Raw genomic sequence first — 144,179 nt, forward strand, 5'->3', positions numbered from 1 at the left:
CAGACACACACACACATACAAAAGAAAAGATAGAAAATATCAAGCAACCATGAGGTGTCAATCTCCTAAAGCACTGGGCTGATCCTGTTGGTCCCTTTCAATGCTCTTTTTCATGAATAAGGCCTTTCCCCTTCATTTTGAATGTCCCTGCCCTTCCTTACAGTGACTTGTCTACATCTTATCCATTGATTCATGATGCAGCTCAAATAGTACCTTCTTCATGGAGCCATGCTTGAGTCCTTCTGTCTCTCCTGGCCAGAGTCAGTGGTTTTTGCTTCTCAGTTCTATTTTTACCCATGCATCAGTTTTCTTGAGTTATGGCTATTTGGGTACACATCTTATTACTCCTTTTTGATTATGCATCAAAGATTTTGGACATTTTCATCATATCACAGTATCCTTTTTGGTCATTACAGTTTTTCTTGGCACATGCTAAAGAATTAACAGCAACCACGGTTATACTACTCACTTAACATATGGTGTCATTATTTGAGTAAAATTGCCCTGACTTGTCTTTTTTATATTCATCAGAGAAATGTTTTGTGGTGGTAGCTTATCTCCAAAGACAGTCCCCAATATTTCCTCTTCACTCTGTAGATACAGGCTCCCACACACATCAGGACCTGGTGCTACCTCCAACCCTCAACCATGGGCTGGCGTTATGGACTGACTTTGACCAAGAGAATGCAATGGAAGTAATAAGTCTAGGGCTTCCAAACCCAGTATCAGAAACCCATACTATAAAGCAAAGGGCCAAGGTTGTCTTTGACCTCCACAGCTAGTTCCCAGCTGACAGCCAACAGTAACTGTCAGGCATGTGGGTGAATCACACTGAACATTCCAATCTAATTAACAACTGACCCAAACCCATGAAGAAGAAGCAGAACCAAACCCATGCAGCTAACCCTAGTCAACCCAAGAATCATTAAACATAATAAAAGGGTTGTTGTTTTAAACCATAGAGTTTGGGTGTAGTGTGTCACACACAACAGATAAACCTAACACTGATTTACAAGTTAAACCATATGAATTGCTGGATTTGACAGGTTTTGACTGGCAAGTTCATATAGTTCAACCTAACATGAATAATGCCTTGATATTGCTCTATTGCTCTCAGCTCTTATTCTAAGCAAGTTATAACACTCTTGTCTCAGAATCCACTCAACAAAGAGTAGTTAAAATTTATCACCATAATGGTAAATAATTACAGTATAAATAAAAATAAATATTTTGTATTGATCAATATTAAGCAGTTCTACAGAGAAGCATGCGTTGTAAATACTAGTGTTCTATATACAGCATTAAGGAGAAAAACTCCCAAGTTCAGTTTTTTCAAACTTCAGTTCTTTACATGCCACCTTCATGATTTATGGCACGTCTTCATTCTCACCATAAGATTGCCTACATTGTGTTTACTCAGAAAAATCATTTTAATAAAACATTATATCCCTCACATAACAATCTATTTAAATCCTTATCAAAGAGACTCAAAGTTATGTAATGTTACTGGCCCTCTTTGAAGCTTATATATTTTGATAGACACATTTATATACCCACAGGCTCTGGTTAGATCATCACACACACACAAGTATCACAACATGTATTATCAAACACAGAAGATCAGAGTTCTTTCTTTGCAAAAACTGTGAAAAAAATAAGCCTTTCCTTCAGCTCTAATTATCACTCTCCAAACCACAACCTGAGACATCCATCTTCTTTCTAGTACCCCAAATATCACTGTTATACACAATGACAATTGATCTAGAACCCTCCTCAGTGGACAGCACTTAAGCTCTGGAGATTTCTTGTCTCTTTTTCCAACCTCATTTATCCTGTTCACCAACTCATTGAGTCTTATTCTCAAATGGAGAAAAGTTAATATAAAGAATTCATCTAGACCACTTTGTTCATGCTTATGCTTCCAAGGTACCACATATAAGCCTATTATTTTAATTTTTGGCTTACTTCTTTGTATTCTGGTCTTTCCATAAACTATTTGAGGCAACTTATGGGAAAGTGTTTAATAGAATAATAAAACACAAATGTAAGTAAAAGGCACAAAAGCCAGAAGAAAACACAAACTAGTATAGATGTAACCAAGGTGGAAATAGCACTCAAACAAAATAGTCCATAAAATACAACACAGATGCTACAGTTAAGGTATAAATTTGACTAAGAAGCTCTTAGTTGATCAATGAAGAAAGAAAAGTGGGTCTTTTATATTAATCTCCTTACTCATGATTTAGAATAAAAATAATTTTTTCAGGTAAATGTTTTCCTGCATTATATTCTAAAATTAGTTTTTCATATGGGTCCTTATAATTTGGAGCAAAGAAATATAAAATATAAAAACATTCCCATAACAAATAGAGAAATCGTTTCTAGAAGGTGTTTCTAGCAGTTGTTGTTTTGTAGCTAAGTTGTATCTGACTCTTTTGCTACCCTATGGTCTGTAGCCCCCCCAAGTTCCTCTGCCCATGGGATTTCCCAGGCAGGAAGACTGGAGTGGGTTGCCATTTCCTTTTTAGGAGAATCTTTCCAACCCAAGGATTGAAGCTGCATCTCCTGCATTGGCAGATGGATTCTTTACAACTGAGCCACCAGGGACACTCATTTCTAGCAGTACGCTTTGATTAAAAGTGAGTTCAGACTTCTACTTTTGGCCAAGATAAGAGGTTAGATTTACCATTACAGTTGAAAAAAAAAATGACAAACCCAGAGAAAATATATGAAACAATGATTTTTAGTCATTGGACAGGAGGTTGCAAAAGATAGTGATATCTGTGAGAGTGGAAACAAATGAAGTATGTCTTCTAATTGCCCAGACTTACTGCCTGGAGAAAGTTTCCAGGCTACAACTGCAGGAGAGAGGAAACCCAGGCAGAGCCTAGTGACTTCCTGAAACTACGGAGAATGACTTGGAAGTTGAAAGAGGCCAGGGTTGGTAGGGTCCTGAAATTGTTGTAATACAGCAAGACTATAGTTATATCAATAAGTGGTTACATCATAAGATAAGGTGGACGTTGTATCACTACAAAGGAGCAGACATTATACTGAGGGTTTAAACAAGATGAGAGCATGCATTGTTCATAAGTCACTACATGGGGTCCACCAGTGAAAGTCACATGTACATTAAGTTTTCCAGAATCATTGGTAAAGAGAAAAACATAAGGAGAGGGTAGACGAGCCAAAACAGAGTAAGTAGAATTATTTTCTGGTTGGAGTTCGTGCTGCAGCAGCCCCGTCAGTCTCGCTGGGATCTCCATGTTTATCTTGCCTCCCCTTCCGGCGGGCGGGCTCCTCTTTTGTGATCGAAGCAATGGGGGAACTGGATGTCTGGGGGACTGCAACATGGCGAATCAGCCTGTCCCGGATGTAAATTGGAAAATCTGCATCCTGTGGAAAAATACAAGCACATCCTCGACCGCTAGTTAATAATGGGTCATTATTGTCCCTTCCATTGTCCTGACAGGAGGTCCTTCCATTTGACTAATGGTTTTGCATTTAATTGCTCCAGGCACCAATGACGAAGCATTGCAGTAGTTCCAGCCAGATCAGTATTTAGAATATTTATTACAAAAAGAGCATGTTGCAAGATTTGATGGGGAGAGCTATACTTAAACTCCCCTTCTTTTAGTTTTTGAATTTGGATTTTTAATGTTTGATGCGTTCTTTCAACAATGGCCTGTCCCTGGGGAGATTATAAGGGATGACAGTATTATGTTTAATTTGAAACTTTATACAAAATTCCTGAAAAGACTTAGAAGTGTAAGCAGGAGCATTGTCAGTTTTCAGAGCTTTTGGCAGGCCCAAATATGAAAAACAAGTAAAGAGATGTTGTATCACATCTTTAACTGCCTCTCTGGTACGAGCAGTTGCAATAATAACGTGAGAAAAGGTATCTACAGTTACATGAACAAAGGACAGTTTTCCAAATGAAGAGACATGAGTTACATCCATTTGCCAGAGTACGTTAGGTTTGAGACCGCGAGTATTAACTCCCATAGGTAGACTATTATAAACAGTGGGGCAGTGTAGGCAAGAACACACAATCTCTCGAGCAGTCTCTCTGGGAATTTGGAATTGATATCTTAAAGCAGTAGCATATTGATGATAAAGTAAGTGAGAGGCTCTGGCCTCCTCAATCACAGTAGCCACTGTATTTCTGGTTAACAAGTCAGCCAAATCATTAAAGGCATTTTAAGGGCCGGGCAATCCGGAAGGAGCCCAAATGTGTCCAATGAAAAATATTTTATTTCTTTTCCAAATTTGTTCCTGTAATTTAGTTAACAAATGAAATATGGTAGTTTTATTTTCAGGCAAAACCGCAGTTTTTATTTTTTTATTTTTTTTAACATTATAAAAAGGTAGTATTTTTGTGTGTGTGTGTGTTCTTTTTTTTAATTTTATTTTATTTTTAAACTTTACATAATTGTATTAGTTTTGCCAAATATCAAAATGAATCCGCCACAAGTATACATGTGTTCCCCATCCTGAACCATCCTCCCTCCTCCCTCCCCATACCATCCCTCTGGCTCGTCCCAGTGCACTAGCCCCAAGCATCCAGTATCGTGCATCGAACCTGGACTGGCATCTGGTTTCATACATGATATTTTACATGTTTCAATGCCATTCTCCCATATCTTCCCACCCTCTCCCTCTCCCACAGAGTCCATAAGACTGTTCTATACATCAGTGTCTCTTTTGCTGTCTAGTACACAGGGTTATTATTACCAACTTTCTAAATTCCATATATATGCGTTAGTATACTGTATTGGTGTTTTTCCTTCTGGCTTACTTCACTCTGTATAATAGGCTCCAGTTTCATCCACCTCATTAGAACTGATTCAAATGTATTCTTTTTAATGGCTGAGTAATACTCCATTGTGTATATGTACCATAGCTTTCTTATCCATTCATCTGCTGATGGACATCTAGGTTGCTTCCATGTCCTGTCTATTATAAACAGTGCTGCAATGAACATTGGGGTACACGTGTCTCTTTCCCTTCTGGTTTCCTCAGTGTGTACGCCCTCTCCAGCATTTATTATTTGTAGACTTTTGGATCTCAGCCATTCTGACTGGTGTGAAATGGTACCTCATAGTGGTTTTGATTTGCATTTCTCTGATAATGAGTGATGTTGAGCATCTTTTCATGTGTTTGTTAGCCATCTGTATGTCCTCTTTGGAGAAATGTCTATTTAGTTCTTTGGCCCATTTTTTGATTGGGTCATTTATTTTTCTGGAGTTGAACTGTAGGAGTTGCTTGTATATTTTTGAGATTAGTTGGTTGTCAGTTGATGTGGAAACAACCTGACAATAGACTGAGAATCAGAATAAAGGTTAAATTCCTCATCTGCAAACATAGGAAAAGCCCCTATGACTGCTGTTATTTCAGCTCTTTTAGCTGAAGGTTTCTGTGTTTCTAAAACCTTTTGGTGATTTTTAGTAACTATGGAGGCTTTACCGTTTGCTGCCCGTCAGTAAAGGCTATCTGAGCTTTTGGAATAAGAGACTGTTTACATCTGACGGGAAAAATAACTGGATGTCTGGATATAAAATTCAGCAAAACATGCAAGGGTAAATGATGCAAAATTTTGACCAAAATAGTTTCCTATAGCAATCTGCCAATTTTCATCAAACATTAGAAGAGCACCAAGTTGTTCCTTATTATATGGGATTACAATTTCTGGTGGCTCTTTACCAAATAATCCAATGTTCCGCTTTTTTCCTTTAATATCAAAGTAGCTGTCAATCCTGGATAAGAAGCCGCTACTTTTTTAGTTTGAGTGGGAAGATGGACCCACTCTAGGGGGCCGTTTTGCTATAAAACCAATTTTTTGTCTGGTTACCCCAATTACACCTATGGGGGTTTTATGGCAAAGGAATTGTCAAGCAGTTGTCAATTTAATTTTTTAAATTTTTAAAATTTACATTTTAACAACATAAATTTAGAGATATGTTAATTTAGGTCTAACGTTTAGTTTAGGTCTCTATAAATCTAAATAATAAATGTATAACCTCCTTATCTCATTTTGGTATACAGATATACCTAAATGCAAAATGTATTTATATGTATTTATATATGGCAACAAGTATAAACTTACTGACATAATCAATATACTTGAATTAATCTTTATAATTAATATGTTAATTAATATATATTACAGCAATACAACACGTACACAGCTAATACCAACCAACACAAACCAATGTACTGCATTAGTACATGTCACATATATATAATTATACAGTATATAGAACATATATCACAGCACATCAATCCATACCAATTAATACCAGCCATACACACATTATATTACTGCAATATACATTTAATTATACAATATGTATAATATGCATATATAGTATACATATTAATTTATATACAAATTAAGTATAGATCTATAAATAGAATTAGGTATACCTTTATTATATTTTATTTATACCCATACCTAATTAGGCAAACTGTAATTAGGCAAATATATTTATATTATGTATTTATAACAACATATAGAGTATTATTAATTGTACCGCCTGTTGATAACTAAGAAATTGAGAAAACCCTTCTCTGAGGATTTCCTATTTGAGACAGCATGTCCCTCCCCCATAGGGTAAAGTGGAGTGTAGGAACTACATAGGGTTGGAAAGTTCCACAGATATCCTCAAACTGCCAATCTAACATTTTTTAACTACTGTGGGGGCTTGAAGGCAAATGAAACAAAATTTGACCCCTGAAATCTATCAGGCAACTTGCCAATCATCACTATTTTGTAAAAGACTTGCAGTTGATCCTTATTGAATGGAATTACTATATTTGCTACTTCTTTTCTAAAAAGTTCCACACTTCTTTTTTCCTCCTTTTATAATTAATTATGCCACCAAGTTAGGATAAGATAAAACTATTTTTCTTGGGGTCACTGGTAGATGGAACCAATGGGTCTTTTTGTCACAATCACCCTGTAGGTGTATGTTTTATGGCAAGAATAATTTAATCTCATCTTTTGGTAATATTAATCCTAATTAACTGATCATTTAAAGTCTCATCTACTTTAACAAGAGCCATCTGTCTTATTAGTCAACTTTCTCTTAGAACTGGAATTAGTATCGCTTTTTAAGCAATCAAATAAAGGCTTTAAATCTGCAGTAGTCAGTTTTAAATGAGGGCGTATCCAATTAATGTCCCCTAATAATTTTTGGAAATCATTTAAAGTTAGTAAACAATCTCTCCGAAGCTTCAAAGAGGCATTATCAGTTTTTAAAACTTTTGGCAGACCTAAATATGAGAAGCAATTAAACAAGTGTGGCACAACATCTTTATAAGCTTCTCCAGTTATTGTTTTGTAACCTAAATCTGGTCTATAGCTTTTTAGATGACAAGCAACCATCTAATCTTCACTTGAATACTTCCAGCAACGGGGAACTCACTATTTTTCAAGGTTTTAAATGCTCCCTCACCTTTTTCTCTACAGCATTCCCACCCCGCATACCACTTTCTCTAATCTCACCAACTCATTTTCAGTAGTATGCGTTGGCCAGGAGCTGGGTCAGTCTTTCCCAGCAATGTTAAGAGACGTCTGTTCCTGTGTCTAATAGCCCTGACATTTTATTTTCTTGAATTAAAAGATCTTTTAAAGGCCTTGGAGCTGTAATTTCCTGCACCCAAAAGGCTAGATCACTAAATCCAAATGTTCTGTGGCTCCTAGCCTGAGAAGTCAAGGTTTTTTCTTGTCTGATACTAAGGTAAAAAGCAAAAGCTGTGTTACTCTTTGAGCTTTATTAATTTGCACAGTTTTAGTAGGTGATGAGATCAAAACTTTAATTTCTCAATATAATCAGAATCTATTACACCATGCACCACCGAAGTTCCTTGAAAAGAAAGCAAGCTACGCCCTAGCACAAGTCCTACAATGCCCTCAGGCAGGGGGCCAGCCACTCCCATTGGAATTGTTGCTAAATCCCCTAGCTTTTTTCTGAGCCTAGGTGAGACCCCCCCTGAGGGGGTTTTCTCCAAGGAGCACGCTCTGCATATTGTGCTTGCAGTCTGTTTTAAAAGCTCCACTGTTGAAAAAACTTTTTATCTTCCTCAGGCTTAGGCAACACTTTGAGAGGCTTTGGAGGCAAAGTGGGGAACTCTTGGGCCCTGGAAGGCGCAAACGGAGGCGGCAGTGATGGCCTTAAATCAGAAAGTGGTGGATAAGTTTGTTTTTTTTTTTTTTTAAGGTTTGCGCAGAGGGGGAGGGAGCTCGCCAGGGTGCCTGGTCACAGCGTCTCTTACTGTCTCTCTCTCTCCTTCTCTTCCTGCCTTTCTCACTTTTCTCTCCCCCTTCCTTTTTCGCTACCCTTCTCTTTCCTTAGTTTCTTTCCCTTTACCCTCTTTCTCTCTTTTTCTTCCCTCCTCCCTCTCTTTCTCTCTGTATCTCTTTTTCTAACTTCCTTTCTTCCTTTCTCAATCTTGCTGCGTTCCCTGATTCCTTCCTTCTCTGTTGCTCTCTCCTTTTCACTCTTTAGCTTTTTCTCTATCTTTAGATCTTTCTCTATTTCCTTTCCTTTTTTCTTTTTCACTTTTTTTTCTTTTTATTTTTCTCTTTTTTTTTTTTGCTTGGGTGAGGCCCCTGTGAGGGGGTTTTCTGCAAGGAGCAGGCTCTGTATATTGTGTATTTTTTAAAGGCTCCTTTGTTTAAAAGAAGTTTTTATCTTTTTCAGCCTTAGGCAATGCTCTGGGAGACTTTGGATGTAAACTGGGGAATTCTTAGGCCCTGGGAGGTGCAAGCGGAGGTGGGGTAGTCGCCTTAAATCAGAAATTGTTGGATAAATTTTTAAAGGTTTGTGTAGAGGGGGAGGGGGCTCACCAGGGCGCCTGGCCGCAGCATCCTGTAAGCCCTCTCACTCCTCAGGAGGTAGAGCACAGTCTCCCTCCTTTTCTTCGTCAATGGCAGAAAATATGATCTGCGCAGAAGGTGGAGACCCACTACCATCCACCGCTATAGCCTCTCTCATAGGCTATCCCACAGCCTCATGACGAGGGTCCAGAACATTTTTAATCATATTTATAGGATAAGTTTTTAGTTGTTTTTTACTTTCACCCAAGTATCTAAATTAACAGTAGCCTCTTTAACAGTTTCAAATACTTATACAAGTAAAGAGTTGCCATTCTTAGATTCAGTGTTACCCATGTCAGAAAATTAAGTATAATAGAAGATAAAGCTTTTAGCTTTCAAAAGATCAGGCTTTTCTTTGGCCTTTTAACGTCAGAAACCGTTTTTTCTCTCTAACTCTAACTTTTTAACACTTTCAACACTTCCCACTCCTACTCACCCTGTCTATCCTACAGGGGGGTCCGCGGCACCCTGAGTGGGGTCCTATCCGTCCCTAAAATTCAACACTGGGGGAAAGGGTTGGGGACCTACCTTCGAATTGTCCCTGTTCGGGCGCCACCTGCCGGGGACCAGCCCCGGCTGATCCAGGGTATTCGAAGTGGGGATGGCATCGGCGACCTATTTATTTAAATATTTTATCAAAGATATAAAGAGTAATAGGATGAGGATAGCTCAGTAGGAAAATTCAGTGGAGAAAAGAGGCTGAGTAGCTTGGTTTACGCGGGAGACCAATAAAACTTCAAGACAAGAAGTTTGCACCACTTATGTAGGCCGCAGGCGTCCTTCCGTTCTCCCGAAGGAGAGGAGACACTGAGGCCTCCCTGGTCGGATCTTAGAAGCCCAGGCATAATTAGCAAGCATGGCGGGTTCCACGCTCCAGATGGAGAATTCAGCCAGAATTTGAGAGAGAGAGCGACATGGGGAGACCAAGTTTCAGTGAACAAGGCCCGCACTTTATTTTCCAAAGTAGTTTTTATACCTTAAGTTGTGCATAGAGGATAATGGGGGAAGGCGTGGAGTCATGCAAGGACAGCAGTTCCTGGTCCTAATCGAAGCCAGGCTTTCAAACTTATCATATGCAAAAGTTCAGGTGAATTACATCATCTTCTGGCCAGGAGGCCTGTTAACATTTTAAGAAACTTATCTTTCTCCAAAGGTGATTATTCCAAAGTCAGGCACCAGCCTCCAAAAAAGCATTGGACAAAGCTGCATTCCTATAGGGCAAAGGTGAGGTGGGCTCAATCAAGAAAAGAATTAACTCAAGGGTCCAAGGTTACAAACATTGAGGCTACTACTTACATTTCTATACACCCATTATATCAATCAATACACTGCCAAGGACACAGTAAGTAAGGAGTATGGAGACTTAGCAGCAATCATTGGCCCAATAAGTGAAAAACCCTTCACCAATACAATTTCTAATCAATCTTTTAACTACTCAAAAGAATCTGTGTTTAGACAGTTTAGAACATCTCCTGCCTCTCACAGTTGGGAGGCTCTGAACAATCACATGTGGCCAGAAAAACCTATTCAGGCAGGTTAGAGGATTTCCAAAGGAGTTTGTAGGTTAAACACTGTCACACCCAGGAATTATTAACTGGAGCTGTAAGCTAACTCTTTTTTCAGAGAGAGGTAGTGGGGGATAGCCCCCCGTAAAGTCAGACGTGTAGGTGAAAGCACAAAGCAGAAAGTAGGCAGACTCTGGTTTTGGGTGTAAATGCTCGAGAATTTCCAGGGGGACTCCTGAGGCTCGATCCCGCCTTTGCGTATGCCGAGCCTCCTTCCTCATGACCTTTGTCATGGGCGGAGTTCCTCACGCTGGCTCCCGGCAGTGATAGAATTCCAGTTGAGCTATTCTAGATCCTGAAAGGAGATGCTGTGGAAAGTGCTGCACTCAATATGCAATATGCCGGCTCCCGGCAGTAGGGTGTGCAGGACAGAGTGCCAGAAAGGAGAGAGCTCTGGAAATCTTCCTCAAACTGGGCTACGGAGGTTTCCTATATAAGGAAACTACCCAAATCTGGGAGAAGAACCACCCAGTAAGAGGAAGGGGAACGATTGTTGGAATTCCACAGGACAAAGAATAGTTTGTGCTACCTCCAACAAGAGTGGGAAAACTTGTAAGTCACTGGGTATCAGGTAGAATACTCAGAAGAGTTTTGATTTAGTGATAAAATTAGCCCTTGACTAAAGGTTGCTTCAGTCCCTCATAACAATACTTAAAAACAAAATCCTAAAAAGTGTCAACATTTCTCCAAATAACTTAGCAATCACCTAGGGAAAAAAGCTCAAGAACAGTTATAAGAATGTGAATATATTCAGCACCAAGCAAGGTAAAATTCATAATGTCTTGAATCTAATAAAAATTAAAGGTCACAAAAAAGCAGATGACAAATATGACTCATATTGAGGAGATGAGTCAATCAACAGAAACAGACCCAGAAATGACACATATGATAGAATTAGCAACAAACACATTAAAAGTTATAATGATATCCTTACATTCAAGAAGGTGAAGGAAATTTGAGCACAATAAGTAAAGGCACAAGCAGAGCTACTAGCCATGAAAATTACAATGTCTATGATTTAAATACACACACACAGAATGTGGTTAATAGCAGATTAAACAATGTAAAAGAAAAGGCTAGTAAAATTAAAAACATAGCAATTGAAACTATTAAAAATGAAAAACAAATTTTAAAAAAGAATAGAACAAATAGGCAAAGCATCAGTGAGCTATGGGACAATGCCAAGCACTTTTTTGTACCTGTATTGGGGTTTATGAAAGGGAAGGGCTGTGTGGTACAGAATAAAATTTTGAAGAAACAATGATTGAATTTTATCCAAATTTAATGAAAACTCTTTGACTGTGTGGATCACAATAAACTGTGGAAAATTTTTCAAGAGATGGGAATACCAGACCACCTGACCTGCCTTGAGAAACCTATACGCAGGTCAGGAAGCAACAGTTAGAACTGGACATGGAACAACAGACTGGTTCCAAATAGGAAAAGGAGTACGTCAAGGCTGTATATTGTCACCCTGCTTATTTAACTTATACGCAGAGTACATCATGAGAAACGCTGGACTGGAAGAAGCGCAAGCTGGGATCAAGATTGCCAGGAGAAATATCAATAACCTCAGATATGCAGATGACACCACCCTTATGGCAGAAAGCAAAGAGGAACTAAAGAGCCTCTTGATGAAGGTGAAAGAGGAGAGTGAAAAAGTTGGCTTAAAGCTCAACATTGAGAAAACTAAGATCATGGCATCTGGTCCCATCACTTCATGGGAAATAGATGGGGAAACAGTGGAAACAGTGTCAGACTTTATTTTTGGGGCTCCAAAATCAAATTAAAAGATGCTTACTCCTTGGAAGGAAAGTGATGACCAACCTAGATAGTATATTCAAAAGCAGAGACGTTACTTTGCCAACAAAGGTTCGTCTAGTCAAGGCTATGGTTTTTCCTGTGGTCATGTATGCATGTGAGAGTTGGACTGTGAAGACAGCTGAGCGCCTAAGAATTGATGCTTTTGAACTGTGGTGTTGGAGAAGACTCTTGAGAGTCCCTTGGACTGCAAGGAGATCCAACCAGTCCATTCTGAAGGAGATCAGCCCTGGGATTTCTTTGGAAGGAATGATGCTAAAGCTGAAACTCCAGTACTTTGGCCACCTCATTCGAAGAGTTGACTCATTAGAAAAGACTCTGATGCTGGGAGGGTAGGGAGCAAGAGAAGGGGACAACAGAAGATGAGATGGCTGGCTGGCATCACCGACTCGATGGACGTGAGTCTGAGTGAACTCTGGGAGTTGGTGATGGACAGGGAGGCCTGGCGTGCTACAATTCATGAGTTCACAAAGAGTCGGACATGACTGAGCGGCTGAACTGAACTGAACTGAACTGATAGAGTCATAAATCCAAGAATCTGAACAAATCTCAAACACAAAAGAAACCATAAAGAAAGTGATATAAAGGTGTATCACAATCAAATTTCTTAAAGCCAGTGTTAAAAATGCCTTAGAAACAACCAAAGATGAAAAAGATGTTACATTAAAAGAATGAAGGTAAGCAGATTTAGAAGACAGTGAGATATTTCTGAAGAACTAAAAAAAACAAAACAAAACACCATATCAAGCTAGAATTCTATACCAATAAAACTATCTTTCAAAATGAAAGACAGAAAAAAACAGAGACTTTCTCAGCAAAGAATTCATCACAAGCAAACATGTATATCCTATGAGGAATGTTAAAGGAAGATTTTAAACAGAAGGAAAATGAGGGCAGAGGAAATTCTGAATCTACGGAAAAGAGCGATGAGTGCTAGAAATGGTAAATATCTGATTAAACACAAAATTTTTTAATTTTAAAATATCTTTACAAAATAATCGACTTTACAGTAAAAACAACAACATCATATTGTGGTTTTTATTACTTCTATAGAATAAAAATGTCTTAGCACAAAGGCTGGAGGCAGAGATAAAATATACTGTTATAAAGTTCTTATAAAAGTGGTGTAATAGTAAACTGATGAGTTAAAGCTATGGACCGTAAAGCAATGGGCTTCCTTGGTGGCTTAGTGGTAAAGAATATACCTGCTAATGCAGGAGACACAGCTTCAATCCCTGGGTTGGGAAGATCCCCTGGAGCAGGAAATAGCAACCCACTCCAGTGTTCTTGCCTAGGAAATTCCATGGACAGAGCAGCCTGGTGGGCTACAGTTCCTGGGGTCACAAAGAGTCAGATATGACTTAGTAACTACTAAAAACAAAAACAAGTAAGCCAACAAGAAGGATAAAATGTAATTGCTAAAAATATAATAACCCAAAAAAAAGCAGAAAAAGAGGAAATACAAAGAACAGATGGGATTATCTTACATCATATAAAAAATTTAACTCAAAATAGACAAAGACATAACCTTAAGACCTAAAATTGTAAAACTCCTAGAAGAATACTAACAAAGGACTAGCATCCAGAATAAATATATACACGAATATACATATAAATATTATATATATTGAATATATATATATATTGAATTTTACATGTGTGCCTGCTAAGTTGTTTTAGTCAAATCAGACTTTTTGTGACCCCATGGACTGTTGTCTGCCAGGCCCCTCTGTCCATGGGATTCTCCAGCAAGAATACTGGACTGGGTTGCCATTTCCTCCTCCAGGGGATGTTTCCAACCTAGGGATTGAATTCCTGTCTCTTCCATCTCCTGCTTTGGCAGGTGAGCTCTTTACTACTAGTGTCACCTGGGAAGCCCATATAAATATATATATATATATATATTGACCAGGGATCAAACCTGTGTCTCCTGAATTGGCAGGCAGATTCTTTATCACTGGGCCACCAAGGAAGCCCATTGCTTTAGGGTAACATATATACATATTCCAAAATATATAAATATATTTTAAGATCTCCCCCAAATCAATAAAAGACAACCAACCACCAGGAAAACAGCAAAAGAAATGTACAGATACTTCACAAAAGGGCCAGCTCCAATGATCCTAAACACAGAGTCCTTAAATATATGATAAGATGTTCAACCTCACTAGTAATCAGGAAAATGCAAATTCAAACCATAGGGAAAATCATTTTAAGGTATAAGAAATGTAAATTTCAAAGTCAGACAATGTCACCGATAAGCTATTTAGTAATGTGAACTCTTTTTTGCTGCTGTTGGGAGTATAAATTATTTCAACTACTTCAGAAAATAGTTTAGCTTTCCTTACAAACCTGAAAGTCTACATTTCCTGCAATCCAGCAATTTCATTAGAATGTATACACTATAGAAGAATTCTTGCACCCTAACTTCATTCATACACATAATTCAGGAATATGTAAAACAGTGTTTATAGAAACTTTGATCATATTGTAAAAACTGTAAACAGGTCAAATATCCATCAATGGTAGGATATATAAACATATATATATCCTATATAAATAAGTTGTGGCAAAATCCTATAATAAATAGACATAGCTAAATATAACAATATGGATTAATTAAGAAAAAACATAATTTTGAGTGAAAAATAGTCACTGTTAAATATACCATTTGATTATATTTAGGAGAATCCCATGGACAGAGGGGCCTGGTGGGCTCCAGTCCATGGGGTCGCTAGAAGTCAGACACGACTGAGTGATTTCACTTTCACTTTTCACTTTCATGCATTGGAGAAGGAAATGGCAACCCGCTCCAGTGTTCTTGCCTGGAGAATCCCAGGGACGGGGGAGTCTGGTGGGCTGCCGTCTATGGGGTCGCACAGAGTCGGACACGACTGAAGCAACTTAGCAGCAGCAGCAGGGGCTTCCCAGGTGGTGCTAGTGGTAAAGAAATCACCTGCCATTGCAGGAGACACAAGAGACAGGAGTTTGATTCCTGGGTTGGAAAGATACCCTGGAGGAGGAAATGGCAACCTACTCAAGTATTCTTGTCTGAAGAATCCCACGGACAGAGGAGCCTGGCAGGCTACAATCCATGGGGTGACAAAGAGTCTGACTCGACTAAAGCAACTTAGCAGGCATACATGTAAAATTCAAAAGCTGGCAAACAAACCAATGTTCTACTTCAGTTCAGTTCAGTTCAGTTCAGTCTCTCAGTCGTGTCCAAATCTTTGTGACCCCATGAATTGCAGCACACCAGGCCTCCCTGTCCATCACCAAATCCCGAAGTTCACTCAAATTCACGTCCATCGAGTCGGTGATACAATCCAGCCATCTCATCCTCTGTCGTTCCCTTCTCCTCCTGCCCTCAATCCCTCCCAGCATCAGAGTCTTTTCCAATGAGTCAACTCTTCACATGAGGTGGGCAAAGTGCTGGAGTTTCAGCTTTAGCATGTTCTACTTAGGGTTACCTATATAGGTATAAGGGCTTCCCCAATGGCTTAGCAGGTAAAGGATCTTCCTGCAAATGAGGAGACACAGGAGATGCAGGTTTGATCCCTGGGTTAGGAAGATCCCTTGGAGGAGGAATGGCAACCCACTCCTGCATTCTTGCCTGGAAAATCCCATGGACAGAGAAGACTGGTAGGTGGGCTACAATCCATGGGGTCACAGACTTGGACATGACTGAGTGAGTAAGCATGCATATAGGTATAAAATTTGGGGATTTTATACCCCAAAGAAAGGGAAAGATTAATGTAAAATCCAAGATATTGTTGAATCCTCAGTAACAGAGCTACAATCAATGAGTGGCATCTAAAAGGATTTGAAGAACAATTATGCTCTATCTCTTCACTTAAATGGTACATACGGGTGTTCACTTGCTGCCCTTTAACATGTCCATGTTTATCTGCATTCACTCTTTCTGTGCATACTATATTTTAAAATTTATTTTAAAATTGCAGATTCCAAGGCTACGTACAGATATTTCAATTCAATAGGTTAGGATGGCCCCAAGACAAGTAAATATTTGTAAAGTTCCCATGGTGATTTTGATAAAAGTAATATGAGGACCACACTTCAAGTATCTGCTTATTATCACCATGGGTTTCAACACTTCGGTCTTGGGACTGACAAAAAGAGTTACAACATGACTAAAGGAGGCAACTTATAATAAATAAACACACAACTCTTTCAATTTCAGAAATCATCGCTTTACTATACAAAAACAAAAAAGCCCTAAACATTTACAAAAGAAAATCAAAAGAAGTTACATTTTTAGACCACTTGGGAAAATGACACAAGAGTCTGATGAACAAACAACATCAAAAAACGTCTCCGTACCGTGTCAGTACCACCCAGAGAAATCCAGTTAACCATTATACTATAGGTTGAAGTGTTTAGTACCTGAAAGTCAACCCAGTGCCCCGAAAACCCTGGCATCTTTACACAACATGAAATTGTTTCCCATGAACTTTATAGGAATAAAACTTTGTTAAAGGAGATAAAATATTAAAAAGATGACATAGTTCAGCTGCCAGTTGATATTAAGATGCATTGTTATAACAATCAGTTCAAGCAACATTTAATAATTTTAGATATAGTGACTCTAGTGTGCTGATATTCCAAACAACCTTGCTACAGCATAGTTTTACATATATACAAATCATGTTATTGTATGTACACATCAAGAAATTACTCCAGTCATCTCAGTGGTAGTGCCTAGTTTTTAAGTAGAAATTTTCCTTTGGCTTCTTGCTCACAGTAAGGGCCATAGGCAGCTATTTCTTTCCAAGCCTTCACTGCATTCAAGGAAGCCTGAACCCCCAGTTTCTGTTTTCCTTGTGGAATGATGAGCAGTATTGAGCATCTGAACTGATAGTATCTTTGGTAGAACCTTTCACGCAGTAGCTACACTTGTATTACAAGCATTAGCAGACTTTCTGTGCTTCTACAAGACTGTATGACCCTGTCATGTTGGCTCTTCTAGCAAAGTAAATAATCATTCCAATGGCAGGTATTATTAAGGAGGATGCACAATAGAGCACCAGAAGTTCAGGAGAAAAATAGTCCTTGTTACTTTCTCTTCCTGGAAAATAACAAAATGGATGCAATTAATGTCTGGTACAAAAAGAAACTGTTTAATAATAAAAGTCACATGTTTTATTTTAATAGTACCATTAGTTCTCTAAAGAAAAGTGAATCAAAGCAGTGATAAGAACCAATAGAACTAAAAATGCACATTTCTTTGAATTAATCAAATAATCAGTTAGCAGTTGCTATGGTCATGATGAGTCTAAAGATGTTGTTGACTTCTGCAAACTTGGATTCAAATAGATGCTGGTTTAGTAACAGGGTGGAAGAAAGGGTGCAAATTTTTAGGGTTCATTTGAAAGAGTAAGAACTGGAGAAGAGTGTTTGCTTTGGGAAATATAAGTACATACTAAAGAACTAGAACTTTGATCATTATGAACTAAAATAACTAACTGGTTCTCCAAGAAAAGTATCATAACTCCTAGTATGCCACCATTATAGTCAAACATCACCTGTAAGATAGTAAGGGAAAGAATTCTTGCCGATGGTGTTTTTAGAAATATATAGAAAACTTCATATTTTGTATCTCTGAAGTAGGGCACCTTACTATACATTATTCCTCTTCAGCATTTATATCATTTCATGATAATATGAAGTACTTTGGATAGTATTATATTTTAGCTTGAGAACCCCATGAACAGTATGAAAAGGCAAAAGGATAGGACACTGAAAGATGAACTCCCCAGGTTGGTAGGTGCCCAATATGCTACAGGAAGTCAGTGGAGAAATAACTCTAGAAGGAATGAAGAGATGGAGTCAAAGCAAAAACAACATCCAGTTGTGGATGTGACTGGTGATGGAAGTAAAGTCCAATGCTGCAAAGAACAATATTACATAGGAACATAGAATATTAGGTTCATGGATCAAGGTAAATTATAAGTGGTCAAGCAGGAAATGGCAAGGGTGAACATTGAAATTTTAGGAATCAGTGAACTAAAATGGACTGGAATGGGTGAATTTAACTCAGATGACCATTATATCTACTACTGTTGGCAGGAATCCCTTAGAAGAAATGGAGTAGCCCTTATAGTCAACAAGAGTCCAAAAGGCAGTACTTGGATGCAATCTCAAAAACGACAGAATGATCTCTGTTCATTTCCGAGGCAAACCATTCAGTATCACAGTAATCCAAGTCTATGCCCCAACCAGTAACGCTGAAGAAGCTGAAGTTGAATAGTTCTATGAAGACCTACATGACCTTTTAGAAATAACACCCAAAGAAGATGTCCTTTTCATTATAGGGGACTGGAATGCAAAAGTAGTAAGTCAAGAAACACCTGGAGTAACAGGCAAATTTGGCCTTGGAATACGGAATGAAGCAGGGCAAAGGCTAATAAAGTTTTGCCAAGAGAATGCACTGGTCATAGCAAACACCTTCTTCCAACAACACAAGAGAAGACTCTACACATGGACATCACCAGATGGTCAATACCAAAATCAGATTGATTATATTCTTTGCAGCCAAAGATGGAGAAGCTCTATACAGTCAGCAAAAACAAGACCGGGAGCTGATTGTGGCTCAGATCATGAACTCCTTATTGCCAAATTCAGCCTTAAATTGCAGAAAGTAAGGAAAACCACTAGACCATTCAGGTATGACCTAAATCAAATCCCTTATGACTATACAGTGAAAGTAAGAAATAGAGTCAAGGGATTAGATCTGATAGAGTGCCTGAAGAACTATGGATGGAGGTTCGTGACATTGTACAGGAGGCAGAGATCAAGACCATCCTCAAGAAAAAGAAATGCAAAAAGGCAAAATAGTTGTCTGATGAGGCCTTACAAATAGCTGAGAAAAGAAGAGGAGTGAAAGGCAAAGGAGAAAAGGACAGATATACCCATTTCAATGCAGAGTTCCAAAGAATAGCAAGGAAAAATAAGAAAGCCTTCCTCAGTGATCAGTGCAAAGAAATAGAGGAAAACAACAGAATGGAAAAGACTAGAGATCTCTTCAATAAAATTAGAAATAACAAGGGAACATTTCATGCAAAGATGGGCACAATAAAGGACAGAAATGGTATGGACCAAACAGAAGCAGAAGATATTAAGAAGAGGTGACAAGAATACAAAGAAAAACTGCACAAAAAAGATCATGATCCAGATAACCATGACAGTATGATCACTCACCTAGAGCCAGACATCATTGGCCTTAGGAAGCATCACTATGAAGAAAGCTAGTGGAGGTGATGGAATTCCAGTTGAGCTATTTCAAATCCTAAAAGATGATGCTGTGAAAGTGCTGCACTCAATATGCCAGTAAATTTGGAAAACTCAGCAGTGGCCACAGGACTGGAAAAGGTCAGTTTTCATTCCAATCCCAAAGAAAGACAATGCCAAAGAATGCTCAAACTACTTCACAATTGCACTCATCTCACACTAACAAAGTAATGCTCAAAATTCTCCAAGACAGGCTTCAACGTACGTGAACCATGAACTTATAGATGTTCCAGCTGGATTTAGAAAAGGCATAGGAAACAGAAGTCGAATTGCGAACATCCACTGGATCGTCGAAAAAGCAAGAGAGTTCTAGAAAAACATCTACCTCTGCTTTATTGACTATGCCAAAGCCTTTGACTATGTGGATCACAGCAAACTATGGAAAATTCTTAAAGAAATGGGAATTCCAGACCACCTGACCTGCCTCTTGAGAAATTTGTATGCAGGTCAAGAAGCAACAGTTAGAACTGGACCTGGAGCAACAGACTGGTTCCAAATCAGGCAAGGAGTCCATCAAGGCTGTATATTGTCACCCTGCTTATTTAACTTATATGCAGAGTACATCATGAGAAACTCTGGGCTGGAAGAAGCACAAGCTGCTGGAATCATGATTAGTGGGAGAAATATCAATAACCTCAGATATGCAGATGACACGACCCTATGGCAGAAAGCAAAGACGAACTAAAGAGCCTCTTGATGCAAGTGAAAGAGGAGGGTGAAAAAGTTGGCTTAAAACTCAACATTCAGAAAACTAAGATCATGACATCTGGTCCCATCACTTCAAGGCAAATAGATGAGGAAACAAAACAGTGACAGATTTTATTTTGGGGGGCTCCAAAATCACTGCAGATGGTGACTGCAGCCATGAAATTAAAAGACACTTGCTCCTTGGAAGAAAAGCTATGACCAACCTAGACAGCATATTAAAAAGCAGAGACATTACTTTGCCAACAAAGGTCCACATAGTCAAAGCTATGGTTTTTCCAGTGGTCATGTATAGATGTGAGAGTTGGACTATAAAGAAAGCTGAGCATCAAAGAATCAATGTTTTTGAACTATGGTATTGGAGAAGACTATTGAGAGTCCCTTGGACTGCAAGGAGATCCAATTGGTCGATCCTGAAGGAAATCAGTCCTGCATATTCATTGGAAGGACGGATGTTGAAGCTGAAACTCCAGTACTTTGGCCACCTGAGACGAAGAACTGATTCATTGGAAAAGTCTGATGCTAGGAAAGATTGAAGGCTGGAGGAGAAGGGGATGACAGAGAATGAGATTGTTGGATGGCATTACTGCCTCAAAGGACATGAGTTTGAGTAAGCTCCGGGAGTTGGTGATAAATGAGGAAGCCTGGTGTGCTACAGTCCGTAGAGTTGCAAAGAGTAGGACACGACTGAGCGACTGAACTGAAATGAACTGATATTTTAGCTTAAGTGTTACTTAAACATAGAGACATCCTCTGACCTGCATCCCTCCAGCCTAAATTAGGAAACTTAATATACATTTTTTCCTTAATATACTTTTATAACCACTACATTTTCCCTCCATAGTTCTCATTATAGCTTATAGTTAAACGTTTCTTTGCTTATCTATTAATTTAGTTTCCTCCTTCAGACTGTGAATTACATGAGGAAAGAATCTAGTTTCTTATTGATCCATCCCTGAATAGCCAGTAACTGGCTCACTGCTTGGAGTAGCTTGCACCCAATAAATGTGTTTTTTTTTTTTTCGCCAATAAATATCTTTTGAATAGTAATACATTTTTTCTTTCTACATCCTATCATTTTGTCATTTAGTTATAAATTGAGTACATAAAGTAATAGTATCCCAAAACTTGAAATTTAGTACTCTTTCTACTCTACTAAAAATCATCTGACAGTTACAATATTATTTAACATTTTAACCTTATAAGAACTTCTGAATAAGACATCATGGTATTTACTGGAGATTCATCTCTATTTACATTTATGTTTGCATAGCACAGTATGATCTCACAAATACTGTTTTTTCAAGTGGTATATGTATTGTTTCAGTCCTGGAAGAAATGAGTGATTTGGCCTTGGAAGTCATTACTTTCCTTCTAGGCGTTTCTAATCACTGGAGGTCAACCAAAAAGAAAAGAATAATTAGATGAAGGGAAACCCATTTTTGAATTATTGAAGTCAAAAATGTATCATGACAAATATAATGATAGCTATCTTATTTTTCTACTTTCCCTTGCTAGAGTAGAACTAGTCAGAGTATGAGTCCTAATTTAATGGGATATTCATTATCAAAATTATAGTTAGGCATCAATATTGATGACATGGTAGGTAAGGTATTTTTGATCCTATTGTTTTCTTTTCAATTTAATAAATAGTGTGTTATCTTTTCCCTTTGGTTTCTCCCTCAAGCATCTATGGTAAAACTTTGCCAACGAGTTGGTTACCAGGGCAATCTTCAAATACGATTTTCTATTAGCTGTGTCAACACTAAAATTCCTAAAGACTCCCAACATTTCTATCATTGGACTACATTTGAGCAAATGTATTTTTAAAACAAAACTAACAAAAAAATAGTTTAAAATATCAGTTAAATGCAAAGGTTGATTAGATAAAAATTTCCAGGAAAATGACAAATTTTTGTTTCCATTCTTTTACAGTTCTTTGAAACCATACATAGTTTGGGGGTTGTAGCTGAGTGCCTATAATATACTTCAATTGTTCATTTAAGTAATGAGTGAAAAATAGCAAATATATAAAGTTACTAACTTAAAAAAGCAATTAGAAAAGACAACAATGTATGAGAAAGAGTTAAAAAGTGGAAAACTTTGATGTGTCTTTAAAAGAAAAACATTAACTACAGAAAGAATTATAAAAATGTTAGGAGTGCAAGTTCCTGGAACCAGGCTTAATTAAAGGTGGTCTGGAGCCATCAGGGATTAAATAGGAATAGGTGAATTTCAATGTACTCATAATGGAGATCTCAATCTGTCCAGAAATTTCCCCAACCTCATTGGTAGCACTAATTACATACACCCCTGTATCATTTTGAGTGACATGATACAAGGTAAATGTCCCATTCTCTGAACACATGGTAACTTCATTGGCCAGGTCAACTCTTTTCAGAATGATCACTGCATGTGGATGACTAAAAGTTTTACACGTAACAGTGATATTTTCCCCTTCTTTAACATTTCTAGATGGATGTATTGATATTGTTTCGAGGAGGTACTGTGAAGACAGACCTCCTTATGGTAAGGAGCTCCTATATGGTAAGACCTCCTATATGGTAAGGCATGTAATCTTGAGAGATTTGGCCAGATGAGTAAAATTTTAAGTCATTTTCTGACCCAGGTGTAAATTTTCTTTACGTTGATGAGTAGTTGCTGTATCTGGGAGCTCAGTGCCAGAGGCTCTTAAGAGTTGGTGTTTGTTTACAATCATGTTTATTTCAAGTTTGGCTTCCAGTACACAAAGGGGGCTCATTAGCACTCAAGGAGTGGAAGACTGATCAGTAAAGGCTGACAGATTCTATTTCCACTGATAAGATCAACAGATCGTACAGTGTGTTCACAGTAGGATTAGCTGGGTTAGATTAAGAGGCCCCTGAAATTCTTCTGCTGAGGCCATTGCCACCTCCCTCCATTTCTCCAGCAGAGTACAGCAGGATGAACAAGGATCTTGGATATCTAAGGAAGCAGTTCTGCATTCCAGAGACTCATTATGCTGTTCAACATTAAGATCACCGTTCTCAGTTATTATTCTGTAAAGAGTCAATCCCAGAAAATATGCAGTCACTTTGTGTTCAGAGAGTGGCAGTCTCTTTGGGTAGGAAGGAAAAGGGCCTGGATAGAAACTTGCGTTTTCAATGCACCAATTCTACTTCTTCGTTTCCTAATAACCCTCAAGGAAAGATTTTGAAAATGGATTTAAACACATAAGAAATGTAAGACCTCAGAGACAAATGCTGAATTGTCAACGTCTTAAAAAGCAAATGGGAATTCTACACTGACTTATGATAAAAAGTCAACATCCTGGCTAAACTCCTTAGGACAGAGCACCTGTACATTATTATTTTAGGAAACACTAAGAAATAACCATAATCAACATGGAATTCAGTTCCATTTTGCCAACTCATTCATCTGACCCTTGAAATTCTTTACAATCCACCAAGCTTGTTATAAAAATAACAAAAAAATAAACTAACCTTTAACATCAAGTGTTAGGCTTCTTAGCTGTGAGCCAACTTCATTTTTAGATTCACACTGGTATACTCCCGCATCCTCTAACTGAGCCCTGTGGATGGTATATGCACCACCTGTAGACTTTAGCACTGTGTAGCCAGTCTCTGCTTTTTTCTTCAGAATTATCAAAGTTGGGGGAACATTTCCACACGTACAGGAGATAATGACAGTGTCTCCTTCCTTGACACTCTCAGAAGGAAAAGCTGTAAGTTGTATATCTTTTGGAGCAACTGTGGAAAGAATTTAAAGATACCTCTGATTGAATGACAATCAATCATCATTGAAAGGACAGAGGAGACTGGTGGGCTACAGTTCATGGGATCGCAAAAGCTGGCCACGACTTAGCAACTAAACCACCACGGATTGAATGAAATATAAACAAATTCCATATTAATTTAATGACAGTAGCAATAGCTGTCAAGATAGTACTTGTGCTTACTGTTTGCATTAAATATTTATAGAGGCAATTAGAGAAGTCAAGCATTTACTGACTTCTTGTAAAATGATCATGTTTTAATGAAAGAAGACATCTTATGTTTCTCTCGTGTTCCTTAATACAAAGGTCCCCAACCACCAGGCCATGGATTGGCCAGTCTGTGGCCTGCTGAGAACCCAGTCACACAGCAGGAGATGAGCAAATAGTTATCAAGCTTCTTCTGTATTTACAGACCCTACCCATCGCTCAAGAAGTGAGGCGGAAAGAATACACAGAAGAATTATACAAAAAACCCAGATAACCACAATGATGTGATCACTCACCTAGAGCCAGACATCTTAGAGTTCAAAGTCAAGTGGGCCTTAGGAAGCATCACTATGAACAAAGCTAGTGGAGGTGATGGAATTCCAGTTGAGCTATTTCAAATCCTAAAAGATGATGTTGTGAAAGTGCTACACACAATATGCCAGCAAATTTGGAAAACTCAGCAGTGGCCACAGGACTGGAAAAGGTCAGTTTTCACTCCAGTCCCAAAGAAAGGCAATGCCAAAGAATGTTCAAATGATTGCCCAATTGCACTCATTTCACACGCTAGCAAAGTAATGCTCAAAATTCTCCAAGACAGGCTTCAGCATACGTGAGCCGTGAACTTCCAGATGTTCAAGCTGGATTTAGAAAAGGCAGAGAAACCAGAGATCCAACTGCCAACATCCATTGGATCATAGAAAAAGAAAGATAATTCCAGAAAAACATCTACTTCTGCTTTTTGACTATGCTAAAGCCTTTGTCTGTGTGGATCACAACAAACTATGGAAAATTCTTACAGAGATGGGAATACCAGACCACCTTACCTGCCTTCTGAGAAATCTGCATGCAGGTCAGGAAACAACAGTTAGAACTGGACATGGAACAACAGACTGGTTCCAAATCAGGAAAGGAGTCTGTCAAGGCTGTATATTGTCACCCTGCTTATTTAACTTACATGCAGAGTACATATGCAGAGTACATCATGCAAAATGCCAGACTAGATGAAGCACAAGCTGGAATAACATTGCCGGGAGAAATATCAATAATCTCATATGCAAATGACACCACTTTTATGGTAGAAAGTGAAGAGGAACTAAAGGGCCTCTTGATGAAGGTGAAAGAGTAGAGTGAAAAGCTGGCTTAAAACTCAATATGCAAAAATGAAGATTGTGGCATCCGGTCCCATCACTTCATGGCAAATAGATGGGGAAACAATGGAAACAGTGACAGGCTTTATTTTTGGGGTTCCAAAATCACTGCAGATGGTGACTGCAGCCATGAAATTAAAAGACATTCCTTGGAAGAAAAGCTATGACCAACCTAGACAGCATATTAAAAGCAGAGATGTTACTTTGCCAACAAAGGTCCATATATATAGTCGAAGCTATGGTTTTCCAGTGGTCATGTATGGATGTGAGAGTTAGACTATAAAGAAAGCTGAGTGCCAAAGAATTGATGCTTTTGAACTGTGGTGTTGGAGAAGACTCTTGAGAGTCCCTTGGACTGCAAGGAGATCCAACCAATCCATCCTAAAGGAAATCAATCCTGAATATTCTTTGGAAGGACTGATGCTGAAGCTGAAGCTCCAATATCTCCCGATGCAAAGAGCCAACTCATTAGAAAAGACCCTGATGCTGGGAAAGATTGAAAACAGGAGGAGAGAGGAGGACAGAGGAAGAGATGGTTGGATGGCATCACTGACTCAATGGACGTGAGTTTGAGCAAGCTCAAGGACAGGGAAGCCTGTCTTGCTGCAGTCCATTGGGTCACAAAGAGTCAAACATGACTGTGCAACTGAGCAACAACCCATTGCTTGAATTACTGCCTTAGCTCCACCTCCTGTCAGATCAGCGGTGACATTAGATTCTCATAGAAGAATGAACCCTATTGCACTTGAGTCTCCCCAAAACTAGCCCCCTCTCCCATCCACGGAAAAATTGTCTTCCACGAAATCAGTCCCTGGTGCCAAAAAGGTTGGGAACTGCTGCCTTAATGTAATTCTTACCCAGCTTAGCCAACAAATAGCTGTTTAAAAACAGTCATAAATTTCAAATGTGGAAAATAAACTTTTTTTTTGTCACACAGTTGTGCAGATATTTCTTTAAGTATAAAAGCCGTTGCGGGACTCTGAGTTTTGAGATAGACCATTCCAGATCAAAAAATTAAGCTGTGCAGAGATGGCCCTTACAATCCTTAACACCAGTTGTTATCCTGAGCTAAGTACCTGACATACAACATCTCTGTTAATATGCAACCTGTGGAGGGAGGTACCAGTGTCTTGTAAGTGAGGTTCCCATTAAGATTATCTGTTTTGCAATTTGATACTCTTTCTTCAACCAAAACTACAGTCTAAGGGCTTTCTTTAAGGTAGTGCATTGCTCCTCCAAGTTTCTTCCCTTCCTTTAAAATACAAATTATTATTGTAATGGTAACAAGACAGTCATTAACACCTTAGTGGAAATAATACCAAGGGGTAAGAGAGGAACTGACAGCCCTAGTGAAGAAGAGGACCTCGAACCCCAAAAGGAAAGATATGAGGGAAATCCAAATGGACCACTTCGTGACTTTCACCAAAACTGCCTAGAGCTTCAATGTGTCAACTAGAAATTATTTTGTTCTCAGTTTTGCCTCTCCATCCTGGAAAGAATGGGTCTGGATCTCCTAACTTAATCCATCCTGGTGATTCTATGCCATTTTATTGATGAACCAGAGGGCAAGGTCAGTGCTACTCAATCTCTGAATTTATAAAATATTTAAGTGCCTTCTTAGCCTTCTAAGCAAATCCTAGCAGTCATTTTATGAGATTACCATGAGGAATTTAATCCAGTTAGATAAGGTGATTTTGTGTGCTAGGTGCCAAGTTGCTTCAGTCATGTCCAGCTCTTTGCGACCCTGTGGAGCATAACTTGCCTGGCTCTTCTGTCCATGGGATTCTTCAGACAAGAATACTGGAGTGGGTTGCTGTGCCCTCCTGCAGGGGATCTTCCCGATTCCAGGGATCAAACCCATGTCTCTTACATTTAGCCCGAATTGGCAGGCAGGTTCTTTACCACTAGTGCCACTTGGGCCCTAAGTAATTCCAATCTTCCTATCCTTTTTTCAACACCATAACCAATGCCTCGTAAGTATAACTGGAACTTTTGGCACAGTTCCTGAAGCTAGCCTTCCACATGAGGTTGAAAGAATTTTAGGATAAGTGACTTGGAATAGTTCATGGGTATAACTCTTCCAGGAGATTTCCATGCAGAGGAAATATCATGAGCTCTTCAAAAGGCTCAATACTTGTTATTTTAGAAAATCTTATTTCCAGGACTTTGTTCAAAACCAGTAACACAACCAAAATAAGACTAGCACTAATAACTCATTTAATCACTTTAGCTCACCTTGGATAATTAAGTTGACTTCTTTTCTGCTTGTTCCAACCTGGTTAATGCCTTCACAGACATAAATGCCAGAATCTTCCATTTTTGTAGACATGAAGCTGAGAGTTGCATTCTCAGAAATAGGCTGTAGATCCCCATTACTTAGCTGCCTGCTCCACAAGATTTTGGGAGCTGGAAGGCCATTGCTAGAGCATGTCATATTCACAGAACTACCTTCCTCCAGGATGGAGGAGGGACTGACCAAGATGGTTGTATCCCTGGGAGCAACTGAAAAGGTAAAAGACACTTGTTAGCTTGGCTGGTTACACCCTGCCAAAGAGTTTTACTAATGTTATAAAACTTGGCTTTGAGTTTAGTGGATTAGACCAATTTGTATCTTGATAACTTTACCAAAGGAAGTTTCTGCCCCCATTTACTATAACAGATACAGAGTAATTGTTGTTGCTATTGTTTAGTCCCTAAGTCATGTCTGCTTGTTTGTGAGCCCACGGACTGTAGCCTGCCAGGCTCCTATGTCCGTGGGATTCCCCAGGCAAGAATACTGGAGTGGGCTGCCATTTCCTCTTCAGGAGATCTTCCCCACCCTAGGATCCAACTAGCATCTCCTGCACTGGCTCTTTACCACTGAGCCACCAGGGAAGCCCAATACAGAATGAAAGAGTAGAAGATGGGTGCATCATGGGTATTTACTCTCTTGCTATCAAAGACTGGATGGTCAATGATAGTGTGTATTGACATTTATGGTACGTTAAACATGACCATGAGCCATGTAAACCACCTATGAAAAGGTGGACTCTATTTTCCTACCTCTTGAATCTAGGCTCCCCTTGTGATTAACTTTGACCAATATACCCCGGAAGAAGTAACACTCTAGGACTTCAAGCCTAGACCACAAGAAGCCACCTTCATTATCACTCTCTTGAAACACTGCACTCTGGTGACTAAATCTACGCTACCTTCCCTGAGAGACACCACATGGAGAAAGGAAAGTCCAGACACCCCCAGCGAAGGCCCAGATGTGTGAGTGAAGCTACCTGGGACCACCCCCCACTGACCTTCTAACCAACTAAATGAATACGTAAACTCATCTAATACCATAATGAACATACTACCCGTTTGACCTCTTCTCAAAGTGTCAGCTTAGAATCATAAGCAAATAAACAGTTGCTTTAAGCTTGGAGGTGCTTTTTTTTAAAAAAACAATCAATATTTTGTAGTTTTTTTTCAATTATTTTTTCACAGTGGTTTCAACTATGAACCTCATGTTGACTATTACCTGGCAAACATGATAAAAAAAAATCATAATCTATTGTGAATACATCACACATGTACTTACCATTAACATAAAGTGTTTGTGTACTCTGCCTTTGTTTGAGTTCAAATTCCATTTCATCAATTGGTAACCGAGCCAGACAAACAAGAACATTTCCAGTATCTTCAGTGGTGGGGATGAAGGTCTTCTCCAAACTCTTGGTCTCTAGAGCTTTCTTACTTAAATCTTTCGAGAAGGTTTTATTCATCATAATACTCTCCCCTTTAAACAATTCAATCTCCAGCCGGTCAGAAGGATACACATTAGGAACCTTGCAGCTTACAGTGACTGGGTTTCCACTCACTAATGGGCCACTCATTTCAATTTCTGGATCGCTAGGGAAGGCTGCAAATATCAAGCAAAATATGAGGTTTATACGTGACACTAGAAGAAAAACAGAGCTAATCTTTATTAAATGCAAAGGTCTCAAAATGAAGGTTTTAATTCACCTGGGATAAAGTGATTACTAACAGATGCATCACAACATTAAATGTAAATATTTATGATATCAAATATAAATACTGCTGGAAACAAAAAATACCTAGCACATCAAATCATCAAGAAATAAATATACTTCTTACTCTTCTCTCCTTAGTGATACAGTCTTGCTGACAGCTATGGACTAGTCTTTTCAAAGGACACATCAGCTTCTACCAACTTACTTAGTAAATATATATTCTAAGCATTGTATTTTTTTGTGATATATTAGATGTTTACTGTGTACTAGTCCCTTAATATTCATTATATCTGTCTTCAAAGCAGCTTAATCTAATGGGTGTTAACTTATTTTAAAGCCAGAAAAATGTACGAAGACTGTATTTGATAGCTAGGGAGACTTATAAAACTTATAAAGGCTGAGAGTCTGCCATTTAATGTCATACCTAGTAAGTCACCCAGCTGAGATCAGAATTCCTATTTCCTTGAGCTCAGAGCCCAGGCTTGGGTTCACAGAGCCATGCAGTTTAGACATTTTTATTTCCAACAGCCAAATTTAGGCAGATAGTTTTAAGTGTTCCTTGGCTAATACTTGTAGTTCAGAAAAAATATAAGAGATTTAGATTCTAAATAATGTTTATAATACATCTGATACAAATCAATAAATGTGAGATTAGAATGGTTATGAAGAGCAAGAACAATGCTGAATTCTTTCTTTCTCCTTATGCAAAATGTCATCAAAGTGATAATGTTTCCACATGACCATAAGGCTTCACTGCTGGTTCTCAATGCTATTGGGAATGTGCCTGCATCAGCAGCTCCTGGACTCTTGGTAACATGGTAAAGCAATCATATTGCTTCTTTGGAGAGATTGAGATATCTTTCTGGACATGCTCTAACTCATTTTGAACAAAATCCTGAGGGGTAACACAAGTTTGGGCAGGATTTCTGGAGGAACATGCCCACAATTGTTCTCTTGAATTCTGCTGAATAAAAACAAGGAAGAACGTATGGGCTGTTTGCTGTGCTTAATCATTCAGTCGTGCCTGACTCTATGCAACCCCATGGACTATGTAGACCCCCAGGCTCCTCTGTTCATGGAACTCTCCAGACAAGAATACTAGAGTGGGTTGCCATTTCCTCCTCCAGAGGATCGTCCTGACTCAGGGATCGAACTCGCATCTCCTGCACTGCAGGCGGACTCTTTACCATCTGAATCACCAGGGAACTTTCTGATCACTTTGCATATACTGTCCCTCATTCATTACAAACCAAGTAACTCCAGCAATGGCAATTCACAGAGAATGAAGCTATTCAGGATTTTTGTTAAGGTGACAGGAATAGCAAGAAGAAGTGTAGCATATGTATGTGGTATAAATCAATGCTAAATCTAGTGCAGTCTCCTCGTGCTTCTTTTCACCTGAGCTGCTGTGCTGACCATCCCTGGTGATCATTCTAACGCCCAGGTTTGTTCTTGCTCATCATTGCCTCATGTCTCCATCCTGCCAATCAGCTTTCAAATGTGCCTTCAAAACTGGAGGTTTGGGCCTCACCCCCAATTTGAATAACTGAGCAACAGTCATCCCACTCCATGATCTGAGTGGGCACTGACACTACTCTTTACACACAACCATCTCCATATACACTATATACACCCAGAGCAGGGTGGAAAGCAGGGAGTATGAAGTTTGTTCAAGCCCATGATGAGAGAGTATCGACACGACACAAACTAAGGATTGGGGATACTTGGTTCATACATAATATATACTTAAGATTTAGGGCAATGAAGTTGCATCAGAAACTCTGGTTTGGAGATTTAGGAACCATTCCCAATGCTAAGTTTCCTTCTTAAACACAAAGATCTTGTGTATCACAAATTTCCATTCTGCTTCTTCCAATGGAACTGGGAACGACAACAACAGCAAAACATTAAACAATTCTGAAAACCACTTACAGTAGGGCTTCACCTGGATTCTCTTTTCCAGTTTCTTTTGCCCACACATCACAGTGCACAGGTAGAAATGTTCGTTCTCAAAACTCACAGGGCTCAGGGTCAACGTGGACTTGGAGCCCTCATTCCTCACATTCCCATTCAGAGGGCTGTCTATCAGGGTTCTCCAAGAGAAAGATGGGGACTCGCAGTCCCTGACATCACAGGTCAACACGACTGAGTCGCCAACCTGAGCAGCAATCTGGGGTCCAGGAGAGATCTCAACAGTAAAGTTTTTCTCTGGGGTGAGGGAAGAAAAGAACAAAAAAAAATAAAATAAATTTTCTTCTTTCACCAAAGTTTAATACACTGTTATTTTTTCTGGCCTCTTTTTAGTTAACATCTGTGCTGAGAACATATTACTCCCTTCCACTTTGAGACTATCAGGAAGGGAACCACATCTTTCAAGAACAAACCCATAAGACGCTGTGATTCATTGATTAAACAGATTGAATAAGGATAAAAATTTGTAGAGGGAGACTGGCATATTTCCCTAACAAAAATTCATTCTCCACTCAAATGTATTTATCAAATTCCTATAACTGTGGAACAACGGCTAAAAAATATGAGGTTCCAGTGTATCAAGCACTATTTAAACCACTTTACATATATTAATATTATCTCATTTAATCCATACAACTTCAGGATCTGGTATCATTACTTCTCCTTGACTCTCATTTTCTGTTTTTACTTTTCCTTATTTTCCTTCCTTTCCTCCTCTTCTTCCTCCTCCCCTTTTTTCTTGAGGAAAAATGATAATTTCACCCAGCTTGCAAGTAGTGAAATTAGGACTTGGAACCAGGTGATTTAAGACCCCAGTTTTTAACTTGAACAACTAAATCAAAATATCCTCATGTGGAAATAAAATCTAAGAAAAGTACTGAAAAAAAGCCATATGAATATGCCTTCTGATTAGAAGCAGTACCCGTAATGGACCAGTACTTAGAGCTTCTATATCAACAGAATAAAGTTGTACTGTTGAAAGTCACACAGAATGACACTGAAAACAAAGTCAAAATCTAAGCACTAAAGTGTTATGCAAGCCACCTTTTAAATTTGTTTAACACAATGCAAAAGTACAATGAATTCAGGGACTGAAAACTGAGATGCTGGGTCCAATTCCTAAGTCTCAAATATCTAGACAATCTCTTTGGCTGCCAATGCTATCCCCGTGGGGCACCCTGGCTACTTTGGGATGACTACTGTCCCCGAAGAAAAGGAATTTCAGATCTTGACTCTATTTCCCTGGTGAAAGTGGGAATCCTTGAGCACTTCTGAAAGTGACAGATGAGACTCCGCAGAAAACTCGCCCTTATGAATAGCCAGTTGGAGGCAGAAGAAAGCTCAGCATATACATGATCCAAAGGCACTACATTTTGAAGGGTTCTCATCCGTGCCAGAAGATTTTTTTCGGTTTGATTGGTCTAACAGGGCCATTATGGTCTCTTCCAAAGAATGCTTTCCTCAAATTACCATAACAAACTGATGTGTTATCAGATTTTTGAAGAGAAATTTCATTCAGAACAATAAGCACTGTTTCTGAATTCCTTATACACTAGTGTGAGAATGGAGAATTTAAAGATCTACTTCCTGACGGTGAACAGTCTCAGATTGTTCTTTACAGTTGCTGCATGTGTTAATGGGTAAACTCATGACTCCTGGAAAAGCAACTCTGAGATAGAAAAAGAGTGAGTGTTAGTCGTGTCTGACTCTTTGCAACCCCATGGACTATAGCCACCAGGCCCCTCTGTCCATGGAATTCTCCAGGCAAGAATACTGGAGTGGGTAGCCATTCTCTTTTTCAGGGGATTTTCCTGATCCAGGGATCAAACTCAGGTCTCCTGCATTGCAGGCAGATTATTTACCATCTGAGTCACTAGGGAAGCCCCCAAGGGGCAGAAAGAAAAGGAAAATTCAAGGGATGAGACAATGAAGGAATGCTGCTGCTGCTGCTGCTAAATTACTTCAGTTAAGTCTGACTCTATGCGACCCCACAGACGGCAGCCCACCAGGCTCCCCCGTCCCTGGGATTCTCCAGGCAAGAACACTGGAGTGCGTTGCCATTTCCTTCTCCAATGCGTGAAAGTGAAGTTGTTCAGTCGTGTCTGACTCTTAGCGACCCACCAGGCTCCTCCATCCATGGGAGTTTCCAGGCAAGAGTATTGGAGTGGGGTTCCATTGCCTTCTCCGAATGAAAGAATGATGAACAATGGAAAAGAACCAAAACAGCAGAGCCATGGAAGCTCTGGCAGAAAAGATTTCCAAGAAACTAGAGTAAGGTGAGTATATAATTGTGCTAAAGTACATAACAGTCAGATGGATCATCAATAAAACTTAACGAAGTAACTTTGACATTGAAGCTATTTCACTATTGCTTAAATCTCAATGACAGCACCTTTTTCACATTTTGCTTACCTTGAACAATTAATTTCACCTCTTTTCTGTCTTTCCCAACAGGGTTATTTCCTTCACACACATAAATCCCAGAATCTTCTGCCCTCATAGAAATTAAAGTGAGAGTTGCATTCTCAGAAAGGAGCTGTAGGTTCCCATTGTCTAATTTCTTGCTCCAGAGAATCCGTGGAGCTGGTAGACCTGCACTGGTACACGTCATCGTCACGGAGTCGCCTTCCTGCAGCCTTGTGGAGGGATTCACGGATATAGCTGTGTCTTTGGGGGAGACTGAGAAGGCAGGGCACAGTATTAGTCATTGCTAAGCAGCATAATGGTCCCACAGGGCGACTGTAAATACTCTCATGGACTGTATTTACAGCTTTCTCAATCTGACAAACTTACTCTGCCAAACTAGTATAAGAATTGCTGAGTCATGAAAATTAGTCAATCCAGTTTCTGACTGATTTGATGGAGTTACTTTTTTTGATGGTTGGTGTTTTCAGATGGCCATAGACACTCAGAAATTAAGAAAAACCCTTAGAATTATGTGATTCAATCTCCCAGGTAAGGTACAAATTCCAGCTCAGCTTCCTCGCCAAATGTTCACGCAAGACAGCTTCAGTACTTCTGGGGCACAAGGCAGTCCACGGCCTTATAGGAAATATTGTCCATGTGATTTTTGGACAGCTCTGATTGTTAGAACGTTTTCCCTCTATTGAGCTGAAATCTTTCTCTTTGTAACTAACTTCTATACACCGGTCATAGTTCAGTCCTCTATTGCTAAAGAATAATCCAAATTTCACTTCTACATGACAGCCATTCAGATACTTAATTATAGCTCTCATTTCCAAGTTTTATGTTCCTAGGAAAAATATCTCCTATTTCTGACTATTCTTCTCAAAGCATTGATAAAATCCTTTCCATCTCATTTTGTCTCAGCTAGACATGTTGTAGAAGGCAATGCTCCTTTTAACTATGGTGTCTAGAGAAGACCAGGGCATTTTAGTCTAGAAAGAGCACAGTGAGTCACTCCTACACAACTTTGGGATGACAAGACTGCCTCAAATCCCCCAGCCATCTCCGAGAGAATGGAGACAATCAAATCTCATCTCCTCTCTCCCACCCCATGCACACGTGTCCAGGTGTGCACACACATATACACTCACACACAGACTAAATACTGCTTATAAAACTTCTATACTTTGATATCTCAAGCCATGATATAAGAGTTTACAAAACATAATTTAAAATTTTTTATCACTTGAGCCTATTATTTCCCACTACCCAATCAGGTGGTGGTGATTTAGTCACCAAGTAGAGTCCAGGCTATAGTCAATGGGATTTAATAGGCAAGAGTACTGGAGGGGATTGCCATTCCTTTCTCCATGGGATTTTCCCAATCCAGGGATAGAACCCTGGTCTCCTGCATTGCACGCATTCTTTACCGACTGAGCCACCAGGGAAGCTTCCCAATCAGGTGGTATTATCATTATTCCCCTTTGATAGACTGAGAAATTAAGTGACTCTAATTCACGGTTAATGGAGACAGAACTTAAGCTCAACTTTTCTCAACCTAATTGGGTGCACTTTTTTTTGAATTACGTAGTTGACAAGAATTATGCTCTCGGTGAATCAAAATGGTATAAAAACTACAAACATGTTTCTTCTTGACTATAGCTGCTCAGTTTATTGCTGTGTACCTCCAAGAGTATATTCCCATAGACAGACACAAGTACTTACTGTAGACTTCCAGTTCTTTTGTAGTTTTCCTTACTTTGGGTGGAGAATCATCATCATAAATGTGTAATGTAGCTTGACAAACAAGAGCTGTCCCAATATCCTCATCAGTAGGCGAGAAGGTCACGTCCAGGCTCTTTGTTTCCTGGGCCTTTTTTTCTGAAGGCTCCAGAAAGTCCTGTACTTTCATGGGACGGTTGCCTTTCAACAACTCTATCTCCAGCCTTTCAAATGGGTAAACATCAGGCACCGAACATGTGACTGTGACTGGCTTCCCGACCTCTGGGGGGCTACTCAAATGAATCTCTGGATCCTTAGAGAAAGCTGCAAAGGTCAAACGAGTACATGCATGTGGATTTTTTGTTCATATTATGTAAAGTCCCTTACTGATTTAAATCAATGTAATCTGAGTCTAATATTTTTGTGACTACAATCTTAATACAGCAGAATGAATTGTTTAAATAGCCTTTCATGGTTTGGGGTGTGTTCAAAATCAGAACAACCGGTTAGAGAGTTCTTCAGTTCTGATTCTGCATATACAAAGGGTTTTATGTTGCCAAAGTAAAAGGAGGGAGAAGAAACTTATGTTTATTGAATACTGATACATGCCCATCCCTGTGCTATTCATTTAACATTGATGACTTAATCTGATACTCACAAGAACCCTAAGAAATAGATACCACATTTCGTAGATATGAAAGCATAGACTCAGCATATTTGCATAATTTTCCTAAGGTCACACAGCTAGTAATGGTGAAGCTGGGATTTAAACTCAAGATTTCATCGTGTTATATCACAGTCTTTTATTTTAGTGAGGGCAGATATACTTCATTTTATAGATAAGGAACCTGAGGCTTAGAATGTCACGGCAAAGAATAACTACTGGGATAGATAGGCTAAGAAATGAAAAGAACAGCTCTAAATAATTAGCTTCTGAAAATGGTGTCTCTGAAAGACATTCATCCTCCAGAAAGGTACACCTGTGTGATCTTTAAGTTATGGAAGGAAGATTTGCCTCCCAAAATATCTAACTCAACATCTACCTACTATTCCACTTGAAATTTTTAGTGCCAGGGAACACACTAGTTCAGTGAGCCATTGCTTTCTTTGCAAGGCTGCTTTCCATTGCAAACCGCCATGATGATAACACATTGTCTTGATTCAAGACTGTGAAATAAGAAGAATACAAAGGTCCCAACTCCAAAGAATTTTACAATCAAATGTGGAATGGAGACAGGACTGTTAAACATAGTGAAAGACAGACTTTTTGGGGAAAAAAAGAAAAACTTCAGGCAAGATAATTAAAGCCAGAAGAAACTTCTGTTCTCTATTTAAATCTTCAACTATATGGTTCCTGCAAGGAGAGGCAGAGGAACTGGCAAATATTTGCTGTATGAAGAAACAGTACTTTTCATTTTTCCACCCAGAATTCTGTCCCTTGTATTCTGAAAGATATGCCCCTATAATTCATATGGTTTGCTGTCAGCTGATACAAGAACTGGCTACTTTCCCCTGTATTTACATAAGAGGGCCTTTCAAGGAGCTCAGAAGGCTGTACAGATGTAAACTCTGCATGTACAACCAGCATAATTGAAAACAGTCAGCCAAGCACAGTTTCTTGAGAAGCATTAGCAACATATGGGATTATTGAAGAATCAGTTAAGGTTATTGGATCAAGTTGAGCTCTGCTATAGCAAAAGGAAAAGAACATAATTAGAAAAGATAATCAAATGATGTTTTCCTGAAGAGATGACTATCAAGAATTCCAGTTTTCTGACAGGAGCAGTAACCAGAATGCAAGTGATGTATTTCAGGTTATTTTTTTTTACTCTTTTTTTCTACCTTTCTTTACTAGTTTGAGAATGGATTGAAATACATTTTGGTAGGCTAGTAAACAAAGGCTATTCATTCACATTCACTAGGCAAATCAAGTTCATTTTCCAAATACCCTTGAGTTTGAGCTGTTGAGCATTAAGACTTAATGGCACCAAACAAAAACAGAAATCAAATCTCCTAAATTTATCTCTGCTGAAGTCAAATGAGTGAAAAGTTTGCAGATATTTTTCTTCCGTCTAAGGGGGAAAGTTTTGTACTGAAACCCATTAATAATTATAGCTCTCCTACTTAATCTTTAAACTAATTTTAAGTACCAAATTGCTTTAGAATAAATAAATAGAAAATCCTTGAAGCATGGAATTTATAGATTATTTGGACACATGGACAGGTAAACATGTAAGAATCCAACTGAAAAGAATTAAGAAAAAATAAATAAATAAATAAAAGAACCTTAGAGAACTTCACTTTATGGCTAAGAAAACTGAGGCCTAGAGAAGCTGAATCTTACCCCTTACCCATGGTCACCATATTCATGGCAGAGTTGGAAGCAGAAGCCAAGATTTGGGTCTCTAGTCTGGTGGTAGATTCAGCTGTCTTCTAAATTTCTTTTTGTAGTATGTCCCCTAGCCAAGAATCTGGACAAGAACATCTTTTTAAATTTTTTTCTCTTAAAACTATCCTTTTAGTCATTAAAAAAAACTGTAATTTTATCACTGACTCAATGAAGATGAGTTTGAGCAAGTTGGTGATGGACAGGGACGCCTGGCGTGCTGCAGTCCATGCAGTCGCAGAGTTGGACATGACTGAGTGACTGAACTGATTCTTTTCAAAAACTTATTTTAAAGCAAAATGGAGAGAAAATCAAATATTGACTAAAGTACTCACAGTAGATCTCCACTCGGATTGCTTTCTCCAGTTTCTTATCCTTGCAAATCGCTGTGCACAGGTACTGGTGTTCATCCTTGAAACTAACAGGATCCATGATCAGCATGGATGTGGTCCCCTCAGTTTTCACCTTTCCATTCAGTGGACTGTCAATCTGAGTTCTCCAAGACAATGATGGGGACTCACAGCCTGTTGTGCTGCAAGTCAGTGAAACAGAGTCACCAATCTGCGCAAAAATTTTGGATTCACTTGGGAATATGTCGATTTGGGAAGCTTGAGCTATGAAAACAGAAAGAGAAAAACAAGCTTACCAGTCGTTTGTCTAGTATTCTACTCCTTCTTCTCTGTTCTAGTATAATACCCAGATCTGGCTGGTCTCTTTCCTAAACTGCTTCTAAGTAATGCAAGGCAGCACTGGAGTCCCTGCCAAAGGAAGGTATTGAAATTATCTTCACTTAGGAGAACTTTCACTTCCGACCTTAATGCCCGCTTATCAGCTGTTTTAATAGCCAACTTTGATCTCATTATCAAGTACAGGACGCTAAAAAGACAGACCTTCCTAGAGATAGAATCCAATTACTCATTGAACATTGCAAAAATCCAAAAACTATCAACTTTGCTGCTCTAACTATAACAATATAATGGTATAAATTAATAGCAATAGTCAATAGTATATTAAAAGTTAGGTAAAGTTTTCCCACTCTTTAAAAATCCTTCTGCCTTTCTTTACTATCATAACAAAACTGACTGAAGCCAAAGTCAGGGCTAAAATGGAATGCTAGCATTTGGAACAAATCAAGGAGAAGAACTTACAAACTGCAAACACCATCCAAAGTACATCTGAGGCTCCAAAGATCACAAACATCTTCCTAAGCATTTTAAGTTGCTGCTCTTAAGAGAAAATTATTCCAAAATGCTTCTTTCTGTCCCTCCTGAAGGTGCCTGGGAAGGGTCTTGAGCTCCTAAAGCCAGTGAGGTTTGGTAAGGAATGAAATAGAAAGTCGGCTCTTTATAAAGTGTCTTGTTGCAGAGGCGGAGGGAAATCCCTTCAAGGGGAAACCTGGAGCAGAGCCAGAAAAAAAGTTTAACTGACACCCAGCCAAGTCCAGCGTTAACCCCTTCCATGGCGCTCAGTACCGAAACTGCTCTCTCCATCATAGAAAAAGAAAACCCTTCCATGGCTATAAAATTAAAACTTTTTCTCGCTTTTCATTCCAAAAGGATATCTTGCTTGATAGATAAATGCTAATGCTTGTTTCAGAATGAGGCTTTCTGAATCTAACAGGGGAGAAGAGAGTCAGAGAAATAGTAAGTTACACTCTAGTTCTTGAAGTGGCTGAACAAGCACTATGTCATGTGAACTGATTTTTCTCCATTATGAAGATATATTTGCAATTCTAAAACAGAGACTACATTTTCTCATGCAAGCAAAAGGAAAAGATCCTTTCTTTTGATTTATTATTTTTAAAAAGGGAGACAGCATAGCTTCTGAGTTTTATGCTTTTTATTCACAAAATAGGTTTTTGGACAACAAACATCAAGTTTCTGAAATTATTTTCTTGAGTAGAGAATGAAGGAATCCTACAAAAAGAAGAGAAATAATTTTCTTCTTTTGTTTTAGAAAAGTTACCAATTCTCGGTTCAGTCACTGGATAATTGAGAGTCTTAAATACAAATGTATGGAATTCCTCTGAAATGGTAAGTCTCTTAGACTATGAGACTTATACAATAAAAACAAGAAAAATAATTTGTTTTTCTTACATAAGAGATGAGAACGATAATTTTATGTTCTTTTCCCCCTCCAATAAAATGACTTAAAGGATATTTTTTAATAGCTGTTTTTGCCTTGCACATACATACTTAAGTTTTTGCAAAAGTTTCCCCATCAGAAAGAAACCAGAACAACCACTTCCTTGTATTATACATGTGCAAGTCTTTCTCCTTCTTCAGAACATCAATTCCTATCATGGTCCCTGACCAGACAAGAACTGGCAGAACTACTTCTGCCTTCCCAATGTCTAATGCATGGTTTACACTTAGCAATTACCAAAAAAGTGCAACCATAAATAGTTTAAATTAAAATTTGGAAAAGAAGATCCCAAAAGGTTAGCAATAATATGTAACTATTGCATGAGAAAAAATGTTGGATTCTACACACACACACACAAAAATCCCAAGCTCACTGACTCCCAGGGATGTGTACAATAAACAGCTCTGTGCCTTTTGACAGAGGAAGACCATAACTGAGATTTGGAACTAATAACTGTTCCTCAGGGCTGGAGGGAGAAGGCAATGGCAACCCACTCCAGTACTCTTGCCTGGAAAATCCCATGGACGGAGGTGTCTGGTAGGCTGCAGTCCACGGAGTCGCTAAGAGTCTGACATGACTTCACTTTCACTTTCACTTTTCAGTTTCATGCATTGGAGAAGGAAATGGCAACCCACTCCAGTATTCTTGCCTGGAGAATCCCAGGGACAGAGGAGCCTGGTGGGCTGCCATCTATGGGGTCACACAGAGTTGGACATGACTGAAGCGACTTAGCAGCAGCAGCAGCATGGCTGGAGAGGTTCTGGACCTCCTCTTGGGTGCAGATGAGGCTCCCATTCAAGGATAAGGGGAGAAAAAGAAGTGGAAGCAGCTACTGACTGTAATAGCATGTAAGTGTGACTTCATCTGCCAAATAGCTAAGGATCAGAAAAGTAGTTTCAGGCAAAATTAGCTGATGAATAAGTAATCTACAGGTCCTTTACAAGCTCATGTCATGGAAGAAGACGACAAGAACTATGTAGGTTGACTGCTTAACTCAGAAGAGATAGAAAGGGAATTATGGAATTTCAATGTAATTCTCTGGGCTGTAAACACAAAAGTGAACAATAGGATCCCAAAAATGTTATCACCAGGAACAAGTCATAGCAAATAACTTCAGTTTCAAGCTTGAATAGGATTCCAGGCTGGGAACATTGGAGAAATATCTAATCTATTGAATTAGTTCATAGTTGTTTCAGTAAAGTCCCTCATGGTATCTTTGAGTTGGATGCCATTTCTTTTTTATCATTAACATATGATTATCTGGCATTCATAATGCAAGATAAAGATAGCTAACCTTAGAAATGACAGAATCAAGATAAGGACAATCCTAAAAGATGTAATAATTGTCCAGATGATGAAGTGAAATGTAATGGGAATGCATTAAAGTCCTGCAAAAATGTGAACATCAAAGTCTTGAATAAAATATGGAAGAGATTTGACTTGATGGTTATCATAGGAAGATTGTCTGATGGTGTTAGAGAATCACAATGTGTACACAGGCCAAAAGTGCCATGAGAAAGCAAAATAGATATTGATAACCTCAAGGTGCACTCATAGCGTTCAACCTTCATGTCGTCTGAGGTCATAGTCTCTAAGACCATACTGGGAGCAGAGGTGTCAGTTCAAGGTTCTAGTCCTTATGTGAAGGGCTGACAAAATAGAGGGTGTCTAGAAGAAAGTGATAAGGCTGACAAATGACTACAAAATCCCTGGCCTGGTAGGAGCTGTTGAAAGAATTGGATATTTAGTTTGGATAAGACACACACGAAATCATGTGATAATTGAATGACTGATGTGCAGATGAAGGAATATACTTGCTGCTCTGTGTTATATCAAAGGCTAAGTGTAGAGCTTTTTGATAGGTAACTGATAGATTATTAGCTGCAGGAAGTCCAGGAGTGTGTGTGTCCTGTTCACTGGTAGATCCTCAGCACTTAATATAGTGACCGGTAGATAGTAGTGATTCAGTAAATTAATGCTGAATAAACAAATAACAGTTTGAAAGAGAGCTTGACTCAGATCTCATTAGTCCTGAATTCAAATCCACTGCTCCATCTAGGAATTGTGCAACCTTGCACAAACATAGCTAGTCTCTCCACAAGGTTGTTTGCATGCACGCATGCTAAATCGATTCCGTCGTGTTTGACTCTGTGCAATCCTTTGAACTATAGCCCGCCAGGCTCCTCTGTCCATGGGATTCTCCAGGCAAGAATACTGTAGTGGATTGCCATGCCCTTCGTCAGGCGATCTTCCTGACCCAGAGATTGAACCCACGTCTCTTGCAGCTTCTGCATTGTGGGTGAATTGTTTGCCACTGAGCCACCAGGGAAGCCTGCATTTTTGTTTGTTGTTGTTGTTCAGTCATGTCAAACTCTTTGTGACCCCATGGACTGCAGCATGCCAGGCTTCCCTGTCCTTCACCATCTCCCAGAGCTTACTCAAAATCATGTTGATTGAATCGATCCAACTCCGCTTCTCTTCTCACCTTCAATCTTTTCCAGCATCAGTGTCTTTTCTAATGAGTCAACTCTCTGCATCAGGTGACCAAAGTATTGGAGCTTCAGGTTTAGCATCAGTCCTTCCAATGAATATTCAGGACTCATTTCCTTTAAGATGGACTGGTTGGATTTCTTTGCAGTCCAAGAGACTCTCAAGAGTCTTCTCCAACACCACAGTTCAAAAACATCAGTTCTTCAGTGTCAGCCTTCTTTATGATCCAACTCTCACATCCATACAACACTACTGGAAAAACCATAGCTTTGACTAGATGGACCTTTGTAGGCAAAGTAATGTCTCAGTTTTTTTAATATGCTATCTAGGTTAGTCATAGCTTTTCCTCCAAGGAGTACTTTTATTTACACATGCTCAAATAGGGATAATAGTATTTCAAGTGATTCACATGACTTTTATGATTATCAAATCAAAAGTGATGGTATGAAATCTTTCTAATTATAAACAGCAAAGTGCTGTGTAAACAACATGTAACAATATTAGAATATGGGCTTCACAGGCGGCACTAGTGGTAAAGAACCTACCAATGCAGGAGACATAAGAACTGTGGGTTCAGCCTCTGGATGGCGAAGATCCCCTGGAGGAGGGCGTGGCAATCCACTCCAGTATTCTTGCCTGGAGAATCCCATGGACAGAGGAACCTGCTGGGCTACAGTCTACAAGTTTTCACAGAGTTGGACACAACTGAAGTGACTTAGCATGCACAGTATTGAAAAACAACCCTATTAAGTTCATTGTGGAGAAGGACATTCTAATTGCTAAATCTTTTCAGCAGTGGAATGGATCTCCTTAGGAATTAACCAACTCCTAGTCACTGCAAGTTGTCAAGCAAGGTTGGGTGACACCTCCTAAAAATGTGCTAGAGGTCAAGTTTTGCTTCTATGAGGTATTCAACTGGGTGACCATTAAGGTGCCCTCCGATGTCAAGATTTTGTTTCTGTGTTATCCATCCTTTCTATTCTAACTTAAGCAATCCCCTCATTGTCCATTTCAAAATTCTAAGCATTCTGATGCTGCTCTGGTTGGATCCTAAGAAGATTCAGGCATACTTCTCTCAGCTGGTTTCGTAACCACCACGTTTGTAGCAAGTCTCTTTTAGGACTTCTAAATAATCCATCTGTTATGGGCCTCCCTGAAACTAAAGTCCCTCACTTTTTATAACACATCTGAGGCAAATGACACTCTTAGTAGTAAGAGGGGCTCTTTATGCAGTACCAATAAGTACCAATGAAAGAAACATCATATCCTGATGAGCTAAAATACCCCCATTAGTCTTGCCATCTTATCCAATTTAAACATCCCATGTTCAAAGGTTAATTGAATTGTAGAAATATTTTATAAATATATCTCATATTTGTAAAGTGCTTTCTAATTTTTGTTAATTCTTTAATATGTTTTATCTCACGTGAGCCTTCTAACAATCCTCAGGGTGAGTATTTTTATCTTCATTAGATGGAGGAAGAAACTGAGAGTCAGAGAGGTAAACTGACTTCCTCAAAAACACACAGCTAGGTAATAGGAAAGCTAGGACTAGAGTGAAGTTTTCTGATTCCCTGTTTAAGTGCCCTCTTTGTGCTAGCACCGTTCAGTTCAACTGTGGACAATCTCAGTTCAGCTCAACCGTGGACTTTTTTTGGTCTTCCTGGATCTTTTTTGGCTGTCCAGGAAAGCCTTGGAGATAACGAAGTCATTACCTTTTCCTGGGATGTGGTGTTGTCAGATGCAAACTATTTTTATCCTTTTGCTTCTGATTTCACAGAACAAACTTTGCATTTCCAAATCACACTTAAAGTTCACTGCCCTGATTAGTAACTATATTTGTAAGAAGTAATGTTGTGAAGTAAATCAACTGATTTCAAAAATTCCCTCTGTGTATTTTTGTTGGCTTGGAACATAAGCTGTGGAAATTCCAACGCTTTCATATAAAAAATTAGAAAAACCTGCCTATGATTTGCCACATTATAGCTAAAGTAGGACTTAAGGAGAATATCCTGTTTTTGAAGACTTTGTGCCAGAATAAATACAATAAACACTAACTGGTTAAAATGTTTAAAAAGAAAGCTGTAACAAAAATTTCAATGTCCTTATGGAGGTTAAAAACATTTTCTATAAATTTCCTAAGTATGGTTTTTAAAAACCCAAAGGGTTTAAACAAGTAGGGGGAAATGCTGAATGTAAAAATGAAAGTAGATAGCTTTTTAACCTGAAAGATTTTCAACTTAAAGGATTTGGGCTCCTAGGAATCAGTGGGTTCTGTCTTTTCCTCCAAACCAGGACCAAGGCCATCTTTGCTTCAGATGACAATAATCTTCTTAAGCCAGATGACACTGGCAGCATGACGTTTTCCACACCCCTCAGGATCCTGCAGGAGCAGTGATGAAACTGGCAATTTTATTCTCAGGGATGTTCTTAAATTTTTTCAAGGAATTGCTACAACAACTTTTCCTTTTAGATTAGCAAACTGAACAGAACTTAGAAGTAATGGTGCTGTGTAACTTATCTTCCAAGCAGTTGATCCAGAAAGACCATTGTGAAAGTCTATCGGACAAAAGTTTCAAGGCCACAAAGGTGTTTGTGTTGGAAGAGATCTGAAAATCATCTTATCCTGTGGTTCTCAACCAGAGTGGCGATCAGGTGAAGTGCTGCTCTTTGGAGATGACTTTAAAAAAAAAATAGATTAGATTGCAGATAATGCCTATGATGATCATCAGGCTTACTCACTTGCTTTCTGAAATGCTTTCCTGATTGAGAGTAAAAAGGTAGAGTTACAGCAAGTTTCCTGTGAGTTGCTCATAACCCGCAGTCTATCTTATCTGCTACCGGTGAGTAAGACAACAGACATTCTGTTCATTATTATAGTTTTTGTAATTAGGGAGAAAAAAGGCGGGCAATCATTTTTCCTGCATCCTTGGAAAATATTTACAGATTTCTCTCAAGTCTGGGTTTGTGAAAATGAAAATCATCCATCCTATACTGTGGTGGAGATAAATTGGAGTCCTTCTGATGAAGCTCAACACCATCCAATGTTAAATGCAGGAGATAGTGACCACCTGAACCACAGATAGCAGCAGCAAACTGGAGTGGAGCTCGAATTCTAAGTGAACTCTTTCTACTGGTCTCTGGTGACCTCAGAACATCTGCCTTTAGGATTGGTTACACATTAGAAACAAAGTAATTTTGAGTAGTTCCATTGAATATCAGCAAGAAAAAGGAATGCATGACCATTTTGAGAAGTACATAAAAATAATTCTTTAAGGATCAGACATACAAAGAAAGTAAAAGAAGATAAGTTTACAGAATGTAGCCATTTGATTTGTTGTAGTAAATAAATAGTACAAAGTGTAATATCTTGTAGGCATAATGTGTCCTTTCTCTGTGGCCCCTGACAAGTCTGCTGCTAAGTCACTTCAGTCCTGTCGGACTCTGTGCGACTCCATAGACAGCAGCCCACCAGGCCTCCCCATCCCTGGGATTCTCCAGGCAAGAACACTGGAGTGGGTTGGGTTGTCATTTCCTTCTCCAATGCATGAAAATAAAAAGTGAAAGTGAAATTGCTCAGTCGTGTCCGACTCTATGGAACCCCATGGACTGCTGCCTACCAGGCTCCTCCGTCCATGGGATTTTCCAGGCAAGAGCACTGGAGTGGGGTGCCATTGCCTTCTCTGCTGTCTCATTAATTCCCACATTATCTTTGGGCAGCAGGTCCCATTTTACAGAATGTAAATGGTAGAATGTTTCATTTTTCCAGAATTATATATTTGGAGGCAAGATGCTACTGCAAATCTTGATTCCACCACTTCTTTTTTGAGTAACCTGAGGGAAGTTACTTTGCCTCTCAATGTAAAGATTTCCCCATCTATGAAATAGGATTAAAAAACACTCATCTAATAGGATTGTCTCAAGGGTTACATAAGATCCTGCAAATAGAATTAATAACACATTTCACAGTAAACAGAAAATGCTCAATAGATACCAGCTACTCCAGAGAGAGGGGAGAACATATCTGAACTCTGATTTGTGATATTTCTGTTGAATTCTTCTATAAACCGATGAGATGCCATCCAAAATATACCAAGCATTTAAAATAATTTTTGGCCAAATAGTAAACCAGACTGTCGACAGTTTTGAACCATGCAGAGAGGAAGAGTGGAGAAATTGAGTGACTGTATATGAATTTGCCCTATTCTCCATTTTCTGTGTTGATGGTGTGTGTGTGGTGATTATTACCGGAAAACAGTCTTCTGGAATCTGAACTAGAAGGTCATGGTATCATCGCAAAGGCTGCCCATCACCTATTGTATAACCTGGGGATGATATTGACATGGAGGGATCAGATCACTGCCTCAACACTGGGCAAATGATATTCTAGAACCCTGTAGTCCCAGACCAACAGCAACACATCACCTGAAAATTTGTTAGAAATAAAGTTTTCAGATCCTGCCCCAGATCTCCTGAATCAGCAATTCTGGGGGCAGAACCTAGCAATCTGTGTGATGGTGATGCTGCTAAAGTATGAAAACCACTGTTCTCCAAACGAGTCCAAAAGGGACCAGAACCATATCCCCATGGCCTGATCTGCTTCTTAGCACAGTGCCTCCACAGGTATCAATAGTTCTGTTCTGGGGAATATTAACTCATAAAAAGAAATGTCAAAATGACAAAAAATGTTATTTTACGGACTTGATCGAAAAAATTTAAAAATGAGGGCAAGCAGAGGCATAATATTCTAAGTTCCTATTGTAATTTGATTTTTCCTCTAGGTTTAATACTTTAACAGCTTATGAACTAGACAAGATCTTGGCATTTGTCTACTCCAACTAAAGCCCACCATCATGTGTCCAAATACCTACGACTGTTTAGAGTAAAAAGCATAATTACTACCCAGGCCTCTAGCCTAAAATTAGCTCGGTTTTTCCAGTGGACTTTTTGAAAAATAAAAATGTCATGGCAATTGAGAGAACTTAAGAGGAATTTTTTCTGAAATTCTAATCTGGCCTACCCCTACACCTAGTTTTCTAGTGTTTGTTTTACAAATTCTGTACAAGACATCTGCTCAAGTGACTGGTGATGTTGCTATTGTCCAAAGAGTCAAAGAGCAAATTTTCCTAAATTATGAGGATGAATAGAAACCATTGAGTTTGGGATAAGAATCTCTTGGGAAAAGGATTACAGTGTTTAAAACCTTCAACTCCCCAAATACACACACCTGCATCCCAGGGGACTCTAAAAGAAGCCTTCTCCTCCCTCTCCCTGAGTTGAAATTGGAGGAATCTTTGATTTAGCATGAAATTCAAAGCCCCTGTTAAAGACAGAAATGTCCATGTAAGAATGTCTGGAATGACTGTATCAGGTTTTCTTAGGGGCTGAGACCTCGCCTTGATAAGAGGTGTTGCAGTGTGCTCACTGGGGCTGCCATGCGACAACATCAGAAGAATGTGACAGCTCTGTGTGGAATAACATTAAAACAATACACACAGAATGACTGAGTCAGCTACAAAATCTAATTGTTCTAACACTCAGATTATTAACACTAAGTATTTATGAAATACTTCTGAGAACTCTATCATAAGATGGCTTTATTCTATTTTCTTTTCCCAGTAGATTTAAACCTAGTCTCCCCCTCATAAGCCTGTGACATCAGGCTTTCCGTGTGTCTCATATACAAGGGGTACTAATTAAAAATGTTATTACCCTTTTTTTGACAAATCTTCAGAAGTCAACCATCTTCATTATCTTAAAAATTCACCTTAAGATCTTTGCCAGCAAGTTGCCTGTGTTTGACTGTCCCTGATTTTAATACACAGGCCTTACTTCTAGTCCACCAGGAAACAGTTAAATGAGATCAGTTAGAGTTGCTTTCAGCCAAAAGGGATCAGTATATCTCCCTTCTCTAACCTTGCTAATTACAGTATAATCACAAATGAAGGAGCGTTAGACAGTCCCCAGGAAATGTAATAAAACAAATCTAACCCACTTCCCAATTTCAGAATAGGACAAGCTTGTGGAGGCAACGTGACATAATGCTAAGAGAAGAACGCTGTAGTCAGAAGAGAAAGTGTCACTCTTGACTCACTGAGTGACTGTGGCCAGCTCAAAATCTGATCTCTCCATTTATTCAGCTGTTAAATGGTGATGATAATGACAACACCAAATTTACATATAAGAAAAAGGGGCTACCAACCCCCAGACTAGAGTGTTTTAAATATAGTCTAGCCTTATCACCAGCAATTCTACTCCTGGGGTAAAATTAGAGAGTCCAGAGAGATTCTTACACAGGTTCTTAAGGATCACATACATGAACATTGACTTCGGCACCCTTTGGAGTGAGGTAACTAGAGGTAATCTGGGTGCACATCACTGAAAGACTGCATAGAGGAAATTATTCGTCATTAAGGAAATGTATCACAAGGAAAATATACACACTGTATGGTAGTTAGAAGCAAGGGACTAAATATATACATAGTACATGTTGTTGTTGCTCTAGGTGCTAAGTCATGTCTGACTCTCCTGGGTCCCCATGGACTGTAGCCCATCAGGCTCCTCTGTTCATGGAATTTCCCAAGCAAGAATACTGGAGTGGGTAGCCATTCCTTTCTGCAGGGGATCTTCCTGACCCAGGAGCTGAACTCATGTGTCCTGCATTGCAGGAGGATTCTTGACCGCTGAGCCACGAGGGAAGCCACCACACAGCACATGTGCAAGTCTTTCAGTCATGTCTAACTCTCTGTGACCCCACAGACTATACAGTCCATGGAATTCTCCAGGCCAGAATACTGGAGTGGGTAGCTGTTCTATTCTCCAGGGGATCTCCCCAACCCAGGGATCGAAGCCAGGTCTCCCACATTGCAGGCAGATTCTTTACCAGCTGAGCTACATGGGAAGCCCACAGAGTACATGGATGAATCCTAAATATATGGTCCTAAGTAAAAGAAAATTTTAAAGTAAATAGAAACACAAAGCACGATATTATTTATATAAATTAAATGCAAGCAAAAACACATGCATTTTACAAGAACATGTACAAACCAAAAGGTACATGTTGAATACAATAAAAATGGCTGCCTGTGGGGAGAAGGAATGGGAATGAGAAACAGAAAAAAAAAAAAAGAGAAAAAAATAAAAAAGAACTCTTGCTTTGAGCAGTGATGATAATGTGTCAACTGAGGGAATAATTAACTCATCCCCTGAAGTCCAGAAAAGGAAAAATTATGTAAATGGAATTTGTTAAGGAAATAATTGTTGCCTCCTCTCCAAACTCTTCATCTCTTTCTTTCAACTCTTCATTGAAGACTTTTCCTTCTTTTGATCCTCATTCATTAACTATCAGTTCAGTTCAGTTCAGTTGCTCAGTCGTGTACGACTCTTTGCAACCCCATGGACTGCAGCTCGCCAGGCCTCCCTATCCATCACCAACTCCCGGAGTGTACTCAAACTCATGTCCATTGAGTCGGTGATGCCATCTCATCCTCTGTTGTCTGCTTCTCCTCCCACCATCAATCTTTCCCAGCACCAGGGTCTCTTCAAGTGAGTCAGTTCTTCTCATCAGATAACCGAAGTATTGGAGTTTCAGCTTCAGCATCAGTCCTTCCAATGAATATTCAGGACTGATTTCCTTTAGGATGGACTGGTTGGCTCTCCTTGCAGTCCAAGGAACTCGCAAGAGTCTTCGCCAACACCACATTTCAAAAGCATCAATTCGTTGGTGCTCGGCTCTCTTTATAGTCCAACTCTGATATGCATACATGACTACTGGAAAAACCATAGCTTTGGCTAGAAGGACCTTTGTTGGCAAAGGAATGTCTCTGCTTTTTAGTATGCTGTCTAGGTTGGTCATAACTTTTCTTCCAAGGAGCAAACATCTTTTAATTTCATGGCTGCAGTCACCACCTGCAGTGATTTTGGAGCCCCCACAAATAAAGTCTGACACTGTTTCCACTGTTTCCCCATCTATTTCCCATGAAGTGATGGGACCAGATGCCATGACCTTAATTTTCTGAATGTTGAGTTTTAAGCCAACTTTTTCACTCTCCTCTTTCACTTTCATCAAGAGGCCCTTTAATTCTTCTTCACTTTCTGCCATAAGGGTGGTGTCATCTACATATCTGAGGTTATTGATATTTCTCCCGGCAATCTTGATTCCAGCTTGTGCTTCCTCCAGCCCAGCGTTTCTCATGATGTACTCTGCATATAAGTTAAATAAGCAGGGTGACAATATACAGCCTTGACATACTCTTTTTCCTATTTGGAACCAGTCTGTTGTTCCATGTCCAGTTCTAACTGTTGCTTCCTGACCTGCATACAGATTTCTCAAGAGGCAGGTCGGGTGGTCTGGTATTCCCATCTCTTTCAGAATTGTCCACAGTTTATTATGATCCACACAGTCAAAGACTTTGGCATAGTCAATAAAGCAGAGATAGATGTTTTTCTAGAACTCTCTCACTTTTTTGATCATCCAATGGATGTAGGCAATTTGATCTCTGGTTCCTCTGCCTTTTCTAAAACCAGCTTGAACATCTGGAAGTTCACAGTTCACGTACTGTTGAAGCCTGGCTTGGAGAATTTTGAACATTACTAGTGTATGAGATGTCCATGTGTAGAGTCTTCTCTTGTGTTGTTGGAAGAGCTGTTTGCTACGACCATTGTGTTCTCTTGGCAAAACTCTATTAGCCTTTGCCTGCTTCATTCTGTACTCCAAGGGCAAATTTGCCTATTACTCCAGGTGTTTCTTAAGTTCCTACCTTTGCATTCCAGTCCCCTATAATGAAAAGGACATCTTTTTTGGGTGTTAGTTCTAGAAGGTCTTGTAGGTCTTCATAGGACCATTCAACTTCAGCTTCTTCAGCCTTACTAGTTGGGGCATAGACTTGGATTGCTGTGATATTGAATGGTTTGCCTTGGAAACTAATTAACTATAGCAATTCTTCATTAGAGAAATTGATATGAATAACTTATTTAGACATTGTTTTTTGTATCCCATTGTGGTATTTGCTATAATACTATTTTTACTACTAGGTAGAAACAAAACTTAAAAGGCTCTCGGCTATGGTGGAATTTAATACCAAGACAAATGGGTGGACTCTTTGAGATCATAGTGTGTCCTCCACTGGCGCCAGGTCACAGACATCCAAGGTCATGAGAGATCTGTGGCTCTCATTTGTAGATTACAAATTTGAGTAAGGTCTCATATAATCAAAGATACCACAAGAATCTGATTACCTTCTGTCTTTGAAAGTTGGCTTAAATTAGAAGCTTTCGGGTCAAAGTGGATCCTGTACCATACTTCCCTAACAAACAAAAGGTTTATTCAGTGAATATGCCTACTTTAATCTATTAACCCCTTTGTGATTTTGTGAGTGGAGTGATACAGGAGAAATGAGGTACAGTCGAAAGACTTGAATATCCAGGATTTGGAAGTAACAAACAAAAGACTGGTTAATGTAAAATGCAGTTCACTGGATGCGTTGTCCAGTTGGCTGCCCAGTAAAATCTCTCCCGCTAGGCACCCTCACCCTGCCTAGTCATCTAATTTACCCTCATGAGGAAGTGAAGGGGTTACAGTGAGAGGCTCTCTTTTATGTATTAACAAAAGGGCAGATATTTGTAGGTGTACTGTGGAGGAGGCTTCTGACGTTTCTTATTCCGTGGATTATGTTTAACTTGTCACCTTGACATCTTTCTTTTGTGTTTCTTATGCTCCCCCTTTAACATCTTCACCTTGTTTTACTGACTCCTTTGTTTCATGAGATGTTAAGGGTCATCAAGCTTTCATAGCCATTGTCAAGACATTGTCATTTTTCAGGAAAATCAGTCAATACACTTGTCCCCTTCTAGCTGGTAAACTTCTTTGTGAAGTTTAAAGTTTTGAAGACTCTTCTTCTTTGCTCAATTTTGATTACTTAGTCTCTCAGATCTTCTAAGACAATGAAAGAGCATAATATCTGGCCTGTCCTTAATTTGGAAGACTTATCTTCCAAAATATCTTCCCCAAATAGTTTACAGCAAGAGCATTGACATCTCTTGCTTTCTCTCTCTATCTTTTTTTACTTAATTTAGGAGCATTTTTATAATAACTATTTCACCAGCATGCTCTGTGACTTCTAAGAAAGATCCAAATATTGAGTAAAATAAACAATTTTAATACATCATTATTTATGGTATAAGTACTATATTTATTGGTATTTTGACTGACTTCCCTACAGGCTTTAATTTTAGTCATTTGTGGGAGTTTAAATTCAGTTATTATGTCCAAATAAGAATAAAATTTCAACTATATTTTATTTTCCTGGATTTCCTGTGGCCTAGTATTACAGAGCCACATAGAAGTATGTTGTGGAAAATTCAACATAGAAGTACATTGACCAGGATGGATGTTATTAAGTTGCACTAACCAGTCACAAGCCAGTGCCAGAAATTAAAGGCATAGGAGAGTTGTGAATTTTTTCCCTCTTGGTTTCTAATTTGTGGATCCAAAGGAAAGAATGATATTCTTAGGTGAATGATATTTTGTACTAATAAGAGCAGGTGTTGGTCAAGGTATAGCTATATCTTCTTATCTTTAGGAGCAGTTCAGGCAACCAGCTTTCCTTAAATGCGCATCTACTCTTATGCCTAGGCTGAAATGTACAATAAAGAACTCTTTAAAAATCCTATGATCAGAGCATAATCTTAATTGTCTCTTTCTCCTCAGAATGATTTGTCAGAAAAGAAGAGAGCTGTGTGAAACATATTGCCAGAAAAGCAAAACAACATTACCAATAAAGTTAATCACTTGCCATATGCTGAGGTTGTGGTGGCTTTGGAATGTATCAACTTGGCTAGTACGAACTGCATTGCCAAGAATTCTTTTCTCTGTATTTCCAGTTAGACTTTTGCGTAATATTGGATGGTAGAAGTGAAGTAACACTCAGATTATTTTGTTTTCTTGTTTGGTTGTTTTTGTCTTGTTTGTTTATTTTCTCAAACAAAAGCAAGATAACCAGGAGCTGTCCAAACTCATAAGCATTGCCAGTTTGCTGGCTTACTTCATGGACATCAAATGATCCAGACTCTCCAGAACCTCCTTCATCTTTTCTGATTCAAGAGTCAGATGTGTTTGGGTCCACAATGAAGGGTCCCAGTGTCTTACTGCCTTGAGACTGAAAGCAGTGGGAACTGACATGGGTTCCCATCCACCATTGCAGGTTCCAGCTGATGCTTATAAGTTCCAAATTTTCCTTGCTGTCTCTGACTTTACATCCACATTTCCCTTCTGACTGACTTCCCTACAGGCTTCAAACTCTAGCATCAGAAATGAAGACAACAGCCTTGCAGAGACAGTTTAACCAGCTCTTTTCCACTGTGTAGGCTTGAATCACTATAACAAATCCCTTAATATAGAGAAATAGATATATTTCCTTCAAATGATTCTTCCTGGACTGATACAGAGATCTAGCATGTTACAAGGAAAGGAAAAAGAAAAAGCAGCCCCCTAAGTGAAAGCATGACAAAATTAGCCAGAGAACAGTGTCAACTGTGGGGAAGAGGAATAATAAAGAGACAATGGAGAGTCTTGACACCCCTCCTGGGATGGCTTCCCCACTCTACCCTTATCCTTAAATTTACCACAAGGGTAACAGTTAACCTGAAATTTAACCTTCTCATGAAGGCTAGTGAGTACTCCGAAAGACTGTGAGCTCACAGGCACACTAACAAGATGTTTGATACCAGGATTAAAAAAAAAAACAAACTGAGAAACTTATACCTGAAAAATAACACTTAATTAGCTAGAGATTTAAAGTGAGCATTATAGTCATCTTCAGAAAGATGAGGAAGATATTATTAACATAAAGAAAGAGCTAGCAGTTATATGGTATAACCAAGTGGAAATACTATAGCATAAATAAAAATTTGAAATAAAGAACTCAATGCATGATATGATAGGAGAGTAAAGACAGTTGAAGAACAAGCTAGTGAGCTGAAAGGTAAGAATGAAGAAGTCTATGAAAGCACTAGGAAGAAATAAGGGCTTCCCTGGTGGCTCCGATGGTAAAGAATCTGCCTGCAATGTAGGAGACCCAGGTTCAATTCCTGGGTCAGCAAGATCCTCTGGAGAAGGGAATGGCTACCCACTCCAGTATGACTGCCTGGGAAATTTCACGGACAGAGGAGCCTGGCGGGCTACAGTTCCTGGGGTCACAGAGAGCCAGATATGACTTAGCTACTAAACAGCAAACACCCTAAAGTAACTACTAAAAAAATACAAGTAAGCCAACAAGAAGGATAAAATGTAATTGCTAAAAATATAATAACCCAAAATAAAGCCAAAAAAGAGGAACTATAGATTAAAGAACATTGGGATTATCTTATACCATATACAAAAATTAATTCAAAAGAGACAAAGACATGAACATAAGACCTGAAACTGTAAAACTCCCAGAAGGATACAAGGGGAAACCAACAAAGGACTAGCATCCAGAATAAATATGTGTGTGTGTGTGTGTGTGTGTGTGTGTGTGTGTGTGTGTATATATATATATATATATATAAAATGATCCAGGAATAGAATCTGTGTCTCCTGCATTGGCAGGCTGATTCTTTACCACTAAGCCACCTGGGAAGCCCATTGTTCTAAGGTAATACATGTACATATTCTAAAATATATAAACATATTTTAAAATCTCCCCGGAATCAATAAGACAACCAATCACCAGGAAATCAGCAAAAGAAATGTACAGATATTCCACAAAAGGGCCAGCTCCAATGATCCTAAACACAGAGTCCTTAGATATATGATAAGATGTTCAACCTCACTAGTAATCAGGAAAATACAAGTTAAAAAAATATGGGAAATGATTTTAAGCAATAAGAAAGGCAAATTTCTAAGTCAGACAATGTCACAGGTAAGCTGTTTAGTAATAAGCAGCATTTATTTGCTGCTGGTGGGAATATAAATTATTTCAACTGCTTCAGAAAATAGTTTAGCTTTCCTTATAAACCTGAAAGTGTACATTTCCTACAATCCAGTGATTTCATTAGAATATATACACTTTAGAGGAATTCTTGCACCCTAAGTTAATTGTTACATGTAATTCAGGAAAATGTAAAACAGTGTTTATAGAAATTTTGATCATATTGTAAAAACTGTAGCCCAAATATCCATCAACAGTAGGAGATATATATACACACACACACATATATATATCCTATATAAATAAGTTGTGGCAAAATCTTATAATGAATAGACATAGCTAAATATAACATTATGGATTAATTAAGCAAAAACATAATTTTGAGTGAAAAATAAAGTCACTATCAAATATACCATTTGATTATATTTAGGGGCTTCCCAGGTGGTGCTAACGGTAAAGAACTCTCCTGCCAAAGCAGGAGACACAAGAGACAGGGTTTCCATTCCTGGGTTGGAAAGATCCCCTGGAGGAGGAAGTGACAACCCACTCCAGTATTCTTGCCTGGAGAATCCCATGACAAAGGAGCCTGGAGGGCTACAGTCCATGGGGTAGCAAAGAGTCGGACTCGACTAAAGTGACTTAACAGGCATGAGTGTAAGATTCAAAAGCTGGCAAACGAAACAGTGTTCTACTTAGGGTTACCTATATAGGTATAAGGGCTTCCCCGATGGCGCAGTGGGTAAAGGATCTTCCTGCAAAGCAGGAGACATAGGAGACGTGGATTCCATTCCTGGGTAGGGAAGATCCCTTGCAGAAGGAAATGGCATCCCACTCCAGTATTCTTGCCTGGAAATCCCATGGACAGAAGAGCCTGGCAGGCTCCAGTCCATGGGGTTGCAAAGAGTTGGACACGACTGAGTAAGAACATACATAGGTATAAAATCCCCAAAGAAAGGAGGGGAAAGGTTAATGTACAATTCAAGATATTGTTGAAGTCTCAGTAACAGAGCTACAATCAATGAATGGCATCTAAGAGGCTCTGAAGAACAGTAATGCTCTACCTCTTCACTTGTTTACTTGCTGCCCTTTAACATGTCCATGTTCATCTGCATTCACTCTTTCTGTGCATACTATATTAAAAAAAATTTTTTTTAATTGCGGGTTCCAAGGCTACTAAACCAGGTATTTCAATTCAATAGGTTAGGATGAGGATGGCCCCAAGATAAGTAAATATCTGTAAAGTTCTCATGGTGGTTCTGATAAAAGTAATCTGAAGAGCACACTTCAAGTAGATATTATTTCTGTGGGTTTGAACTCTCCGGTATTTGCAACTTGACATTATCAAAAGAGCTACAACATGATTAAAGGAGGCAACTTATAATAAATAAACACACAACTCTTTCAATTCCAGAAATCATCGCTTTACTATACAAAAAACCCTAAACATTTACAAAAGAAAATCAAAAGAGGTTGAATTTTTAAACCACTTGGGAAAATTACACAAGAGTCTGATGAACAAACAACATCAAAAAACGTCTCCGTACCGTGTCAGTACCACCCAGAGAAATCCAGTTAACCATTATCCTATAGGTTGAAGTGTTTAGTACCTGAAAGTCAACCCAGTGCCCTCTTGGTTTATCGTTTGCCTATGAGAATATAAAACCCTGGCATCTTTACACAACATGAAATTGTTGCCCATGAACTTTATAGGAATAAAACTTTGTTAAAAGAAATAAAATATTAAAAAGATGACACAGCTCAGCTGCCAGTTGATATTAAGATGCATTAAGTTACAACAGTCAGTTCAAGCAACATTTTAATAATTTTAGATATAGTGACTCTAGTGTGCTGATATTCCAAGCAACCTTGCTACAGCATAGTTTTACATATATACAAATCATGTTATTGTATATACACATCAAGAAATTACTCCAGTCATCTCAGTGGTAGTGCCTAGTTTTTAAGCAGAAATTTTCCTTTGGCTTCTTGTTCACAGTAAGGCCATAGGCAGCCATTTCTTTCCAAGCGTTCACTGAATTCAAGATTCAGTTTCTGTTTTCCTCATGGAATGATGAGCAGTATCGAGGATCTGAACTGATAGTGTCTTTGGTAGAAGCTTTCAAGCATTAGCTACACTTTTGTTCTCTGTGCTTCTACAAGGCTGTATGACCCTGTCATGTTGGCTTTTCTAGCAAAGTAAATAATCATTCCAATGGCAGTTAATATTAAGGCGGATGCACAATAGAGCACGAGAAATTCAGGAGAAAAATAGTCCTTGTTACTTTCTCTTCCTGGAAAATAACAAAATGGATGCAATTAATGTCTGGTATAAAAAGAAATTTTTTAATAATAACGGTCACAAGTTTTATTTTAATAGTACCACTAGTTCTCTGAAGAAAAGTGAATTAAATCAGTGATAAGAACCAACAGGACTCCAATGCACATTTCTCTGAATTAATCAGATAATCAGTTAGCAGTTGCTATGGTCATAATGAGTCTAAAGATGACAGCTGCTGACTTTCACAAACTTGGATTCACATAGATGCAGGTCCAATAACAGGATGGAAGGAAGGGTGCAACTTTTTAGGGCTCATTTAGAAGAGTAAGAATGGGACAAGAGTGTTTGCTTTGGGAAATAAAAGTATGTACTAAAGAACTAGGACTCTGATTATTAATGAATTAAAATAACTAACCAATTCTCCAAGAAAGGTCTTGAAATACCTACAGTGCAACCATTATAGTCAAACATCATGTACAAGATAATAAGAGAAAGAATTCTTGCTGATGGTTTTCTTAGAAATATATAGAAAATTTTATATCTTGTATCTCTGAAGTAGGGCATCTCAATATACATTATTCTTCTTCAGCATTTATATCATTTCTTGACAATATGAAGTTCTCTGGATAGCTTTATATTTTTGCTTAAGTGTTACTTCCTCAAAGAGGCATTCTCTGACCTGCATTACCACCAGCCTAAATTAGGAATCTTAACATACAGGAGGAGAAGGGGGCAATAGAGTACGAGATGGTTGGATGGCATCACCAGCTCAATGGACATGAGTTTGAGCAGGCTCCAGGAGCTGGTGAAGACATGGAAGCCTGGCGTGCTGCAGACCATGGGGTCGCAAAGAGTCAGACACAAGTAAGTGACTGGACAACAACAATGCATTTTTTCCCCCGTATGCTTTTATAACCCACTACATTTTCCCTCCATAGCCCTCATCACAGCTTATATTTAAACATTTGTGTGTTTGATTATCTATTAATTTTTGCTCCCTCCTTCAGACTGAATTACATAAGGGCATGTATCTAGTTTCTTTTGATCCACCACTCAATAACTAGTAACTGGCTCACTGCTTGGAGTAACTTGCACCCAATAAATATCTTTTTTTCCCCCAATAAATATCTTTTGAATAGCAATGTATATTGTTTTCTTTCTACATCCTGTCATTGTCATTTAGTTATAAATTGAGTTCATAAAGTAATAGTGTCACAAAACTTTTAAATTAGTACTCTTTCTACTACACTAAAAATCATCTGACAGTTACAATAGTACTTAACATTTTAACCTTATAAGCACATCTGAAGAAGACAGCATGGTATTTACTGGCGATTCATCTCTATTTATATTTATGTTTTCACAGCACAGTATGGCCTCATAAATAGTAAGTTTCTTCAAGAGGCTTCTATATTGTTTCTGTTCTAGAAGAAATGAATGATTTGACATTGATAATCACTGCTTTATTTCTAGAGGTTTCTAACCACCAGATGTCAACCAAGAAGAAAAGAATCACTGGGGTCAGATAAAAGGAAGCTGACTTTTGAATCACTGACGTTAAAAAAAACTTCATCATAAACATAATGATAATTACCCTATTTTTCTACTTTTCCTTACTAGAGTAGAACTAAGAGTATGAGAGTAATATTTTAATGATGTATTCATTATCATAATTATGCTTAGGCATCAGTATTGATGACATGGTAGGCAATGGTATTTCTGATCCAATTGTTTTCAATTTAATAAGTATTATACTGTCTTTTGCCTTTGGTTTTTCCCCTAGGCATCTGCAGTAAAGTACATTTTTGCTGCTGAGTTTGTTACCAGGGCAACCTTCAAATATAGTTTTCTATTAACTGTATCAATACTAAAAATTCTAAAGACTCCCAAACATTTCTATCATTGAAATACATTCGAGCAAATGTATTTCTAAAGCAAAACAAACCAAAATTAGTTTAAAATCTCAGCTAAATGCAAAGGATGACTAGTTCAAAATTCCCAGGAAAACGTCAAATTTTTGTTTCCATTCATTTGTAGTTAGTTGAAACCATATTTAGTTTGGGGGTTCTAGCTGAGTGCCCGGGAGAAGGCAATGGCACCCCACTCCAGTACTCTTGCCTGGAAAATCCCATGGATGAAGGAGCCTGGTAGGCTGCAGTCCATGGCGTCGCTAGGAGTTGGACACGACTGAGCGACTTCACTTTCACTTTTCACTTTCATGCATTGGAGAAGGAAATGGCAACCCACTCCAGTGTTCTTGCCTGGAGAATCCCAGGGACGGCGGAGCCTGGTGGGCTGCCGTCTATGTGGTCGCACAGAGTCGGACACGACTGAAGCGACTTAGCAGTAGTAGCAGCTGAGTGCCCACGATGTGCTTTAATTGTTCATTTAAGTAATGAGTGAAAAATAGCAAATATGTAAAGTTATCAACTTAATAAAGCAATTAGAAAAGACAACAATGTATGAGAAAGTTAAAAAGAAGAGAAGAAGCTTTGATATGTCTTTAAAAGAGAATCATTGACTACAAAAAGAATTATAAAAATGTTAGGAACCCAAGTCCCTGGAACTAGGCTTAATTAAAGGTAGTCTGGAGACATCAAGGATTAAATAGGAATAGATGAATTTCAACCTACTCATAACTGAGATCTCAATCATCCAGAAATCTGGACGCATTGATTATATATACCCCTGTGTCATTTTGAGTGACATGATCCAAGGGATATTGTTGTGTTTCGAGGAGGTATTGTGAAGAAAACATGGTAAAGCTTATAATCTTGAGAGATTTGATGAGATGAGTAAAATTTGAACCCATTTTCTGACCCAGGTTTAAATTCTCTTTACATTGATACTTGTTGTCTCTGGGAGTCCAGTGCCAAAGGCTCTTAAGAGTTGTATTTGTTTACAATCACGTTTGTTTCAAGTTTGGCTTCCAGTACACAGTGGGAGCTGCTTACCACTCAAGGCGTGGAAGACTGAGCAATAAACGCTGACACTTTCTACTTCCACTAATAAGATCAACAGATTCTACTGTGAGTTCACAGATGGATTGAAATTAAGCTGGCCCCTGAAATTCCTGTGCTGGGGCCGTTGCCCCCTCCCTCCCTTTCTCCATCAGAATACAGCAGGATGGACAAGGAGCTTAGATATTCTAAGGAAATAATTTTGTAGTCTAGAGACGCCTTTACATTGTTCAGCATTAAGATCATCATTCTCAAATCCAGAAAAGAGTCAATCTGGAAAATATGCAGTCACTTCTTGTTCAGAGAGTGATACTGTCTTCCGGTAGGAAGGAAATGGGTCTAGATAAACCTTTCTTTTTCCATGTGCCAATTCTACTTCTTTAGTTTCCCTATAACTCCCAAAGAAAGGTTTTGAAAATACATTTAAACACGCAAGATATGCAGGACCTCAGAGACCAATGATAAATTGTCAGTGTTTCAAATAGCAAATGGGAATTCTACACTGATGTATGATAAATGTCAGCATCCTGGCTAAACTCCTTGGGACACAACACCTGTACACGATTATTTTAGGAAACACTAAGAAATAACCATAATTGACATGGAATTCAGTTTCATTTTGCCAACTCATTCATCTAACCCTTGAAATTCTTTACAATCCACCAAGCTTCAGACCTGTTATAAAAATAACAAGAAACAAAAAAACCCAAACTAACCTTTAACATCAAGTGTTAGGCTTCTTAGCTGTGAGCCAACTTCATTTTTAGATTCACATTGGTATACTCCCGCATCCTCTAACTGAGCCCTGTGGATGGTATATGCACCACCTGTAGACTTTAGCACTATGTAGCCAGTCTCTGCTTTTTTCTTCAGAATTATCAAAGTTGGGGGAACATTCCCACATATACAGGAGATAATGACAGTGTCTCCTTCTTTGACCCTCTCAGAGGGAAAAGCTGTAAGTTGTATATCTTTTGGAGCAACTGTGGAAAGAATTTAAAGATACCTCTGATTGAATGAAATAGAAACAAATTCCATATTAATTTAATGACAGTAACAATAGCTGTCAAGGTAGTATTTGTGCTTACTGTTTGCATTAAATATTTAGAGGGACAATTAAAGAAGTCAAACATTTACTGGATTCTTATAAATGATCATATTTTTAATAAAAGAAGACATCTCATGCTTCTCTCATGTCGCTTATACAAGGGTGCCAAACCCTCAGGCCATGGACTGGGACCAATCTGTGGCTTATTAGGAACCCAGTCACAAGCAGGAAGTGAGCAGCAGACAAGTGGCGCTTCATCCATATTTATACTCCCGCCCCATGGCTAGCATTACCACCTGAGCTCCACCTCCTGTCAGATCAGTGGCAACATGAGAGTCTCATAGAAGAATGAACCCTTCTGCACTTGAATCACGCTGAAATGAGCCCCCTCCCCAACCCATGGAAAAACTGTCTTCCACAAAACCAGTCCCTGGTGCCAAAAAGTCTGGGGACTGCAGCCTTAATGTAATTCTTACCCAACCTTAGCCAACGAATGGGTGTTTAAAAACAGTTGGAGATTTCAAATGTGGAAAATAACATTTTTTTTTGGTCACTAAGTTATGCAACTATTTCTTAAAATATAAAAGGCTTCTGAGTTTTGAGCTAGATCATTCCAGATCAAGAAATTAAGCTGTGCAGAGATGACTCTTATAATCCTTAACACACCAGTTGTTATCTTGGGCTTAGCATCTGACATAAAACATCTCTGTTAATATGTAACCTGTGGAGGGAGGTACCACATCACCATTGTATAAGTGAGGTTCCCATTAAGATTATTTGCTTTGTGACTTGATACTCTTTCCTCAACCAAATCTACATCCTAAGAGCTTTCTTTATGGTAGTGCATTGTTTTTCCAAGTTTCTTCCTTTCCTTTAAAATACAAATAATTATTGTAACAAGGTAACAAGACAGTCACTAACACCTTAGTGGAAATAATACCAAGGGATAAGAGAGGAACTGACAGCCCTAGTGAAGAAGAGGACCTCGAACCCCAAAAGGGAAGATATGAGGGAAATCCAAACTGACCACTTCATGACTTTGCCCAAAACTGCCTAGAGCTTCAACCTGTCAACTAGATATTATTTTGTTCTCAGTTTTGCCTCTCCATCCTGCAAAGAATAGGTCTGGATCTCCTAACTTAATCCATCCTAGTGATTCTGTGCCATTAAATTTATGAATCAGAGTGAAAGGTCAGTGCTGCTCAATCTCTGAATTTATAAAAGATTTAAGTGCCTTCTTAGGCTTCTAAGCAAATCCTAGCAGTCATCTTATGAGATTACCATGAGGAATTTAACCCAGTTAGATAAGGTGATTTTGTATGCTAGGTGCTAAGTCACTTCAGTCATGTCTGACTCTTTGCAACCCTATGGAGCATAGCTCGCCTGGCTCTCCTGTCCATGGGATTCTCCAGACAAGAATACTGGAGTGGGTTGCCATGCCCTCCTCCAGGGAATCTTCCTGATCCAGGGATCGAACCCACCTCTTACATCTAACTCGCATTGACAGGCAGATTCTTTAACACTAGTGCCACCTGGGCCCTAAGTAATTCCAAAATATGTTTGTACATCTTCCTATCCTTTTTTCAACACCATAGTCAGTGCCTCATAAGTGTAACTGGAACTATTGGCACAGTTCCTAGAGCTAGCCTTCCACTTGAGGTTGAAAGAATTTTAAGAAAAAGATGGTAATAATAACCCTGTGTACAAGACAGCAAAAGAGACACTGATGTGTAGATCAGTCTTATGAACTCTGTGGGAGAGGCAGAGGGTGGGGAGATTTGGGAGAATAGCATTGAAACATGTATAATATCATGTATGAAACGAGTCGCCAGTCCAGGTTCGATGCACGATACTGGATGCTTGGGGCTGGTGCACTGGGACGACCCAGAGGGAGGGTATGGGGAGGGAGGAGGGAGGAGGGTTCAGGATGGGGAACACAGGTATACCTGTGGCAGATTCATTTCGATATTTGGCAAAACTAATACAATATTGTAAAGTTTAAAAATAAAAAAAAAAAAAAAGATAAGTGACTTGGAATGGTTCATGAAGAAGTACTATTCCAGATTTCCACGCAGAGCTCTTCAAAACGTTCAGTGCATTTTGTTTTAGAAAATTTGTTTTAAAAGGCGTTTACTCAAAACCAGTAACACAACCAAAATAAGACTAGCACTAATAACTCATTTAATCACTTTAGCTCACCTTGGATAATTAAGTTGACTTCTTTTCTGCTTATTCCAGCCTGGTTAATGCCTTCACAGACATAAATGCCAGAATCTTCCATTTTTGTAGACATGAAGCTGAGAGTTGCATTCTCAGAAATAGGCTGTAGATCCCCATTACTTAGCTGCCTGCTCCACAAGATTTTGGGAGCTGGAAGGCCATTGCTAGAGCATGTCATATTCACAGAACTACCTTCCTCCAGGATGGAGGAGGGACTGACCAAGATGGTTGTATCCCTGGGAGCAACTGAAAAGGTAAAAGACACTTGTTAGCTGGGCTGTTTATACCCCAAGTTCCAAAGAGTTTTTATCAGTGTTGCAAAATTGGCTATGTATTTGTGGATTAGAACAGTTTATAAACCCTGATAACTTTACCAAAGGAGTTTTCTGCCCTCATTTACTTTAGCAGATACAAAATGATTGTTTTTGTTGTTTAGTCCCTAAGTCATGTCTGATTCTTTGTGACCCCATGAACTGTAGCTTGCCAGGCTTCTCTGTTTATGGGATTTCCCAAGCAAGAACACTGACGTGGGTTGCCATTTCCTCCCCTGAGGATCTTCCCAACCCAAGGATTGAATCCAGTCTCCTGCATTAGCAGACAGATTCTTTACCACTCACCCACCATGGAAGCCCTATACAGAATGATCCAGAGTAGAATATGAACATATCATGGATATTTTCTAATGGAAATAAATTCTATAGAAACATTCTTGTTGTCAAAAATGGATGGTCAATGATAGTGTGTATTGACATTTATAGTACATTAAACATGAACATGAACTATGTAAATCGCCTATGAAAAGGTGGACTCTATTTGTCCACCTCTTGAATCTAGGCTGTCCTTGTGACTAACTTTGACCAATGTACCCTGGAAGAAGCAACTCTGTAGGACTTTCAAGCCTAGGCCCAAGAAGCCACCTTCATTTTCACTCTCTTGAAGCCCTGCACTCTGGTGACTAAATCTATGCTACCTCTCTTCATATGAAGAAAGGAAGGTCCAGGAACTCCCAGAGAAGGCTCAGGCTTGTAGTGAGGCTACCTGAGACCATCCCCCACTGAACTTCCAACAGACTGAAAATGAATATGTGAGTTCATCTGATATCATATTGAATAAACTGCTCATCTGACCTCTTCCCAAACTGCCAGCTTAGAATCACAAGCAAATAAACAGTTGTTTTAAGTTTGAGGGTTTTTTTTTTAATATAAAATCATTATTTTGTAGTTTCTTTTCAATTATTTCATTTCACAATGTTTTTAACTAACTATGAACTTCATGTTAACTATTACCTGGCAAACATGATAAAAAAAAAAATTCACATTAAATTGTGAATGCATCACACATGTACTTACCATTAACATAAAGTATCTGTGTACTCTGCCTTTGTTTGGGTTCAAATTCCATTTCATCAATAGGTAACTGAGCCAGACAAACAAGAACATTTCCAGTATCTTCAACGGTGGGGATGAAGGTCATCTCTAAACTCTTGGTCTCTAGGGCTTTCTTACTTACATCTTCCAAAAAGATTTTATTCATCATAATACTCTCCCCTTTAAACAATTCAATCTCCAGCCGGTCAGAAGGATACACATTAGGAACCTTGCAGCTTACAGTGACTGGGTTTCCATTCACTAATGGACCACTCATTTCAATTTCTGGATCGCTAGGGAAGGCTGCAAATATCAAGCAAAATATGAGGTTTATACGTGACACTAGAAGAAAAACAAACTAATCTTTATTAAGTGCAAAGTTTTCAAAATGAAGGTTTTAATTCACCTGGGATAAAATGATTACTAATAGATGCATCACACCATTAAATATAAATATTTATGATATCAAATATAAATACTGCTGGAAACAAAAAATACCTAGCACATCAAATCATTGAGAAATAAATATACTTCTTACTCTTCTCTCCTTAGTAATACAGTCTTGCTGACAGCTAAGGACTAGTCTTTTCAAAGGACATATCAGCTTCCACCATCTTACTTAGTATACATATATTTTAAACATTTTAAATATTTTCCATGATGTATTGGACGTTTATTATGTGCTAGTCCCTTAATATTCATTATCTCAGTCTTCAAAACAGCGTAAGCTAATGGGTATTAACTTATTTTAAAGCTAGAAAAACACACAGAGAATGCATTTGATAGCTAGGGAGACATTAAACTTATAAAGGCTAAGAGTCTGCCATTTGACATCATACCTAGTAAGTCACCCAGCTGAGATCAGAATTTCTATTTCCTTGAGCTCAGAGCCCAGGCTTGGGTTCACAGAGCCGTGCAGTTTAGACATTTTTATTTTGAATGGCCAGGTTTAGGCAGAAAGTTTTAAAATGTTTCTTGAATAACACTTGTAGTTCAGAAAAAAATATAAGAGATTCAGATTCTAAGTAATATTTATAACATCTCAATACAAATCAACAAAAGTGAGATGAGAACAGTTATCAAAAGCAATGCTAAAATTTTTTTCTCCTGAAGCAAAATGTTGTCAAGTGACAGATTCTCTAATGTTTCCATGTGACCATAAGGCTTCACTGCTGGTTCTCATTGCTGTTGGGAGTGTGCCTGCATCAGCAGCTCCTGGACTCTTGGTAATAAGATAAAGCCATAAATTAACCTGTCTTTTGAGAGATTCAAATCCCTTTACAGACATACTCTAACTCATTTTGAGCAAAATCCTGAGGGGTAACACAAGTTTGGGCAGGATTTCTGGAGGAAAATATCCACAATTGTTCTCTTGGATTCTTCTGAATAAAAAAAAAAAAAAAAGGCAGAATGTGTGTGCTGTGCTTAGTTGCTCAGTCATGTCTGACACTAAGTAACCCCATGGGCTATGTAGACCCCCAAGCTCCTCTGTTCATGGAATTCTCCAGACTGGAATACTGCAGTGTGTTGCCATTTCCTCTTGCAAATGATCTTCCTGACCCAGGGATCGAACTCGCATTTCCTGCATTGCAGGTAGATTCTTTACCATCTGAGCCACCAGGGAACTTTCTGATCACTTTGTGTATCTTGTCCTCATTCATTATAAACTGAGGAATTCCAGCAATGTCAATTCATAGAGATTTTAAGCTCTACGATTTTGTTAAGGTGACAGGAATAGCAAGAAGTGTAGTATACATATGTGGTATAAATCAATACTCAAATCCAGTGCAATCCTCTGCTTCTTTTTTCACCTGAGCTGCTGTGCTGACCATCCCCGGTGATCATTCTAACTCCCAGGTTTTCTCCTGCTCCCCATTGCCTCAGGTCTCCATCCTGCCAATCAGCTTTCAAATGTGCCTTCAAAACAGTAGGTTTGGGCCTCACCCTCCAATTCAAATAATTCATCATCCCACCCCATTATGTGAATAGGCACTGTTTTTACTCTTTACAGACAACCATCTCTGTACACACCATGTATAACCAGAGTAGGGTGGGTAGCAGGGGACACGCAGTATGTTCAAGTCCATGATGAGAGAGTATAGACAAGACACAAACTAAGGATCAGGGATGCTGGATTCATATGCAATATACACATCAAAGTTGCATCAAAAACCTTGGTTTGGAGATTTGAGAACCATTCCCAATGTTAAATTCCCTTCCTAAACACAAAGGTCTTGTTGTGTATCACAGATTTGCATTCCGCTTCTTCCAATGGAACCGGGAACAACAACAACAACAAAAATAGTAAACAGTTTTGAAATCTACTTACAGTAGAGCTCCACCTGGATTCCCTTTTCCAGTTTCTTTTGCCCACATATCACAGTGCACAGGTAAAAATGTTCGTTCTCAAAACTCACAGGGCTCAGTGTCAACGTGGACTTGGAGCCCTCCCTCCTCACCTTCCCATTCAGAGGGCTGTCTATCTGGGTTCTCCAAGAGAAAGATGGGGACTCGCAGTCCCTGACATCACAGGTCAACACGACTGAGTCGCCAACCTGAGCAGCAATCTGGGGTCCAGGAGAGATCTCAACAGTAAACATTTTCTCTGGTGGGAAGAAAAGAACAAGACAAAAATAAAATTCTTTCACCGAAGTTCAATATACAGTCTTTTTTCCCTTCTTTTTATCTAACATCTGTGCCAAGAATATACTATTCCTTTCCACATTGGGACTATCAGGAAGGGAACCACATCTTTTAAGAACAAACATACAGGATGCTGTGATTCATTCATTCAACAGAATGAACAGGGATAAAAATGTGTCAAGACAGAGATTGGCACCTTTTCATAACAAAAATTCATTCTCCACTCAATGTGTTTATCATATTCTTATAACTGTGGGACAATAGCTCAAAAATATAAGGTTCCAGTGTGTCAAGCACTGCTTAAACCATTTCACATATATGAAAATTATCTCATTTAATCCACACAACTTCAGGATCTGGTATCCTTGCTTCTTCTCCTTGACTCTCAGTGTCTCATTCTACTTTTCCTTATTTTCCTTCCCTTCCTCCTTTTCCTTCTCCTCCCCTTTCTTCTTGAGGAACAATAACACCACCCAACCTGCAAGTGGCAAAATTAGGACTTGAAGCCAGGTGAGTCTGATTTAAAATCCCAGCTTCTCACTTAAACAACTAAATCAAAATATCCTCAAGTGGAGATAAAACCAAATCTAAGGAAAGTACTGAAAAAAAGCTATATAAATATGGCTTCTGACTAGAAACATTACCTGTAACAGACCAGTATTTAGAGCTTCTGTATCAACAGAATATAGTTGTAACATGAAAGTCACACAGAATCACACTGAAAACACATACTGAAATCCCATTATCAGTATGAAATCAGTATGATTTCAGAATCACACTGAAAAGTCAAAATCTAAGCATTAAAGTGGTATGCAAGCCACCTCTTAAATTTGCTTAATACAACATAAAAATACTTTACAATTATTTCAATGGCTGAAATGCCAGGGCAAACTCCTAAGTCTGAAATATCTAGCAAAGTTCTTTGACTGCCAATGCAATCCCCGCGGAGCACCCCAGCTGCTTTAGGATGACTACTGTCTAGGGAGAAAAATAATTTTAAATCTTGACTCTATTCCCCTAGCAAAAGTGGGAGTGGTTGGGCACCTCTTAAAGTGACAGAGACTCCACAGAAAACTCACTAAAACTTGCCCTTGTAAATAGCCGGCTAGAGATAGAAAAAAGAAATCACAGCATATACATAATCCAAAGGCACTACATTTTGAAGGGTTCTCATCCATGCCAGAAGATTTTTTTCAGTTTGATTTGTCTAACATGGTCATTATGGTATCTTCCAAAGAATGCTTCCCTCAAATTACCATAACAAACTGACATGCTATCAGATTTTTGAAGGAGAAAGTTCATTCAGAACAATAACCAGTGTTTCTGAATTCCTTATATGCTAATGTGAGAATGGAGAACATAAAGATCTACTTCCTGCCTGTGAACAGTCTCAGATTGTATTTTACAGTGGCTGCATATGTTACCATGTAAATGCATGACTCCTGAAAGAGTAACTCTGAGATAGAAAAAAATGTTAGTCGCTCAGTTGTGTCCGACTCTTCGTGACCCCATGGACTATAGCCTTGCATGCTCCTCTGTCCATAGAATTCTCCAGGCAAGAATACTGGAGTGGGTAGCCATTCCCTTCTCCACTTCTCCAGAAGATCTTCCAGGTCTAAGATAACTGAAGTTCAATTCTCTCTTCAGCACTTAAGTTGCTAATGTCCTGTGATGCAAAATGAAAAGCCTAATCCCAGGACACGTTTCCTTTTCACATTGAAATGGGATACAGCTAATCATAGGGTAGAGTTATTCCAGATGAAAGATTAGCTTTACATGCTTTTATCAGTGTAATGTTTTTCCTGGTTTCTTGAGAAGTGCTGACCTAAAAGCCAACGGGTTCCTCTTTTGAGAGAGTTTGATTTGTATCTTTTTAGCCATGTAAGTTCAAATTTCATGTTTTCATATTTTAAAAGTATGTTTTTAATTTATGTTCACAAGTTATTCATTCAGTATCTACTGGGCACCTCTACATGGCAGGTACTTGTAAAACACACACACACACACCAGTCCCTAACTTTAAGGAGTTTCCAGTTTAATGGAAAGACACACTTACATAAGGATTGGCTCTTACTAAAAATATTTAAATTATCTATTTATACATCTGCCAATCTCTAGATTATAAATTCCTCTAAGGTAATCACTGTAACTTTTTATGTCTGTACCCCCGGGACCAAGCACAATTCTTCAATTCTTGGACAAGGCACCTTAATTAATGTATGTTAAACTGAACAACCTAGGGCCAGACATCCTGGAATGTGAAGTCCAGTGGGCCTTAGAAAGCATCACTATGAACAAAGCTAGTGGAGGTGATGGAATTCCAGTTGAGCTATTTCAAATCCTGAAAGAAGATGCTGTGAAAGTGCTGCACTCAATATGCCAGCACATTTGGAAAACTCAGCAGTGGCCACAGGACTGGAAAAGGTCAGTTTTCATTCCAATCCCAAAGAAAGGCAATGCCAAAGAATGCTCAAACTACCACACAATTGCACTCATCTCACATGCTAGTAAAGTAATGCTCAAAATTCTCCAAGCCAGGCTTCAGCAATACATGAACTGTGAACTTCCAGATGTTCAAGCTGATTTTAGAAAAGGCAGAGGAACCAGAGGTCAAATTGCCAACACCCACTGGATCATGGAAAAAGCAAGAGAGTTCCAGAAAAACATCAATTTCTGCTTTATTGACTATGCCAAAGCCTTTGACTGTGTGGATCACAATAAACTGGAAAATTCTGAAAGAGATGGGAATACCAGACCACCTGACCTGCCTCTTGAGAAACCTATAGGTAGGTCAGGAAGCAACAGTTAGAACTGGACAACAGACTGGTTCCAAATAGGAAAAGGAGTACGTCAAGGCTGTATATTGTCACCCTGCTTATTTAACTTATATGCAGAGTACATCATGAGAAACGCTGGACTGGAAGAAGCACAAGGTGGAATCAAGATTGCCAGGAGAAATATCAATAACCTCAGATATGCAGATGGTACCACCCTTATGGCAGAAAGTGAAGAGGAACTCAAAAGCCTCTTGATGAAAATAAAAGAGGAGAGTGAAAAAGTTGGCTTATAGCTCAACATTCAGGAAACTAAGATCATGGCATCTGGTCCCACCACTTCATGGGAAATAGATGGGGAAACAGTGGAAACAGCATCAGACTTTATTTTTGGGGGCTCCAAAATCACTGCAGATGGTGATTTCAGCCATGAAATTAAAAGACGTTTGCTTCTTGGAAGGAAAGTTATGATCAACCTAGATAGCATATTCAAAAGCAGAGACATTACTTTGCCAACAAAGGTCCATCTAATCCAGGCTATGGTTTTTCCTGTGGTCATGTATGGATGTGAGAGTTGGACTGTGAAGAAAGCTGAGCACCGAAGATGCTTTTGAACTGTGGTGTTGGAGAAGACTCTTGAGAGTCCCTTGGACTGCAAGGAGATCCAACCAGTCCATTCTGAAGGAGATCAGCCCTGGGATTTCTTTGGAAGGAATGATGCTAAAGCTGAAACTCCAGTACTTTGGCCACCTCATGGGAAGAGTTGACTCATTGGAAAAGCCTCTGATGCTGCGGGGGATTGGAGGCAGGAGGAGAAGGGGACGACAGAGGATGAGATGGCTGGATGGCATCATCGACTGAATGGACATGAGTTTGGGTGAACTCCGGGAGTTGGTGATGGACAGGGAGGCCTGGCGTGCTGCAGTTCATGGGGTCGCAAAGAGTCAGACACAATTGAGCGGCTGAACTGAACTGAAGTGAACTGAAGCTGAACAAAAGCACACACAAGTTCATAAGAAGTATTGAATGTACATGAAGGGATAAAAAACTAGCTGTGCCTAACACAAACTGGAATTGGGAGGCTGACATGAGCTTGATCTTGAAGGATGGATAAAACTTTGCCAGGTAAGGAAAGAAAGGACATTTGAAGCAGAAGTTATAGCATAAACAGACACAGTCACCCACAAAGATGCAAAGGTCATTTCTGACCAGATTCTGAAGAGTTCTATGCAACTATTTTAAGAAATGTGAGTTTTAATTTATATGCAATTAGGGTCAAATTGAAGTCATATAAAACATGCAGTCTTCTTGTTCAAGTAGATAACTCTGATAGGAGAAGGCAATGGCAACCCACTCCAAGTACTCTTGCCTGGAAACTCCCATGGATGCAGGAGCCTGGTGGGCTCCAGTCCATGGATTCGATAAGAGTCGGACACGACTGAGCGACTTCACTTTCACTTTTGACTTTCATGCATTGGAGAAGGAAATGGCAACCCACTCCAGTGTTCTTGCCTGGAGAATCCCAGGGATGGGGAGCCTATGAGGTCACACAGAGTCGGACACAACTGAAGCAACTTAACAGCAGCAGCAACAGCAGTACAAGGCATTATGTTGGGGGACAGAATGGTAGTAGGAGAACCATTTAAAAACAATTAGCCATAGTTAAAAAATCATGGAGTTTGGAGGTTAAACGGGTCTATGTTAAAATCACAGTAAATGCCACGAATGAGTTATGTGATGTGGCAAATTGGAACTATTCTGAGCCTGAGCTTATTCACTTCATAAGGTTGTGGCAAAACCTAAAGCGGTAACATTTATAAAGTAGCAAGGAAACTCCTGGCAAGTATTAGATGTACAATAAATAAGAGTCATTATTAATCTCTGTGAGACACTATTCTCTCATTGCTAAAATGAATACAAAGTACTTACTCCTTAGTCATTCTTAAAGATCACAGGAAACATGTAAAGTGCCTGGAATATAGCTGATGGTCAGTAAAGGTTATTTAGGAATATCTTTCAGGAGCCCATGGTGGCTCAGACGGTAAAGCGTCTGTGTACAATGCAGGAGACCTGGGTTCCATCCCTGTGTCGGGAAGATCCGCTGGAGAAGGAAATGGCAATCCACTCCAGTACTATTGCCTGGAAAATCCCATGGACAGAGGAGCCTGGTAGGCTACAGTCAGCTCCTCTATCCATGGGGTCGCAAAGAGTCGGACACGACTGAGTGACTTTCACTTTCCTTTCAGGAGCCCAAATGAGAGATGATGAAGTAAAGCTATGGCAAGAGGTTTGAAGAATAGAGGTCAGATTCTAAGAGGGATCATTTTGAAGTAGAACCAACAGGTTTTGATGATATGGAATAGGAACACGAACTTCAGAGTAAACAGCATATATCCATAATACATAGCTCAAATATTGGAAGTGACAAGGGAAGAGGACTAGACATGGGAAACTGAGAATACTAATATACAAGGGGCAGAAGGAAGAGAGAAAGCCAAGGGCTGAGGCAATGAAAGAATGATGAGAAATGAAAAGGAACCAACACAGCAGAACCGAGGAAGCTCTGGCAGAAAAGGTTTCATCCAAAAAGCATGAGCAAGGTGAGTATATAATTGTGCTACAGTACAGAACAGACAAATGGATCATCATAAAACATAATGAGGGTTTCCCCGGTGGCTCAGACGGTAAAGAGTCTGCCTGCAGTGTGGGAGACCCGGTTCAATTCCTGGGTTGGGAAAATCCCCTGGAAAAGGAAAGGGCAACCCATTCCAGTATCCTTGTCAGGAAAACTCCACGGATGGAGGGGCCTGGCAGGCCACAGTCCATAGAGTCACAAAGAGTTGGACATGACTGAGCGACTTCACGCACTCTCTCAAAACATAATGAAGTATTTCTGGCACTGAAGCTATTTCACTATTGCTTAAATCTGAATGACAGCACCTTTTTCAATTGTTGCTTACCTTGAACAGTTAATTTCACCTCTTTTCTGTCTTTCCCAACAGGGTTATTTCCTTCACACACATAAATCCCAGAATCTTCTGCCCTCATAGAAATTAAAGTGAGAGTTGCATTCTCAGAAAGGAGCTGTAGGTTCCCATTGTCTAATTTCTTGCTCCAGAGAATCCGTGGAGCTGGTAGACCTGCACTGGTACACGTCATCGTCACGGAGTCGCCTTCCTGCAGCCTTGTGGAGGGATTCACGGATATAGCTGTGTCTTTGGGGGAGACTGAGAAGGCAGGGCACAGTATTAGTCATTGCTAAGCAGCATAATGGTCCCACAGGGCGACTGTAAATACTCTCATGGACTGTATTTACAGCTTTCTCAATCTGACAAACTTACTCTGCCAAACTAGTATAAGAATTGCTGAGTCATGAAAATTAGTCAATCCAGTTTCTGACTGATTTGATGGAGTTACTTTTTTTGATGGTTGGTGTTTTCAGATGGCCATAGACACTCAGAAATTAAGAAAAACCCTTAGAATTATGTGATTCAATCTCCCAGGTAAGGTACAAATTCCAGCTCAGCTTCCTCGCCAAATGTTCACGCAAGACAGCTTCAGTACTTCTGGGGCACAAGGCAGTCCACGGCCTTATAGGAAATATTGTCCATGTGATTTTTGGACAGCTCTGATTGTTAGAACGTTTTCCCTCTATTGAGCTGAAATCTTTCTCTTTGTAACTAACTTCTATACACCGGTCATAGTTCAGTCCTCTATTGCTAAAGAATAATCCAAATTTCACTTCTACATGACAGCCATTCAGATACTTAATTATAGCTCTCATTTCCAAGTTTTATGTTCCTAGGAAAAATATCTCCTATTTCTGACTATTCTTCTCAAAGCATTGATAAAATCCTTTCCATCGCATTCTGTCTCAGCTGAACATGTTGTAGAAGGCAATGCTCCTTTTAACTATGGTGTCTAGAGAAGACCAGGGCATTTTAGTCTAGGAAGAGCACAGTGAGTCACTCCTACACGACTTTGGGATGACAAGACTGCCTCAAATCCCCCAGCCATCTCCGAGAGAATGGAGACAATCAAATCTCATCTCCTCTCTCCCACCCCATGCACACGTGTCCAGGTGTGCACACACATATACACTCACACACAGACTAAATACTGCTTATAAAACTTCTATACTTTGATATCTCAATGCATGATATAAGAGTTTACAAAACATAATTTAAAAAATTTTATCACTTGAGCCTATTATTTCTCACTACCCAATCAGGTGGTGGTGATTTAATCAAGTAGGGTCCGACTCTTGTGATCCCATGGGCTATAGCCCACTAGTCTCCTCAGTCCATGGGATTTTCCAGGCAAGAGTACTGGAGTGGGTTGCCATTCCCTTCCCCATGGGATCTTCCCAATCCAGGGATAGAACACTGGTCTCCTGCATTGCAGGAAGATTCTTTACCAACTGAGCCACCAGGGAAGCTTCCCAATCAGGTGGTATTATCATTATTCCCCTTTGATAGACTGAGAAATTAAGTGAAGCAAAATCACAATTAATGAAGCCATCCATACCTTAAGTTCAATTTTCTCAACCTTAATTCGGTGTGCTTTTTATTGCAGTTGACAAGAATTATGCTCTCAGTGAATCAAAATGGTATAAAAACTACAAACATGTTTCTTCTTGACTATAGCTGCTCAGTTTATTGCTGTGTACATCCAAGAGTATATTCCCATAGACAGACACAAGTACTTACTGTAGACTTCCAGTTCTTTTGTAGTTTTCCTTACTTTGGGTGGAGAATCATCATCATAAATGTGTAATGTAGCTTGACAAACAAGAGCTGTCCCAATATCCTCATCAGTAGGCGAGAAGGTCACGTCCAGGCTCTTTGTTTCCTGGGCCTTTTTTTCTGAAGGCTCCAGAAAGTCCTGTACTTTCATGGGATGGTTGCCTTTCAACAACTCTATCTCCAGCCTTTCAAATGGGTAAACATCAGGCACCGAACACGTGACTGTGACTGGCTTCCCGACCTCTGGGGGGCTACTCAAATGAATCTCTGGATCCTTAGAGAAAGCTGAAAAAGTCAAACGAGTACATGCATGTGGATTTTTTGTTCATATTGTGTAAAGTCCCTTACGGGAGTTGGTGATGGACAGGGAGGCCTGGCGTGCTGCGATTCACGGGGTCGCAAAGAGTCAGACGTGACTGAGCAACTGAACTGAACTGAACTGAATCTGAGTCTAATATTTTTGTGAATACAATCTTAATACAGCAGAATGAATTGTTTAAATAGCCTTTCATGGTTTGGGGTGCATTCAAAATCAGAACAATCTGTTAGAGAGTTCTTCAGTTCTTCTGATTCTTCATGTAGAAAGGGTTGCATGTTGCTAAAGTAAAAGGAGGGAGAAGAAACTTATGTTTATTGAATACTGATACGTGCCCATCCTTGTGCTATTCATTTAACATTGATGACTTTATTTGATACTCACAACAACCCTAAGAAATAGGTACCACATTTCGTAGATATGAAAGCATAGACTCAGCATATTTGCATAATTTTCCTAAGGTCACACAGCTAGTAATGGTGAAGCTGGGATTTAAACCCAAGATTTTTATTATTCCATATGACTACTGGGACTTTCATTGTGTTTATATCACAGTCTTTTATTTTGGTCAGGGTAGATATATTTCATCTTACAGATAAGGAACCTGAAGCTTAGAATATCATTGCAAAGAATAATTATTAGGTAAGACATGCTAAGAAATGAAAAGAGCAGCTCAAATAATTGGCTTTGAACAGGCATTCATCCACCAGAGACGTACACCTGGGCAATCTTGAAGTTATGGGAAGGCAGATTTGCCTCCCAAACGCCTGACTCAACATCTAACTAATATCCCACTTGAAATTTTTAATGCCAAGGAAAGCACTAGTTCAGTGAGCCATTGCTTTCTTCACAAGGCTGCTTTCCGTTGCAAACCGCCATGATGATAACATATTGGCTTGATTCAAGACTGTGAAATAAGAAGAATACAAAGGTCCCAACTCTAAAAAATACTATAATCAAATGTGGAATGGAGACAGGACTGTTAAATATAATGAAAGACAGACACTCTTGAAGAAAAAAAAAGAACAAAAGAAACTTCAGGCAAGATAACTAAAGCCAGAATGGCCTTCATTTTCATTTTTAAATCTTCAACTGTTTGGTTCCTGCAAGGAGAGGCAAAGGAAGTGGCAAAAATTTGTTATGTGAAGAAACAGTACTTTTCATTTTTCCACCAATAATTTTGTTCCTTGTATTCTGAAAGAGATGTGCCTATAATCCACATAGTTTGCTGTCAGATAATGTAAGAACTGCTACTTTCCCCTGTATTTACATAAGGGAGCCTTTCATGGACCTCAGAAAGCTTCGCAGACATAAACTCTGCATGTACAACCAGCATAATTGAAAGCAGCTGGCCAAGCACAGTTTCTTGAGAAGCATTAGCTACATAAGGGATTATTGAAGAATCAGTTAAGGTTATTGGACCAAGTTGAGCTCCACTATAGCAAAAGAAAAGCAAAATAATTAGAAAAGATAATCAAATAAGATCTTCCTAAAGAGATGACGATCAAGGATTCCGGTTTTCTGGCAGAAGCAGTAACCAGAATGCAAGTGATGTATTTCAGGTTATTTTTTCACTCCTTTTTGCTAACTTTCTTGCTGGATTGAGAATGGACTGAAATACATTTTGGTAGGCTAGTAAACACAGGCTATTCATTCACATTCACTAGGCAAATCGAGTTCATTTTCCAAATACCCTTAAAGTTAAGCTGTTGAGCATTAAGAGTTAATTGCACCGAACAAAAACAAAAGTAAAACCTTCTAAATTTATCTCTGTCGAAGTCAAATGAGTGAAAAGTTTACAGATATTTTTCTTCTGTCTAAGGGGGAAGCTTTTGTACCAAAGCCCAGTATTAAATTATATACCTCCTCCTTAAACTTTAAACTAATTTTAAGTACCAAATTGCATAAGAATAAATAGAAAATCCCTGAAGTATGGAATTCATAAGTCATTTGGACATATGGACAAGTAAACATGCAAGAAACCAATTGAATTAAACACACACACACACAAATAAAATAAAAAGAACCTTAGAGAACTTCACTTTATGGCTAAGAAAACTGAAGCCTAGAGAAGTTGAACCTCACCCGTGGTCACCATATTCGTGGCAGAGTTGGAAACAAAAGCCAAGATTTGGGTCTCTAGTCTGGTGGTAGATTCAGCTGTCTTCTGGATTTCTTGCTGCCCTATGTCCCCTAGCCAAGAATCTGGACATGAGTATTCTTTTTCTTTTTTTCTTTTAAAATTATCCTTTTAGAAAATTTATTTTAAAGCAAAATGGAGAGAAAATCAAATATCGACTGAAGTACTTACAGTAGATCTCCACTTGGATTGCTTTCTCCAGTTTCGCAGCCCCGCAAATCACTGTGCACAGGTACTGGTGTTCATCCTCGAAACTAACAGGATCCATGATCAGCGTGGATGTGGTCCCTTCATTTCTCACCTTCCCATTCAGTGGACTGTCCATCTGAGTTCTCCAAGACAATGATGGAGACTCACAGCCTGTTGCTCTACAAGTCAGTGAAACAGAGTCACCAATCTGAGCAAAAATCTTGGATTCATCTGGGAACATGTCAACTTTGATAGCTTGAGCTGTGAAGGCAAAAAGAGAAAAACAAGCTTACCACTGGTCTGTTTAGTATTCTACTCCATCTTCTCTGTTCTAGTATAACACTCAGATCTGACTGCTCTCTTTCCTAAACTGCTTCTAAGTAACGCAAGGCAGCTCAGGAGTCACTGCCAAAAGAAGTTGTTAAAATCATCTTTGCTTCTGAGAATTCTCATTTCTGACCTTGATGCCCATATATTAGTTGTTTTGTCACTTGCCAAGTTTTATCTCATTATCAAGCGTAGGAAACTAAAGAGACAGTCCTTCCTAGAAACAGAATCCAATTACTCACACAACATTTAAAAAATTCAAAAAACAACAACTTTGCTGCTCTAACTATGACAATATAATGGTACATATTAATAGCAGTAGTCAGTAGCACACTAAAAGTTAGGCTAAATTAAGTTTTTCGATTCTTTAAAAATCCAGGGCTACCCTGGTGGCTCAGATAGTAAAGAACCCACCTGAAATGCAGGAGAGTTTGATTCCTGGGTTGGGAAAAGCCCCTGGAGGAGGGCATGGCAACCCACTCCAGTATTCTTGCCTGGAGAAACTCCATGGACAGAGAAACCTGGTGGGCTACAGTCCATGGGGTTGCAAAGGGTTGGACATGAATGACGAAGTACGCACATTGCCCTTCTTTATTATCATAACAAGGTGAAGTCAAAGTCAGGGCTACAATGGAATGCTAGCATTTGGAGCAAATCAAGGAGAAGAACTTACAAACTGCAAACACCATCCAAAGTATATTTGAGACTCCAAAGATCACAAACATCTTCTTAGGCATTTACACTGCTGTTCTTATGAGAAAATAATGATTCCAAAACGCTTCTTTCTGTTCCTCTTGAAGCTTCCTGGGAAGAATCTTGAGCTCTTAAAGCCGGTGAGGGTCGGTGAGGAATGAAATAGAAAGTCGGCTCTTTATATAGGGTCTTGTTGCACAGATGCAGAAGCAGAGGAAAATCCCCTCAAGGGGAAACCTGAAACAGAGCCAGAAAAAAAGTTTAACTGACACCCAGCCAAGTCCGCATTAACCCCTTCCGTGGCACTCAGTACTGAAACTGCTCTGTCCATCATAGAGAAAGAAAACACTTCCAAGGCTAAAAATTAAAACTTTTCCTTGCTTTTCATTGCAAAAGGATATTTTTGCATGAAGCTAATGTTTGTTTCAGAATGAGATTTTCTGAATCCAAACTGGAGAGAAGAGAGACAGAGAAAGAGTAAATTACACTCTAGTTCTTGAAGTGGCTGAACAAGCACTATGTCATGTGAACTGATTTTTCTCCATTATGAAGATATGTTTGCAATTCAAAAACAAAGACTATATTTTCTCTTGCAAGAAAAAGGAAAAGATGCTTTCTGTTGATGAATTATTTTTAAAAAGGGAGACAGCGTAGCTTCTGAGTTTCATATATTTTATTCACAAAATAGTTTTTTAGGCAGCAAAAATCAAGTTTCTGAAATGATTTTCTTGAGTAGAGAATAATGGAATGCTACCAAAAGAAGATAAATATTTTCTTCTTTTGTTTTAGAAAAGTTATTAATTCTCAATTCAGTTACTGGATAATTGAAAGTCTTACATGCAGACTCATATGCAACTGATGGAATTCCTCTGAAGTGTTAAATCTCTTAGAATGTGAGACTTAACTACAAAAGCTTAAAACATGAAAAATAATTTGTTCCTCTTATATGAGATGAGGACAACAATTTTATGCTCTTTATTTCCCCTCTAAGGAAATGACTTTTTAAAAGGTATTTTTAAATAGCTGTTTTTGCCTTGCACACGTGTACTTCAGTCTTTGCATAACACCTGCGCATCATAAAGAAACCAGAACGGCCACTTCCTTGCGGTATACATGTGCAGGTCTTTCTCCCCCGTGGATCATCAGTTCCTACCATGGTCTCAGATCAGTTCTTGTTCATCATTGTATCTACTTCTGCCTTCCCAAAGTCTAATGCATGTTTTAACACTTAGCGGGTACCAAAGAAGTGTAACCATAAGTAGTTTAAATTAAAATTTAATTTGGAAAAGAAACTTCCAAAATGTTAGCAATAATATGTAACTACTGCATGAGAAAAAATGTTGGATTCTAAAAAAAAAAAATTCCAAAGCTCACAGACTCCAAGAGATGTGTACAATAAACAGCCCTGTGCCTTTTGACAAAGGAAGACCATAACTGAGATTTGGAACTAATAACTGTTCCTCAGGGCTGGAGACGTTCTGGACCTCCTCTTGGGTGCAGAGGAGGCTCCCATTCAAGGATGAGGAGAGAAAAAGAAGTGGAAGCAGCTACTGACTGTAAGAACATGTAAGTGTGACTTCATTTGCCAAGTAGCTAAGGATCAGAAAAGTAGCTTCGGGCAAAATTAGCTGATGAGCAAGTAATCTACTTGCTGATGATGCTGTGAAAGTGCTGCACTCAACATGCCAGCAAATTTGGAAAATTCAGCAGTGGCCACAGGACTGGAAAAGGTCAGTTTTCATTCTAATCCCAAAGAAAGACAATGCCAAAGAATGCTCAAACTACCGCACAATTGTACTCATCTCACACGCTAGTAAAGTAATGCTCAAAATTCTCCAAGCCAGGCTTCAGCAATACGTGAACCGTGAACTTCCAGATGTTCAAGCTGGTTTTAGAAAAGGCAGAGGAACCAGAGACCAAATTGTCAACACCTGCTGGATCATGGAAAAAGGAAGAGAGTTCCAGAAAAACATCAATTTCTGCTTTATTGACTATGCCAAAGCCTTTGACTTTGTGGATCACAATAAATGTGGAAAATTCTGAAAGAGATGGGAATACCAGACCACCTGACCTGCCTCTTGAGAAACCTATATGCAAGTCAGGAAGCAACAGTTACAACTCGACCTGGAACAACAGACTGGTTTCAAACAAGCAAAGGAGTACGTCAAGGCTGTATATTGTCACCCTACTTATTTAACTTCTATGCAGAGTACATCATGAGAAATGTTGGGCTGGAAGAAGCACAAGCTGAAATCAAGATTGCCAGAAGAAAGAGCAATAACCTCAGATATGCAGGTGACACCACCTTTATGGCAGAAAGTGAAGAGGAACTAAAAAGCTTCTTGATGAAAGTGAAAGTGGAGAGTGAAAAAGTTGGCTTAAAGCTCAACATTCAGAAAACTAAGATCCTGGCATCTGGTCCCATCACTTCATGGAAAATAGATGGGGAAACAGTGAAAACAATGTCAGACTATTTTTGGGGCTCCAAAATCACTGAAGATGGTGATTGCAGCCATGAAATTAAAAGACGCTTATTCCTTGGAAGGAAAGTTATGACCAACCTATTGGTCATAGCATATTGAAAAGCAGAGACATTATTTTGCCAACAAAGGTCTGTCTAGTCAAGGCTATGGTTTTTCCAGTGGTCATGTGTGGATGTGAGAGTTGGACTGTGAAGAAAGCTGAGCACCAAAGAATTGATGCTTTTGAAATGTGGTGTTGGAGAAGACTCTTGAGAGTCCCTTGGACCGCAAGGAGATCCAACCAGTCCATTCTGAAGGAGATCAGCCCTGGGATTTCTTTGGAAGGAATGATGCTAAAGCTGAAACTCCAGTACTTTGGCCACCTCATGCGAAGAGCTGACTCATTGGAAAAGACTCTGATGCTGGGAGGGATTAGGGGCAGGAGGAGAAGGGGATGACAGAGGATGAGATGGCTGGATGGCATCACTGACTCGATGGCCGTCAGTCTGAGTGAACTCCAGGAGTTGGTGATGGACAGGGAGGCCTGGTGTGCTGCGATTCATGGGGTGGCAAAGAGTCGGAAATGACTGAGCAACTGAACTGAACTGAAGTAATCTACAGGTCCTTTACAAGCTCATGTCATGGAAGAAGATGATCAGAACCATGTAGGTTGACTGCTTAACTCAGAAGAGGTAGAAAGGCAATTATGGAATTTCAGTGTAATTCTTTGGAGTGTAAAGACAAAAGTGAACAATAGGATCCCAAAACGAGATCACCAAGAACAAGTTATTGCAAAAAAACTTCTGTTTCACACTTGAATAGGATTCTAAACTTGGAACATTGGGGAAATATCTAATCTATTGAATTAGTTCATAGTTGTTTCAGTAAAAGTACCTCATGGTATCTTTGAGTTGGATGCCATTTCAGATCCTACCTGCTCCTCCCAGGGTGAGATGACTGTATTCTCCTCTGTGACCTCTCCACAAGAGCACACTGGCAGTGAAGCACTTGTCATGCTGCATTTACCTCTTAACATGTTGATTGTTCCTAACTGACAAAACTCAAATAGTTTCATTCTCCATTATTGCATCTAGACTAGAATAAGGTATTCATTAAAATTCACACAATGAATGATTGAATAGAAATTCAAATATAAAGATAACATATTGAGACTCGATAGAGCATTACTGTATTCTGTGTTTGAAATTGTTCAGTTCAAATTTTTATCATTAACATAGAAGATCTGATTGTTTAGCATTCATAAAGCAAGAGAAAGATAGCTAACCTTAGAATCAAGATAAGGATGATCCAAAAAGATGTAATAATTGTCCAGATGATGAAGTGACATTTAATGGAATGCATTAAAGTCCCACATTTAAATATAGAACATCAGTTCAGTTCAGTCACTCAGTCATGTCTGACTCTTTGCAACTCCATGAATCGCAGCACGCCAGGCCTCCCTGTCCATCACCAACTCCCGGAGTTCACCCAGACTCACGTCCATCGAGTCAGTGATGCCATCCAGCCATCTCATCCTCTGTCGTCCCCTTCTCCTCCTGCCCCCAATCCCTCCCAGCATCAGAGTCTTTTCCAATGAGTCAACTCTTCTCATGAGGTGGCCAAAGTACTGGAGTTTCAGCTTTAGCATCATTCCTTCCAAAGAAATCCCAGGGCTGATCTCCTTCAGAATGGACTGGTTGGATCTCCTTGCAGTCCAAGGGACTCTCAAGAGTCTTCTCCAACACCACATTTCAAAAGCATCAATTCTTCGGTGCTCAGCTTTCTTCACAGTCCAACTCTCACATCCATACATGACCACTGGAAAAACCATAGCCTTGACTAGATGGACCTTTGTTGGCAAAGTAATGTCTCTGCTTTTAAATATGCTATCTAGGTTGGACATAACTTTCCTTCCAAGGAGTAAGCGTCTTTTAATTTCATATCTTGAGTAAAATATGAAAGAGATTTGACTTGATGGTCATCGTAGGAAGATTGATGGTTTTAGTGAATGACAATGTGTACACATGCCAGCAGTGCCATGGGAAACCAAAATAGATATTGATAACCTCAATGTGCACTCAGTCAAGAAAGCATTCAATCTTCACATCACCTGAGGCCATGGTCTCTAAGACCATATTGGGAGTAGAGGTGTCAGTTCAAGGTTCTAGGCCTTATGTGAGAGAATGACAAAATAGAGGGTGTCCAGAATAAGTGATAGGGCGATAAATGACTCCAATATCCCTAGCCTGGTAGGAGCTGTTGAAAGAATTGGATATTTAGTTTGTATAAGAGACACATGAAGGCCATGGATAACTTAATGACTGATGTGCAGAGGAAGGAATATACTTGCTGCACTGTGTTATATCAAAGGCTAAGTGTAGAGTTTTTTGGTAGTAATTACTAGATTATTAGCAGCAAGAAGATCAGGAGTATGTGTCCAATTCACCAGTAGATCCTCAGCACTTAATACAGTGACCAGTAGATAGTAGGGGGCTCAGTAAATCAACACTTAATGGACAAATTAACAATTTGAAAGAGATCTTGACTTGGATGTCATTAGTCTTAAATACAAATCCACTACTTTATGTAGGAAGTATAGCTTGTACAAGCATAGGTAGCCTCTCTGAACTTTGTTTACACATGTTCAAATAGGGATAATAGTATCATGTCAAGTAATTCACATGATTTTATGATTATCAAATCAAAAGTGATTGTGTGAAATCTCTTTAAATATAAACAGCAAAGTGATATGTAATAATATTCAAATACAACCCTATTAAGTGCACTATGAAGAAGGACATTCTAGTTACTAAATCTTTTCAGCAGTGGAATGGGTCCCCTTAGGAATTCATCAACTCCTAGTCACTGCAGGTTGTCAAGCGAGGTTGGTGACACCTCCTAAAAATGTGATAGAAGTCAGGTTTTGTTTCTATGAGATATCTAACTGGGTGACAATTAAGGTAACCTCTAATATTAAGATTTTGTTTCTGTGTTATCCATCGTTTGTAGTCTAACTTCACCAATCCCCTCGTTGTCCATTTCAAAATTATAAGCATCTTCTGATGCTACTCTAGTTGGATCCTGAGAAGTTTCAAGAGTACTTCTCTAAGCTGGTTTCATAACCACCACACTTGTAGCAACTGTTTTAGGACTTCCAAGTCATCACCTTGTTATGATATGGGGCTCTCTGGAGCTAAAGTTCCTCACTTTTTCTAACACATCAGAAGTAAGTGACATTTCTTATGCAGCCACACTCACCAAGGTGAGAGGAGGAGAAATTCCTTTTCAGGAGGGCATATCAGAATGAGAAGGGAACCTAAAAGACCCCTTCCGTAGATTCTACAATGTCAATTCCTCCCCACTTTGAGAAGTGCTCTGGATAGCTTAAAAAAAAATCAATGTCTGTTACTCCATTAAGCCCTATGCAGTAGGAGTCCCTCACAGTGACTTAACAAATATGAGAGTAAGGATATGCAGTTCAAGGCTGTTTCAGCTACTTTAGAAAAACTTTGAAAACCAAGATTTATTCTAGTTTAAGGGATTGTCATCTATAGCTTGTCACTAATCCTCATGATCATAGGACAGCTGCTTCATCTCCAAACATCACATCTGTATTTCAGGCAAGAAAACCAGAGAAAGGCAAAGGGACAAACAGAAAAAACCATTGGAGATTATCCCCTTTTAAAGAGCTTTCCAAGAAGTCCCAGGGAGTGACTTCCAGTTACATCTCATTGAAAAAGATGAAAGATTGAACATTTTAACTGAATACATTGTTGTCCCCAAATAAATCACAATTCTGTGTATAAGAAAAAGATAATGGATAATAAAAAGGCAATTAGCAATGCCTGTCACAGTTTCCAAATTCAGCTCAATTCAAAAGATGTTTACCGAGAAACACCATACAGGCACATGCTAGCCCTGGGGATATATAAATGAAGGTGAACATAATTCCCATGTCAGAATGAAGAATAACTGCACCATATCAGAGAAGAACTTCCATATAATTGAGAGGCCACTTGATTATCTTTGTCTATAATTAGAAAATGGAATGTGGGATTCCTTGGTGGCTCAGTGGTAAAGAATCCACCTACCAGTGCAGGAGACATTGCAGGAGACCAATGCAGGGTTCGATCCAGGATTTGGGAAGATCCCACATGCTCCAGGGCAACTAAGCCCAGATGCCACAGCTACTAAGCCTGTGCTCTAGAGCCTGGGCGCCACAACTACCGAGCCCTCAGGCCGTAACTGCTGAAGCCCGTGTGCCCCAGAGTCCTTGCTCTGCAACAAGAGAAGCCACAGCAATGAGATGCCTACTCACCATAACTAGCAAAAGCCCACACAGCAATGAAGATCCAGCATAGCCAAGAACAAATAAATAAATAAAAAGAAATAAAATAAAATATATTTTAGCAACCTGATATAAATTTGACACTTTCTGGAAAACAAACTACAGGAAGGATCATTGGTTAAATTCTACTTCATCATGGATTTATTGTGGCTTCTGGAATTTTGAGGAACCTATTACTTATCATTAAGAAATATCTATTTAATGAATATATATACCTGATAAGAGTGACTTACTGAATTTTTAATCTGGCATTAATTATTGGACAAAATAATAATAGGAAGAAGACTGCCAATATAAATATTATTTCTCCTTTCCCTTTCATAAGTATATTTCACAGAATTTAGGCTTTAATCATTTGTGCTTTGACTATCCCACGTATTTAAGTTCAACATTTCACACGGACAAAGGTGTCTGTGTATTTCAGTTCTACTGTTTGGGATAACTTTCCTCTACTCTCTGCTAATTCCCACCTCTGGCCATTTTTGAAGGCTAAGTACTGGAACAACTTTTGCTGAGCCTTCAGAATCTGCTGCAGGTGTAGAAGAATCAGAAGCGTGAGCAGACGGTGTGGGAACACAGTGTTCAGACTGACTTTTAGTTTCCTACTGAGGTATAATTCACATGTAACACTGCATTAATTTCAAGTGTACAACATAAGGATTCAATATTTGTATATATTGTGAAACTATCACCACAATAAATCTAGTTAATATCCATCACCACGTATAGTTACATTTTTTTCTTGTGATAAGAACTTTTAAGATCTACTCTTTTAACAACTTTCAAATATACAATGCAGTGTTATTAGCTATAGAGACCATGTTGCCTGCAATGCAGGAGACCCAGGTTCAATCCCTGGGTCAAGAAGATTCCCTGGAGAAGGGAATGGCAACCCACTCCAGTATTCTTCCCTGGAGAATTCCATGGGCAGAGGAGCCTAGGGGGCTACACCCCATGGGGTTACAAAGAGTCAGACACCGCTGAGTGACTAACAATTTAAGTTTCACTATGCTGTACATTGCATCCCCATGACTTATTTTATTTTATGTTTTAGTGAGGTATCGTTGAATTATAACGTTGCAGGTGTGCATCAAAGTGATTCAGTTATATACACACATACATATATATGTGTGTGTGTGTATATAATTCTTTTCAGATTCTTTTCCATTGTAGGTTATTACAAAATACTAAATATAGTTCCCTGTGCTATACATTAGGTTTTTTTTCTTTATCAATTTTATGTTAAGTAATGTATACATGTATTTATTCTAAATTCTTAATTTATCCCTCCCTCCTTCCCCCTTTGGTAACCATAAGTTTGTTTTCTATGTCTATGAGTCTATTTCTACTTTGCAAATAAGTTCATTTGTATCATTTTTTTATATTCCATATGTTAAGTGATACATGATAGATGTCTTTCTCTGACTTACTTTACTTAGTATAATAATCTCTAGGTCTATCCATGTTGCTACAAATGGCATTACATTATTCTTTTTATGGCTGAGGGGTATTCGATTTGTACATTCCATTTGTATATATGTACCAATGTACATATTCCATTTGTATATGTGTGCCACATCTTCTATATCTATTCATTTGTCAATGAACATTTAGGTCGCTTCTATGTCTTAGCTACTATAGTGCTGCTACGAACACTGGGGTGCATGAGTCTTTTCAAATTAGAGTTTTCACCTGTGACTTATTTTATAACAAGAAAGTGTATACCTTTTGATTCCCCTTTATCCATTCTTCCCACCCTTCACCCACTCAGATTCACTCTTGGTGGCTAAGACTCTAACTTCAAAAGAGAAATTCTCTTTGTCTCTTGTTGGAGTTTAGAAGGAGAATTAGAGCCCCTAAGCATCAAAACATACTTCCTAACCATTCTTGGAGCTGCCTCCAGTCAGTTTTAAGTGGGATTTCCTCAGAAACCAGTACCATAAGACTGTCCCACCGACTTCCTGGCCCCAAATGATTCTAACTCCATTCTTCATTTGCAACATGAGCAACACTAAGGAATTGAGGAGATGAAAATATTCAAGTCCCCATCTGTTCCAAAATTGTTATGAAACATCTGTTTACATTGTAAGGGGAGACTTGGAGAGGGCATTTCATGAGCTTATGGTAGATAGGGACAAATAAAAACATGAGAAAGAAGAAAAAGCAAATACGATGGGAGAAAATCAGTCTAAACCAAAATATGTTAGATCTATAAATAAATTACATTTTTTATTTGGGAATAGTCTTAGGATTTACCCTGACCAGAGTTTTGTGTAAAAACAACAAAAATATTTTTCTCCCATTTGACTAGCATATCTATCTATGACTAGCTTAGATATTTTTCCCCTAAAGCACAAGAAATCACCCTTTAAAACATAATTGTTTAAATTTATGTGCTGAAATTCCCATATTCTTAAACAACATACAATTTTTTTTTGTAACTTAAACCCATTTTAAGAATTGTAGCTCAGCATTGCACTAAACTGTTTAGGAAGACATTTTAACAGTTGTATGATGCCATGAAGAAAATGGGCTTCCCTGGTGACTCAGAGGTAAAGAATTCACTTGCAGTGTAGGAGCAAGGGTTCAATCCCTGGGTCAGGAAGATCCCCTGGAGAAGGAAATGACAACCCACTCCAGTATTCTGGCCTGGGAAATTCCACGGATAGAGGAGACTGGCAGGCTATAGCCCATGGGGTTTCAAAAGAATAGGACACAACTTAGCAACTAAACAACAAGAAACATGAAGAAAAAAGAAGTAGTCAGGAGTAAGGACACCTGGGTTTTGCCTCTATAAATAAAAGTGTAATCTAGAGACTGAGACTTTACTTCCAGGGTCCAAGATTTTTCATCTGCAAAACAGAAAGGGGCAGGATACATGGCTTACAAAGTCCTTCCCTTTCATCATTATGATTTCTAGGCTAAAAATGAGTAGCTAAAGAACCATAGACATGCTGGCCAAATATTTGCTTGCCCAGGTTTTATGAGTCTAAGTAAACCAACACAGGTCATTTTGCAAGGCACGTATTTCTTTGCAGGAACCTCATGGAAATCTTATCTCATGGCATTTTAAAAAATGGACGCTATTGCTTTTTTATGCCTTAAACAAACTTTCAGCTGTTGGCTGAGGCTCTGGGCTCTTGTATTTACTCTGCATGTCCCAATGTTTGTACTTGAACTTCTGGAAATAAACATGTCTCTTTCCTCTCCACAGCTAAGGTTGGTGACAAAACGAATAGATGAATAGTGAAAATGTTAGTGGCTCAGTTGTGTCTGGCTCTTTGTGACCCCATGGACTGTAGCTCATTAGGCTCCTCTGTCTATGAAATTCTCCAGGCAAGAATACTGGAGTGGGTTGCCATTCTCTTCTCCAGGGGATCTTCCCAACCCAGGGATCGAACCCAGTCTCCTGCATTACAGGCAGATTCTTTACCATCTGAACCACCAGGGAAGGAACAGATTGCCCGCTATGTGCCAAGCACTGTTCTAGATCCTCGAGAATACAGTGATGACAAAGCAAATGATATCCCTGCTTGCTTTCATGAAGTCCACATTCTAGTAGAACTAAACAAAAAATATGAAGAGAAGTGAACTAGCAGAGGGAAAGTGTGAAAAGACAGAGAAACAAAGCAAACCCCAGGTGAAAGTTGCAAAGTGTTTGAAAAAGAGGGTGGTGAGTGTCTTTCAGAAATCCCTCCTCCCATTTTCTTTTATCTATTATAAAAAGGTGTGAGTAGCCTGAGATATAGAATATGGTGTGAAATGAACATCTTAAGAAATCACATTCCTAAAACAGTCACTGATTTTGCCCCAAGCAGGTTTAGCTTCAGCAGTGCAAATTCTGCATGGTGTAATGTTGGAATGAACAAAGTTCAGGGTTTGCCAGGTATGGACAATGGAGAAAAATAAGGACACAGGAGGTGAGGGTTAATCTGGAATACCGTATATGGTAGCAATAAGACAGAATCAAAGAACTATTAAATCTGGATTGTAGAACAGTAAGTGAACTGAAGAAAACATAAGTAGTTAGTGGTCAGAAAATAGGAATCTGGAGACTTCCCTGGAGGTGCAGTGGTTGAGACTTTGCCTTCTAATATAGGGGATGAGATTTCAATCTTTGGTCAGGGAGCTGAGATCTGACATGCCTTAGGGTCAAAAACATAAACATAATCATAGAACACATGCAGTATTGTAACAAATTCAATAAAGATTTAAAAAAATGGTCCACATCAAAAAAAGTTTAAAAAAAAAGAAAAGGGAATCTTGATACCAAAATTACAATTAGGAATAGTTTGGGTGATGACATTTTAGAGAATGACTATGAGAGGGAATGACTAAGGTTTGACACAGGCAGTGATTGTTATGAGCAAAGAGGTCAAAGAATTTAGAGGTCAGGTTCATGAAGGTATTTGAGCTATTAAGTTAAAAGTAGGAGTAATGGAGAGGAAGAGATTGAATCACATGTCAAAATAATTAATGAATAAAGTAGGGTCATCAGAAGTTATGGACCTTAAAGAAGATGGACTCTGAAAGGTAGTGGAGAAGACCAATGCTTGAGAATTGGCACTGAGAAGAAGAAAGATCCTTAATCTCAACTTAAGTTCAGTGGCATATCTTGCTCACCATAGGTCAGGACTCCAATGGAAAGAGTGTTATCAAACCAAGCCAGTTTTATATTGTACTAAAAAGACGAAAGAAAGGCTTAGTGAAGGTAGAGATTATCAGAGAGTTTGTAGATAACTAATCTTAGATTCTAGAGATCACAGTGAAAGTCTTGGAAGACCAATAAATTGGCACAGAATAAGGGAATCATAGGGAACTGGAATGCCAAAGTAGAAAGTCAAGAAATACCTGGAGTAACAGGCAAGTTTGGGCTTGGAGTACAAAATGAAGCAGGGCAAAGTCTAACAGAGTTTTGCCAAGAGAACGCACTGATCATAGCAAACACCCTTTTCCAACAACACAAGCGAAGACTCCACACATGGACATCACCAGATGATCAATACTGAAATCAGATTAATTATATTCTTTGCAGCTGAAGAAGGAAAAGCTCTATACAGTCAGCAAAAACAAAACCCGGAGCTGACTGTGGCTCAGATCATGAACTCCTTACTGCCAAATTCAGACTTAAATTGAAGAACCACTAGGCCATTCAAGTATGACCTAAATCAAATCCTTTATGACTGTACGGTGGAAGTGACAAATAGATTCAGGGGATTAAATCTGATAGACAAAGTACCTTAAGAACTATGGATGGAGGTGTATAACACTGTACAGGAGGCAGTGATCAAAACCATCCCCAAGAAAAGAAATGCAAAAAGGCAAAATGGTTGTCTGAAGAGGCCTTACAAATAGCTGAGAAAAGAAGAGAAGTGAAAGGCAAAGAGGAAAAAGGAAGGTATATACCCATCTGAATGCTGAGTTCCAAAAAATAACAAGGAAAGATAAGAAAGCCTTCCTAGGGGAATAATGCAAAGAAATAGAAGAAAATAATAGAATGGGAAAGACTAGAGATCTCTTCAAGAAAATTAGAGATACCAAGGGAACATTTCATGCAAGATGGGCACAATAAAGGACAGAAATGGTATGGACCTAATGGAAACAAAAGATATTTAGAAGAGGTGGCAAGAATACACAGAAGAACTACACAAAAAAGATCTTAATGATACAGATAACCATGATGGGGTGATCACTCACCTAGAACCAGACATCTAGGAGTGTGAAGTTAAGTGGACCTTAGGAAGCATCACTATAAACAAAGCTAGTGGAGTGATGGAATTCCAGCCTAAAAGATGAATTCTGTTAAAGTGCTGCACTCAACATGCCAGCAAATTTGGAAAACTCAGCAGTGCCCAAAGGACTGGAAAAGGTCAGTTTTCATTCCAATTCCAAAGAAAGACAATGCCAAAGAATGTTCAAACTACCACACAATTGCACTCATCTCACACACTAGCAAAGTAATGCTCAAAATTCTCCAAGCTAGGCTTTAACAATACATGAACTGTGAACTTCCAGATGTTTAAGCTGGATTTAGAAAAGGCAGAGGAACCAGAGATCAAATTGCCAACATCTGTTGGATCATAGAAAAAGCAAGAGAACTCCAGAAAAACATCTACTTCTTCATTCACTATGCTAAAGTCTTTGTGTGGATCGCAACAAACTGTGGAAAATCCTTGAAGAGATGGGAATACCAGACCACCTTATCTGCCTCCTGAGAAATCTGTACGCAAGTCAAGAAACAACAGTTAGAACTAGACATGAAACAACAGATTGGTTCCAAATTGTGAAAAGAGTACACCAAGGCTGTGTATTGTTACCCTGCTTAGTTAACTTATATGCAGAGTACATCATGCAAAATGCCAGGCTGGATGAAGCACAAGCTGGAATCAAGATTGCAAGGAGAAATATCAATAACCTCAGATAAGTAGATGACACCACCCTTATGGCAGAAAGCAAAGAGGAACTAAAGAGCCTCTTGATGAAGGCGAAAGAGGAGAGTGAAAAAGTTGGCTTAAAACTCAACATTCAAAAAACAAAGATCATGGCATCTGGTCCCATCACTTCATGGCAAATAGATGGGGAATCAATGAGAAAATGCCAGACTGTATTTTCTTGGGCTCCAAAATCATTGCAGATAGTGACTGCAGCCATGAAATTAAAAGATGCTTCCTTCTTGAAAGAAAAGATATGACCAACCTAAATAGCATATTAAAAAGCAGAGACATTACTTTGCTGACAAAGGTACATCTAGTCAAAGCTATTGTTTTTCCAATAATCAGGTATGGATGTGAGAATTGGACCATAAGAAGGCTGAGCATTGAAGAATTGTTGCTTTTGAATTGTGCTGTTGGAGAAGACTCTTGAGAGTCCCTTGGACTGCAAAGAGATCAAACCTGTCCATCCTAAAGGAAATCAACCCTGAATACTCACTGGAAGGACTAATGCTGAAGCTGAAGCTCCAGTACTTTGGCCACTTGATGCAAAATGCCAACTCATTAGAAAGGACCTGATGCTGGGAAAGATTGAAGGCAGGAGAAGAAGGGGACAACAGAAGATGAGGTGGTTGGGTGGCATCACTGACTCAGTGAACATGAGTTTGAGCAGGCTCCAGGAGATGGTGAAGGATAGGGAAGCCTGGAATGCTGCAGTCCATGGGGTTGCAAAGAGTCAGACAAGACTGAGGGACTGAACAACAACAACAAAGAAATGCACAGAGTTATTGATATTGAAGCTTGGAGTTATTAAGAAGGACATAAAAAGAGATGGGATTCATCTTGGTGATCTCTTAGTGGAAGGTCTATGATCAGACCTGATTATCACCATCTTCTGGATTTGGTTTCATCTTTTGGATTTGGCACTAACCTGGTGGGCTGCAGTCCATGGGGTCGCTAAGAGTTGGACACAACTGAGCACCTTCACTTTCTCTTTTCACTTTCATGCATTGGAGGAGGAAATGGCAGCCCACTCAAGTGTTCTTGCCTGGAGAATCCCAGGGACGGCGGGGCCTGGTGGGCTGTCGGTGGGCTGCCGTCTATGGGGTCGCACAGAGTCGGACACGACTGAAGTGACTTAGCAGCAGCAGTGGTAAGACTAAGATGAGCAGGGGAGTGGTGATCTTTCCAGGAGGTCACTGAACTTTGGAAGAAGAGCAGAATGGAATAATGAGGTCTTAACAGGAATAATCGGAGAAGGCAATGGCACCTTCTCCAGTGCTCTTGCCTGGAGAATCCCAGGGACGGGGCATCCTGGTGGGCTGCCATCTATGGGGTCGCACAGAGTCGGACACGACTGAAGTGACTCAGCAGCAACAGGAATAATGCGATAGTTTTCCTTTAAATCCTATAGCAGAATCAAAAGATTGGTACAGCCACTGAAGAAAGCAGTATGGGAGGTTCCTTAAAAAACTAAAAATAAAACTACTGTATGATCCAGCAATCCCACTCCTGGCCATATATCTGAAGAAATACGTGGTTCAAAAGAATATATGCATTCCAATGTTCATTGCAGCACTGTTTATAATAGCCAAAACATGGAAGCAACCTAAATGTCTGTCAACAGATGAATGAATAATGAAGATGTGGTACATATATACAATTGAATACTACTCAGACCTTGGAATGAAAGAGCTCATAAAGTATAAAATAGTGTAAATAAGAAAAAAAACTATACCTAAACATCTCATAATAAAATATTAAAAATTAAGTAAGGAAAAAATCTAAAATATTGTTGGGACAAACCACAGATCACCTATAAAGAAGTAAGTATAAAGGTAACATCAGATTTTCTAACAGTAACTGGAATGTAAGAAAACAACAGATATTATTTTGAAAGAAAAGAACTTCACTTTTGTACTTTCACAATCAACTAAGCTATTATTGAAATGTGATTGAAAAATACATTTCTTTTTGGGCATATTAGGTCTCACAAGTTTACTATGCAAGAACCTTTTTTGAAAAAAAACAAAACAAAAAATCAAAAACCTTTTGGAGGCACTTGCCTGGCAGTTCAGTGACTTAGACTCTGAACTCCCAAAACAGGGGGCCCAGGTTCAATTCCTGGTCAGGGAATTAGATCTTGACTATGGAGACAAAGAACCCATGTGTCCCAACTAAGACCTGGTATAGCCAAATAAATAAACAAAAATTTAAAAACTAAACAACAACAACAAAAATAATAAACCTTTTGGAGAAAGTGATTTAGCAAAATCAGCAAAAAGTTCAGAAGGAAGCTATAGATTACATAGTGCTTCAGTTACCCAGTACTGTATACCAAATCACCCCAAAACTTAGTGGTTTAAAGCAGTAGCCTTTCTTTTGCTCGCTAATCTGCAAATTAGGCGAGCAGACTCTCTCTGCCTGCTTCCCACCACCGCTTATCAGTATGGCTCAAAGGCTGGTATTGAGTATGATCTGAAGATTCACTCTCTCATGTGTCTGGCACCTGGACCGAGGAAACTCAAACCCCTAACAACTAGAGCAGCTGGAACTCCTTCAGTATCTCAAATGTAGACTCTCCATGTAATCTTTCCAGCACACGTGCTTCAAGGTAGTCAAACATATAACATATCAACTCAGGACTCCCAAGGCATGCGCCTCAAGAGAATAAGCCAAGTGGAAGTTGTACTGCTTTCTAACCTAGACTATTCAATTCTTCTGTCAAGAACTGTGATGAGTATGAGAGTTTCCATTGCTTACAAGCTAACAGGTTAGCCTGCCACATTTTCGTGAACGCTGGCAGAAGGCACAAGACTCCTAGGTCAAAGACAAAGGACAGTTCATTAATTGCAGTAAAAGCAGTAGATGGAGAATAAGCATTCTCTCCCACCAACGCCTTGAGGCCCGGTTTCACAGGGTGTTGCATAGAGGGTCAAGCTCCTCACACACTGCGTTGCGTTTCTAGAACAGGAGCATTGAGCTTAGGAAATCCAAATATATTTTACTGCAATAAACATGTTTATACTTCACTCTGGAGAGAGACACTCTCTATTTTAAGACTTTAAGCAAATCTGTTCTTTGCCCCAGAGGGAGATATTATCTTCTAGGTCAGTTTATTACCTAAATATCCTTCAAAAGTTAGTGTAGAACAAATATGGTCAGTGCCTCTGCTTGGAAGACGTGAGGAAGTGCAACAGACCCATAGAGAATTCTCTCTCAAGAGTCTCATTTCTACTACATTCTATTTGTTAGAAGGATAAACATTTACTGAGAGATTGAGGCACAAGGACTTTTGCTTTCAACAAAGATAGAGTAACAAAGGCCAGCTTTACTCTCTAGTCTGAAGCCGAAAACTGGACAAAATATATGAACAATGGATTTCAAGACATTTGAATTAGAAAATGAGTGATGGTAACCCCCGAGAAATGGAAAACAAACAAGTAAACTCTATGATTCCTCCCATTACTGACTTGAGAGAGTTTTTGGACCGAGTCGGGGGGAGAGTGATCACAGAGCTCAGAAATTCCCTGAGGCCAAGCTGAGAGTCTGGGGAGATCAAGGTGGTTAGAGTTCTCAGGGCAGAGTACAGGGGAGGAGAGAGCTATACCCAGAGATAGAAACACTGGGCTAATAAACTTACTAAAAATTATTGTTGCTCTTTAAAAAAAAACGGCTGCACTGGGCCTTTGCTGGTTGTGGCACGTGGGCTTCGTTGCCCCACAGCATGTAGGATCTTGGCTCCTTGGCCAGGATTGAACCCAAGTCCCTTGCATTGAAAGGCAAATTCTTAATCACTGAACCACCAGGGAAGCTCCTTTAAAAAAATTTTTTTAAGTTATTGCTATCTTTAAAAAAAGAACCAAAACAAACAAACAAAAAATCCAATGCTCAAGATCATTTCCATCAACCCAGAACTAAAACTGCGGAAAATAATAACAGGCAAAAGTTAGAGACAGGGGACAAAAAGGAATTTTTTAAAGGAGATTAAAATGTGTTAAGATGTTTGTCTGCTTGTATAGAAGGGAAATACGAAGGGTAATAAATTGATAGAAGAAAGTTTGTGTAAGAAAACCATTCAAAAAGAAAAATAGAATATAATTTTTAAATAACCAGAGTATAATTTGATACACCCAAACAGAGGCAGAAGAGGATTATTTGTAAGAAAAACAAGGTGTTTAGAATATATTAAACGAGCTAGAAATGTTTTAATATGAGTAGTTAAAATAAAACATATGGATAAACTTAATGATCAAAAGAGGAGAGTCTTAGCTTATGTTCTCAAAACCAAGACCAGGAGTAAGTAGTTTACAAGAATCAACCAGCTATAAGAAAAAGATAAAGAAAGTTAAAACTAAAGGGAGAAAAGAAAAATATGAACCAAAAGAAAGCCAGGATAGTAATTTTAATATCAAAATGCACTTGAAAATAAAAACATCCTAAGTGTGGAAGAGGGGTGTTCTCTAGTGCTGAGAAAATGAATAATAGTTCAAGAAGCTGCTACTGGTAATTGGAAATACTGACTCATGTCTCAGAAAGTGTTATGTGAAGCAGAAATTTTCTTGAGAATTAAAATTAATTAGCTATCATTAAAACATCATGGAGTTTGATATCAATTCAAATTGCCCTCATCTCTATTAAGTTCCAGTTTCCTTCTCTATTTACTAGCTTTGCTCCTTTCAACAAGTCACTTATCTTTTTTTGGTCAGTATCCTCCTCTCAACAACAGGATACACAATATCTAGCTAACCAACTGTGTGACTTTAAGTTTGTCTCTCTGATTCTCAACTTCCAATTTCTAAAGTAGATATTTAAAAATACCTGCTATGCCAAACCAGGTTGGTAAGAGAAAGTGAATGTAAAGGGTTTGGTGAAATGTAATGTCCTATAGATATTACTGTTGTTTTTACCATTATAGCAGCAAATTTCTCGCTGTTCAAAAATTAGAACATGGCTTCCCAGGTGGCACAGTGGTAAAGAAACTGCCTGCCAATACAGGAAATCAAATGACTTGGCTTCGATCCCTGGGTAGGGAAGATCCCCTGGAGAAGGAAATGGCAACTCACTTTAGTATTCTTGCCTGGAAAATTCCATGGACAGAAGAGGAGCCTGGTGGGCCACAGTCCTTGGGGTCAAAAAGAGTCGAACACAACTGAGCACACACAAACACATCATTACAGCAGCAATTTGCTCACCGTTCAGCTGTTCAACTGTATTTGCTCATTGAAACAGCTGTACTGTTTCAAAAATTAGAACATGGCTTCCCATGTGGCGCAGAGGTAAAGAATCCGCCTGCCAATACAGGAGACCCAAGAGACTCAGGTTTGATCTCTGGGTAGGGAAGAAAATGGCAACTCACTCTAGTATTCTTGTCTGGAAAATTCCATGGAGAGAAGAGAAGCCTGGTGGGCTACAGTCCATGGGGTCATAAAGAATCGAACACGGCTGAGTGTGCACACACACACACTTCATTATAACAATTCACTCACTGTTCAGCTGTACTGTTTGAAAAATTAGAACATGTCAATATAATAATATTATCATGTATGTACACAGAATGCACATATTTTCACACTATTTTTCACCACCCAATTAGGTATTGCTATTCCCACTGTAAGACAATGACACTAATTCAGAAAGGTCACAGAACTGGACAAGGATCATTCAGCTAGAAACCTACAGGGCGTGTATTGAATTCATATCTTTTGGACACCACTGTTAAAATGTGGCACTCTATTTGCCAAGTAAAATACACATAACAAGCATTCTAATCAAACATTGAAGAGACACTCTGGAATGAGTTAAAACTAGTAAAGGAAATGGCCCCTTAGTCCTTAAAGAGGTGTAGAGGCATAAGGAAGTAATTAGAGAAGTAGTCAGCTTTCAAAGCACCTCAGAGCATGAGAGAAACCAGTGTCATAAATGCAGTGAGGCATCTAGTTCTCTGGGTCTTCAGCCAATGGAAGTCAAGAATGGCACAGAAAGCCCTCATACTGTCAACTATTCCACACAATGCTCTATTTCAGGGTAAATATAGGGATCATTTCTTCTACACATGGCATTTTCTCAGAAAGCACAAAATGAAACCAGCTGCTGAAACAAAGGAATGACCTTTCTTAGCAGCAGCTGAATGTCCTGGATTCTTTTCTTCCCTCAGTAGTCAACAAGATCCAGGAATTCACTGCCTTTCTAGGCAGGGAAGAGCAATCCATGGATGAGCAATGGAGACAAGAAGGGAGGAAGAGTCTCATTGGTGGAGTTGTTTGGGAGACACCCAAGTTGTCTGTCAAGTACTTTCTCAGTGTTAGTGAAAGGTGAGACTGGGTTAAAATTGTGAGGAAGCCACTGTAAGTCCTCTCCCCTCCCCCAGTCCATATTTCAGAATCTTCTTGGTGGGAAAGCCCCATTTCCCTTTCCCCACACTAGCCAGCTTTCTCCTACTTCCTCATTGTTCTGATTACAAATCTGTTTTTAAGCGTTTACACCTAGGGGTAAGAACAAAAAGCATTTGCTCTGGGCATACTTGCTCTTCAAGCTTCATCTCCAGTCATTGACTGAGGGAGTCAGTCACCTCATTGAGGCAATTTTGAGGAGAAAAGAGGAGAAGCTCTGGATGGAAGAAGCAGAGAGTCCCTCCATGCCTGTGAAATCTCAGAGCTGAGGTGCAGGCTTACTCCTAAGACGGCAGGGCAAAGCAGTGGGCAATTCCCTTTCCACTTTCCAGCTACAAGCTCCATATTGCACTATTTACTAACTAAAGATTTTGAGGAAGGAAATTTTGTGGCTACCTTGTCAGTGAGGGAGAAAAAATTCCACCAGGGGTAAGTGGGCTGTTTTATGAACCACAAAGAGGAAATTAAAATCCTTTCTCATCACTTCTTGGTATTTTGGCTAGAATCAAGTGTAGTTTCTGTTCTTATCAGTTTAATATCTTCTCCCACTGAAAAATGTGGCTCTGCTATGTTGGGGCCAGGAGTAATTAAACCAGTGTTAGGAGGAAAGAAAGTGAAGTCACTCAGTCGTGTCTGACTCTTTGTAGCCCCATGGACACCGGGCTCCTCCGTCCATGGGATTTTCTAGGCAAGAGTAACTGGAGTGGGTTGCCATTTCCTTCTCCAGGGAATCTTCCTGACCCAGTGATCAAACTCAGGTCTGCTGCATTGTAAACAGACGCTTTACCGTCTGAGCCACCAGGGAAAACAAACACAAATTACGAGATTTTCTAATCAAATAATGTAGCTTCCCAGGTGGCTCAGTGGTAAAGAATCCGCCTACAATGCAGGAGACTCAGGTTCGATCCCTGGATGGGGAAGATCCCCTGGAGGAGAAGATGGCAATCCACTCCAGTATTCTTCCCTGGAGAATCCCATGGATAGAGGAGCCTGGTGGGCTACAGTCCATGGGATTGAAAAAGGGTTGTACACAATTTAGCGACTAAACAACAATTAAATAACACACTTCAACCTTTGATTTTCCAGCATAAACTAAGGCTTGAGAATAAATGTGGTCTTAGGTTTTTTGCCTTTAACCGTAAAAGTTATCTGCATTATGAACTTCTCAGAGGAAACTAGTTAACCAGAGCCTAACCTGCTGGGGTATTATCAGAGTTGAACTGATCTGAGGGAAGAACATTATCTAATTACAGTCACCTCTAGCCTTCCATGTAAATATAGGAAAATACTCAACCCCAACCTGTTCTAGTCATTCTGTCTGGCCTAAGGCAGGGAGGGAAAAATGACAAACACTTCTGAAGTTCCCACTCGAGGCACAGGCTCATTAAAAGACTGAGACCTAGTCAGAGACTTCAGAACACTTCCCTTTCCCCCACACCTCACCACCATACTGTGAATGGTGCTTTGACAGCATTTCCTCTCACCTGGTACATCATGTCTAGCTACCAGGATACAGCAAGGATGTGGAGCCACGGGAGCTCTCATATATTACTGGGGGGAATACAAAATAGCACAGCCACTTTGGAAGACAATTTTGGAGTTTCTTACAAAATTAAATATACTCTTACCATACGACCCAGCAATCACTCTCCTAGGTATTTTCTTAAATGAGTTGAAAATTTTGTTCATTGTTGTTCAGTCACTAAGTCATGTCTGACTCTGTGACTCCACAGACTGCAGCATGCCAGGCTCTCCTGTCCTTCGATATCTCCCAGAGCTTGCTCCAATTCTTGTCCATTGAGTCAGTGATGCTATCCATCTCATCATTTGCTGCCCTCTTGTCTCTTTGCCTTCAGTCTTTCCCAGCATCAGGGTCTTTTCAAATGAGTCGGCTCTTTGCATCAGGTGGCCAAAGTATTGGAACTTCAGCTTCGACACCAGTCCTTCCAATGAATATTCAGGGATGATTTCCTTTAGGATTGACTGGTTTGATCTCCTTGCTGTCCAAGGGACTCTCAAGAGTGCTCTCCAGCACCACAATTTGAAAGCATCAATTCTTTGGTACTCAGCCTTCTTTACTGTCCAACTCTCACATCTTTACATGACTGCTGGAAAAACCACAGTTTTGACTATAAGGACCTTTTTTGGCAAAGTGATGTTGAAAACTTATGTCCACACAAAATCCCGCCAAGGGATAGTCATAGTGAAACAGTAAGACCCTATGGTCCTTTCCCACTATGTCCTCTGCCTGACTGTGGGAAAACCTTAAATCAAAGAAATGAGAAAATGCAAAAACAAAGGCAAACAGTCCAATAAGACTAAATAATAATAGTTGAGTCATTGAAAGTGAAGGACAGTGAAAGTGTTAGTCACTCAGTCACATCCAACTCTTTGTGACCTCATAGCCCATTATACTCCTCTGTTCATAGAATTCTCCAGGCAGGAATACCAGAGTAGGTAGCCATTCCCTTTTCCAGAGGATCTTCCTGACCCTGCGATTGAACTAGGGTCTCCTGCATTGCAGGCAGATTCTTTATTGTCTGAGCCACTAGGGAAGCCCAGTTTAGTCATTAAGCATAGTCAAGAATCTTTAGTTCCTTCTCAAGGACTATAGATAATATTCTAAGCCATGTCCTGTGAGTTTTCTTATAGATACTGAAACTCCTACCATGTAGAAGTTAACTACATGATGACCAGACCGTAGCCATTAAATAAACTGTCACAATTCCCAGAATTGGCCTCAAAGGAATAGGAACACATCAACCCTGGAACTGAAGATTGACATGTCCATTATCAACATCCCCCATCAGAATGGTACATTTTTAACCTCAGATGAGGTTATTACTATATTGACATCTCATAATTATCCAAAGTCCTAAGGGCTCACTCTTGATGTTGTACATTCAATGGGTTTGGATGAATGCATAATAATATATCTTGTTGTTGTTTAGTTGCTACGTCATCCCTGACTCTTGTTACTCCATGGACTTTACCCTGCCAGGATCCTCTGTCCATGGGATTTTCCATGCAAGAATATTTGATTGTGTTGCCATTTCCTTCTCCAAGCAATCTTCCTGACCTAGAGATTGAGCCTGCAGTCCAGGAGACCTGGGTTCGATCACTGATGGTGGATGCTGATAATGGTGGGGGCAATGCATGTGCAAGTATAGGGGATATATGGGAAATCTCTATACTCTTCTTCCAATTCTATTTTTAAAAAGTAAAGTCTTTTAAAAAAGAAAGAACCATTTAGCCATGCTACTTCAGTGTCTGACCACTTCCACAACAAACAAAAACAAATAAAAAAAAACTCCCCTAAAGCAAAAACTCTTAAACAGGGGAGTAAGCATCTCTTTTTAGTACCAAATCTATGTTTAAGGTACACTGTTGTTTAATAACAAGGAAGTGTAGCTGGAAATTCAGAGCTAGTGGTAGAACTCAAGGTAAGTAGAGTCCACACAGAGGCTTTATTCACAGCTGTCTTCTTTGCTTATAAAACTTCAAAACCATAGCTTTATAATGAGCATTTAGTGGAATAAAACTCATGCATCTCAAGATTGTTATTAATTTCAATTGTTTGTGCTTATTGGTCCAATCTTTCTGGCCTGTCACCTGGAGACTATTAATTAAACAGTAGCAACAGCAGCAGGTGGTGATGTAAAGATATTTTTTAAGTAATTATTTTGGCTCAAGTTCAAACCAACCACTTTCAGGTTAGTAGGTCTTTGGGTCACGTTTGGAAAGGCAGAGATTTCCTGTCAAAATGTGGACAGAAAGAATAATCTTCCTCTATCTTTACTTCAATTGCAAAGTAAACTCCCTGTAAGGCATTTAATTTATTTATTTTCAACAAAAAGATGATTGATTGCACCCAGATGAAGAAGGGGATTCAGGAAGAGGAAAAGATAAATGGGCATTCCTCTGCCCAAAGGAAACATTCAAACTCTTATGTTTAGGTCACAGGACAGGTCTGTTCTCCACATGCTGGCAGTCTTGGGGTCCAGTGGGGAGCAATTACTAAACATGTGTGCACATAGCATAAACCATAGAGCCCCAGTGCCCCTCATTGTAACCAGGATGTATATAACTTCCCTTAAAACAACAACAGTGACTATTCTCACACTGCCATGGGACCTGATTAAGTGCTGGAAAAATCTAAGCTTTTATACTTCAACCACTGCCTGGATATGGAAAGGGAGAAAAGACAGAAAAGAACTGATAATGAGGGAGTGGAGGTAGTGGGGAGTGTGAGGAGATTTGTCAGAAAAGATTTCACAAAAAGGATATCTGTTGGACTAAGACTTACAAGATGAGTATATAGTCTTCTGGAATTCTGGAAGAAGGGACAATCTAAGTAAAGATTCAGAGATGAGAAACAGCCAGGCATAGCACACTCATGTCTTCTGCATCTCCTCATCTTTTGGTATGAGCTCATGATTTGGGATGGTAGCATCATAGCCTGCACTATTTATTTAAATTTATTTATTTTTAATTGAATGATAATTGCTTTACAGTAAGCAATTTTGTGTTGGTTTCGTAATATATCAACATGAATCAGTCATATGTGTATGTACATCCCTTCCCTATTGAACCTCCCTCCTACCTCCTAGCCCATCCCATCCCTCTAGGTTATCACAGAGCACCTGATTTGAGCTCCTCACATCAGACAACAAATTTGCACTGATAGCCTGAACTATTTAAATGGTTTTTCTCTCCTGCTGTCTTCCCAGTGCATGGTGTATCAGATCCATTCAAAGGAGTTTGACCATAGGCAATTTGCAACCTCAGAGATTTAAGGCAAAGATAGCATGATGGCAGGGAGAATGACTGGCAGATCCATTTGGAATTAAATATAATAGTTCAGAAAGAGAAAGAAAAACTGCTGGCCTGAACTCACGGCCAGACTAAGATACGTGGGGAACATGAGTTGTCTAACTATCTACCCCCGTAACTGGTATTTTCTCATATTTGCTCCATATTTGTATAGAGGAGCTGGGTGCTAATCCCCACTCAGCAAACACCCAGCCCTGCATTACCCACAACCCACCTGTTTCCTAAGGCAGCTTAGAGACCACCTGCTGTTACTGAAGCAGATGCCATGAAGGTCTCAGCCCTCATTCCAGCTAGTGCAGGGTTGTCCTTAAAAAATTATCAGTATAAACAAAATTTTCAATCAACTTTAAGCACCTCTTATAGACTAGCATTCCAGCTTTCAGCTGGCCTGACATACTGCTTGGTCTGTCTCTGCCTAATTAAATCATAGCAGAGCACTTAGGTAGGAGAGGATTGACAGAGGCACTACGGCAAAGCGGCGTGAGTTTGGGACTGACATGTATACATTGCCATACTTAAACTTTAATGCCCTTCCATGAAAAAAAGAAAGTGAAATGTGACCTCGCAGCTGAAAAGCAAGAGTTAAGGCAGAGGGTAAAAGTCCTCCATGGACAATAGGAAAGAAGAGCTGGAAAGGCAGGAAAAGAAACTTGAAGTAAGTGAGTCTTAAAAGCTGTGTTAGGGTTGCATGTTATTGAGTCACTACGCTGTGTCTGACTCTTTTGCAACCCATGGACAGTAGCCTGCCAGGACCCTCTGTGCACGGGATTTCCCAGGCAAGAATACTGGAGTAGGTAGCCGTTTCCTTCTCCAGTAAATCTTCCTGACCCCTGTCTCCTGCATTGGCAGGCGGGTTCTTTACCACTGAGCCACCAAGAAAGCCATTTGAGTTGAATAAGAGCCCCCAAATCACAGAGGCTTGACATAGAGGCTTAATAAAATCCCATGTGATTTGATTCTAGACAGGAGGGCTCTTCAGGGAGGCTTTCCTCAAGGTGGTAACTCAGGCTATTTCTCCCTGGGGCCCTGCCTTCTCGTGGTTTTAAAGTTGCCAGCAGGTGTTTAGAGGATCAGTTCAGAAGTGACATATCACTTCCTCCCACATTGTTGACAATAACTAGTCATGAGGCCCACTTTGACGTAAATGGGGCCAGGAAATGTAATCTCTATCTGGGCGATGCGGTCTAGCAACTCTCCACTATAGAAGAAGGACCTTAAAATTATCATCTCCCAGTCTGCCACAGACACCAAGGGGAGACAAAATTCAAACGGTAATTGATAAAAATATTCTTTACTCGTCCCCAAAAATGAATGGATAAACAAATGTGGTATATACATAATATGGATTATTATCCAGCCTTAAAAAAAAAGGACATTCTAACATATACTAAACATGAATGAACCTTTAAAATACTGTGCTAACTAAAATATACTAGTCATGCGGTGCTAAGCTGCCCAGTCATGTTCAACTCTTTGTGACCCTTTGGACTGTAGCCCGCCAGGCTCCTCTGTCCATGGGATTCTCCAGGCATGAATACTGGAGTGGGTTACCATGCCCTCCTTCAGGGGATCTTTCCGACCCAGGGATCAAACCTGAGTCTCTTACTTTTCATCAATTGGCAGATGGATTCTTCATGACTAGCGCCACCTGGGAATGTATATGTATGGCTGAATTTCTTCGCTGTTCACCTGAAACTATCACATGTTTGTTAATCAGCTATACCTCAATACAAAATAAAAAGTTAAAAAATCTAATAGATGTGCATTACCTTTAAAATCTGTTAGTCTAAAAGGCAGACAGTTCTCAGGTTCTGAGACTGTTGGTTTTGTTAACTTTGGGAAAAAATTCTTACAGGGTATGTGTAATGGTGGATCTCTGAGATACACCTTCCCCTGCCCAGATTTGTTTTTTTCTTTATTCAAGAACATTTGACACCCTCTCACTTGAATAGGCTTGTATTTTCCCTGGTGACTCAGACGGTAAAGCATCTGCCTACAATGTGGGAGATCCAGCTTCAGTCCCTGGGTCGGGAAGATCCCTTGGAGAAGGAAATGGAAACCCACTCCAGTACTCTTGCCTGGAAAATCCCGTGGACGGAGGAGCCTGGTTACAGTCCATGGAGTCGCAAACAGTTGGACATGACTGAGCGACTTCACTTTCTTTTTTCTTTAACTTGAAAAGGCTTAATTGAATGCTGTAACTTAACATTTCTCAGAGGACCAGAAGATAAATCTCTTGCCATGGAACATGCCACATAAACAACTTCCTCTGGGATTTTAACCTTTTTAACAAATAGATCTGTCACAGAGGGTACAGAGGAAGTGACAGGATGTCCAAGTAAAATATACAACGTTGGCAAGAAATGCATATGTGAAACTGCCCCCGAAGTCCTGACAAACAACATTTGTGCTCTCTTTTCGTCTTTGTCTCCATTCTTCTGACGCTGTGGTTCTGATTTTCTTACTTGCTTGTCCTTCTTCAGTCATCTCTGCAGCATCCTTTAATACAGTTATTGGGCAAAGGGGAACATGAACTCGGTGCTCATAAGAACAAAGCGCCTGGTAGAAAGGAAGCACTTAAGAACTTTTTTAAGGAGCTAAGATTGAAGATTGAAAAGCAGCCATGTCATTACAAATGCAGTGTGTGTGTTAGTCCCTCAATAGTGTCCGACTCTGTGACCCCGTGGACTGTAGCCCGCCAGGCTCCTCTGTCCATGGGATTCTCCAGGCAAGAATACTGGAGTGGATTGCCATTTCCTTCTCCAAAAAATGCAACGTCTGGCTAATTCTTCAATATAGTCTTGCTATTGGTGAGACTTTAGGCCATTACAGAGTATTGAGTAGAGTTCCCTGTGCTATCTGTGCTATACAGTAGGTCCTCAGTAGTTAACTATTTTATATATGTAGTTTGTGTATATGTCAGTCCCAATCGCCCACTTTATTGCCCCCCTCCTTGCAACCTGATAGCTATATGTTTGTTTTCTACATCAGTAACTCTATTACTGTTTTGTAGATAAGTTCATTTGTACTCTTTGTTTTAGATATGAGTAGTAGCTCATCTCCTCCAAGGCTTCTTAGGGTCCGGAAGGGTCAGAATGTTTTTTCTAGCCTTCCTTTTATCATTTACAGAGTTCAGCACTTCACCAGGCGTGTAGTAGTTGCTTACTATATGTACATGTTGATTTGATTTTTTAATCAAGGAATATAGGCACTTTTCAAACACAGTGATAACAAAAATACTTAAAAGACTTTGATAGAAAACAACAGCAGTGCAGTCTCTTGTACACATCCTCACCCATACCTGACTTAAGCAACAATTGAATTCTCATAGGCATTTCTGCTGGCACTTTTTCCATCTTACTTTTCCATATGTCTATTGTTTGGTTTATCTCCCCTATTGACTTTTTGCATTGATAGAGGATTTAATGTCATTAAAACACCACTACTCACACACTCAGCTCTCTTCTCCCCCTGTCTCAATAAAGTCATATCACAACAGTAAAAGAAATACTAGACATATTGCAAAGATGATGCAACTGTTATTCACTTCTGAGACAGCATATGCAAGAATTATATTTTTCCATATTAAAAACCTTCTGTTTCACTTTCTTTTATCATTTGCACAGTTTCCTATGTGACTAATGATTCCATCATATTTGCTAAATGTTTGTCTATGTTCTTTCTCAGGGGCTCTTTTCTTTCCCCTAGAGTTCTGCACTCTGGATTTCTGCATCCTTTTGCCCAACATCATTCTGGGACTTCCTTCCCTTGGCTGCTGTTCCTTAGCTAGCTCTTTCTCAAGTCTTGTCATTCTCAAGCCAGATTTACCCATCCTCAGTAAATCTTGCCATGATAGGATGCATGGAAGTTACATCTTTTGATATCATATATGCATAAAAATTAATTAGTTTTCACACTTGATTTCTGAATAAAAATAAGCCAATAAGTGGGAAATGGAATAGCATGTTCAAGGGCCCAGAGGCAAGAAAACATGGCACATTTGTGAAACTATAAAAGAGTCATAGGCCTATACCAAGCAGATGAATAACAAGACACTAAATTGCAGCATCATTTTTATAAGAAGATAATTTCAAATGAGAACAGAAGAAATAACTTCAGCTGACTATTAATTCAATAACTTACAAAAGCCAAGAATCATCTGGAGGAGCACAGAAGAGTCTTATCCATATAGTTGGACAGAATTAGGGACAAAACCATTAATGATTTTACATTCCAAAACAAAATTCTAACAGCAGCAAGATGTTATAGAAACAAGATGATTCAAGGAAACGTTTTCTGATGCCTTTTAATAATTTCATCTGCTTTTGAATGAGATCATTATGACTATTTAGTCATTATAGTGGTTCCCAAACTTGACTATGTATCAAAATTACAAGGAGAGCATTAAAACAAATCAAGAGAAACCCACTTGGCTAGAGTTTAGAAATAAGCGGTGAGGAGAAAGAAACTGAGAGTATTGCGGATTAACAACTAATGGAAGTTTACCTGTCTTCCATGCTCTCAGAGTGTCCAGTTACCATCCTATTCAGGGAGCAAAGCCTATGCCTTATACCTCACTTTATCTCAATGCCCAGAACTCTCTCTGGCCAATGGCACGCACTTAATAAACTTATATTGGGTAAAAGAATCAGTGATACTCTTCACTTTCAACTATAATTACTGATAATCTAACTGCCCCACAACCCTACCACCCCTAACTAGCATGCAAGATACTTGAGCACCTCAATGATATGCATTATATCAGCATACCTAAGTAAAATATCAAAAGTATGAATAAATGAAAAAATAAATATAGTAAGACGGAAGTTATTGAAATAAAGAAGTTATATAGTATATAAACCTGATAACAGTTTTAACTAATTATTTTTTCTGATATCAAAGGAACAAGTCAAGGCATGCTGTATTTTGTTGTTTCTTAAAGAATATGTAAGCAACACTAAAATTTCAAGATTCGAGATGAGGCTTGGAGGTGGGGAGAATAGAAAACAGCCAGAGACCTCTGGGAGATTCTTCTGAGCATAGGTAATATTGAATTGGACTTAAGAGTCCTATTAAAAGGAAATCTTGCAATATTCTTATTACACAGCTGATAATTAGCAGCATATAGTTTCTGTTGGGTTTTTTGATAAATAAACATTTACAATACAGGTGCTCTATCTGACTATTATTTGCAAGAGATAAAAAAGCTGACTAATAACATCTTTAGTGCATACACTGAAAACATCCTCATCCAGGAAGATGATGCTTAACAGGATACGTTTAACCAATGACCTGCCAGTGTGTGAAAAAAAAGAGTCAAATAATTACAATAGCAAGCTTCAAAACAATTTTCCTAAAAATTTAAAATTCAAGAATTGAGATTTTAAGTCACCTATTGAAAAACCATACTGCATACATGTTCAGAAGCCCCCACATGTGTAATTTTGGGTGGTAAGTCTTAAACAAGGACAAACTTTGTGGTAAGAAATTTTCCTACTTTTCCTTTGGGAAGAAATAAAAATTCTGTCAAAATATTCTATGGTCATTTTCTTTCCTTTCAACTCTTAAATTTCTTTCTGGTTATTAAAATAATATGCATCTACTTGTAAAGTACACGTAAATAGGTATCTTTTTTTTTTCCGAATTCCTTACACAACTGAAATATAATGTGTACATTTAGAATCTTGACTTTTCCATTTACTGTCTTTGTGAATAAAATTTGACTTATTTCTGATTGTTCTCATGTAATACATTTATAAAATAATAAACAAGGTGTGAACACTAAGGATTTTAACATATATAGCTAGCCAAATTGCTTTCCAGAACTTTTGTACCAATATACTCACCAAAATTTGATGGTAGTGCCCATTCTATTTCACTGTTTATTAGCACTGGATTTTAAAAAAATTATTCTTTGCTAATATGAAAGAGAGAAATGTAGTTTCCTTTTTGTTTAGTTTGTACTTACTTAAGCACTACTAACGTTCTTTATATTTTCTGGTTAGTTATATTTTTCTTATGCGAATGGGAAGTTCATGTTCTTTGCCTGTTTATCTCTCAAGGTATTACTACATTTATTATAATTTTGTATGACTTATTAATATGTTAAGATTATAAAGCTATCTATCATGTTTCATAGAAATACTACACTTTCTTGATTCTAAATTGCCATTGATGGAAAGACATACCATTACTTTAATAACAGCTTTAAAGAAAAAAATGAAATGCTATACTTAAAAGATGTTGATTATAAGACATCTTGATTTCAGAGATGTTAAGGTACAGGTAATTTTAAAATATTAAATTGGGGAGAATATGAAAATACAAAGTTGGTTCCAAAAGGAGGATAATGACTTGTGTGTAGTTTAAGAGTTTATGTGTGCATGCTAAGTCATGCTTCAGTCATGTCCGACTCCTTGCAACCCTATGGACAGTAGCCCGTCAGGCTCTCTGTCCATGGGGATTCTCAGTACAAGAATATTGGAATGGGCTGACATTTCCTTCTCCAGGGGATCTTTCCAACCCAGGGATTGAACTCCCGTCTCTTATTTCTTCTGCATTGGCAGGAGAGTTCTTTACCACTAACACTACCTGGGAAGCCCCTTAAGAGTTTATATTTGGGTATAAATATTATTCAAAATGTAAGATAATGCTTGATACCTCAGCAATATGATTTAAGATGGTTACTGGGTATCTTGCTTGCATGTGAAAATAATAACTACCTTAACCAGAGGCTCTTTGGAGCTATGTGTCAGGGCAGCCACCAACTAAAGCCTGTTAGTGAAGGAGTTGTTCCGCCCAGTCTTGAGCAGCAAACCCCAGTTCCTTGGGGTCCTCTGGTTGCCAAAGCAAAGCTCAGTCCAGCCTGCATTCTTGTGCTCCATCTCTTGCCTGGAGTGATGGGGAAATGCAGTGTTTGCTCCCCCACTGACCTGGGGATATTTTTTCCCTTTACCATGGATCTAGGCATGACAGGAGGGAGCAATAATGCATGTTTTTGTTTTGCTCATGCTCTATTTTCTGAGTAAAAGGTCATTCTACTTTTAGTTGGATTTTAAAAAATCTGCCTTTAATTAGCCAACATGACATAGTCTGAATCACCTCACTGTTATCCCAGCTCTGTTGGCTCCTGTCTTAATTTAAAATTTTAATACTTTATTCATCATGAGTATTTTTGCATTAATTTTGATTTTTTCCAAAATACGGCATTAAAATATTTTTTCTCTTGATTACTGAGTGACTCCCTTCAATTTTGTACCTGAAATGAATGTCCTGCTCACCCCACCCCTAGTCCAGATCCTGCCCTGAATGACTGTGTGGAGCAGAGCCCATCTACCAACCACATTGAACTGGGAGTAATAAATGTTCATTGTGCTATAACAACTGAAGTCATTTACCTTAACTAATATAATTTACTAATTTATGTGATTAATTTTCCTACATATCCAGCAGATGTTTCTTAAACGTATCCTTTATTTAACAAAGACTTCTATTTCTATAATACCCAAAACTTGTCTTGTGGCTAATTCAGGAGACATGCTGATAATTAGCTTCTATTATCATTTTGGAATCCATTAAAGACCTTATATCATTGGTTCTGCTCAGAATAGTTTCCCAGATCTGATACTCCTCCAGGGGATCTTCTCAACCCATGGATCAAACCTGCATCTCTTTTATGTCTTTGTGTCTCCTGCATTAGCTGGTGGGTTCTTTACTACTAGCGCCACCCCGGATGCCCCTGAGAGCACGCACATTCAGCAATATATCTTGAGCAGCAATATAGTACAGTAGTTATATGCACAGACTGTGGGATCAGATATTATGGATCCAAACACAAATTTGGTGGACTGAGTAATCTTAGATTTGATAGTAACTTCTTCAAACCTCAATTTCTTCATTTATAAAATGGGGCATGTAATAGTACTGTCTCACAGTGTTGTGTGAGGAAGAATTGAGATAAGATTTGGCATATAGTCAGCAAATGAAAATTATTAGTAGTTATTCTAATTTTCTTTTGGGTAGAGGTCACTTTTTACCTCTCCTATTTAGGTGTTTGATGTAAATTTGAATTGAGACAATATTATCAACTAATGGTGCCTGATTTGTTTTAGCAGAATCATAGATGCTAGACAAAAACTTACACTGAAATTTAAAAAGCTGGACAGTAAAAAGGTCCTGTGCCAGTCCTGTTGCTGGGAAAGCAGTGGAATGGACAGGCAGGAACTGCCACAGCCCGGAAATTCAGGTGTCAGACTGGCTCCAAAGAGCTTGAGTTACCACCCATTATGGGAGCTGTCAGAGGGGGGGTTATAAATAAGTGTGTAATCTCCTCTCCCATTGGATTAAATTCAAAACATGCAATAGCAACTTGAATTAAGATATCTTTGCCAAAAAGAAATCAAAGAAAACAATGGACTTTGGAATTTCTCTTGAGTCAATTTCCCAAAGGGACTTTTTTTTTTGCTTGCTTACTAGCTTGTTACCTAAAAATGTCTCAATTCACAGAAAAGAGTTAGCAGGAAAAAAAAATTTATATTACCGCATATCTCAACGGCAATTCATAGAAGAGGAGACCAGATAAGAAAATTGACTTTTTGTTTCAGTTTATCGAAAAGATTTGTGTCCTGGATTATGGACTCATGGATTCATAGCACTTAAAGCCATGAGGGGCCCTTGAAAGCACTCAGATGTCTCGTCCATCTCCTCCACCTCCTCTTTCTTTCTGTTCTCCTCCTTCTTCTCCTACTTTTTCTTCCTCTACTTCTCTTCATTCTTCTTTTCCTCCTTCTCCTCTTTCTTCTTTGCAGATGAAGAAACTAAGGCTTCAAAAAGAAGGAGAAGTTAGGTCCCCTGATTTGATCTAGTGCTTATTTGGTTTGATTCTTCAGCTGTATGTTGCCTAGTCTTTCTTAAGAGTTCTACAGTTGTACAAAAGCCCTGCAAAGACCTTCACTCTGTCCAAAGACTTGAGAGCAAGATGCTAAAAACATGATAATATTGGTAAATTCCAATTTCTTTTTAAAGTATTTAAAATGGAAAGGATCAAGCAATGGTTTTGAAACCCACGCTAATGTCTCTTTCAAAGGGCTGAGTGTTACATTTTAGTTGCTCAGGGCTGGGACCACAGACATACATCTGCTCTTTTATTTGGAATATCAGGCCTTCTCAGACAAAATTTAATAAGATTTGTGTTTTGGTAGAACACAGAGAAAAGGAAGGACAGTTGTGAAGGGGTTGCTAGCCACAGAGATTATCTTCAAGGTGCTTGTGAGACATAAAATGACATGAACCCCCCCCCCAAAAAAAAAACTATGCTTGTTACACTTATTTATGCATTAATTCAATGAACATACACACTCTGCACTGTGTACAAACTGGAGAATCAAAGGCTCTGCTAGGAAGGCAAACATGTAAGAATCTACAATGCAATCTGATCAGCATAGTAACCTGCCAGGATTTGAGCAGTTAGGCAAGGCTACAGTGATGAGGACTGGTGACTCCAGTTTTTCAGGATGAGTAAGTTGAGCTGGACAAGATAGGAAGAGTGTTCCTGGTAAAGGAAGAAATAAACTGCAAGTTTTGTTCTTCAGAGGTGGTGATTCATGGCTAAATTCTGAAGGATGAGTAAGAATATATAGACAAGATAGGAAGAGCAATCTGGGAAGAGGAAGCAGAGAAAATCTTTAAAGTTTCTTTCCAGTTTTGATAAGCTTCTGAAGGGCAGGGGCCATGTGTTGCTCAACTTTATAACCCTAACTCTAGCACAAAGCCTGGCCGAGGGTAGGGTATATGGAATGACTGACTGTTGAGTAAATGATGGATGGATACAGAGAAGAGAGGGGTCCTCATTTTCAGTGTGCAGAACTTCACACTGTATCCCAAATGGGCCCTGGGAATCTATGTATTTTTCCAAGCTCCTCTGAGCCTCTGGCATGAGACATTCATCAGACCCCATGACCAAGGGCAACATCTGGCAGCAGCTGCTTGGCTGTCCAAGACACACCAGTCTGAAGAGGAAGGTACTGTTTTCTTAGTTTGGGGCTTTGGTGGGGAATGAAGTAAATCTTAACAAAGAGATAAAAATAAACTGCAGGATAAATCAAGTTGTCCCTTAATAAAAACATGGACTAGGGGGTATGGGTGGGGGTGGTGAACAAATTAAATTCCCCTTAGTGGGTAGACAGTCTTCCTTTGATGTTGGTTTTAAAATTAAGGATCGTTTTATAGTATCTGGATAAAGTAAGCTGTCCCCATAGCTACAGATCTGACAGAATTTAAGAGGAACATGGCTAAACCTCCCCACATCCCTAGTTTCTGAAGCCTTCTGCTGCTTCCAGAAACTAAAGTTTGGGTTGTGGTTGTGAAGGCATTGGGGAAAATCACTTTCATCATGTTGGATTTTTTTTTAAGCAGAAAAAATAATACAAACCAATGGTATTTTTTTTTTCAAATAGAACAAAAGGATAACATAAAGCAATATTCATAATTGTTGGACCTGCGTGATGGGTAAATGGGCAGGTGGCTCGTTATATCATTCTTCCAGCCTGACAATGTTTAGAATTTTCCCTAACAGGATATATTTTTAAAAAGAGCTTCCACTCATCCCCATGGTCTGTATCCCTTTAGACCTCCAGTTCCACTCTCCAGAGTTACATATGGCAATTATTTCTGCTATATTCTTCCAAACATTTTCTGACCATTTATAAGCACATGTCTGCACATATACAGCCTGATTTTTAAAGTAGTATCTTATATGCATATTAGTTGGAACCTTCATTTTTTTTCTTAACATTACATTATATAAGTTTCTTCCATAGCAGAGCTCATTCTTTTAATGGCTATATAGTATTCTATCAATGCTCTGTATACTCTGTGGAATTCATGTTTTCAATATCCTTGCAAATACAGTAGGTAAAAAAGTAAGGGCCAGCATTTTTTCATATATTTATTAATCACTCGTATTTCTTTCTTTGTGAATTTCTCATTCAAATCTTTTACCTGTTTCTCTTTCAGCGATTTTCTTGTCTTTTCTTTTATTTGCTTGTAATGTTTCTCTAAGAATTATAAGACTTTCTCAAGAACTTTCACAAGTGGATCTGATCATGGTGACTTCTGCCAAAGGCTGCAGTCTTTTCATCTTCCGGAACAATGACTTACTTGGAAGTACTGCTCTTCCAGGGTGATCTGACCACTGAACCACTCCCACCATTTCGTCCCCTCCTCTCCTCTTTTTCTTCTTCTTACCCACTCACTCCCTCCCCCAACCAGAAGACTAACTTCTTGGAGTTCCCTCTTGGTGTTCCTCAGCCTGGATAATACACAGAAGAGACGTCTGGCTCTTCTTGATCCCCAGTCAAGGTGCAAGCCCCACTGGTTACTGATATTTTATCATTTCCTCTCATCCCAACTCCCCATTCCTTTTCTCTCTTCTGAATCTTTGCTCTGAGTCTCCCACCACTCTCATCCCATGATGACGCTTCCTACGTCTTCATGGCACTTCTCTCTTTGCCTTAAATAAAATGTAGCTCTTTCCTGAGACACCAAGCAGGCTCTTGAGTGACAGCTGCTCCTTTTCCCACATCCTATGTAAAGCTTTTGGGACTGAAAATTAAATCAGGACCTTCCTTACTCCCCACTATTGCTTTCAGACCATTTCTCCTCCACACTTTTGAAAAAGCCTCTATTTACTGTCACCAAACTTACAAACTTACCTGCAACTATACCCATAATTTCTCTCTATTTTTGTCCTATTTCAATATTCCTCCCTGCTTGGAGTTGATCTCTCTGCTCGTGCTCTTGGCCCCATTCCCCTCCCAGCTTTGGAGGTACCTTGGAAAGTGAAAGTGTTAATCATTCAGTCACACATGACTCTTACAACCCGATGGACTATATCCCGCCAGGCTCCTCTGTCCATGAGATTCTCCAGGAAAGAATACTGGAGTAGGTTGCCATGCCCTCTTCCAGAAGATCTTCATGACCCAGGGATCAAACCCACATTTTTTTTGTCTCCTGCACTGGCAGGCAGGTGTTTTATCACTGAGCTACCAGGGGAGCCAAGTTGCCTAGGGACAATTCCTGACTTCATCTTGACAGCCATGTGGCCTTAGGCAAGTTCTTTGCCATTTGTAAAATGAGGACCATAAGATTATTTCCTTTTATGAGGATTAAGTCCGTGAATATGTGTAAATATAGAATATATCTCGGAGAAGGCAATGGCACCCCATTCCAGTACTCTTGCCTGGAAAATCCCATGGACAGAGGAGCCTGGTAGACTGCAGTCCATGGGGTTGCTAAGTCGGACACGACTGAGCAACTTCGCTTTCACTTTTCATTTTCATGCATTGGAGAAGGAAATGGCAGCCCACTCCAGTGTTCTTGCCTGGAGAGTCCCATGGACGGGGGGAGCCTGGTGGGCTGCAGTACATGGGGTCGCACAGAGTCGGACATGACTGAAGCGACTTAGCAGCAGCAGCAGCAGCAGCAGAATATATCTGTTCTATATTTAGAACAGTGCCTGATCCATTGCAAATATCATAGAAGTGTTTACTAAATCATTCACATTTTAAAATGTCTCTCCTGTGACACAAACCAAACCTACAAACAGTACACTTTCCCTAGATCCCACTTTCCTCTCTATGGGATCTCACTACCACACTATGCTTTTTGAAACACTGTTGACACTTACTGGGTGTCAACAGTAAGTGTCATTACCTTGTATTCGTAGTGTAACTTGCTGCAGATAGAACTCGTTAAATCTATTCTTAAAAAGGATAATATTTACAACTTCCTAGTTGAATCCAATAGCTTCTTTCCAGTCTTTATTGATTTGTTATTGGTGTTTAATTATAAAGGCTCACTGCTGACTCTATAGCACCATCGTCTTCTTCTGTTTCTGCTCCTAAAAGTCCGTCCACCCCTCTCTGTCCCTTTAACGGTCCTTTTCTTTGGCACAATCCCCTAAACAGAGATGTCCCCAAGATTCTGCTCTAGGTTTCTCAGTGATCTCAGGCACTAGCAAAGCTTTGATCATCATTTCTAACTTCAATCTCCATTCCAGATCTGGGCTGAGACAAGGAGAGAGACATGCCTCCTGGACATCATCACTTGGATGAGAAGCTAAAACTACTAAGTTCAAATGTGTCCACCAGTCTGCCACCTCCACATATTTCCTACTCTCTGAGAGTTTTTTTTAAAGGGAATGGTGCAGAGTCTACCCTGCTCCCTAAACCCAAATCCCATTTGTATTTCTTGGATGCCCCGCCCTTCCTAAGCCTCCACATCTGGTCAATCATCTGTTGCTCTGATCTCTTCTAAGTCCATTTTTTTTTTTTTCTAAATTTCAAATCCACTGGGTTTCTGGTCTGCACCAGCCTCTTTGCCTCTATGGCCTTACAGAAGCCAAAGTGATCTTTCTGAAATTTGGACCTGATGTTCTGCTTCCCTGGTTGCCAGCATATCACAGGCTACCTGTTGCCCTAGAGTCCAACTATTAGCCCCCAACCAGGATATACTAGACGTCACTTGCAACTGCCACAGAGCTGATTTTTAACAATCCAGGAATTTGGATTGTTAAGTTATTGATGATTGAAATCAGTCAGGATAGGCACAGTCTATGGAAATTGGTCAAAGACCCCAGAGCTGGTTTACCAACATATTTCACCTACCACCTCATCTCTTAAAACCTCCCAGCTGGAGCTCTGTTCTCCAGCTGTACTGAAAATGAACTATTGCCAAGTGCCTACTACTTCTCCACCCTTGTACCACACTGCCGCCAAAGGGCATCTCCTCCTCTTCTATAGGCTCTCTCCTACTCATTCTTACATTAGTACTCACCTCCTCAAGGAGGCTTTTCTTGATGTTCCACCCTCAGATTAACTTAGGTACTCCTTACCTGATGGCTCAGACAGTAAAGAATCTGCCTGCAATGCAAGAGGTCCAGGTTCGATCCCTGGATCAGGGAGATCCCCTGGAGAAGGGAATGTCAACCCACTCCAGAATTCTTGCCTGGGAAATTCCATGAACAGAAGAGCCTGGTGGGCTACAGTCCATGGGGTCACAAAGAGTCAGACTTGACTGAGTGATTAACACACACTCCTTCTGTGTTGTCACAGCACCCTGTCCTTCATAAGTTTGTGTTTGCATCCATGACTACATATAAAATGAAGGCTTTCTATTTGCCACACAGTGTAGAAAAAGTTGAAATGCATGATCTCATTTAATCCTCATGATAATTATATGAAATGTTTGCTTTAAGTTAGAGAAATTTAGTATCAGAGCAGTTCTGTATGCTCTATGAGGTTAGAGGCTACCTGCACACCCAATGTATATCACAGTGCTGGTACTCAGTAGTCGTTCAACACAAGTAGACATTGAATAAACTAATTGTAAACCACTAAAACAACTGTTTGCCAAATTCTACATTATAACATTCACCGTTTTTGGTCCCCACATTTATTAATATTCATATATCCTCTACAATTGTACAAATGATATTGACTAAGAAGTTTACCCACGACTCTCCATAAACAGCTGGTGCAAGACTCCTTTTGCAGGCAGCAGTGATCAAGAATGCACCATAAACCCTATCATTAATCAGACCCCAACTACACATTGCTTCTGGGTTTCCATCTACCTATCAAGTCTAGGGGGCTAGGGTTTCTGTCTTAAAAGCATTGGCTTCCAGAGGTTCTTCAAGATGCTCAAGTACTGTTTCAGTGTTTTGTCTTTAAGTTTTGATTTCTCCATGACCACAGCTGAAATTCAATTGACCTCTTCCCATGGTTTCAAAACAGCAGCTAAGAAGCTGAGTTTTAAAATTGAACCAGAGACAGGGGTTATGAACCTGAGTGCTCTCCCAGCCATTTGGTTGCACTGTAGACAATTAGGGCACAGTTTTTCCCCCAATGAAATGATATTCATTTGAGGATGAAACTGCTCCCAAATGACTTTACCTCTTGGGTTTCTTTGGCGTTCATGACAAGTGTCTGTTGTACCTCAGTGGGACCTTTCCTATCAATGGCATCCTTCACCTCTCTGTTGTCCCATTATCTATTGGTTCCTTAAATGGATTCAAAAATCCTAAATACAAGAGAGCATTTCCTCCTTGGAATGGAACCATGCATTTCCTGTAAGTAGAGCAATGGTTTATTTGAATCATTAAGAAAAATCAACCAAATCAAGGTAAAAGAATTTTTAAGTCAATTGATTAAAAAATGGTTCTTTTTTAAATGATGTGTAAAACTCAAACTTTTATTGATTACTCCTGAAGATTAACTACAAGAATCAGAGATGCACTAATGGGAGGCCATTGTATTTGAAGAAAACCGAAGTAAAACCATTCTATGAGAAGGATTCACTCTCCATTTTCTTTAGTCTCCTTTGGCAAAGTATTTGCAACACAGCGAAGCAGACTGAAATAAACTTTGTTATGAGAATTGCATAAAGGGAGCTATTTACCTGATTTAGGTTTCTATAGTTCACCATACTTCAGAGGGGATTCTTTAACCTCAAGGCAACAAGAAGTAATAAAAGGACTTCCCTGGCAGTCCAGTAGTTAAAACTCCATGTTTCCACTGTAGGAAGAAACTAAGATCCCACATGCTGCACAGCATAGCCAAAAAAAAAAAAAAAATTAAATACAAATGTTAAGATAAAAAAATAAAAGAAACAATTAAAAATATTTGCTGAAAATAAATAAACCCACATTCTGTACTGTGAACCACATGTACAATGAGCAGTAGATTATATCACTGTTGATATCCAATATGTATGGAAAGCTATTTTGATTAAAATTTTCTATTTTGTTTACTTTTCTAAAATTTGGTCCACAAACTATATTCATAGAGAAGTACTGGATACAGCCATCATTGTATCATCAGTGTATCACCAATGAAGTGCTGCTATCTTGAGTATGGGCTTAAATTTTGGATCTCCAAGTATAAACTTCTGAAAAGGCTCCATTTCCTTCTATATTTTTTAATTTAGCTGTAATATGCATATAATAAAGTGCTTAAATCTTACATACAGCTTAATTACTTTTTACATGTGTATACATCCATGAAAGTATCATAAGGCTTCCCAGTGCCCATTGCAGGTCAATATCCTCCAAGGATAACCACTGTTCTTCTATCTCCATGAGTTAGTTTTAACTGTCTTTGAACTTTATACCAATGGAAACAATTATTTTGTATCTGCCTTCTTTCATTCAAGGCTATGTCCGTGAGATTCATCCATGTTTTTGCATGTAACAACAACGTGCTCTTTTTCATTGTTTTGTAATATTCTACTGTGGATGGACATTTTGGTTTGTTTAAGTCTTTGGTTATTATAAATGAAGGAACTATGAACATTCTGGTATATCTTTGAGGTGGAAGTATTTCTGTTTAGGTACATACCTAGAAGTAGAATTGCTGCAGTATAGAAGTGGCTATGTTTGGAAACTTTAGCTAATTGGAAAAAAGTGGTGATAGGGGAGACAAAAATCACCTTCTACTGGTATCTACTTGTGTTACTTGACATTCTTAGAGAGGATTTTATAATTGCAGTTGGCCAAATGAAACAGATGTGATTCTAGGTAAAATTGCAAGGAGCAAGTGGGAAGTCAGAAGGTACTTGAACTACATCACTAATATATTGCATATGGGCCGAATGAGAATTATTTGTGAGATTTATTTGAGCCTATCAGGAAATGCCAAAGTTCCAAATATTCTGGTCATTAAAAATTCTTAGAAAGATGAAAGTGCTCTAATTAAACTCAATTATAAGAGCTTTGATGCAATACAAAGCTCACCCTAGACCCCAAGTAATCTCTAAAGAATACTTTTCGACAGGGAACTAAACAGTGCTCTCATCAACTTTGTTTTTTCCATTCGTCACTGTGGGGTTTGGTACTTCCAGTTGGAAGTCATCTGTGAGAATAAAAATATTTTTAATTATTATTTTATCCACGGCACCCACCTTCAAATAAAATGCCTCCTCCTCCCTCTCAGGGTTTTTCCTAGCTTGAGTTAATTCTTTGTGTAGAGAATAAAGCTGGTGCCAAATACAAGTTAGTAATTATATTGTGCTTATCCTCTGGGGAAGCTGAAGTCTGATCAACTTCCTCCACATTGCAGAACTGTTTCTTCTTCCCCTTGAATGTTTCTTTGCCCCTCCCCTCCCCTCCCCTCAACCACCACACACAAATGATTTGTATTTACTTTTCTGTCCTAGTCTCCATTTGCATTTTATTCTTTATTACTCCACCTTATTCTCTGTAAAAACCCCTTTGAAAATGCAGATCTTTAACTCTCTTCTCACATCCCACTGGCATTAGATCAATTATACAAAGGTTATCTTGAGGTTTTGTCTAGACTTTAAAAAAAAAAAAGCATCCTGGGAATAGTTTCAGGCTTTCTAATTAACTGGGCAGTTCTGGAAATTGTCTGTTTTTGTCATTCCTCACTTGAATTACGGTATTCATCACTGGTCCTCCATATCAGGGTGTGCTGCTTAGACTTCTGCTAATACAGGATGTAGCAGTTTGGACTCTCATGAAAGTGTTCATTCTGTATTCATTCTCAGAAAGAGGTGAAGTGATCTAAATGGAAATATTTATTTAGATTTCTTAATAAAAGAGAATCTATGTTAGACTTCTTCTAAAAAATTCTACAAAGTCCTCATCAAGATCAGTGCAGTCCTCAAATTTTTTCCTTCTAATGGTCTTAACTTCTTTTGGCTCAATTTAACTTTGTTTCACAGAAATTTGGATAAGAGCAGACTATGTTGTTGGCTCAGACGGTAAAGCGTCTGTCTACAATGCGGGAGACCTGGGTTTGATCCCTGGGTCGGGAAGTTCCCTGGAGAAGGGAAAGGCAACCCACTCCAGTAGTCTTGCCTAGAAAATCCCATGGACAAAGGAGTCTGGTGTCCATGGGGTCGCAAAGAGTCGGACACGACTGAGCAACTTCACATTCACATTCATGTTGTTGTACACTATATAAGCAACCATTCTTCATGATCATCAACTGTGTTCCTATGTGGGAATCTACATGTACAATTCAGAAAACTATGGCGACTGTAACTTTATTCAAATTGATCAGTAGTGTGTGGCTACATGAGTGGCAACCAACAAATTGAGAATAGTCAATATGTTGATTACAAAACGAGATCAGCTGTGCCTTCATGAGGTGGGCCAAGAGTTGCTTCTTGCTCAGTGCCTTTTGCATGCTTTACCACTGAAGAAAGGCAAGGTAGAAAGTAGAAACTAACATCCACTGAGTGTCACATGTCAAACAGTCTGCAAACATTTTACATGGATTCTGATCACCCCACTGGGTGTGAAACAACTCTTCATAACAATGAGAACAGGGAAGTCCTTAACCTAGGGGTGCTCATGGATTTTACAGATTCTTGTCCAGTCTGAGGGAAATTTCTTGAGAGATGACTGGAAGGGGTCAAGCATCTGAGTCTAAAAGACTTCCCTGTTTTATTCAGTTTCATGCTCTGTGATGACCTAGGGGATAGGATGGAGATGGCATGGGAGGGAGGCTCAAGAGGAAGGAGTTATATATATACATATAGCTGATTCGCTTTGTATACAGCAGAGACTAACACAAAATTGTAAAGCAATTATACGCCAATTAAAAATGCTAAATTTTTTAAAAATTCAAAAGATTTCCCTGTCTTAAATAATTATTGGTCCAGCTCATGAGAATATTTTCTCAATTGCTGCTTCCTGTACTCAGCTTTGCCCTATTTCTGTTATTAAGTATTTAAAGCAGCTTATTAATAAGTTACTGCTCTGCTTCTCTACTGCTGTTTGGCTACCACCCCAGGGATGGAAATTCTCCTGAATCACAGCTCAGTTCTTATGTTCACTCTTGTCCTGCTTGGGCTGCCTGCCCTACTCACTTTTTCAGAAACTCCTGGCAATATTCCTGGTTGACTCTTGATTTTATACCTGCCAAGTCTTGCCGACTCTTCGCAGAAATTTCAGCTCTAGGTCAGTTCTGGACTTGTTCCACCTTGTTTGCTTTTCCATTCTTACATAACCCAGCTTTAGATCTGACACGCAGCACATGGTTGAAAAGGCATATAAGGTTGTCTATATCTAGGGGCCTCTGTACAGTTACACTGAATAGATCACATTGACCAGGATGATTCTGGAAATTATTCTTTCCATTGGCCTATAGATCTAGGCTAAAAAATAAAATCAAAGAGTATTCAAATAGTTGATCCTGAAAACCAACAAAGAGTTGCAGGAGAATCCAAATCTACTTACCTATTTTCTTGAGGAATAGCATCTAATCGTTTAATAACGCGTTAAGGAACGCTATGGGGCATCCTAGGTGGCGCTAGTGGTAAACCTTGCTTGCCAGTGCAGAAGATCTAAGAGATCGGGTTGGATTCCTGGGTGGGAAAGATCTGGAGGACGGCATAGCAACACACTCCAGTATTCTTGCCTGGAGAATCCCATGGATCAAAGGGTCTGGCAGGCTGCAGTCCATAGGGTTGCACAGAGTTGGACCGACTGAAGCGACCTTTTCTGATGTTGGGTAAATCTTTGATACCAAACAACTGGAAATCTCTGATTTTCTGATTACAGAATGGACTTAATATAGTGCTAGGTGCCAGATATTTAGTTTGGTTTCTTTCGTGATTTCAAAGAAAAAAATTTAAAAACTATTATCTTAAAACAATAGCCTTTGGTAAAAGGTTTAGCAATCCCTGCATGAGAGGAAAATGATTACAAGCTGATTAAGTGTAGTTTATTTCCCAGATGGCTGTCACCAATTCTTTTCCTCCTTCTATGTGAATGCGACACCTCCACGTAAAATGGAGTCTATTCCTTCACCACCCAGAATCTGGGCTCTCCCCCTGGGTGCTTCAACCAATAGAATATGATGGAAATGACATTGTGTCAGTTTTGGAATTGGCTTTTGTAAGGACTGAACGTTTCCATGTCCTACCTCTTGGGGCCCTAAACTGCCATATCAGAAGTGCAAGATCCTTTGCTAAACAAAAAGACCACTTGGAGGAGCTCAGAAATGCCACACGTGTGCTAAGAAGCCATCTTGGTTCGTGATAAGAAGCCGTCTTGGTTCAACTCAGCCCAGTTGAACTTCCACATGACTCCAGTTCAGCAGCTGTACAACTACAACTGCAGGAGGGACCCCAAGTGAAGTCTGCCCAGATGAGCTCAGTCAACTCACAAAACTAGGAGAGGTAATAATAAACTGTGGTCTTAAGCCATCAAGGTTGATTACGTAACTGTAGACAACTAAGACAAATGAGTCCCAAGGTACAGGATAAGGCAAAAACCCAAACCAATTACTTCCCATTAAAAAATTTTATCTCTGAATTTCCCTCCCCACATTCAACTCAGTTGGCCTTTCTCCAGTTGATTTATCCATAATTTTAGTAATAAATATGAATTATTACTGTTACACTTAAGTCTTATATATGTATATATGTCTATATAAATCTTAAAATTTGTTTGTAAATTTACTATATAAATACACAAAATTCACAAAAGCTGTTGGCACATTACAAAGTCATGATGGTAAAATTAATGGTGGGGAATCCCACTGGAGATCACCAAATTTTACATATCAAGTGATTTATTGGACAATAAGGATACTTTATCTGATATATATTCTTATTCTTTTTCCATAAAAGGATACTAGTGGAAGCCATTGTATGGCCCACTAAAAATATTCAACATGATAATTTGCTATCTGGCTTCCAGGAGAAATGTGTCCTTTACCATAATTAAGAGACCTCTCCAGCCCCCATAAAGTGGAAATATAAAACTTCCTGGATCCACTGTTGGACTTCTGAACATCAAATCATTCTTCCTGCTGAAACCCTCTAACTCTGTATCCTGATTTCAATGACTAGACTTCTGGTTTGCCTTTTTTGTCCAAAAACAGAGAGGAAATGTTACATAGGGGGGAAATAGCCAATATATTCTACATTTACAACGTACTAGCATTTTTCTCAGAGATGGCAATGGCATCCCACTCCACTTCTCTTGCCTGGAAAATCCCATGGATGGAGGAGCCTGGTAGGCTGCAGTCCATGGGGTCGCTAAGAGTCGGACACGACTGAAGCTACTTAGCAGTAGCAGCAGCAGCAGCATTTTTCTTTGTGCTCATAGATCATCTCCTAGTCCAAGGATAAAGGTACTTTTCTTTTTCTCATTTCACTGCATCTCAACAAAAGAGACCAGTGTCCATCAGCTTGCTTATTCCCTAACCCAAGTGAAATCCTTGGTGCCTGTCTTTCCCTTCATACTTTGAATCAACTCCATTATCAAGTCCTGTTAAATCTATCTCTGAGACCACAGAATTTTCCACTTTAAATGGGTACAATTAAAAGAAATTTTATGGTATGTGAATTATACCTCATTAAAGCTATTATTTTAAAAATTAAAAATACATCTAAGAATCTTTCCACTGCTTCTTGTCACCACCACTGTCATCCTTATCCAAACCTCTATCTTCTCTTGCTGGATTACTGTAGCAGCTTACTAAATGGTCTCCCTGCTTCAGGTCCTGCCGTTTTATGGCTTATTTCCATGTAGCAGTCAAAGCAATCCTCTAAGACATGGTAGAGTCAGCTTTTAAGGGTTCATAAGTGCTTATTGCTAAATTTTCAGGAATTTTCTAAGCCAGTTGTTAAATACAGACATAATTAAAAATTAAATTTGGTAAATGTGTAATTAGGTAAATTTTAAGAAAACAAGGATAATACTCAAAAAAGAAAGAAAAAGCAATCTCTAAAAACATAATCCCTAACCTGTTGCTTTCTTGCTTTAAACCCATCCAACAATTTCCCATCACACTGAAAACAGAGCCTTCCAAACCCACTTAATCTGGCCTCTCTTTCGAACTTTGTATCTACCACTCTCCACCTGTTCTTTTGACTTCTATCACACAGACCTGGCTCTTTCTAAAATCATGCCAAGTTCATTCCCATCTCAGGAATGAATAGTCTTAGCATCAACTGTTCACTCTGCCTCAGTTCAGTTCATTTGCTCAGTCATGTCGGACTCTTTGTGACCCCATGAACCTCAGCACACCAGGCTTCCCTGTCTATCACCAACTCCCAGAGTCCACCCAAACCCATGTCCATTGTATTGGTGATGCCATCCAACCATTTCATCCACTGTCATCTCCATCTACTCCTGCCCTCAATCTGTCCCAGCATCAGGGTCTTTTCAATTGAGTCAGCTCTTCGCATCAGGTGGCCAAAGTATTGGAGTTTCAGCTTCAACATCAGTCCTTCCAATGAACACCCAGGACTGATGTCCTTTAGGATGGACTGGTTGGATCTCCTTGCTGTCCAAGGGACTCTCAAGAGTCTTCTCCAACACCACAGTTCAAAAGCATCAATTCTTCTGTGCTCAGCTTTCTTTATAGTCCAACTCTCACATCCATACATGACCACTGGAAAAACCATAGCCTTGACTAGATGGACCTTTGTTGACAAAGTAATGTCTCTGCTTTTTAATATGCTATCTAGGTTGGTCATAACTTTCCTTCCAAGGAGTAAGCGTCTTTTAATTTTATGGCTGCAATCACCATCTGCAGTGATTTTGGAGCCCCCCCAAAAATAAAGTCAGCCACTGTTTCCACTGTTTCCCCATCTATTTCCCATGAAGTGATGGGACCAGATGCCATGATCTTAGTTTTCTGAATGTTGAGCTTTAAGCCAACTTTTTCACTCTCCTCTTTCACTTTCATCAAGAGGCTCTTTAGTTCTTCTTCACTTTCTGCCATAAGGGTGGTGTCACCTGCATATCTGAGGTTATTGATATTTCTCCCGGCAATATTGATTCCAGCATGTGCTTCCTCACTCTGCCTAGGGCATGCTTTCTCCAGATCTTTCAGATCTTGGTTTAGTGTTTGCTCATCAGAGACCTCCCAAGGCACTTCTATATGAAACAGTGGCCCCACCCAACTCTCTCAGTCCCAATTTATCTCTTTAACTTGCTTCATTTTTCTTTATAATGCTCATCATTACATGATATTATGTAGCATTGTTATTTATCCACAGCAATGTAGTCTCCATCAGTGAAGAGGCTCTGTCTTCAGCACTTGGAATAGTACCTGACACATGCAGCAGGTGCCCAGAAAAAAATTTTAGAATACCAAATGAGTATTAATGATGAAGAAATAAATATTATAAACATCCCTCTTTGCTAAGTTCACCAGTTCTTCCTCATATCACAGACCATGATCCATAATATTACTAGGTTTTGCTCTGCTTGGGTCTTGTTTCTCCTCAAAGCTTGGTGGCTTGCAAGGTTCATAGTCACTTTGAAGAAGTGCCAGCAATCTCAAACTAGTAGGAAGAAAAGATCTCTAATGTGCTCTCAAAAAATGTTGAAAGTGCTCTTCTCCCATCAAAAGGACACTTGGACCAATGTATGCCTTGTGCAACAAACCCATTTTCCTAAAATTATCCATGCTATAGCTCAGTAATATATTCCCCAAATTATTTATTGCATATGAGTATGTGGCAGGCCCTTGCTGGACTTTGACTGTATGAAAGTAACTCAGTCATGTCCAATGCTTTGTGACCCCATGAACTATACAGTCCGTGGAATTCTCTAGGCCAGAATACTGGAGTGGGTAGTCTTTGCCTTCTCCAGGATATCTTCCCAACCCAGGAATCGAACCCAGATCTCCTGCATTGTAGGAGGATTCTTTACCAACTGAGCCACAAGGGAAGCCCAAGAATACTGGAATGGGTAGCCTATCCCTTCTCCGGGATATCTTTCTGACATAGGAATCGAACCAGGGTCTCCTGCATTGCAGGCAGATTCTTTACCAACTGAGCTATCACTGACTCTATAATAATAAATTCAATGTAGTAACTTGAACGATCCCTTCTACTTCCCATGACTAATTTTACATACATGGTTTTAAAAATCTAATTTTTCAATAATATAATTATTTTTAATTTCGAAGAATGAACATATTTAATACTCCCTACTTTGGTAAGAGCTACCTTAAAATCACTGTTTCCCATTGACAGTTTCTGTCCTCCCTTTGCAGAATATGTCCATCTTCTTTTCAGAAAGGAGCCCACTCACTCTATTCTTGATTCCACCCTTTTGCACTGCCCCTCCACCATTCAATGTCTAGAGTTTTCATTATCTCAAAAGAACATGCCCAATCTGCCCTGAAGTTGTTTTCTTTATCCATCACCACTAACCTCCTCCTTCGACCCCAGTGAAGTGAGTGAAGTCGCTCAGTCGTGTCCGACTCTTTGTGACCCCGTGGATGGTAGCCTTCCAGGCTCCATGGACAGTAGCCTACCAGGCTCCGCAATCCATGGGATTTTCCAGGCAAAAATACTGGAGTGGGCTGCCATTTCCTTCTCCAGGGATCTTCCCAACCCAGGGATCAAATCTGGGTCTCCTGTGTTGCAGACAGACGCTTTACCGTCTGAGCCACTAACCCCAGTACCACTTCCCTTTTTTCTTTCTCCTGGTGCTCTCTGAAGTACTTGCTACTACTGATCTCTCCCTCCTATTCAGATCCTCTTCAGTTCAGTGCTCCCACACTGTCCTGTCCTCAGATCAGGACAGTGCTCCCAGTCAGTTTTCCTCAGGCTCCCTCCCAGGTGTAGCTTCATCTTTGCTCACCCTGCATGTGGGGAGCCCCCAAGACTCTGCCTTTCAGCCACATTCCCCTCTGATAATCTCTCGTGCTTCCACACTTTCAATTGTCACCTCTTTATGGGGTCCCACAGGTCTACATCTTCAATCATAGCCACAGTCCTAAACCCTATTCCCATAGACCCGTATGCCTGCTAACCATTTCTATCTGAAACTCTTCAAATTCATCATAGCTAAAATAAAACTTATTATTTCCCTATTCCACAAGTCGGTGCTTTCTTATTTTTCCATCAATGACACCACTACTCTTCAGTCATTTTCACCTCCTCTCTCTCTCTTTTCGGTCTCTCTCTCTGCTCTCTCTCTCCTTTCTCCCCAAACACATCAGTTTTCAAGTATTGTTGATTTCCTTTGCAGGTTGTATATATATGTTCTGTCTTTTTCATTATATTTGTCAATGTCTTGGTTCTCCCTTTATTATCTCTTGCCTGGACTCTTCAAGTAGTCTTAGAAATGTCTTCAGCTTCTCTCCAACCCCTTCAATTAGCTTCCAAAATCTCCAGTTTGCCTACTGAATAGATTCTAAATTCTTTAGTCTGAAGTTTAATTCACTATTATTTCTCTATGTAGCATCTTAGTAGTAGTGGTGCTGTTAGTTGCTCAGTCATGTCTGACCATTTGCAACCCCACAGACTGTAGCCCGCCAGGCTCCTCTGTCCATGGAATTCTCCAGGCAAGAATACTGCAGTAGGTTGCCATGCCGTCCTCCAGGGGATCTTTCTGACCCAGGGACTGAACTGCATTGTAGGCAGATTTTCTGCCATCTGAGCTGAAGGGCTTCCCTGGTGGCTCAGATGTGGCATCATACCTCCCCCACCACCAAAAGTGTACTATCCACTTTTTTCTCGAGTACACTTTTTGTTTGAACACCTTCATAAATCTCCTAATACTCTTCTTCACTTAGACTGACTTTCCTCATTTCCTTCTCACAAAATCTTAGTGTCCAATCTGAAGGATGGATCTATTAAACCTTCTATGCCTAACCCCAGTCAACAGGAACCCCTCTTTCCTCTTGCATCTATAAATTGTTGCTTACACTTCATTTAAAAAATTTTGGTTGTGTCTAGCTTACTTCCTCAATTGTATTTTAAACTCCTTAAAAGTAAGGATGATTTCTCTGGTAGAATATATTATTATCCTCAAAATATTCACTGTCTTCTCTGTGGAAGAATCATACTTGTCTGCCCTTCATGGGAAGTTTTGCTACATGACTGGCTTTAACCAATTAAATCTGAGCAAAACTAACATATACCACTTCTGGTCCCTAGAGTGTTTCTGACATGTCCCCCTGTCACCAGATAGCTTGTCTCAATTAGTAGCTGCTCTTCCTGTCCAGATGCCAGAATAAAAATAAGAGAAGTAGAGGTGCACTTAACTCACAGTGGACATTAACACAGATGAGGAAAACAACCACTGTTTTGTGAACTATTGAAATCTGGGGGTTGTTTGTTAAGGCAGCATGAATTAGCCTACATTGAATCCACTTCCTATCCAACTCAACCAGTATTCAGTCATTCATTTCACAATCTTGAGAATATATACCCTGTGCCAAGACTTCTTTAAATATCATGAAATTGCAAAAATTTGTAAAGTGTCATGTCTGTCTTCAGTTGTCTTAGTTCTGAATAGTCAGATGAGACATGCTTTTATGTTGCTACAATACAATGGAAAACATCATAAATTTCTTTGGAGACTTGCGAACAAAGACTCACTTGTCTTGTGCTCATGTTCAGTTGTGTCCAACTCTAAGACTCTGGACTGTAGCCCACCAGGCTCCCTGTCCATAGAATTTTTTGGGCATACTGGAGCTGGTTGCCATTTCTGCCCCTAGGGGATCTTCCCAAACCAGGGATCAAACCCGTGTCTCCTGTGTCTACTATATTGGCAGAGGAATTCTTTACCCACTGAGCCGTCAGGGAAACCCGAAGAGCCAATCAGTTTCAGGAAAGGGAGAAATAGCATTACACTGGAGGAATCAGAAAAAGTTGCATAAAGTATTATTTGTATCTTGCACTACACTTAGCACATAATAGGTTTTTAAAGATGTGCTGAGTAGAAAAACAAATGAGTTAATAATAAAGCAAAAAAACATGAAAGTTAGTTGTAGTCAATAAAGGCTGTTAATTAAATCACTTAGTTTGCCACATCAGGGCAAGTGAAATGTTTCAGGGTAAAAGATAATGGCACTTAAGAACTTATGAGTGGGTGAATTTGCTTTAACAAGATCCTTTGATGAAAGAAATCTTACTCATCGACATTGGTGTCTTTAAAACTCCAATTATTTCTGGTTTGTCATGTGATTTTCATATGATCCACCACTTTCAGCAGGCTGCTTAAGCAAGTTTATGTCACACTCAGCAACCAAAGGGTTCCTATTTTCAGTTTTATCCTTGCTGGGAACCGTCAAGCAGAACCTTTGTGGCTAGTACTTCCAAGTTCATTAGGGCTAAGAGAACTCGCTCTGGGGATCAGCGAGGCATGCACAACTTCCCACAGTGGGCAAGATTGTCACCTTAAATAACCAAGATCAGAGTTTTTAGAAGAAAGCTTTTCCTCCCCAACTCTGACACATGCTTCTGGGATGATCCAAATGATAAATGCCCTATTTCTGGGTTAATACATTACAAAGTCGGGAATGGTTTCAATAGCTTAATCATGCACCCAGCACCACAGACAGGAAAATGTTGAGTCCAGGACAGGATGGGAGGGCCATAAATGAACTCTTGCCCTAGCTTTCCCCTAACCTAGACAGGGACTTCTCTGGTGGCTCAGACAGTAAAGAATCTGCCTGCAATGAGGGAGACCCGGGTTCAGTCCCTGGGTTTGGAAGATCCCCTAGAGGAGGGCATGGCAACACACTCCAGTATTCCTGCCTGGAGAATCCCCATGGACAGAGGACCCTGATGGGCTACAGTCCATGAGGTTGCAAAAGAGTCGGACACAACTGAGCAACTGAGCACACAACCTGGACAGAAATGCAGAGCAAAAATTCCATCTCTCAGATCTCTTCAGCTCTGAAATTCTCTGAGCCTGTGAAACTATGCATATTCAAGAAGATTTGCCTCTGGGAAGTGGATAGCCTACTCTCACTGGACATTTTTTCAAATGGCAGCGGGCTTCGCCATGGTCTTCCTAGCTAAGCAGGCTGAGCAGGTTTGAGAAATGCCAGTGCCAGAGGTCACCACAGGGTCACAATAGACCTCTCACATGCTTACCCCTGAGTCCAAGCATCCCCACTGGAATAATATCTTTGGATAACGTTAACACTGCAGCAGAGATGTGACGGGTCACCTCTTCCCAAGAGAGATCATTCTCTAATGATAAAGTGACAGTGGCAACGGTGCCGAGTTTATGACAGTTTCTGAGAATGTCACGCTCTCCACTGCTCAGAGCCGAGCGCAACAACAGAGTCATTCCTGACTTTAGACAAGTTGCTGACTCTCTCTATGCTTCGGTTTTCAGATCTGTCGGACAGCCTACCTTGTCTTGTGTGGCTATGACAAGGTTATTTTGTGGATGTGAAAGTTCCTAGGGCCCTGTAGGCACTCACATGAGCTTAATGCATGTTAAGTTTCTTCCTCTTATGAGGCTCCCTAAGGCCGCTTTAGTTCCTATCTTGAATATTATTTTATGAACTCTCTTTTTCTTTATTTTTTAGTTATATGTTGCTTTCACTTATGTTTAATAGGTTTCACAATAAACTAAGAAATCACACACGCAAAATTTTTTAATCCAGGATAAAAAGAAGTACCAATGGGTCACCCATTGTAAATCCGTCATCTTCTTTTAGGCTTACTGACAAAGTCTGAGCTCTCTCATCATCCCACAAATTTCTTCTGGCCCATAACAGCTTTAGTTTTTAAATTCCCTGAATACTAAGCAGTGCTATCTTACAGGTCATTTCCGATCATGTACTCGGAAGCTCCCATTCTGGAAGCTGGCAGGCTTATCTCAGCCCAACTCCCTCCTCAACTACCCAACTCACTCAAATTCCTGTACCAACCCAAAGCCCATGTTGGCTTCCACAAACAGATGATTCTCTCCACTGTCCACTCTCATGACTCCCAAGAGTAACAATCACCACCCTCTCACAGCTGAATGAATGGGACGGGGTTTCATACCCTTCCTTTTTACACTTTGTCTCTATATCACAGTATTTTCAGGCATAATATTGGCAGTGTGCTTCAGTTTACACAGGAGGAAACTAAAGGACAGGAAGATGAATGATTTACTCAATGCCAAGAAGTTACCAGGCTTCCCTGGTGGCTCAATGGTAAAGAAACTGCCTGCAATACAGGAGACTTGAATTTGATCCTTGGGTTGGGAAGATCCCCTGGAGAAGGAAATGGCAACCCACTCCAGTGTTCTTGCCTGGGAAATTCCATGGGCAAAGGAGCCTGACGGGCTACAGTCTCGGGTTCAGGCACAGCTTAGAGACTAAACAACAAGAAGTTACCAGCAAAGGTCAGTGTTAAAACTGAGCTCTCTGCCTTTTCTTAGAAGCAGGACTCTGGTACAGAGAAGGCTCTTCATAAATACTTATTGAGTAGGTGTCACATAAATGAATTTGCTGTGTCCTCCACTGTAAACTGACAGTGACTGACTCTTTTCTGAAATTGGTACAATGTATTGTTGCAATCTTCAGGATTAAGTGTTAGAATATTACTCAGCAGTCTGGATGTCTCTTTATCTCTTCTTCTTCTTCAGCTTAGTAAGAGGCAGTAACACACACACGACACACACACACAAAGATATAACTTTCAGATATTTCATAAGCTAAGGCAGAAAACAAAAAAAGAGAAAGTTTGAGTCTCATTCTATGAAGTGACAGAAGAAGGAAAATGATCACGCTGTGGATCAATGCACTTATGTTATAATTTATTATGTGCTTTCATAAACCTTAGCTCATTTGAAACTCATATCAACTTTATGGGAATGGTAGGGCAGACCTTATCTCCATTTAGCCTTTGAAAACTTGAAAACTCAAAGAAGTTGAGTGAATTTTCCAAGGTTACAGAGTTAATAAGTGGTGGAACCAAAACTAGAGCCCATGTCTTCTCTTTCTAGATTTCTTGTGTGATCAATCATCAGTTATAAAGCATTTAACCCTTGATGCTGAGCGTGACTTTTTGAAAATGAGTGTATTTCATTTTCCCACTTCCTAGAGAAGGAAATGACAACCCACTCCAGTATTCTTAACCTGGAAAATTCCATGGACAGAAGAACCTGGTAGGCTACAGTCTATAGGGTCACAAAGAATTGACCACGGCTGAGCACATCAGCACATTTTCCCACTTAAGGACACTGAGGGCAGGGCTATGGATTCCCTATATCCAAGCTGAGTTTCTTTCACAAAGTAGATGCTTAATGACATTTAATAAAGATAACATTATTTTGGTGGATAAAAATAACATTTTTAATAAACAGTAGCTTTATTTAGCAAGTTGGCCTTCCAGGATATGACTAGTTAGTTCCCTGGTCACATGACCTGAGCAAGATTGAAAACTTCATTTCTTAATGTTTCTTAAGAAACTTCATTTCTTAAAACTTCATTTCTTAACTTCGAGCAAAATTGTTTATGAGGGAAATTCATTCATTTTAAGAGAAGCTGTTTTAACTCTTTCTGAATGTGCCTTCTTCTGATGTCTCTAAAAAAATCTCTAATTTGCCAAATGATGAAAAAGTGCATCTCTCCTGAATTCTAAGATTATAAACAGTATCTTCTCCACTCTTTTTTTTCCTTACACCCCTGTAGGAAGAGGTTTCCCTGTTACCATTTAGGGGTTGGTTTCAACCAGAAAGCTTCTCCTTATTTTTAGAATGCAGGGCATGTTTATACTAGAATCTTCATCATTAACATAGATATTTAAGGAGTTCCCAATGTGTGCATTATTTTATGCATTATTTCATTAAACTCTTAAATCATATAACTCATTTAACATCTCACTATTTTATAGGAACCCCTTGGCATAGGGAATATTATTATCCTAGTAAGATAGGATATATTATCCTAATAATATAGTTAAGGAGACTGAGTCTTAGAGATCACATAACTAGTAAGTAGCAGGAGTGAGATTTGATCCTAGATCTCTCTGAGTTTGAAATTCAACAACTACATATACATATTTGTATAAGGAGACCTAAGAGATGCAGTTTCAATTCTTGGGTCGGGAAGATTCTCTGGAGGAGGGTGTGGTAACCCACTCCAGTATTCTTGCCTGGAGAATCCCATGGACGGAGGAGCCTGGTGGGCTACAGTCTATAGCATCTCAAACAGTCAGACAGGACTGAAGCGACTTAGCATGCACGCACACATGCATATACATATACAGTTTCTGTCAATATTGATTGGCAGAGGGACCTCACAACGATGGAAGATGGCCTCAATTTCCTTTTGAATACATAATTGATCAATTTACAGACTGAGATATCAAAAGCTTAACTCATCCTCACACTTATTCTTCAATTATGTAAAGATATTTTTTACTTTAACATTCCCTGTAATAATATACAAAACTACAATAAAATAACACATCACATCCATTAGGATGGCTAGTATAAAAACAACAACAAAAAAAACATGGGTTGGTGAGGATATGGAGTAACTGGAACCCTTGTGTACTGTTGGTGGGAATGTTAATGGTACAGACACTATGGGAAAAGTTTCCCCCCAAAATTAAAAATTGGATTACTGTATAATCCAACAATTTCACTTTTGGGTATATCCTCAGAGTGTTTAAAGCATCATCTCAAAGTGGCACCCATGTTCATATCAGCATTAGTCACAGTAGCAAAAACGTGGGAGCAACCCAAATGTCTATTGACAGATGAATGGTCTAAACGTATGATGGAATATTATTCAGCCTCAAAAAAGGGGGAAATTCTGGAATACACTACAACATGGATGACTCTCGAAGACATTATGTTAAATGAAATAAGCCCATCACAAAAAGAAAAATACTGTATAATTTCATTCATATGAGACATTTAGAATAGTCAAAATCATGGGGACAGAAAGTAGGACAGAGATTGCCAGGGGCTAGGTAGAAAGGGAAAATGTAGAGTTATTGTTCACTGGGTATTGAGTTTCAGTTTCACAAAATGGAAGAATTCTGGAGATGGGTGGTAGTAATCGTTGCACAATATTACAAACATATTTAATATCACTGAACTGTACACTTAAAAATGGTAAAGATGGTAAATTTTATGTTATGCATTTTGTCTCTAAGTCATGTCCAACTTTTTACGACTCCAAGGACTGCAGCGCTCCAGGCTTCCCTGTCCCTCACCACCTCCTGGAGTCTGCTCAAATTCATGTCCGTTGAGTCAGTGATACTATCTAACCATCTCGTCCTCTGCCTCCCCCTTCTCCTTTTGCCTTCTTTTTACTTCAGCACAATTTGAAAATTGGAAAAAAATTAAAGTTGAGTAATTGCCAATTTATGGTTATTGTGAACAAGCAATCCAGGTGTGTTTGATTAAAAAGTAGAGTCATTTTCATACAATAAAAAATGAACAAGGAACAAGAGAGTCGTATTCAGAAAGGGGCAGCTTGTTTTTATTTACCAGCAACGGATAACATGGCCTGTGATTAAAAGGCAATGCATATGCCTCCTTCCTCTGGCTGATTTGATGTTTGGCAGAAACCAACACAATTCTTAAAGCAATTATCCTTCATATAAAAAAATTAATAAATTTAAAATAAAAAAAAAAGGCAGTCCAGATGCACAGGACCTCTGAGGAAACAACTCCTGCAGAGTGAGGCGGTGGAGGGCTGGCAGTCCGGATGGCTCATTCATCACAGCACGGAAAGCAACCTCTCAAGAACTTGTAAACGAGATGAAGAGCTCTCTCAGAAGATTACAGCAAACACGCACCAGCCCTCTGTGTTCTCCATCGAGGGTCATTTCACTTACAATGATTCATCTTAATCTTAAAAATTCTGGGAAGTATAGGATACATCAGGCAGGAGGTATCACATTTCTAAGCTTCTAGACTGTAATACGAAGAAGAAATCTTTTCTGGATGAGCACGCTTTAGAAAACAGCATAACAGAGTGGAGTTATGCATGGATTGTTTATTCAAAAAATCCCTAAGAACTAACAGAGTAAAAATCGGATTTAGGAAGCCAAATTTAAACTTATTTTAGTGACCTTCAGAAGAGACACTTCAGAACCAAAACTTGTCATAAATTTACCTTATTTTGCTTTTTGAAATGAAATTCTTTCACCAAAGATTAAATGCTACTGGTTATTTCACCTTCATCTCTATTGCTGTATTTTTAGGATATATTCCATGTTATTTCCATAGATTTTGGTCTTATTTGCAGTGGAAAAGGAATCTGGTCTTGTATCCCTAGAATTCTTTCGTAGTTTGCTCTAAGCTATTCAGACCCTCTCTCCTACTCTGTCACATACCTCTTGACTACTTGCCAATTGTAATGAATGAAAATGGCTGGTCCAGAGGAAACTCAATTTAAGGCAGAAAGCTCCTGGTGATGAGCCAGCCGGTCTGGACACAGATTAAGCCTGTGACTTCTGATCAGTAGCATCTTTTCCTTCTTCCCATGAAGTGAGGTGAAGTGAAGTGAAGTCGCTCAGTCGTGTCTGACTCTTTGCAACCCTGTGGACTGTAGCCTATGGTGGACTGTAGCCTACCAGGCTCCTCTGTCCATGGAATTCTCCAGGCAAGAATACTGGAGTGGGTTGCCATTTCCTTCTCCAAGGTATCTTCCCGACCCAGGGATTGAACCCAGGTCTCCTGCATTGGAGGCAGATGCTTTAACCTCTGAGCCACCAGGGAGCACTAAATCCTATAGGTAACTGAGGTATTTAAGAAACTGCATCACTGCAACAAATTTCTGCCAGCATAAGCCCAGAAATGGAGATCTATAAAATATCTAGGAAGCTATTGCCCCAAGTAAATGAACAGTAGATGAAAACTGTACTCTAATGTTGGCTCTACCATTCAATTGTTGATTTATTCATGCATTCAGCAAGTAGCTGTTGAATGGCTCCCAGGTGCTGGCCACTAGAAATATTGTGATGAACAAGATAGATGTGGTCCCCTCAATCACAGAACGTACTATCCAGCAGGAGAAAGGGTACAGAGAAGCTGAGAGAAAATTCACAATAGCTTGTATTTATGTTGTCAAAAGGGAAGAATTATTGTCACTATTGAGACCACAAAAGAGGAATAACTACTGCGTGTAGGGGTGAATGTATGTACAGAGGCTGGTCAGCAAGGGCTCATAGGATTAAATTGCCACTGATACTTTAAATATGAATTTTAGTTAGTATATAGAGGGGTGGGGGTGGGAAAAGGAGGAACTATCCTGCGCAAAGGCCCAGAGGCTAGAAAGAACATACCATTAATTCCATAATGTTTTGACAACTTTTCCTACAATTTCTTTTCTTTTCTGCGACAGAAGGCAATGTCATGGCCAAATGATTGGGCAAGACTGTCTGGAGTTGCTGAAAGCTGCTGCTCGTAAAAGTTGTTTCCTATGTTTAAAATGATTAAGCAGTTTGAATATGCACTCCCACTTTAAAATGAGACCAACTTGCAGATGAGGAGCATGGCTCACTATATTTCCCAGAACCCAGGGCAGCATTCTGTACACATTGGAAAGTTAAGAAATGCTTGTGCTACACAAATAGATAAACAGTGAAAAAAAGGTCAGCACCCAAGCTGAAACTCCCAGAATTTTCAAGGGAGTGGCAATGTTTATCCAACAAAGTTTTTTAACCATAGTTACTTGCTTAACTTTCAACTTTGGGAGCTTAGTCATAAAGATTGTCATTGAATGGTTATCTTGGCAATCCAATTAGTTGCTGCCCCTCTGACTTGAGTTTAGTTGACTTGGTTGATTAAGGAGGCCAAAATCAGGAGCTTCAAGTCCCAGGAAAGTTTCCTTAGCTTCAGGGAGAGAAGAAAGATGCATTCCCTAGTCTCACACATCAGCGATGCCCTGAGCTCTGGCCAGGCTGAGGGAAACGGTGTTGCGTGTAGCACGTGGCCCATATTATGGGCTAAGTACTGCACTAGGTGCTGTTGCCAACGTGACTCTTTGGACTATAGCCTGCCAGGTTCCTCTGTCCATGGGATTTGCCAGGCAAGAATACTGGAGTGGGTTGCCATTGCCTTCTCCTGGGGGTCTTCCCGACCCAGGGACCAAAGCCAGGTCGCCTATGTTTCCTGCATTGCAGGCAGATTCTTTACCAACTGAGCCATTGAGGAAGCCTGTTTATTGCCCTTGATAACACTTGGCAGAAGTTCTGGATTTTGAGTTCCGTGAGCCGTGAACAATCCATTTTGCTTCCAGGGCACTTTCCTTGGGTCTCTTTGAAATGAATTGCAGTCATGTCTTACCTATTTCCTGGGTGAAGAAACCTACTTCATTTCTCATATTTTGGTATCAATGTGGATAACTGGGTGTGTGAGAGAAATGAAAAGGGCCCTGCAACCACTCAGTGAGTATTAATCCCTCCTAGTGATGGGGCAATCAGGGCAGGAAGACAAGGTTAACTTAATGGCAGTACCCTGAAAGCTCAATTGGTAAAGAATCTGCCTGCAATGCAAGAGACACGGGTTCAATTCCTGAGTCGGGAAGATCCACTGGAGTAGGGAAAGGCTACCCACGCCAGTATGCTTGGGCTTCCCTTGTGGCTCAGCTGGTAAAGAATCTGCCTGCAGTGTGGGAGACCTGGGTTCAATCCCTGGGTTGGAAAGATCCCCTGGAGAATGGAAAGGCTACCCACTCCAGTGTTCTGGCCTAGAGAATTCAATGGACTGTATAGTCCATGGGGTTGCAAAAAGTCGGACATGACTGAGCAACTTTCACTTCACCTCACTTCAATGGCAATACAGTAACAGGCTCAACATACAATGTTTATTACATCTGTACAACACATACAGACTTGAGAAGGAAAGAAAATAATGAGCTGCAATACCCCACAACTAAGTGTTATTCACAAAAATGTTCTTTATCAAAACTTATCTCTTTCATTCACTTTCCCCTACTTCTCACCTCCTCGAGCTTACCGGAAATATTTTCTGCCCTGGTTTCTTCCACTGGGTCATTTGATCATCCATCACTCACTGAGCAAGTACATATTGAGCTGTTGTCACATACCAGGAGCTGAGAGCAGGTTCCAGAGTTTCTATCTAGTAATTAAACATACAAAGTATAGGATGATACATACAATAAGAAGATATCTAGAAAGGGCTTCCCAGGTGGCGCTAGTGGTAAAGAATCTACCTGCCAATGCAGGAGACCACAAGAGACACAGATTTGATCCCTGGATTCGGAAGATCCCCTGGAGTAGGAAATGGCAACCCACCCCAATATTCTTGCCTGGAGAATCCCATGGACAGAGGAGCCTGCTGGGCTATAGCCCATGGGGTCACAGAAGAGTTGGGCATGACTGAGTGAGCAGGAAAAGCATAAAGACAGGGAGGGAAAGACATATGTAAAGAACTTTGTTAGAGCTGTTCCTGATAACGTCCATAAAAGTCAGACACTGGAAAGGAGTCTTGCAAAACATATGGGATTTTCTGGTCAAATAAATATTGAGACGGCATCAGGCGGCCAAGACAACTCTAGAGAAAGGAAAACTACTAGCAGCAGCCAACACTTACTGCTGCGTTTAAAACGTGCCAAGCACTGTACTACGTTCTTTACCTGCATTAGTCTTCTTAATCCTCATAAGAACCAGATGAGAGTCTCTATTTCTATTCCTATTCTGGCAGCTGATGAATAGAGTCCAAATAGTTGGCCAAATCACACAGCTGACCAAATCAAAGCCACAGTGAGAACCAGAGCCTGAGCTCTTAACAATTATAGGATAGCATACAGAAAGATATATGCAAAGATCCAGAGATGAGAGGACAGGGTCTTCTGGGGGAAATGGCAGTCGCCATGAATGGGGCAGAACTGTCATGAGGGAGCATTGGGAGCAAATGAAAGTAGAGAGATAATAGGATGATAAAGAGTCTGTGTATCTTGCTAAAGTTCTTACTTGATCCTGAGAGCAGTTGGAGCCATGACAGTCTTTATACCCAAGCTCAGATCTACATTTCAGGAAGATGACCAATAGCAGAGAAGCGAATGGATTGCAGAGGGGGCAGTGAGCAGGAGATTAGGGAAGACAGTCAGATAACTGTACAGGCGATAAGTGGTGAGGGGCCTAAGGGAATAGGAACAGGGAGGGGAGAAAGGAAAACCACAGTAGCTATTAATATTTAAATGATAAAATTTATAGAACTAGGAGAGAAGCTGGCTGGATGTAGAAGTTGATCCAGAAGAAAAGGAAAGGATGCTTTCTAGGTTCAGGTTAGTGTAGAAGCTGAGACATTAACCAGAACAGGGAATGTAAAAGGAGCTCCCAGTTGAAGAAAAGGACAGTTTGTTCAGCTTGGGAATATTACATCTGAAAAGCCTATTCCTGCTATCTATTGCTACATAACAAACCATCCTAAAACTCAGTAGCTTAAAATAATAATTTGTGATTTTTGCTCATGGGTCTATGTGTCAACTGGGTTCAGCTGGGTAATTCTTGCTTGAGGGCTTTCAGATAATTACTGTCAGATGTTGGCTGAGCTGCAGTCTTCCAAAGGTTCAGTTCAGCTGGTTGTACAAGGAGGCTCACTCATGTGGGTGGCAGTTGGTGATGGCTTTTGGATAGGAGTTCAGATGGGCTTTTCTACCTACATGTGGCTTCTCCATGTGGATTGAGCTTCTTACAGCAGAATAGCTGGGTAACAAGAGATAGAGTCCAACGAGCAAGTCTTTTAACAACCCTGAGCAAAAGCTGCAGGGTTTCTAATGATGTAGCCTTGGGAATCATATCATGGTTAAGATTGACTCACAGGTCATCCCAGATTCAAGGAGTGGGACTTCTTGGGGCTTGAAGAAGCAGCATATTTCATCAGGCCCATCTTTGGAGATTAACTCAGTTTCTCTGGGACATGCTACTGAAGAAGTTTAGCTGATATTCAAGCTACAGTTCTCTAGTTCAGGGACAGATCTGAGCTGGGGATGTAGCTGTGAAGACAACCAATATGTAGGTGGTGATTGAAGCCATCAATGTCATTGAGATCTCCCAGAGAGGATATGCAGAGTTCAACAAGAACAAGACCCAAGGAAGTCCTGTGAAACACCAATATTTGAAGGGTAATCAGTGGAGTAGCAATTCTTAGTCTCCTAAAAGAGACCAAAAAATGTGGGGCCACAGAAGCAGAAAAAACCATGAAAAGATATGCATATGTAAGCCAAATGCAACATAGCAAGGAAAAGATGGAGTCAATAGTACAAAATGCTACAGAGAGGCAAAGTCATGTGGGGCCTGAAATCTATTTTCACCAGATTTGACATTTAGGTGGTATTGATCAGAATAGTTTCAGGGAATAGGAAAATCAAAGGAAAAATAAAAGACTGACAACTTCCTTGGAAATCCAGTGGTTGGGACTTCACCTTCCAATGTAAGGGGTGCAGGTTCAATCCCCAGCTGGGGAGCTGAGATCCCACATGTCTTGTGGCCAAAAAATAAAACAGAAACAATATTATAGCAAGTTAAAGACTTTAAAGTGAAAGTGAAGTGAAGTCACTCAGTCGTGTCTGACTCTAGTGACCCCATGGACTGCAGCCTACCAGTCTCCTCCATCCATGGGATTTTCCAGGCAAGAGTACTGGAGTGGGGTGCCATTGCCTTCTCCTAAAGACTTTAAAAATGGTCCAAATTTTAAAAAATCTTAAAAAAATAAAAGACTGAAGTGGAATAAACTGTGAATGATTGCTGAGACAGAGACAGCAAGAAGCTATCACAAGACATACAGTTGAAGGGGGGTTTGTGTTTTAAGATGCTTAGGGCAAGAGTCTTGGGGCCAATTGTCTGTTTGCATGGATTGGCATTTTGACTCTCCCTGCTGTGTAACTTAACCTTTCTAAAGCTCAATTTTCTCTGAAAAGGTGACTTTTAAGCTGATGCCAGAAGGATGAGCAGAAATCAGTCAGGTACTGGGTTGGGAGAATAAAGTTCTTGACTGGAGTAACAGGGAGTGTGTGAGTGAGCTGGGATCATGCTTGGCTTGTGTGACGAACTCACTGGAGTGGGACACGCTGGCCAGGGAGGTGGTCAGAGGAGGTGTCAGGGGAGTAGTAGGAGATTGAGCTAAGGAGAAAGGAGTCTGTGTTTCAGGGCTTTACCCTTGGGGGGAATTTTATTCTAAGAGCAATGGAAGTCATTGGAATATTGTAAACAGAGGAGTGACATTATTTGACACATTTTAAAAAGATCACTCTGCTTTGGAAGTAAACATACACCTACCCAGCAATTCTACTCCCAGATATTCACCCAAAACAAATGAAAATGTGCTTTTAAAAAAAGGCTCATATCCAGAATATTCATAGCAGTTTTATTCATAATAGCCCCAGACTGGAAACAGTCCATATATTCATCAATTTTAAAAAATTATAAACACACTGCAATATATTCTTAAATGGATTATTACTCAACAATAAAAATAAATGAATTACTGATACTGCAACAACATATTGTATGATTCCATTTATATGATATTCTGGAATAGGCAAAGCTAATCTACAGTAGAAAAAACTCAGAACCATGGTTTCCTCAGAGATGGAAGCGGGAGCAAGGATTGCCTGGGCAGGGTATAAGGGAACTTTCTGAAGGAGTCGTCACTATTATACTTGATAAGGTTTAGGATTACAGTCAAAACTCAGCAGGTGTGAATTTAGGAATTAAATTTTTAAAGAAATACACAAACACTGAATTCCAATTAACTATTATATATGTATGCTGAAGTGTTTAGAGGCAAGAATACTGATATCTGCAATTTCTTTGAAGTGCACCAAACTTAAGATGGACTAATGGATAAATGGAGGGATGGATGGAGAAACAGAAATGTCCTGAAGCAAGCATATGTGTTATGGGCTGAATTGTACAGGTGAGCCCGTACATGTTATGGGCTTAAAATTCATGTGTTGATGTTCTAAGCCCTAGCACCTCAGATTGTAAGCGTATTTGGAGATAGGACCTTTAAAGTGGCAATTCAGATATAAGATGGTATCAACATTGAAGTCCAATTCTTTGGACCCCATGGACTACAGTACGCCATGCCTCCCTGTCCCTCACCATCTCTCAGAGTTTGCCCATGTTCACCTTCATTGCATCGGTGATGCCATCCAGCCGTCTCATCCTCTGACCCCCTCTTCTTCTGCTCTCAATTTTTACCAGCATCAAGGACTTTTCCAATGAGTCGTCTGTTCGCGTCAGATGACCAAAATCCCGGAGCTTCAGCTTCAGCATCAGTCCTTCCAGTGAATATTCAAGGTTGATCTCCCTTAAGATTGACTGGTTTGAAATGGGATCTAATTAAAATTAAAAGCTTCTGCACAACAAAAGAAACTATAAGCAAGGTGAAAAGAGAGCCTTCAGAATAGGAGAAAATAATAGCAAATGAAGCAACTGACAAAGAACTAATCTCAAAAATATACAAGCTACTCCTGCAGCTCAATTCCAGAAAAATAAACGACCCAATCAAAAAATGGGCCAAAGAACTAAATAGACATTTCTCCAAAGAAGACATACAGATGGCTAACAAACACATGAAAAGATGCTCAACATCACTTATTATCAGAGAAATGCAAATCAAAACCACAATGAGGTACCATTTTACACCAGTCAGAATGGCTGCAATCTAAAAGTCTGCAAGCAATAAATGCTGGAGAGGGTGTGGAGAAAAGGGAACCCTCTTACACTGTTGGTGGGAATGCAAACTAGTACAGCCACTATGGAGAACAGTATGGAGATTCCTTAAAAAACTGGAAATAGAACTGCCATACAACCCAGCAATCCCACTGCTGGGCATACACACCAAG

The 144,179-nt window shown here is 39.4% G+C and overlaps 2 protein-coding genes and 1 pseudogene across 5 annotated transcripts; 1 reads left to right on the forward strand and 2 right to left on the reverse strand.

The window, feature by feature from the left end:
- Nucleotides 1-16,456: 16,456 nt before the first annotated feature.
- LOC109556012 (vascular cell adhesion protein 1) lies at nucleotides 16,457-39,241 on the reverse strand. Of its 2 annotated transcripts, XM_019956976.2 has the most exons (9): nucleotides 39,048-39,241; nucleotides 38,235-38,513; nucleotides 35,517-35,837; nucleotides 33,798-34,064; nucleotides 31,347-31,622; nucleotides 28,982-29,302; nucleotides 27,646-27,912; nucleotides 23,763-24,029; nucleotides 16,457-17,353 (listed from the first exon to the last, which is right to left on the reverse strand). In XM_019956976.2, the coding sequence occupies exons 1-9, from the start codon at nucleotides 39,109-39,111 to the stop codon at nucleotides 17,196-17,198; spliced, it is 2,220 nt and encodes a 739-aa protein (XP_019812535.2). In that variant the 5' UTR covers nucleotides 39,112-39,241; the 3' UTR covers nucleotides 16,457-17,195. The 2 variants fall into 2 exon arrangements, with proteins under 2 accessions (XP_019812535.2, XP_019812536.2); XM_019956977.2 differs by lacking the exon at nucleotides 23,763-24,029.
- Nucleotides 39,242-56,847: 17,606 nt separating this feature from the next.
- Nucleotides 56,848-79,367, reverse strand: LOC109556011 (vascular cell adhesion protein 1-like). Of its 3 annotated transcripts, XM_019956975.2 has the most exons (9): nucleotides 79,123-79,357; nucleotides 78,105-78,383; nucleotides 75,442-75,762; nucleotides 73,693-73,959; nucleotides 67,645-67,920; nucleotides 65,298-65,618; nucleotides 63,928-64,194; nucleotides 61,397-61,663; nucleotides 56,848-57,733 (listed from the first exon to the last, which is right to left on the reverse strand). In XM_019956975.2, exons 1-9 carry the CDS (start codon nucleotides 79,184-79,186, stop codon nucleotides 57,573-57,575), a joined length of 2,223 nt encoding a protein of 740 aa, XP_019812534.2. In that variant the 5' UTR covers nucleotides 79,187-79,357; the 3' UTR covers nucleotides 56,848-57,572. The 3 variants fall into 3 exon arrangements, with proteins under 3 accessions (XP_019812534.2, XP_070642127.1, XP_070642126.1); XM_070786026.1 differs by lacking the exon at nucleotides 73,693-73,959 and having other exon boundaries at nucleotides 79,123-79,367; XM_070786025.1 differs by lacking the exon at nucleotides 61,397-61,663 and having other exon boundaries at nucleotides 79,123-79,363.
- A 19,887-nt stretch (nucleotides 79,368-99,254) lies between these two features.
- LOC139182428 (U2 spliceosomal RNA) lies at nucleotides 99,255-99,461 on the forward strand (annotated as a pseudogene).
- The last annotated feature ends 44,718 nt before the right edge of the window (nucleotides 99,462-144,179 follow it).

This window comes from Bos indicus, chromosome 3 (assembly GCF_029378745.1).
Source record: "Bos indicus isolate NIAB-ARS_2022 breed Sahiwal x Tharparkar chromosome 3, NIAB-ARS_B.indTharparkar_mat_pri_1.0, whole genome shotgun sequence".
Classification (NCBI taxonomy): Eukaryota; Metazoa; Chordata; class Mammalia; order Artiodactyla; family Bovidae; genus Bos; species Bos indicus.

Excerpts from the sequence above, each read along its gene's own strand:
- LOC109556012 (XM_019956976.2), bottom strand. The coding sequence starts at position 39,111 with ATGCTTAGGAAGATGTTTGTGATCTTTGGAGCCTCAGATGTACTTTGG. Across the intron at positions 38,514-39,047 it reads TTGGATGGTGTTTGCAGTTT|CTCAAGCTTCCCAAATCGAC; the intron begins GTAAGTTCTTCT and ends CTGTTTTCATAG. Across the intron at positions 29,303-31,346 it reads AATCCAGGTGAAGCCCTACT|CCTTCCCTAGCGATCCAGAA; the intron begins GTAAGTGGTTTT and ends TGATATTTGCAG.
- LOC109556011 (XM_019956975.2), bottom strand. The coding sequence starts at position 79,186 with ATGCCTAAGAAGATGTTTGTGATCTTTGGAGTCTCAAATATACTTTGG. Across the intron at positions 73,960-75,441 it reads AAAAGAACTGGAAGTCTACA|TCTCCCCCAAAGACACAGCT; the intron begins GTAAGTACTTGT and ends CTGCCTTCTCAG. Across the intron at positions 67,921-73,692 it reads GGTGAAATTAACTGTTCAAG|AGAAAATGTTTACTGTTGAG; the intron begins GTAAGCAACAAT and ends TCTTCCCACCAG.